Source organism: Engraulis encrasicolus, chromosome 5 (assembly GCF_034702125.1).
Source record: "Engraulis encrasicolus isolate BLACKSEA-1 chromosome 5, IST_EnEncr_1.0, whole genome shotgun sequence".
Taxonomy (NCBI): Eukaryota; Metazoa; Chordata; class Actinopteri; order Clupeiformes; family Engraulidae; genus Engraulis; species Engraulis encrasicolus.
The window spans coordinates 42,299,072-42,429,884 of record NC_085861.1 but is presented as its reverse complement, the minus strand read 5'-3'; the positions used below and the strand labels follow the sequence as shown (position 1 = coordinate 42,429,884).

Below are 130,813 nucleotides of genomic sequence, written 5' to 3'. Positions count from 1 at the left end.
TTACCTTTTTGTTATGCTTAATATGGGCATATCCTGACTGCAAGAAAACCATTTTGTGACCTGTTTACTCTTATGATGGAACCACACTGTTGGAACATACAGTGCCCTCCATAATTATTGGCACCCCTGGTTGAGATGTGTTAAAAGCCTTAAAATAAATTCAGTGTTTATTGCAGAAGAATACTGTCACACTGAAAATTTTTGGAAAATGTAGCCTTCAACTCAAATGAATTGTAGGAAAATAAAAAAAATCCCTGACTAAAAAATAATTATTTTTCATTAAATCACCTGTTCCACAATTATTGGCACCCTTAACAATTCCCAGGAAATAAATATAATTGAAGCATTTCTGTCATTTCTACAGTAGTTAACAAAGTTTACCAGAGTATGTAGGAACATTTAATTAGTAATTCATCACTTCCTGTTTCCCTGGGGTATAAATATGACGTGACACCGAGGCCATTTCTCTTATCCACTCTTAAACATGGGAAAGACAAAGGAACGCAGCATACAAGTGAGGCAGATGTGCGTCGACCTTCACAGGTCAGGCAGAGGCTACAAGAAGATTGCCACTCAACTGCAGCTGCCCATATCTACTGTGAGAGGAATAATTAAGAAGTTCAAAACAACTGGAACAGTGGTAAACAAGCCTGGACGAGGACCCAAGTTTATTTTGCCACCACGCACAGTGAGGAGGATGGTAAGAGAAATCAAAATATCTCCAAAGCTCACTGTTACAGAATTACAACAAATGGTAGCATCCTGGGGTCACAAAGTCTCCAAATCAACCATCAGGCGCTGTCTACACGCCAACAAGCTGTTTGGGAGGCATGCACGGAGAAAACCTTTCCTCACCCACAATCATAAACGTAAACGTCTGGAGTTCGCCCAGCGGTATTGGGGCTTCAACTGGGACCGTGTGCTTTGGTCAGATGAGACCAAGATTGAGCTTTTTGGCAACAACCACTCTAAGTGGGTCTGGCGTGCCACGAAAGATGCGCATGCTGAAAAGCACCTCATACCCACTGTGAAGTATGGGGGTGGGTCAGTGATGCTGTGGGGCTGTTTCGCTTCCAAAGGCCCTGGGAAGCTTGTTAGGGTGCATGGCATCATGAATGCTTTGAAATACCAGGACATTTTAAATCAAAATCTGTTGCCCTCTGCCAAAAAGCTGAAGATGGGTCGTCACTGGGTCTTTCAGCAAGACAATGACCCTAAACATACGGCCAAATCTACACAGAAATGGTTAACCAGACACAAAATCAAGCTCCTCCCATGGCCATCTCAGTCCCCAGACCTCAACCCCATTGAGAACCTGTGGGGTGAGCTGAAGAGGAGAGTACAGAGGAGAGGACCCAGGTCTCTGGATGATTTAGAGAGATTCTGCAAAGAGGAATGGCTGAAGATCCCTCTTTCTGTCTTTTCCCATCTTGTGAAACATTATAGGAGAAGATTAGGTGCTGTTTTGTTGGCAAAAGGGGGTCGTACAAAATATTAACAACAGGGGTGCTAATAATTGTGACACACATTATTTGATGTCAAATAATTATTTCTTTATGTGGGATTTTTTCCCCACTGAATAAATGCACTTGTATTGAAGGTTGGATTTTTCTCTTTTTTTCCATTAAGGTCCCATATTATTTAGAGAAAAATAATAATAATTGGAAGCTAAAAAACACATCTCAACCAGGGGTGCCAATAATAATGGAGGGCACTGTAGTAGAGATTTAAATTTGCCACCATTAGGGGACAATACCTAAAGGCGGTGCTCCAAAATATAATGCCTTGGTAGCTATGTTTGCTGTTTAAAGTCTGTATGCATCATTTAACATTCATTTTAATGCTCTACATGAGTAAGAAGACCCTAACCAAGTCACCTCTGCACCCCCTTACCATCGTATATGCTGTCTTTCAGACTGGCCACTAAATCAAGCTGAAGTATTCATTTTCTATATAACCTGGAGGGTGCATGACTCCATAATTTTCAAACAGGATTAACTATTTTCCATCCTGTAATCAGAGGGCAGTTTCACATGTCTCCTAGGTCCATAGAATGAGCTTTTCTGCATGTAACACTGTTTAATGTCTGCATCATGTGCATTAATCAAGTGTTGTGTTTATGGTCATTTTTTCGAGAGCTGTCATTGTTGGAGTGTCATAGTTTGCTTATTGACCACAAGTATGTCATGATCTCATAACTCATGCAATGATTACACAGAACTCTATATTACGGAAATAGGCCTTATATGCCTGCAATTTTGATAATTCAATCTTTCTGTGTAATAGATAAGTAATTAGTCCCTCAAAATCTTCAATGCTGAGTGCCACAGCCTTTCTGTGATGGTATTTTAGTTGTGCATTAATGTTGGCAGTCAATATAGTTCCTTTTAAAATATTCTTCCTTGTGTTATTTTTAGAATTATCCAACTATTACAACATGTTTTGGCCCTGTCCCAACTTTTTTGAGATTTGTTGCATGGGTCAAATTTTAAATGATCACATAATTACCTCAAAACAATAATTCTGCTCGACTTTAACAACTGATATGTTGTCTGTACATAATGCTCTACCTTATTAACATATTAGATGTTTTGAAAATGCCAGCATTTTGATTTTATTCACAAAATACAAAGTGTCCCAACTTTTTTGGAATCCGCTTTGTAAATGGATGTGTGAACTGCAAAGTGAATTGCTTACCACTGAGAGACTGATCAACATATCTTCCATTTGATTTGACCTATCTGATTGGTAATGTGGAATTGCTGTAGTGCAATGAGGAAGGTAAGGCATGCACAGGCCTGCTACCAAGACCAAGGTCTATTGACCACTTCACACAACTATCCCATCTCAATACCAATCAATTCCTCTCACATGTTCAATGAGGCCAGATAAAAGCAAACAACCAAAAAACCAAAAAAACGACAAACAAAAAACTAACTTCACAGTTATCTTATTCACCTCGAAGCTTCACTTTACTGGTGTGATTATGGGGATAACTTTCAACCAGTCTAATTATATGTCTTGGAGTCTAAATATGGGTTGGCAAACAGAGTAATCAGGGCGATCTGCATAAATAATCTTTTAGACAAGCTAAGGCAGGCTACAACTTTGCCTACCTCGGATCACCAGGGAATAACAACGAATATAAAACAAAACATCACAAACAAAACAAAACAGCATTAACAATGGAAGGAAGAGTCATGTTAATCAACCCATTTTGTTTGCATATTGAAAGACGAGTGCAGAGTGCAGATTTTTGGAAACAATGGAAGTTCATTAGCGAGGTTAAATTTAGGGATCTTGAACATGCATGAATGAAATGTCCATTTAATGTTACAACTAAAACAGGAGCCAACTCATCATGGCCCTGCCATGGCTCTAACGGTAGGGCACTGGTCTGCTGTGCAGGCGGCCCAGGTTCGATTCCGGCCCGGGTCATTTGCCAACCCCTCCCCATCTCTCTCCCCATTCGCTTCCTGTCCACCTCTACTGTCCTATCATCAATAAAGTCTAAAAAGACCAAAAAAAACTAAAAAACTAAAAAAAATCAATCAATCAATCAATCAATCAATCAATCAATCAATCAATCAATCAATCAAGACCCAAATCATGAACCGTCCTCCACAATTCCAAAATGAAGTATAACACTATTCATAAATCAGCCATGTAAAGTGGCATATTTAGGCCCAGCATAAACCTTACATTCATTGAAATGTGAAAATCACTTTTGTTTATTTTATTTTAGAACATTGTATTATGTGTATTATGTGTCACTATTGCGCAGTGGTTCGTCAAATTAGGGCATCGACAGAAAAAGAATGAGGGAATGCTAAAATGAGCATGACCGTCTTCTATCAACTGAGATGAACTGTGGTCACAGAGGTATTGCAAGGACAATAACTTCTTCCAAAGTCCTGAATTCCCCTGAATTTCCCCTGGTAACATCAACGTTCCTGCACTTCACTTCACATACACTACATGGCTGTAACCTTTGAATGAAAACATTTATTCAACAGCTCAGGTCAGGGATGGGGCAATGGCAGGGCAACAACATGTCATCAGTGATAAGGCCAACAGCCGGCCACGTTACATGCCTCTCCCCCTATTTCATTCAGTGTTTACGAGTTTTGTTTATAAGTGTTTATTTACGCCGTTTTGTATTTGCGCTAACATTGCTATTTGGCTCTGGCAAATGGCCGGGACCTCGTTTGGATTCTCCAAAGCCCCCGTTTGTTTAATTTGTATCCAATAGGCCAGGGGATCGGCTAACAATTCATGGATGTTCATGGAGTAAGGCATCCGGAGTGCAGAGATATTAATAGAATTGATTTGAATATCCCTGTCTATTACACCAAAACCCACGCTGTGTCAGTACCTTTTGTCAATTAACCCACTGGGCACTGGGTCACTATGCCGGCGACCTGGGTTCGATTCTGGCCCGGGTCATTTGTCGATCCTTCCCTGTCTCTCTCCCCACTAATTTCCTGTCTCTCCTCCACTGTCCTGTCAAAAAAATAAATATATTTAATATATATATATACATATATATAATCCTGTTATAATCTACTGTCTACTCCTTTCATGTCTGCACTGAAGTTAGCGCTTTCAATCTGATTGTGAAAGTGACAGTTTAAATTGTACATGTGAACAGCGACCATAAAATGCATTCTATTCTAATCTATTCTAAGTTTGTTACAGGCAAAATGGCAATGATATACGTGCGTTGTAATGCACTGTTAAAGAATGTCTGTAATATCGCAGTAATATCGCCCAGACTAAGCAGTGAAGTCTCGCACATGGCGGAACGGTATACAAGAGGCTACGGCTCTGTTGAAATCCAAACCATAAAAGAAACAAGTCTTTACATTCGGGCAGAATCGCTGATGGAAAGATACGGAAGTCATACCGCCTCGGCTACACGCTTTGTTTGACCGTAAATGAGTCATAATAACTTCTGAAGAAGTGAGATGAGCCCATCATGGCCATCATCTTCCGCTGCTATGGAGGCCATGATGAGACTGCCAGTCCCCTCAGTGGAGCTACGTATCTATTCCACATGGCCTGGAGGGCCCAAATGGAAGAACCACCACATGTCTTCTGAATGGCATGTTACTGAATATCCCTCTAGACCCCCCGACATCAATCAAAGGTTGCATTCTTCCCCCTGTGTCTCTCTCTCTCTTCCTTTCAATATCTATGTCCATCTCTCTCTCTCTCTCTCTCTCTCTCTCTCTCTCTCTCTCTCTCTCTCTCTCTCTCTCTATCTCTGACACACAGATAAAGTTTTTTCTTTCTGTCACAAACAAGGTCTCTCTCTCTCTCTCTCTCTCTCTCTCTCTCTCTCACACACACACACACACACACACACACACACACACACACACACACACACACACACACACACACACACACACACACACACACACACACACACACACACCCCAGCACCAGCACCAGCACCCGCAGCACCTCCCTGGCTTCTCCCTGGAGGACGGACATTGACACAATTAAAAGCTGACCCTTTGTACCAGCAGGGGACTGAGAAACAGGGCAGTCAGTCGCCCACACCCTGCCTGGAACACCCACCATGCCATGCCATGCCACACCACGCATGAGGCATAGCCACAGGGGTCTTTCTGGGACAGCTCAAAGGCAGGCACTGCTAGATACAGTAGATGTCTTTCCTCCAAAGCATATCCAATGAAACAACAACATGGACTCCGTCTGCCCCATGGACGACAAAGGGTCTGATCTTCCCTTGCTATCAGATTTTCTTTCTACACAGTATGCGCATAAGAAAGCTGAGGGGCCGAAATCAGATCAGCTGATTACACATTGAGGCAGATTACAATCGAAACTAAAGACTCACAGGACCAACTGCACTTTCGGAGGCGTAAAAAACACAAACGGCCTTGTGACTGTTCTGTGGCGTCATCTATGCCATTGGTATGTGAGAGACCTGCGTTATGCTCAGGCTCGGCACGTATAGCGCGTCACATGAAGCTGTGCTGCCGTTTGGCATCCGTTTGCCCACTTGCTCACTCCACCCCGAAAAGGAGTCTCGGTTTTTGGTCGTCAGCAATTACAGAGCAAATTGCAGGAAGTCAATTTGCGTTATCTGTGCGAGAGGAGGCCGCAGCTGGTAGATCAGAAACCCTAGCCTGGTCACGTAGGGCCAGAGAGCCTTGGGTGATATGCCCTCCGAGGAGAAGAACAATACACACGCACGCACACACACACACACATACGCACGCACACACACACACACATACGCACGCACACCAGCGCTCATGTTGATGCCCGTGTGCACTGCATTGCACCACACACACACACACACACACACACACACACACACACACACACACACACACACACACACACACACACACACACACACACGCACACATACACAAACACCCACCCACCCCCACACACACACAAAAGCGTGCAAACGCATACACACACACAAACGCACACACACACCCACACACACAAACACACAAGCGCACGCACATACATACACACACACACACACACACACACACACACACACACACCGGTGGAACAAATAATCAAAGCAATACACAAAACAAATAAACTGAGGTTCATATCGGACGAATTGAACAGACATGTTGATGATACACTGTGTGTAATTCGGTAACACTTTATAATAAGGTTCTTCTAATAAGCGTTTTTAGTCACTAGTAAGCAGGTAGTAATACCCTTACTTGCCTAATACCTCTTAAGTGCCTAATAACATGCTTATTAACTTTGTAAACATCTTATAAGCTGCTTATTATGTGTTTATAGTGGTTCATTTTTTAGTCTTATTATTTACATCGGTACACATATCCATCTTGATATGCTGACTAATACTAGCTATGGAGGCGTCACGAAAAAAACTACATTTTCAAGATCGCTGCCATGTGTACCAATTTTCATGCTTTTACTCAAATAAAGTTACTCATCAGATGTTAGCAACGTTAATAAGCATGTTAACAAAGTTAATAAGCATGTTATTGGGCACTTGTATTACTACCTGCTTACTAGTGACTATAAACGCTTATTAGAAGAACCTTATTATAAAGCGTTACCTGTAATTCCTACAATTCTCATTTCTAACCACCACATTCAGTTTCTATAAAGCATACTGTAGCACAGCCAGTGTTTTATCACATAAGCAGTTAACATCCAATATTAAAACTATCAATAATGTTTGTTACTGTTTGCCGAATATATTTAGGTCTTGGTTTTATATTTCTTGTTTACTGATATTTCTTCTTTGCAGTAGGCCGTGAAAGGGAAATTCTGGTCACTTTCAACATGCTGTGCTTAAGCTACCCATGACTTGTTAGTACCTAAAGACACAGCATTTGTTTTGTTCCCTCTCCGAGACCCTAGCCAGTTAACTGGGGGCATGGCTTGTTTACATATTGTTTGAAAGGTCTTAACCTTCTCCAAAGCAGTGTTAATTTCGTCAACCATGACTATGACTAAAATATTTCGTCAATGCCCTTTTTTGATTTTCGTCATTTAGACTAAGACTAAGACTAAATTGGGAAGGCAATGACTAAAATATGACTAAGACTAGAATTGATTTTCGTCATTGTGACTAAGACTAAGACTAAATTTTAAAAAGCTGACGAAATTAACACTGGTATTAAATAAAATAGAGAAAAAGAGAACCAGTGTGTGAAGAAGTTTTATTCTGTACAGTGTGATTATGTTAAAAAGAGAAGCAGTGTGCGGAGAAGGTTTATTCTCTACAGTCAATGATATATGTTAAAAGTGTGTGGAGAAGTTCTGTTATGTACAGTGTTGACTAAAATGACGAAAATGACTAAAAATTGACTAAGACTAAAATTGATTTTCGTCATTTAGACTATGACTAAGACTAAATTGGGAAGGCAATGACTAAAATAGGACTAAGACTAAAATTGATTTTCGTCATTGTGACTAAGACTACGACTAAATAAAAAAAAGCGGACAAAATTAACACTGCTCCAAAGACCACCTCAAAAAGTTAATCAAGGACATTTTAGTAGCAGCACAGGTAGTAGCAGGGAGGAGCAACCACAGCTAATGCCACTATTGTATGAATTAAATTACTTTTTTTATTTTTAGAGGATTATATATATATATTATATATTATTATATATATTATATAAGAAACATATTCATTGCAGTGTGCTAATTACCCATTACTAATTCATTTTTAGGCATTAGCTGTGGTTGTAATGTACAGTGTTATGCAAGTACCTTCTCCAATAGCAATGTATGCAATGCATGTCAAGCATCAGAAATTTAGAGGCTACGTTTTGCTATGCATCGACACATAACAGTGTATGAAGTCTAGTCATGTGTAGCCCTCAGTCGACTATGTAAGAGCCCTAGGATGCGTTGATTGTGTAAGACCCCTAAATTCAAAGAGTATGCTTACCTTTGATCACTCAGAGAATGCAGCATCTGAACACCCTGAAATGCTTTTTCCCAATCCGTGGTGGCCTTCTTTACCGACTTCTTCAATAGTTCATGAAATAGTGAAGATCACACCTGAAGTATTAAAAGAATAATTGCCATATCATCAATAAATCAAGTAAATCAAAGTATTCACACCTTATCATACTCAGTTGTCATGACAATCAATCAGTGTGCAATGAGCAATACTGAAAAACTAACAGAGACGAGACAGACCCATTCAACATGAGTCATCATATCAATCAAGGATTTTAATTGAAATAATAATTAAAAAAAGCCAATTCTATGATCATGTAGTATAATTCTCGGGACCATATATCACAAATATAAGTTCATTAGTTAATAAATATTCATGTAAATAATTTGGTAGTTGAGAGCACAGTTTCAATGAGCAGCATAATTGCAATACCTCTTCTGGCCACCATCCTACACAGTGTACCTGTAGCCCCGTAATGCACGCCGTACCTCCTGTGGCACGCTGTAATAGACATTGAAAGTTAACTACTATAGTACTACACTACAATGACAGTGCACAGGGCCTTTAGTAATACATTACAACTTGGTCATTGCCATTCTGGTAACAGCTCATTTATAATACCGCGTACATGAAAGTCCTTGAGCACAAGCCTTCAGTAATAAAGGTGCAGGTAATTCAGGAAATTTTGATCAACGACGAAAGTTCAGAAAACACAGCACTGAATACTGTTTGTTTTTATTTCTTAGAACACTCTTTACCAATGTCCATTACCCAGGTGTACAAATAAAGTACATGATCACATGATGTTGCTACCAATGACGCCTATTATGGTCGCTATCAGTCTGCATATAGCCTACCAACCTCCATTCCAACAGGAGCATAAAGTAGGTCCATCATGATCACAGACCTAAGGACAGTTCCATTGAAATGTATCAGACATCTGCAGGGGTCAGACAATGAAACTGAAACACCTGTCATTTTAGTGTGGGAGGTTTCATGGCTAAATTGGACCAGCCTGGTGGCCAAACCTCATTGCACATTGTACCAGTAAGAGCAGGGTGTCAAGGCAACACAGACAACGATATATGGGTGACATATCAGTTAAAAAAATGGTCCCCAACAGAGCTCAGGTGGTTCGGGGGATTACTTTTCCAAGAAAAGCTAGCAAAGCCACACATTTCTGAAGTCATATAAGTGAAAGCTGTGAAAGCCCATTGGGGAACTCCAACTCCCATTTGTCATTGTGACACAGCACTCCACAGCACACAATTGAACACTGCACACAACGAAATTGCATTCATGCCTCACCCGTGCAAGGGGGCAGCCCTCAGTGGCGCCCCATGGGGAGCAGTGCGGTGGGACGGTACCATGCTCAGGGTACCTTAGTCATGGAGGAGGATGGGGGAGAGCACTGGTTGATTACTCCCCCCACCAACCTGGCGGGTCGGGAGTCGAACCGGCAACCTCTGGGATGCAAGTCTGACGCCCTAACCGCTCACCAATGACTGCCCATATTTTCACCACAATAAGAAAAGAAGGCAAAATGTGCATGTGAATAAAAAGCAAGTGATCTGCATCAAAATGAACATGTCAAATTAGCACCAGTCAACTATCAATTCAGTTGACAGGTGGTCCCTGAATATTTTTGGGGGAGACAAAGTGGTCCTCAGTCTGAAAAAGTTTGAGAATCACTGATTTAGGCCAACAGAATCTCAACATGGCATGCAACAGGATGACAAAATTCAAATGTAGCCTATTTTTGGTCCCCATGTACACTGACGAAGGCAACAGTCGAATCTGAGTGCGATACATCTCTTCATTCTACGATTTATTCAACTGGAGACGCATCAACACGGGAGAGCGCGGTGTAGCAACTACTAACTTTATAAGCCTATTGGTCCCCATGTTCAGTCATGGACACAGGGACAAGGTGGTGCAAAGCAATGTAGGCTACTGAGGTCCATGTTGACACTGATCATCTACAGATGCTTGACGATCAAAAGCATGTTACAATATTGCCTCGATATAAGACACAGCCCCTTTAGTCGTAAGGCACAGTTCCCTCCATAGGCCCTACCACATGGGCCCTACCCTCTCGAGCACCTTCCCCCAAAAATGTCTGCCACTGGAGGCTTGATGTCTCCAGTAATGCAATGTAGCCTAATTTTAGTGATTATGGGTAGAATTTTGGATTGTGGTGGGCAGTTCATCATTGATATGGGGGTTAAGCCAAAAAAAATATCTCTGCTCACAGTCTCTTCCTTCCAAAGATAGGGCCTACCCTTTTTTCTGCAATTTTGCTAAATCCATTTCATCATTTTCTTTTATTATTTTTTATAATTATTTTTATTAATATTTTATTTGTATTTATTTTTTGTTTTACAGTGTTTTGAGACATGTTGTAGACTGGCTACTGCACTTTAAACAATAATAGCCATAGGCTACTGGGTAAGCTATTATTAGGCCTATTATTATTGTTGTTGTTATAATAGGCCTAATAACAATAACATCAACAACAACAATAATAATAATAATAGCCTAATAATAATAATCAAATTTGTCATGAAATATGTCTTGTAGGCCTATAAAATAGGTCTATGTATGAAAAGTTTGAATCATTGCAATGCTTACGAAAATGCTCCCTAGCAACCTTCTCTGAATGCGCTTAACCATTTGTTTTGGATCACATCCTAGAATGTTTTCTTTTGCCTTTGTTTGCTGTATTTGAGATTCTGAGGAACCGGCAGAAATCTTCTTGGGTGAAGCAACTGCGTTGACTCGTGTCGGCTGCAAACCCACCAAAGAAGATGGCCGGTGCCAAAAATCAAGGTAAGCTTTAATTCCCCACTTTGAATAACTGCCCTTATGTAACTTCCCAACCAGCACACAAAGCACTTATCTTGTATATCGAGAGACTCAACACAAACGGTAGCCCATACATCGCAGAAACGTTGCGCTATTTAAAACCTTTCAAATTTAATTAAAAAGTGTCGTCTCGAAAATATAAGCCTAAACCCTCTGATGGGGACGTGTCGGGGCACAGGCTAAGATACTTCGTTAATGTTGCATGTCGTTTTGTTCGATTTTGACGTCAGCTTACCTGTTCAAAGTTCGCTCTGCATCAATTGGTAGCCCTAGGCCAAGTTCTACCCCCGTACCGACTTGAATAATGGAGAGCTAATTAACATTAGGGCCGTTAGGGGGGATGTGAGACGGCCGGTCGGAGTTATTGGTTTGTGGTTTGGGCTATGTGACCTGCGTCCTACACTTGTTTTTGTGGCCTCGTACCACCAGGAAGTAACTTAACATCGTGATCACATCACTGACAACAGCATTATTTCGATGTCTTGCAAAAGCTCTGTTGTAAAGTAATTTTCTCATTTGCAAACTGATGGTGAATGAAGATTCTAGAATAGTCCCCCAGAAACTGTTGTGGCTAGGCCACAAGCACAAGTGGAGGACGTAAGGTTGCATATTGGAATGCTTAAATGGACTCTCTTCTTCTTCTTCTTCTTCTTCTTCTTCTTCTTCTTCTTCTTCAGTGAGTAAAACACATGGTCTTTAAATCTATCACCTGCTTTTACTTCACAGCTGTGTTGCCAGATATGTCTGACCATTTCCAACCCAAACGGTGCTCAAAAACCGCCTGGAGGATCTAAATTCTGCCTCTAAATTTCTAGATTGATTTCTATGGACATAAAATGCAGAAAACCCCACCCAATTACCGTTTTTGAACATTTTTCACCCCCAGTCGGCTGTCCCGATCAAGATAGACATGTGCACATTCAAGTTTTACGACCTCTGTCTCTTGCTTGGCACCATCCATCATCCAATACATTGATCTAAGATCAGATGGAAATGCTGTGCGCCATCCTGCATACTCTTTCATTTCTGGCAGATTGTGGCATAATTTTGCATAGAATTTTGTCTCTATGTCTATGTTTTTGTACTCAGTAAAGGCCAGGTTCGAGTGCAATTGAGTAAAGTAGGCCTACTTGGGTCAAAATATACTCAAGTAGGCCTACAAGTAAAAGTAGCCTATTTATTTTTAAAAACTACTTACATGAAAGATACGATTATATGAAAAATATGAAAGCCCATTGGGAAACTCCAACTCCCATTGTCATTGTGACACAGCACTCCACAGCACTCAAGTGAACACTGCACACTGCACACAACGAAATTGCATTTATGCCTCACCCGTGCAAGGGGGCAGCCCTCAGTGGCGCCCCATGGGGAGCAGTGCGGTGGGACGGTACCATGCTCAGGGTACCTCAGTCATGGAGGAGGATGGGGGAGAGCACTGGTTGATTACTCCCCCCACCAACCTGGCGGGTCGGGAGTCGAACCGGCAACCTCTGGGATGCAAGTTTGACGCCCTAACCGCTCACCCATGACTGCCCAAGATAGGCCTACATGGTTTTAATGTAGACTATGCTTATCCTGTGAATTACAAAGTAACATTTGTGTGCCGATATTTGGGGCCAATATGGTTAAAAAAATAAAATAAAATAAAAAACGTTTTAAAAGACAAATATCCCAGGTCTCAAGTTAAAAATAAACATTTATTTAACTGTAACTAATTTAAGTAGAAAAAAAATCCCATATCATCACCCTTACATCACATCATAACATGAATAACAGGAAAATAACTGTCATGCCCGAAGCACTTGACTAAGGGCCTCTGCACAACAGTTCCGCCAAAAATGTGGAATATCGGGACATCTGCACCACTGTGCGGGGTTCTATGGAAAACAGTGGGATCAATCATTGGCGGAGCAGTGCACTGCACTTTGAAGGACCCAGTGTGCAGAGGCCCTTAGTCTGTCTCTTACAAAAACATTGCGACCACTGTGAACATGGCCTTTATCAGCACGGAGGCATTCATGTTACAGGTTAGGCTTTAGCATCTTTACTTTGCTATGGTTGGCGGCGGTGAAAAAGGACGCCTATTTCCCCATGTCCAATTTCAATCTTCTATGAGTTGTACACTGTTCCAACATGATGACATGATGTCTTCCATTATTTTATTTTTTCTCACAGTAATTCCTGTAGTGTCGCAGCAACCAAGGCAAAACCAGCAGTCAAGAGCCTCTAAATCTGCTTCCCAGAAGACAAGATGGTCAACAAAGGTCCTTGATTGCACAGCTGATATGCCCGTCTGTAAGTATAACAAAAGTATAAATAAACAAAACTAGGCAAATCCCAATCAGAAACAAAAAACAGACATCAAAGGGTTAAGAAAAGTAGTTGGAACACTTAAGTCAACAATTAAGTTCCTAAATAAAAACAGCTGAAATCAGTCGTGGTCTAATGGTGGTCTTAAAATCAGAGTGTTGCAGGTTCTAATCCCACCCTTACCTCTCGCTACACCTACTTGCATGGCTGAAGTGCCCTTGAGCAAGGCACCCAACCCCACATGGCTCCAGGCACTGTAACATACCACATAATTGTAAGTCGCTTTGGACAAAAGCGTCAGCTACAGTAAGTGTAAAGTGATGGAATAGAATGTCATGAGGTATTACAAATGTTCTTTTGGCAGGCATCTGCGGATGGTGTTTTGGTCCATTATTGGCCTGCCAACTGGCTAAGAGATATGATGAGTCTTGCTGTCTTCCCTTTTTGCCGGGGGGTGTAGTGGCGCTGCGAACAAAGATGAGACAGAAATACAACATCGAGGTATGTACATACGCAAGGCTTAATTTTAAGAGCCTGTAGGGCACAAATTTCACACTTCCGCCATTACACAAATACATAAAAATTTGACCATTTCCATATTCTTTCTTTTGTTTTGTTTTTCTCCTCAGGGAAACATTTTGGATGATGCCATGGCATCGTTTTTCCCATGCACCCTCTGTCAGATGGCCCGCGAGTACAAAGCACGTCACACATAATGTGAAGAGCAGCTCTCAACCTGAAGCTTGTCTTTGACTGATTGAATAAAGACAAAGAGAGGCTTCAGTTCTGTTGTTTTTCTTGGGCTGTTGAAGCATTGAGTGGCATCTTGTAATATGACCTGTGCACAGTAGCTAAACTGTAAGATTGGCTACCACTTAGACTAGGTAGGCCTATAGGTGTTGCAGCCAAAGATGTCTGTGATGTCTATGACAGGTAGTTTATCCAGAATGGCGGATTTACATGAAATAAGGTCCAACTATCGTGCAGTAACAGTGTTATTAGGAATACTTAGTTGATGGTGGTAGTTTAACATTGAATGCGTTTATATGCAGTTCAGTAGGCCTATCCTGAATATGAGGCATATCCTGGTTATGATCATATTCTGGATATGAGCACAGAGTGTTATATCCCAGTCTACATTCTTGGCTGTTATGGAATTCTCTTCAAATGTGTCTAGCCTGGATACCAGCAACAGCGTTCTATGGGAAGCCCTGTATTCGGGATAAGGCGTTTGGGTAGATGACAGTTAGGCAGAAAAAAACGATTTTTTTTACAAAACATTGTTTATGAGGGAAAAAAGTATATGTCTACATAGTGCAGCAATTAATCTTTCAAAAAATCCAAGTGGTCACAATGTTGGTCTATTAATTGATTATTTATTTACGTTGATAAAGCAATTTGCTGAAAATATGTCCTTTGGTGTGGCATTAAGAAATGAAGAGTTCAGCCTTTTCAGAAAATAATTCATAATTCATAATAATTCATTTTTTCATCAATAATTCCATTCATTTTTATTTAATACAAAGCTATCAAAATTGCATATTTTTAATTTTATTTATGTAATATAACTATTTATATGTATTATCAAGTACATAAATGTAAACCAAATTAACAATGGGGTTCTCTAAAAATATAGAAGTGCAGGTCTTCAGAAATGGAGTTAGGGGGGTTTGCATCTGAACTCTTCAAATAAATATATTAAGTAATGTAGAAATGGCTTGATGGAGATTTATGAACATTGTTACACTCTTCATATTTATTGACATTTTTCAATGTCTTAATTTAATGAGAAATAATCATTTAAGGATTTTTTTCCCATTAGAGGTGAGCTTATTAGAAACCTTCGAGGAAATATAGGGATATCTTTCTTTTTAAATGTTCAAAATTGTCCGAATTTATACTAACATTTCAGAGATGATAATGTGTTCTTCCCTAATGCAATATTCAGTGTTTATCAAATTTATTGTTAAGCTCAAACAAATATTTGAGCGTTTTAAAAATGTCACACCGTAGGACATTCATGTCACACTAAAGGACAGAAATACAAAACTGAGGCAGAAACAAATGTATCAACATGATTATTTTGTCTTTTGATCATAATGTAATGTTGTAGTCAATATTGACCTACACTTTATGCTTATAAGTCTTTAAGTCATAGATTATCAGCCTATCGTAACACCGGCTGTGATACATGTACGTGAATTCCACCCGCTTTCAACCTGCTCGCTCGCCTCGCGTGGTGACGTAGCATCGTTTCCCGGTCAAATTAGCTTAGCTTAGCAAATGCTGTGGTCAAACAACCGTCTCTCTTCAATCAAACACTGTATGTACAAATAAAAATGATGAAACAGGAGCGAATATATTGGTCACCTTAACCCAAGTGTCATTTATTTTAAAACCATCTGTGAAAAACGATCGGCAGATTTGACACCACCGAAATCAAAACAACCTCCATTTTTAACATCCCAGTAGTGCTGGTGACGCACGTGACGTCATGGCATTGAAAGCTCTCCCATTGGTTAACGCTTTGCGGTGCCGCTACATTTTACAGCCAAGCTCAACTTTCTCGCCTCGCTCGCCCACCGCCCGCCACCCTCGCTTCCCTTCGTCACCACCTCTCGCCTCGCTGCCGCGTCCCAACGGAAAATAATGGAACGCCACGCTTCTACCGCTTTGGAAGCGCCCATGTAAATCAGGCGTTAATGACAGCCATGCGGCAATGACAGCCATTGCCCCCTTCCATGATGGTGACCTCCCCTGGTGCTCCCTCATACCAAACGTTTCTAGAAAGAGCCTCTTGTCTCTTCTTGTTACACCTATATATTTTTCTTACCATGGCGGGTACAAAGCAAAGTATACTGGGTGATCATTGGTGTTGCATGGATGTGTGTTGCTGCATTGGTGTTACGGCGATATTAGGTGTCAAGGGCGGGGGGTCTTCCTATCTCACCATGCGACTAGACATGGGAACACGTGAACGCCTGGCAAGAATGCTGATAACAATTATTGATAAGAGTGACAGAGGACATTTCAAAAGGGCAGAGGGGAAAAACAATAAAACAAACAAACAAACACACACGTCAGTCAGGGTGGCCGCGGGTCCTTAAAAAGTCTTAAAAAGTCTTACATTTCATTTTCGCCAAATAAGGCCTTGAAAAGTCTTATTTTGTCTTAAATTTTCAACCCAAATGTCTTAAATTTGTGGAGCTTAATTTAGGGAGGAATAATTGTCAGCCATGTGATGAACTTCGCGACGGAAATCGGGAGTTGTAGCCATGTAGTGTAATTTAGAACTCATTATTGAATTTTATTTAGTGTTTAAAGTTAAAGTTTAAAGTTTCATTGTGTATAGTTTTGTGTTTTCTACATTAATGTAAAAAAACAATTGGTTTTTGTGCTTCATTTGAACCTGTGTATGATCTTGCGAGTTGGTTCTAATTTCATTTGGAAAATGGTATTGAAAAGTCTTAAAATGTCTTAATTTTGACTTGCTAAAACCTGTAAACGTCGCGAATTGGTCTTAATTTTATTTGGAAAATGGTATTGAAAAGTCTTAAAATGTCTTAATTTTGACTTGGTCAAACCTGTAGACACCCTGACGTCAGTACATATGCTGCAGGAAAGGGAAAAAAAAGTCACATTCCTTATTCAAGCCTGGGAAAGAGGTTGCCTTCACCTAAGTTTACTAATGCACAAAGTTTCTCTCTGGAGGAGGGTCCTGAGTAACCTGATTTACATCATCTGGCTGCGTTCAGCAAGTACACGTGGGGCGTTCCCTTCCCTCTCGCACCCAGAGGACAAGGGTCAGGTATGGTCCTCAGATGGCTGGGGGGCAGACAGGGCACACTGCTTTCTTGGATGATTAAACTGAAGGCCACCTCTTTCTCGGGTTTGAATGAGGAATGTGGCTTTTCCCCTTTTATTTCCTGTGATAAACTGTATGTATTGACTTGACGTGTTGTTTTTTTCTACCATATTGGTGTTTTCCCCTCTGCCCTTTTGAAATGTATTATCTTCTCTGGCATCAGTAATTAATTCATCATAAATTCATCAGTAATTTGTATTACTCATTAGCCGTATTCGACTTTGTTGCCGTCAATCGACATTGACAAAGTACATTCTGAGGACATGTGCAAGCGCGATTTGCAGAGACCCGATGGCACGCACGCTACCGGCGCACACGGATTGGAGACACGCACCAAATCATGACCTGAAATTGGGGGGAAGTTTGAACTCTTTTAAAGCCCTGATAAAGGCCATTGCAGGCTGAAACATGTTGGCAATTTTTATTTTGTTCTATTATGAACTAGCTCCGTTAAATTAAAAGCTTTTTAATGACGATGAAAAGTGCCTTGGATTTCAAGACATCTCAAAGTTACCTACAACCAAAGAGCACCTTCGCGCTACTAAACAGAACGCTGAAGGCCTTTGACAGACATCTTCTTTGTTTATGTCAGCGAGAACTTGTCGTTACGATGTTGGTGGTACAGGTATTACGTATGGAATAACGGCCGACGAGGTGTCCCGATACCAAGGGAAATAATGGACGAGGGGCAGTTTTCTGTTCGCTTCGCCAAGTCCATTTTTTCCCTTGATATCGGGACACCTCGTAGGCCATTATTCCGCTTATCACCCTGTTACCAGCATTTAAGTATTAATTTATTAATATGTTGATCTAAGGCTTCGTGAGAAACCACTGCGCTTGGTATGTTGCTATGGGCACCACTTCCTAATCTGGTGAGACGCGTCTCTATCGGAGGCATGTAAGGACGCGCGCAGAACGTTGGGGTGACTTAAAACAACTAAATGCGATAGAATTGATGACTGGGTTTTTGACTTGACAACCAAATGCGATAGAATTAACGACGGGGTCTTGGCTTGACAACCAAATGTGATCGATGGGGTCTTGGCCATAGCAACTTGCAGTTTAGAATTAGTAACGGCACTTCGCCAGAAAGTTAGAAAAGAAGCGACTTAGATGCCCGCACGCCCGCATGACATCATAGGTGTCCTGCTCTCTGGGAATAAAGGACACCTGCTCAGCCAATCAGAAGACGTACTGTCTGCTCACTGGGTGATAAAAATGTGCACGAGACAAGCTCACATCAGTTTGATCTAGCATACCACGTTTGAGGTGTGGGGTTACAGGTGGGGAGGAGGAGCTGAAGTGGGGTGCAGTGTAAACTTGTGCAGTGCTGTGGGACATTGACTCTACACACGCCAACCAGTTCAGGGGTGCGTCCCCCCCAGAGCCGGTATGCAGACGAGCATCAACGGGGATAAGCAACTGCGGGAGTTGCAAGGTCTGTCTGCAGTCGCATTGATCCCGCGATAGTTTGTCACCATGTGCTCGCAACAGTCATTGCAACATGACTGAAAATTGCTAAGTTGGACAAGAAATCTAACCATCATGCAACATGTCCATCCAGAATGCATTGTTGTCTACATGTGCATGCAGACGTTGATGGTAAATCGATCGCATCTACTAGGACTATTCGACTGTTGCTAACGGTTGATGTTGACAAAACACATGGCGAGAAGTTGTTGTCACAATGTGGGTGGTATTAAACACAGCACATTTAAAGTCGGCCACAAATGTGCACGAGACGATGAGCTTGCACCAGTTTGATCTAACACACCACGTGTGAGGTGTGGGGGGCCAGGTGAGGAGGAGGAGCTAAAGTGGGGTGCAGTGCAAACTTGTGTTGGGGTGTGGGACAACTCGCTTACACACACGTGAGTGAACTGTTGACCAACCAGTTCATGGGCGCGTGACCTCGGAGGCGGGATGCAGATCCAATTGCAGACGAGCTTCAACGGGGATAAACAACTGCGGGAGTTGCAAGGTCCGACTGCAGTCGCATTGATCCCGCGATAGTTTGGCACCATGTGACATGCCACCTCGTCGGCGCATGACTGAAATTTGGTAAGGGCCTCAGCACATTGGCTCCGACAGCACTGCGGAGCATTTTCGCTTCCGACAGAAAACCAACCCCCAAACCCAATTTCACATGAACAGTCTCTTACAGCGGCTCTTACAGTACACTATATAACTTGTCTCTAATCGCTAGCCCAGTGTTTCCCAACCACTGTGCAGCGGCACACTAGTGTGCTGTGAGAGATCGTCAGGTGTGCCGTGGAAAATTCTTCTTTTCAAAAAAGAAAAAAAAAAAAGAATTCATTATTATCAGCAAATAATGCCTATGTCATTATGTAGTAGTGTCTGCTGTTGACTGGCGTCCTAATCATGTAATAATTCCTTATCACTAGCTGGCAGCAGGTAGTGAATTGCATCGTAGTATCTGTCAAAAAAAGGTAAATGCCGTGCCGTGAGCTCCATTTCTTTTTAGTGGGGACGTAGGCATGTGCATTTTTTCTCAGTCATTTCAAATTGGTGTTAAAGTTTGGTTTTCACTTCCAAGTTGAAGTTTAGGGTCAATAGAACAATTTGGGTTCGAGTGTCAAACACACAGATAACAATTTGGCCTGCGGGGGGCGCTCTAAAATATATAAACTGCTATAACATTTTATTAGTTTAACCAAATTTAACATATGAGGTATGCATGGATTCAACATTAAGAGTAGGAGCTGGTGAGCTAAGTATTGGGTATATTATAGGTAAGGGTGGGATTCGAACCCGCAACCCTCTGACAGACCAACACCCTACCCAGTAGGCCACTGCCACTTACTGTATCGGCCACAGTAGCATATTAGGCCACGGTTGCCCAGGTGACAGCAGAGGTCTTAAGTTCTACAAGGCTGCATGGGTGTGTGAACACTGACTTCTATAGCATAGTTATACTATAGAAGTCAGTGTGTGTGAATGAATGAAGATTATAAAGGTGACAGTTTGGCAGTCAATAGCTGAGTAATATGTGCAGCCTTATTTTTAAGCTGTCATATCTCCAAAAGTTTTGCAAGTTGTCAGATGATATTGAAACACAAATGACACAACCCTGCTCTTCATGTCAAAGCTGAGATCACTTTTCTAGGCCAAATGGTTCAGTCAAAAAATTGAAATATTCAGGCCTATGCCCTGAGCTGTTCACACATTTTTTTTTCTAAGTGAATGGGGTTACATCCTAGGGATTTTAAAACTGCTCTCTCTGAAATATTTTGAAGAGTTGGCTTATGGTCTTCACACAGTTTGTATTCAGAGCCAAGACCTCTCTGACAATGCCTTTACCTAGTTGATACCTAGTTTAAAAACCCCAGGACAGGTCACCTCTCACTCTAACTGACACAGTTTGTGACATCATCATCTTGACCATTCTACCATTCATTTCAATGAGGGGGAAAACAGAGAGAAAACTGAGGAAAAACAAGTCTGGTGAACGAATGAAAGGGGGTAGGCCAGCAAAAAATACACCACCTTGAGCCCTTTTCGAGCCGTTCGTTTTGCCACTCGAACCGTGTCTCTATCTCGAACGCTGCAAAGATACTAAAGAACTAAAGAATGGCGATTCCCATAGGCCGACGTGAATGGAAAAATGTAGAATAATAATAAACTGTTGATGAACAATTAGTATGCTTTCCCGCAAGCATACTAAATAAACTGTTGGAGAACAATTAGTATGCTTGCTGGGGGGCAAGCAGAGGCCTTTGGAAAGCATACTAAATAATACTATAGGACTATTTCATACATGGTAGACAAATCCGTGTATCATTCGTTCATTCGTTTTTTCGTTTTACAACAGAATTGAAAAAATGAAAACAGCATTTGATTTTTCGTTTTTCCCTTTTCAAAACCAAAACCAGAAATCGGATTACGGTTCGTTTTCTCGTTTTTTCCATTCTGCACCTCCAAACGGAAAATGGAAAATGAAACATTCGAAATTCCGATTAACAAAATCCTGGCGGCGTTGGTTGTCAGGGAAACCAATCGCGAGCCACATTAGTAACCATTTACCGCGTAGTAACAGTATATCACTTCATTCATTGAGCGTAAGGATACCTAGTAGCACTATAATAATGGCTGGTTTGGAAGAGCACCGTGAGCTCATAGAGCAAATGTTTCGGTCGGGAAAGACCCATTCAGAAATGTCTGAGACATTACGAAGTATGGGGGTTAAGGGCTCATCGGAAATGTCTGTGAGGAGGTTCTGTGGAGAAGTGGGGCTACGACGGAAGGGTCACGTTACAGACCAGGAGTTGGAAGAAGCAGTGATATCTTCCATTCAAAAGGTGAGTAGGCCTAGTCTAAGTCTAGTCATGTGTTTGAATATTATTGTCAGAGATGTATGAGTCTCGTAGTCGATTCAGGGCCAGACAAGCCCCAGATGAGTATCAAACAAATTGCCGTCTGGTTATGGGATACTCTTGTCAAATGTCCTATAGCCGACTAGCTGTAATAATTGTATGCTAATCCTGACGTAGGACATTTGTTTGAATTTTCATTTGTGTGCTTATTTACTGTTCATAGACCGGTCCAACGTACGGACGGAAATTTATGACGGGATACCTGTCATCTGTGGGGGTTAAAGTTGGTGAATCCCGAGTTGGAAGGATCCTCCGGTCCGTCCATCAACCTTACAACGAGCTGCGTCGTGAGGTAGGCCTGAAGCGTGCGCAAATATGAGTTCTGAAATCGCTGACATCATGAGTTGTAATGTCAGAGGTGGAAACCCATCCTACATTAATCCAAGATTGTAAAGTAGTAAATGTGCTTAATTGCCATCCTGCATGATCTGTCATGTTATTTTGCATCATGGCATTTTGTCTCTCTCTTTTTTTTTTTTAACTCAGTATACTCAGGGTAGGTCCCAGTGTAATTGACATAAAAACTACTCAAGTGCAATACTTCAGTGTATAGGGCTAATTAGTTATTTTCCACCACTGCTTAATGTTGTGTGTGTAGCAGAAGGTCTACATAGTAGCCTAATCATATTTGCAAATAACCTGAATGTTTGTGTTGATGTATGGGCCTATATTTCCATTGATTACATTGTACTTCTTTTAGGGAGCTAGAAACCTGAATCCAGTCCCTTATCATGCCGATTATACTGGCCATAAGCTGCATATGGACCAAAACGAGAAGTTAGGCATGTTTGGCGTTACCCATGTGTTGGCTGTGGACGGGTTCAGCAGCAAAATTGTTGCAACATCGACAATGCCTGTGAAGAACAATCTTGTCATCTATGAGAGGGTTTACAGGCAAGTGGGCAATCCTCTGTATCAATGTCACATGTCTGCTCAAACGCAAATGTGCTGTAGCCTACAAGTGATAGCCTACAATGATTAATCCATTAATGCATTAAGTAATCAATGTCAATTTACACTGACCTTTTTCGTTTCTTTCCTTTCTTTTTTTATACAGGGAAGCAGTTGTCAACTATGGGATGTGGGATCAGGTTAGAGTGGATCACGGAAAGGAGTTCTACTTAACACTGTATATGCAGGAGAAGTTGGCTGACCACCGACACAACACCAACAGACTCCCTTACCTTCAGACAACATCTTCAAAGGTATTTTTTTCTACTAGGTCTTCTATTTGGAGCATGCTTAAAACGATTTTAGCGGTCTTCAGTCTTTTATGACTTTTGGGTGGTTAAAAGGATGTCTGAAGTGTGTCATATACAAAACATTTTCTTTGTGTGTGTGTTTTAAACAGAACCTTCGTGTAGAGAGAATTTGGCCAGAGGTCAACAACAGGGTAAATTATCCGATCAAACAGGCCCTCATCCACCTACAGGACCAGGAACTGTTGGACATGCAGGACGACATGACCAAATTCTGCGTCTCTAATTTGGCTTGTCAAGTCAGTGCAATTGGACTTGCCCGAGTTGTGCAGTCCTGGAATGCACACAGAATACCAGGTAAAGTGTAATAGCTTACAAGTGTAATAGTTTGTATCTGACAAAAAAAGGTTGTACGAAACTTAAAACTTTATTTTTACCCATTTTAGGCAGAGGGATACCTAACAACCTGGCGGCTGCTGGGTGTCCAGCTCGCTGCCCTGCTGAGCTGCTACCCAATGCAACTGAGGCAGCACAAGGGTATGAGGAGGAGCTGGGGTCATCTCTGACGTGGGTGTCAGCCTTTGGCTCTGACCCGTTTCCCTCTGAGGACCAGCGAGGTGTTGCGGAGCAACTGTTTGGGGAGAGGTTCCCAGACCTATCCCAACTGTTTGACACAGTGGTCAACCAGGACTACACCATATTTCAAGAGGCAATGCTCCATCTCATTCATGTGTCCGACATGCATGCAGTGTAAATACATAAATAAATACTTGTGAATCGTGTTGAAATCAAAATTGTTGCAGACAGACACATCGACACCCACAGACAGCGGTAAGTTTTGCTGAGCACTTCCTAACTTCATAAAGAATTCCGCAAGAAAAACTTGCAACAACTTCAGTTTGTCGTTTAAACAAACGTCGCATCGACTCGATGCTTCTGCGCTACAGTAGGTTATGCTAGGCTATGCGATGCATCTGACACCGAGATCTGTCTTGTTTTAGCTCAACGACTATAGCTTGAAGGGAGAGTGGACAAGAACAATGCACGTTGCTCAAAAACGCTGTGGTAAGTGAGCTCTTATGTATGCACTTATTCCAATGTTATTGGTTTCTGATGTTTTGTAAGGATGCCACAGGACAAGTCATAAGTAGCGTGGAGCAAGTGGTGCTTGGAACCCGGTGACTCCCGCGGGAAGCTGGTTGAATATTCCAAGAATTTGACTTGACGTTAGCTAGTCACACAACCGCTAACTTCATACCCAGCTAACAGCAGGCGGTTTAACATACTCGGCATTTAAAAAAACAAAACTTAACAGACGGCCCATATCGCTGTCAAAACGTTAAGATATTTCGTCTCATCCCTGCAAATTGGCTTGTTATAAAGAGACAACGAGGAAAATTGGTCTATAGTCTGACTGAAGGGAGAATGGCAATGACTGAGGTCACCAAAGAAATGCCAACAATGTAGGCTACTAAACAATTGAATAATTTGTGTAATTATACATGACAAAATAAACCCTCGTAAATCTAATTTGTAGCCATGCTGCCCGTAAATCTCTATAATGACACACAATTACAAACTCCACACAAATATTTACACCACAGATGGTCGCTACTCTAAGATACCTGCTAAGTAATTACCGTTCTCAAAGTTTCGAAAAATAATTTAATTTCTTTGTTTGACGACACATCGGTAAATCACGACAAAGGGAATTATTAATAATTACAACAACAATAACTCAAAATATGACTCACCTTTGGAGCAGTCACCCTTCCCTGACTATACGACGTTATCTAGCTATCTAGATTATTTAAAAAACACTATAAAAATATATACTATACAAAATACGATCGCTATAAAAAATATATGAAAAATATTAAAAGTAGAAAAATATTAAAAATGGAAAAATATGCTTAAAATGCTCTGAAATGCTATATTTTGCGCGCTAACTATGTCTCTCTCCAACTGAAATCACCCTCAAAGTAAATTGACGCTAAATTTCGGCTTTTATACCCAGTATTGTGCACGAGCTGACATTCTGCGTTGACGTGATTGAACGTTCTCAGGGGCTGTGCTGCGTTGATGGTCTTTTTTCATTTAACACGAAGGGGCTCTAACAACTATTCAAAAAGGGTTGAGAATCCACACCGTTCCTCTAGCATAAATGTTAAAGGATAATAGTCACTTTCGTCTGTTAATTGCTGTATAAATGGCTGTGTCTAATGTTGTTGTGTTGTGTTTTGTTCTTTGTGTGTTAAACAGGAGACCCAAGCAACCAATGTGCATATGCAGAGGTGGCAGATGAGGTAATGCAAGTGTTGTAGTTATGGAGTATGCTTTCTACGTCTTTGAACTGACAGTGAAAGAAAAAATGTAATGTGTCTCACTCACCTTTTGTCTCTTAAAAGGCCCATTTTCTTGTCTGATATTGTTTCAGATTTCGGCATAGACAAAACGTATCGCTTCCGAGGTCGTTTGGCTTCCCTTGGGGTAGATAGTGCTGGTCGTGTCAACGTGACTGGCTGTGTCGTGGTGATTGGAGGTAGTGTTTGTCCATCATGAGAAACCTTCAAGCTGTGATGATCATTGAATGTAACAGGACAGCTTCAAGAACTTGCTAATTGTTGACTGATGTAGAACTCTTCACATGTATTTTCAACACGAGAGTGGGAAACCTTCAATCAATGACTTTTCTACTCTCTCTCCCTTTACATATATCTCAAATATCTGCAGGCTCATGATGTGTGGTAGCGGGGCGAGTTGCTGTCCTACAATGCCTTGGAGATGACCACAGAGAAGTTGGTTTAGTAAGTGTAAATGCATAATCTTAACTACATAAAAAGTTAACGCTGGTGAGATTTGAGTTTCATTGGTAGAAAAAGCCAATTTACTAGCCACTTTGATCCATTAGGGATTGTGTTTGGGTAGTAAGATTAACCTCTATTAGCCATTTTGGCTGGTGATAAAAAAAAGTTAATTTAGAGCCCTGGTCATAGCAATGTTGTTATGATGTTTAGTTGCGATTTTTTTCAGCGAATAGTTAATAGGCCTGTCGGCAATCCTGTAAGCACACCATTCGGAAGGTCTCAAAAAGTAAGTAGCCTTAGTGCAGATGGGGTGCGGCAGGCCTATTCACTATTTGCTGAAAATACTCAACTACATCATAACTATATTGCAACGTAATACATATGAAATGTGTATACTCATACCTGTTTTTCTGTCTCCTTCCTCAGCAATGTGAGGTTCCTGATTTGGAATCTGGTTCGGAAGACTCTTACTTTGTTCTCCGACCGGACAGTGTCCCTCAAGTTCGATTTGGATAGGCCACAGTTTCCCAAGACTTCATCTTTATACCTCAACATTATTGTCTGCTGTCTTTGACATCACTCGTACTTTAGATTCTCTACACTGACCACCACAAGAATTAAGATTTGATAAATTTAACACTGAAATGTAATCTTAACTTTAAGTTGAATGTTATGATGGCTGCCTGGCAGATGCCTCCTGTATGAACAATATTTGTTAAATTTGTGTCTTGTGGTGCCCCCAAACTGTCTGTAATTGTTTGGTGCCCATGGACACTGTGGCACTAGCCCTTATGCCACCTTATTAGGTGAGCCATCTTTATTATCACAGAGGACCCTCTCACCCCCTCCATCAACTCCCACCACACCACAGAAACAATCTTCTACCACCAACTACAAGAACTCCTCAGCAGAAAGAATCTCAACAGACAATAAAGTTTTAATGTTTAATCTGTTATTTTATCTTATTGCTTTATTTTGTTTATATTGCTCAAGTGATGAGTGGTGTTGGGAGTTATGCAGTGCATAAGTATTTAATAAGGTGGGTGTAAGCACTGTGTTTAGTTCTTGGGGGGTGTTGTAGGGCCAAGACATTGTTTGCCTGTCACCAGAGACAATATTAACCTTTCTGTCACCAACATTGTAATGGCTATGTCTTAATCTGTAACTAACGCTTTATGTGATGTCATAGCAGTGTAATGTAGCTGAGTAATTTCAGCAAATAGTGAATAGGCCCATATGTGACCATCATCTTTAATGTGCATAGGCTATAGAGTGTGCATGGCTTGTCTTGGGCACAGGTAAAGAAAGGGAATGTTGGGGGGGCGGGGGGGAGAATAACAGACTGATACAACATTAGGGGGGCTGTCATACAATTCTGGTAACTTTAAGGATGTTAATGGTGTTCAGTGTGGTGGGTCAGAAAGAAGCTATTCATGAGCCTGCTAATTTGTAACCATGCTGCTCCTGGGTGGGAGGTGAAAGAATCATGACTTATGAGCTTCAAGCCTAAATTGCCAGATCCATATTTCAGTGAGAGTAGGGCATACGAAATATGATTGTGTGAAGTGCAATGCCTGACATTTTTAAACATGGTAGCCTAATATTTTAGTGCATTAATATGCAGCATGGTGGCGCGCTGGTTCTCATGCAGACCCTTGTTTTTTCAGTTACTCGGCTACATTGAAACCGGTCACGTCCGAGTCATGTTGTTATTGTAATCATTTAATAAATTGTATCAGTTTGCACGCCAGTGTGCACATCCGCTTTCTTATAAGTAAGAAACATAACATGTCCATCTGCGCGAAAACCAGGTTACCATTAGAGTAACTTGCCCAACAGTGGTGATATCGCCAACAACTGACCATATTTTGAAATGGCACACATAGGCTACATTGGAGGTCGCTGATCGCTGATTTTTTAAAGATCATTAATATCAAATGCTCAGAAACACCAAGATGCCTCGTATGCAGTAGGCAGAGTGTGTCCTGTGCTGAGGTGGCTCGCGATTGGTTTCCCTGACAACCAACGCCGCCAGGATTTTGTTAATCGGAATTTCGAATGTTTCATTTTCCATTTTCCGTTTGGAGGTGCAGAATGGAAAAAACGAGAAAACGAACCGTAATCCGATTTCTGGTTTTGGTTTTGAAAAGGGAAAAACGAAAAATCAAATGCTGTTTTCATTTTTTCAATTCTGTTGTAAAACGAAAAAACGAATGAACGAATGATACACGGATTTAGACACAGTAATCTGTTGTTATGAAGACATCCCTGTCATCTGGGAACTGTCCATTTGTTACCAGCGCAGTTAACAAGAATGAAAACTGCCTTCTTATTATCTGCATTTGCCAGAAATGCCTGCCAATCTGGTAACAAATGAACAGTTCCCAGATTTGGACTACACTACCAAAGATGCCGTTGCCAAAGATGTATTTCAACTAGAGGTGAAGTCCAGCTGTACTAGTACTTGTGGGTCAAAGACTTGCAAAATGGCATTGTTATTCAGTGTAACATATGCCTTCTGCTGACTGTAACTGTAAAAAACATGACTCTTTTTATTTATTTATTGTTACAGGGAATTCATGAAAGCCTCGGCTGTCATCCATTCACTTGAAACCATTTAAAAATCATGTTTTTTTGCAGTTACAGTCGGCGGAAGGTGTCCGTAACACTGAATGACAAAGACGTCTTTGACCCTTGTACAAATAGACCTGCCAGATCTCGGTGCAAGTGCATGAAGGCAGAGTTAAAGTGCACACATCTGTGCAAGTGCACATGCAATTTCTAAGACTGACCACTGACTGTTTTTGTATCTGTTCTCTGTCATAGTTATTGTAGACTGGAGTATTGGAATAAATGTTAGCCCTATGGTCTTCTGTTTGTTTTTTGAATGCAGGTAAAAATGATGTTCCCCATGATATTTATCATTATTATTATTATTATTATTATTATTATTTTTACTTTCTTCCAGATATAAAGTTTTTAAAGTGTAACTTGCAGGTTAAACACCACTAAATCTCATTTTAAGAACCTCAATACATAAATTTAGATGTGATATATGTCAAAATACCGAATTATTGCATAAACAACATTTTCAGAAAACTTTGTCAAAAATAACGGCAGCTTCTTTTAAACAAACATTTAGAATCCGACGTAGATAGAGGGAGTCGCCGCGTTCTACAGACATACTAAGCACCGCAGATAATAGGCCAGATTATAATATTGTAACACCTTTCCAGACCTATAGGCTAAATTTCAATAAGTTAAATGGCCTTAAACAGTGGCAGTATCGACCAGATACCGTCTGAACCATTTTATTATTTAAAATAATAATCTTTTTTTGTAGGTTTCCTCCATGTCAATGCGCTGCAGCAGCGCCATGAGGGTGTGCCAGACCGTTATTAGGCTATGTGGCACTTCATTAGGTTTCAAAATAACATTGTTAACCTAATAGAATGTCTGACTGATATAAACTCTATTTGTGCATATAGCATATTTAATTTAATATTTTCAATGTGTTTCCCTCATTGTGGAGATTCTCGGTTGGATCCAGAGTCCTGAGTTGGGTAGGCTAGATGTAGCCAAAAGAATCCCCCTCCCCATCACAGAGCTATCGTGCACTACCACCACCACCGACTGTTTTTATTGCCCCAGTTGCACAGTAAGATTGTCATTATTAGGGTATGTCACATTACTGGAGTTTATTAACGCTGCTGTGCTGGCCTATAGCCTAGAAACTTGACTGTGACTTTATGGCGCTTTGTTTTCGTCGAAAAAAAAACAAAAAACGATATGCTTCCGAAGCATAACCTGACGGTGGTTTTGAACTGCTGGAGAGAGTGAACCTCTTTCTCCAGGCCTACATAGCATATCCACATTTCCATCTTTTTTTCTGAAGTTGAGGACTGCTTCGTACCTCTTGTCTGTCAGTAATCGAATCCCTTCCGACGTTGTGTCTTTTGCGCATGGAGTGGACAGTGTGCCAAATTGGGTCGTAGCAATGTTTTAACTAACCGATATGCAGTACCCTACACTCACGAGAGATGACCAGGATTTGAAACAGGTTTGATTCTTGCGGCGATTGCTGATAGCCAGCTGGTCCAGCGGTGGATTGCGTGTCGTAACCATACACAAAACCAGGCGAGACTCGCTCTTGCAGACAACATTGCTCTGCGAGAAAGATCATCCCTGTCTTCCTGGCGATTCATCCCCTTTGTCATCGTCCCTGTTTTCCTGTTAGTAATTTGGACCTGGCATGTTTATCCCTGTTACGGAGGGATATTGTAGTTGCATGTAGACTAGACAGCACACTACCACATCCACACCACATGGGGGCACCGGCTACCTTTTGAGGCTCTGTGCCTTTAAGAACAGTGGAAGCCATTTTGAAAGGAAAGTGGGAGAACACCTGAGAGTTTCGCTGGTGAACTGGTGAGCACCTGCTCGCATGCTGGAGCTGGTTTGGCCAGCATCGGAGCTAGAGTTCTCAACGGGCCTGAAAATGTCAACCCGACCCTACCGGGCCCGTGGCTTTTAAAGCCCGAGCCCGATGTTACCCGACACATCACTGGAATTATCTAACCGAACCCGGCCCGAAGCCCGAAGTCGGGGATCAGTTTCCCCACGTTATCCTATGGAGAATGACGGGTTGTGGTAGGTCTTTAAGGGCACTTATGTGCAGTAAATTGCATAATCCACTTAAAAACCTAGTGAAAAGATATTTTCCACAATAGAAACATAATATGAAATGGGGAAACTTACATTCTTGCTATTTAAGTAGAATCATCCACAGCGCGATTTCAATAACCGCCTCATGCTTCACCGCAACAACAATCTATCCACCTTTTTTTGACTTCTAAATGTAGGCTTACTACATTTCCATCCCGAGTAGGTTGACTTCTAAATGTAGGCTTACTACATTTCCATCCCGAGTAGGCCTATCTGATTAAATCTACCTGAAGTTGCCCCTCCCTCTGTTCATATATGCGCGGATGAGATGGAAACCTGGCTGTGCCAAACATTGTTTAAAAGTTTCATAAAATTTTGGTCGGCACACAAGGTTTTGGACATACTAATTTCTAGTGGCACCTGGGCTACGGTTGGTGCATTGATCAGCCATATAGCGAAAAAGACATAGCCTAGGTGAGAGGATGAGACCTTCCTCGGCTGGCGAGCGCTCCGCATGTGTGTGCGCGCGGTTCCTTCCCTCCCAAGAGCCGACAGTTGCTTACACGTCAATTTGAGCACGAAAACAGCAAAGACAAGGTGATATTTCATTCAAACGGGGCCTACACGCTCCAAATAAAACATTGGCTGGGGGGATTTTCAACCAGACCGCAGCGCGAGCAGACAGTCAGTGTGAAAAGCCAAGTCTACCGGGAAAATCGCCGTCTTTGCTGCCGCTCGCTTACCATAAGTGCATGAGCCATTGAAATAGTGAAGTGGCATATCGCAACAGCACATGCGGATTAGCCAAATTATATGCAACAAAGTCGCCAACAAAGCGTGGATTTATGTTTAATACGCATATGCCAACGTATACGGGGAAAGGATAGCCTAATTTGAAAGCCACTGTCCTTTCCATAGTAGAAGACCGCTTCAGTTTCGTTTCACCTCATGGGGAAAGCATCCATGCACTGCATTTGCTGAGACTACTAAACATAAAGTTAACGATCAAACTAAAAATATTGGTTGTTGTCATTACAGCATTTAACTATGGCTGTTGTTTAAAATAGCCATTGGATTGCCAACCGTCCCTTGTATTAAGAAACAAAAGTATGGTTCCATCATGAGCTGACATGGGACTCAATGTCGTTATAATTGCATCAAAGATTTTTTCCCCCCGTTTTTATTCGTTTGGTAATTGTAGCCAATGTAGTTTTTCTGTGCGTTAGGGACCTCTGTCCAACTCATCATCGCTGTGATGTCATGTTTGTTTTGCGTTCCGGTACCTTGTAATTTACAAATTAAGCACTGCGCAACGTTGCATGCAGCAGCCTGCCAGACCTGCCAGAGCCATATGCTTATATTTTCCTCCCGAACACGGCCCGAACCCACGGGGCCCGTCGGGTTTGTCGGGCTGACCCGACCCGTTGAGAACTCTGATCGGAGCTACCCTGCTCAGACTGGTGCACAAATGTATGGACAAGGAAGGTTCTTTGCCGATGTGGAGATATGGTGACACTGTGGAGTTTTATTTATCGTCGTGAGGTTTTCCTCGCAAACTGGGAATGCTGGAGGAGAGCTAGCTGGAGAAAGGCTCTGGAGACTGAGCTGTACGACGCAGACGTCCATGCTTGCGTTTGCCCTGGAGCTCAGGTATATTTGGTCACCCCTTTTCACCACATCCATGCACTAGTGCAGCGGCTTACCAAAACAATCGTTCAGTTTGTGATACAAGCATGAAAATTGATACACATGTAGCCAAAGGCATTCTAAAAAGAACTGGATATGGAGCCATCGTGAATTTTCAACATGGTGGCCATATCAGCCATTTCAAAATGGCCGCCAGCAACAACAGTTTTCTTGCGAGTGATGGATATAATATGACATTTTAGACATATTTACCATTCATACTACTTGGTAAATGTCTTATGGATAATTTAAATGAATATTCAAGATGGCCGTCATTTTCAAGAAAAGGCCATTACGGTTACGGAGCTGAAAACAGCATGAAATTTAGAACGCTGCTTCCTTACGACCCAGTACTGTACTGTACTATACTCTACTATACTGTACTGTAATGTGAAATACCGTACTGTACGCTACTGTACTGTACTGTACGCTACTGTACTGTACTACACTCTACTATACTGTACTGTAATGTGAAATACTGTACTGTACAGTACTGTACTATACTGTATGCTACTGTACTGTACTGTACTTTGCTATACTGCACCGTAGTGTATGCTACTGTACTATACTGTACTGCACCGTACTGTATGCTACTGTACTGTACTATACTCTACTGTACTTTTCTATAGTGCACCGTACTGTATGCTACTGTACTGTACTGTACTGCACCGTACTGTATGCTACGCTTCTGTACTGTACTATACTCTACTGCACTTTTCTATACTGCACCGTACTGTATACTACTGTACTATATTGTACTGCACCGTACTGTATGCTACTGTGCTGTACTGTACTACACTCTACTGCACTTTTCTATACTGCACCGTACTGAATGCTACTGTACTGCACTGTACTGTACTTTTCTATACCGCACCGTACTATGCTACTGTACTGTACTGTAGTGTACTGCACAGTACAATTATAGAACTGAAACATGTAGAGCATTCTGAGGTCATGTACAATAGAAAGCAAAAAAGTGTAGTGGGAATTACTTGTGTTACTGTTGCCTCTCAAACTCTTGAAGGTTATGTCATGTGGCATTCATGTCAAGTTCATGCTAAGTCATGTGGCATTTTGTTATTAGATGTTAGATATTTCTCTCTTCTGTGGGTAAGGGTGGCACATGTTGTCCATCAGCTGTCTGTTTTGAAGTAGCAATTGAAGTACTCACTGACTTACTGTAATGCAACGTGTGACACAATTACTAGGTGAGGACTTGTTTGCAAATTCAGGGGAAAAAAACAATTGACCTCTGCCTACTTACTCAACACGTATCAACAGTATCAAAAGTAATCTGTAATGCCATTCTAAAGATGGCTGAAATGCACTCAATATATGCACAATGCTACTTGTGAGAATGTAGAATTAGGTGATCTTGTGGGTTCTTCATACATATGGAGAGGTCCTGACTTTTACCCTCTCAAACAAATAAAAAATTATCTGTTGTGGAAAATAGAGGATGGAGAACCTGCTACCTTGGACATCATCTTGCACTGACACTTCCCCATTCAGATGCTGAGCAAGCATTAGCAGCAGTCGTCTATTCTCACCATAGTTTTAGTGTGGGGAATGTTCATTTGAATTCAGACCAAGAATCTTCTCAAATCATTCACAATGGTACATTTTCTGTCAAGCATGTAAGCACAGACTTATACTTTCACACTATGTACTACAATAATCGATTCGGTAATGCAATGCTATGCAGGGCATGGAAAATTCAATTCAATGCCAATGCAGTTCCATAATCGATGCGATCATTTTTTCAAGTTTCAATTAGGCCTACTTCCGTGGATATTTCAGGAGCAAATGAATGTTAAATTAAATAAAAGCACTTCAAAGCATTGAAAACTGCAAGACTGACAGAAAACAGCCAAAAAAATGTTGCTCAGTATCTGCCTACTTGTATTGCCTCATCATGACTGATGAAACATTTACTTTACTTTCAATAGAAATGTAATGCATTGCAATGCATTGTAGAATGGAATGGAATGGAATGGAATCGCTACCTCCCAAATCGTAATCAAATCGTGAGGGTAGTGCCAATGCACACCACTACTATGTACATTTTTGTACTTTTCATCAATCTGGTCAAGCAGACTACCATTGCCCTTTCATCTCTGCTGAGTTCGGGACTATTAACAGTGTCAGCTAAGTATAATGTCATGTAATAACAATGTAATGCATTACACAACATGACATATTGTATATGACATAGTAGAATTTTTTTCGGAGTCCTCCTAGGCTAGAATTACAGCATATACCATAAGGAAACACCATGCAAAGTGCTTTTGTCAGTTCCGTAATGGTTAAAACCCTTAACAGACTCCACTATTGTAAGACTATCTGACATGGGCTGCCATTTTGAAAGAAACAGTGATACTATACTGTATATCAAGTATAGAATGAGCTAAAAGGAAGCTTCTGGTTAATTCCAAAGTTCCAAATTAGAATTCTGCATCATGAAAAATGACTTTGAAAAAAGATGAAAAATGACTTTGAAAAAAGATGATTTGACACCGATATCACCTATATCAGATAAATCATACAAGTGACAGCGGCCATCTTGAAAATGGCAGCCATCTTGAATATTCATGACAACTTTTCAATTATCCATATTACATTTACCAAGTGGTATGAATGGTAAATATGTCTAAAATATATTATATCCAAGAAAACTATTGTTGCTGGCGGACATTTTGAAAAATGGCTGCCATGGCCACCATGTTGAAAATTCACGATGGCTCCATATCCATTTCTTTTTGGAATACCTTTGGCTATATGTGTACCAATTTTCATGCTTGTATCACAAACTGAACGATTCCTTTATATTTTGGAGCTAAGCTATTAGACTACACTTATTATCTTACATACTGACTTACACGTTTTAATGCACACATATTGTTAGGAGAGTTAACAGGGAGAGAGTTAACCTCGTAATAATCCCCGTAATTTGTAAAACCGGCAATCAAACGTGCGCGCAGCACTTTACAAAGACGCAGGTATCCTCTCTATCAAATGAACGCTTTCTCCGCGTGTGGTGTGCTAGATTTTCCGTATCCTCATGGATTGGCAAGACATGTTGGGAGACTTCAATTCAATTCAATTTACTCCCGATTTTGTAGAGATATTATGCTATTCATCAAAATGTCAGGACCACATCAACGTTAGTTTGGAAAATGTAGCCTAACGTTGGCATGCTGATGCAAGGTCGACGGTGAAATAATGACACATGCAAATAATAATCGATCTACTTCCCCAAGCATAGCCTACTGAAAATGCCCAGCATGTCCAACGTGTTTTACACATTCAAATAGGCCTACTCCCACTAAAGACATCTCCCAAACTCAACGACGAGTGCTGCCAGTGCACATTTCGCCCCTAGCACCACACACGTGGACAGCTCGCAATGCAAAAATAGGTAGGCTATATAGCCTAGGTAATGTTTATGCTGGCATTTTTGTTTCAGTTTTGTAACGAGGATTATAGCAGCTAAGGACTTGATTTCTTCTAGCCTACGGGAATACTTTTTTAGTTTAGTATAATTACGGACAATGCAAATAACTGTTTTTTGTGACATGCGGACATTTTTGGAGGGAATATAATCGAAAGTCCCGCCGCCTGGTTTATTGTTTTGTGACGTGCATTTGGATGAGCTTTATTGAAGTTTCATGTAATAGGCCTACTGAGCAGTGAACTGAAATTGAAAATAGGCTATATGCCATTTTTACAACATGGCATTTTTCTCGGGTGCTATGAGCTATTGTTTTGCACCGAGTAGGAAACGTTTGACGCCATGCCACTCACAGTGAGTGACCATATTATTTCTCATCATTGTCGGCAAAGGGTAGGGCCTTCAACCATAGCCTATTGTATAGTTTGGTCTTTTTGTAGCCTGTAAGCCAATCCCCTCGTGAAACTGTAACGCGCTTCACATAAGAGTAGTGCCGCGATTTCAGCACCATGGACAGAGGGCGCACGTCCATTTAGGCGGCAGGCATGTCGTTACTCCACGGTAAATGCCGTTTTTGGGAAAAGATTAAAGTAGTCGCTATTTCTAAGTAGCCTATGTAATGGTCTACTTTGAGACTGTTTTAGATTTGCCTATGTAATGCATCTCTCATGTGAAAGCAAAGGAGAGATAGGCCTAGATATCGCCCCCCTGTTTATAATCGCAAATTACGCATGGCCACAGACAGCGCGGAGACCCAGAACAGTTTCATATTCTAGATAAACCGATAGACACGCTGATCTGTCTTTTTTAATACACAATGCACAAACACAGTAATAGACCATTTTCAATAGCCCACATACAATATAACTGTCCACTACAACCAAAATGGTTGGTATGCCTACATCCACAAGCGAGAGCTGAGCCAGAACTTTAGTTGGACTCCCTCTATCTATGTCATAGAGGCTCTGCCAGCAAGGAGCCCAATACTTCAGAAGTAGCTGTAAAATGATACATTTTCATAAAAAATATTGCAGTTTGGCTTTGTTATATACTGTGAATTTCACATATATGTTTCAAAACACCTCTCCTGACAACATCCAGTATATATTTAGTTATAAATTTAACCTAAACGTTACCCTTTAAGTTGTGAATAAAATGATGGCTTGATTGAAAAAAGCTGGTACTCATGATCCTAAATTCATAAACTCAAAGTTGCAAGTTGGGTGCTAAATATTACATATGCTTTATGCAGCCATATTTGTGTATAGGTATCCTAAGTATCCGTGTGCTTCAGGGATATTCTGAACAAATCAAGTTAAGTGATAACCCATGCTTTATTTACAATAACTTTGTAACAATAAATTATGTTTCATTGCAACTTTGAGGGCATTTCCACCCTTTATCTTAAAAAAAGCCCGGATTTAGCTGTCCGTGGGCTAAAAGTGTGTTTATTACGTAGTGTGTCTTTAATCTGGCAACCAAATACTTATCCCACCAGTTTCTCCTCTTCATGCTGAATCCATACATACCTCATATGTTAAATTTGGTTTAACTAATCAAAAGTTATAGAAGTTTATATATTTTAGAGCGCCTCCCGCAGGCCATTTTGTTATCTGTGTGTTTGACACTCAAACTCAAATTGTTCTATAGACCCTACACTTTAACTTGGAAGTGAAAACCAAACTTTAATACCAATTTGAAATGACTGAGCCTAATACGACCCCACTATTTGGATTTAGGACTACCGGTACTTGTACGTGGAAAGCACCGATTCCATTGTGCTTGGTATGTAAACGAAACACCCTTCACAAAACAAGAGTGCAGACTATTTTGTTGGCCTGCGTAAGCAAACAGAGAACCAAGCAACAAGGTAAAAAGGTAAACGAGAGAACCTTAAAACTAGCTACCACGTAGCTGAACTTGTAGCTAAATTAAAAAAAGTCACAAAGTGGCAGAGACGCTAATATTACCTGCCTGCAAAGCCATTGTAAATGAGATGCTTGGACCTGAAGCGGTTAAAGAAATAGCCAAAGTCCCACTCTCAAATAACACAATTTCCAGACATTGATGACATGTCTGCTGACATCGAAAGATCTGTATCCGTGAGAAATTTGCGTTGCAACTTGACGAGGCTGATATTAGTGAACTCCTGGCCAATGTGCGTTTTGTGGATGGAGACGCAATCAGAGAAAGCGTTCTATTTTGCAAGGCATTGAACAGAGACTGATATTAAACATGCATATTCATATTGTAGCAGTGAAATCTTTCCTAAATATCATTGCTACTGTCAGAATAAGCATTATTTTCTGTATTCCTGCAAATAGAATGCTTTTGGACAGAATAACAATTTGTAAATAGTAGGCCTATAGGCCTGGGAAACACTGCGCTAGCCGACATCCACAAATGTCTGTGGACATCGGCGCTGGTGTGCGGGGTTGTATTGACAACAATGGAATCGAACTTTGGCAGAGCAGTGATCAGCACTTTGCCGGAGCCGATCTGCGGAGGCCCAAAGTTGGACAGGAAATCTAACCATCATGCAAAATTTTCTTCCAGAATTCATTGCTGGCTGCTGCATGCGGATACAGACATTGCACCTACTCTTGGGCACATGTTCATTAGTCACATGGCTTGATAAGATAAGAAGACTCCACCCCCTTGACACCTGTGGACCATTTGAACCTACTCTCTCAAATGTTCCATCAAACGGCTTCCTTGGCAGATGTCTGCACTCTCTGAGTGCATTTCTAGTTATTATTATTTATTACCATTTATTATTATTTATTATTAGGCTATTATATTTTTTGCACTTTTAGAGAGAGCTTATAAAGACAAATGCCTTTAAGTAGCCTATTGTGTAGGCCTATGAAACTTTCATAGGCCTACACAATAGGCTACTTGACCAATACATCTAATTTCACTTTTTTACTTCTATGCATGTTACAAGCAAAACGGTAGGCCCTACAAAAACTGTGAATGTAACAAAATAACCTTCAGCAGCATGGCAACCAGGGGATGCTGTAGAATGTTTTAGCTTGTGCATCTAGTCACCATGACTACATAATTTAAGAAACTAACGAATCGGTGAATCATCATTCAAAGCCAACCGTTTTCTCTGTTGGGTTGATTCCCATTTTGAGGTAAGCGATTATTACATTTTGAGATGTTATATTGCAAGGTAACGCTGAAGTCTAATGAATATAGTCCAGTGTATTTTTCTCGTTCTCACTCCATGCATCGATGTTGACCAGTTAGCACCTACAATTAGGTTGCCAATATAAAATTGCATTGCAACCAAGCAAGTCGCTCAATTAGCAACGACACTATCGAGAAAACGCACCAGATGTGTACATGTGCTTTGTGAATAAACAATGAGAATGAGAAAATTTGAGGGCAGATCCGTTGATACCGAATAGGCCGATCAGATAATGTCAGCTGTTTACAAAGGGCGGTTTAAAATAGTTCTCGCTGCCTGGAGTGGGTTACATACCGTTATCTTGTCCATACGCTGTTGCTGCTGCATGAACGTTTGTTACTAGACTATCGGTTTACCGATTTATGTTCTTCTTTTCTTCATTTCAACAACAGCCTCTGCCTGAACGTCATCATGGGCAACTTGGTACTTGGCAGCGGTTCAGTTCAGCCCCGGTCAGGCGAGAGCGAATGGGATTCATCGCTGACCGATTGCAGCACGGGCGTGCCGTGCCTTATGTGTGAGATATCTCCTCGTTGTCTATGCATAACTATGTTGTATAGTGGGAAGATTCAGGGCTTACGTGGGCCAGCCAATTGGCCAATCTTGACCTTAATGGTGCAATAAATGTAAATAAAATAAACAAGTGGGAAGGTTCGATTAGTAGGTAGGAGCAGTTTTGCTCAAAATTATGCAAGGCACACAACATTATGGTGACATATCAGAGTTAGAAAAGGAGAAAATCTTCGTGCTCATGCAAATAGTGCATCTGGAACCGAGACAAAAAGTCTTTGTGATGTATCTAAGCCAAGGTATCCAAGCTGTCTGCATGCCACCAAGTAGGATGAACCACATCCAGCAGGATTAACTGGGAGCATGTCTGTTCCCACAGCCCATTGGTCCCACTCCCATTGGTCCCACATCACTAAGATTTTATTTTTTAGTCCCATTGATCCTGTCGTGCCGAAAAGCGAGTGCCTGCCAGAATCTGAGTGCCCTCATTGAAACCAATGAAATTTTTTGAGAGACAATTATACACATTTTAGCAGAATGAATTACATAATTTATGAACTAAAAATATGCTTATGAAACATTACTCGTCCTACACTTAATATGACCTATTGAATGAAACTGTAACATTTGTTATGACAATTCTTCGATTCTTTTATGGAAATAATACAGAAATTGTAACCTGTTCTTTGTAATACTTCCAGAAGGAATGCAGATGCTTTATTGATAGGCTTTCCATCTTAAATTGTGTCAGATTTATCTGCAAAAATGGGTAAAAAATATCTGAAAAATTGGTCATTGGTTTCAATAAGGGCACTCAGATTCTGGCAGGCACTCGCTTTTCGGCACGACAGTCCCACAGCCCATTGGTCCCACAGATTATACCTGCTGGCCCATATCCCAAAATTTGTAATAATTTATTAAAATTTAGGACCTATGTCCTATAGCAGGGAGAAAGGCATGTTCGCTTTGTTTACACGGAAATGTGGGAACATGGAGTTGTGGAACATAGAGCCTTGAATTTCTTAAAAATGTGGGAACATGGAGCAGCAAGAATAAGCTGTGGGACCAACAGGCTGTGGGTACATAGATTTGACCCCGATTAACCATGGACGCAAGAGGAAGCTGTCTGAAAGGGATGTTTGGTGATGGGACCCACTAGTTTGACGCCTTCTCTGTACTTACGTGGTACGTCACATGGTAATCAAACATTTCAAACAAGCGATTTAAGTTTAGGGTTAGGTTTAGGGTTAGGGTTAAGGTTCGGCTTAGGGTTAAGGTTAGGGTTAGGTTTAGGGTTAGGGTCGTATGACGTAAGCGGTAAGTACCGAAAGGGCGTCGAATTAACTTAGTGAGTCCCGTTTGGTGATCGGCCGTGAATATTGACCCTGTTGAGCTCCAGATGGACCGTTCTGGTGGAAACAGGAGAGTTGAGGTGCACATTTAACTCTTCTACCTCGATGTGGACAGCTGTGGTTTTACAGGGTTTTTTTTTTTTTTAATTATACAGTCCGGCTTAACACCCACACACCCCTTTCAGAGAATTCAGACAGCTTCCTCTTGCATCCATCCTGTTGAATGGTTCGTCATTCTTGGTGGTGTGCTAATTAAGGCCGGCCGCACACTGGCTCCGACAGCACTGCGGCGCACTTTTGCTTCCGACAGAATTCGGACCCCCAAACCCAATTTCACACGAACATTGCATTGATTGTTAATGGGCGGCGCCGACTAGGGCTGCTCGATATTGGAAAAAATCAATATCACGATATTTTCTGCAAATATTGATATCACGATATTTTAAGCGATATATATGAAATTCCCAACCCCCGCCACTATTATCGTATTGGAGTAGCACGCATAATGGCTTTATAGTTTCTAGTGCTTTCTAGTAGCAATGTCTGGTAAGTCTTGGTGAATGTAGACTTGAGGAGAGCGCGAGACTCGAGAGGCGTCTATTTTCCTCGACATAGAGCTAGTTCTGATTTACCACCCCTGCGTTTTGCTTTATCCCTGGGCTGCCATACTGCACCGTAGCGTTGCAAATGACAAATGACAAAATATCACGATGTATATGAATTTTGATATTGATATCATGATATATGATGAATATTGATATCGCGATATAAATACGATATATTGCACAGCCCTAGCGCCGACAAAATAGAACTTGTCTCTAATTGCTATCCGACATCGGTGAATGTCCGCGGATATCGGCGCCAGTGTGCGTAGTTATATTGAAAACAATGGAATCGGATTTTAGCCGAGCAGTGCGCAGCACTTTATCAGAGCCGGTGTGCTGAAGCCCTAAACCTTCACACTTCATTCATTGCACATTGCACACACCATTAAGGTGAAGATTGGCCAACAGGCTGGTCCACGTAAGCCATGAAACTCCCCACACTAAAATGACAGGTTTTTTGTCCAACCCCTGTATATATATAAAATACTACACATAAATTACATAAACAGAAAATAAGTGATCATGGGTCGCATCAAAAGTGGTTAAAATTTCAGATTGAAAATAGAAATACAATGAAATGGTGAACAAGGCTACAATACAATCCAATCAAGCATACTACAATTGACTAACTAAAATATTTAGAGAACATAAATGTTTTCAGCCTGGCATTAAAAATGTCCACAGAGCCAGTATCTCTATGTATATCATGTGGGAGGCCATTCCACAATGTTGGGGCACGGAAAGCAAATGCCCTATGACCTGCTGATTTCTTTAATACTGATGGACTTAGGCCGGCCGCACACCGGCTCCGACAAAGTGCGGCGCACTTTTGCTTCCGACAAAATTCGGACCCCCAAACCCAATTTCACACGAACATTGCATTGATAGTCAATGTTTGGCGCCGACAAAATAGAACTTGTCTCTAATTGCTATTCGACATCGGCGAATGTCCGCCGACATCGGCGCCAGTGTGCGTGGTTCTATTGAAAACAATGGAATCGAATTTTAGCTCCACAGTGCTCAGAACTTTGTCGTAGCCGGTGTGCGGAAGCCCTTAGAAGACCAGCATTTGCAGAGCACAGTGGCCATGCTGGTGTATAGGGCATAAAGAGCTCTTTAATACTGATGGGATGCTTAGAAGACAAGCTTTTGAAGAGCGCAGTGGCGCGTGCTGGTATTTTTTCTCTCTCATCAATACACTAGCTGTAGCATTTTGGACAAGCCTTATATATGTGTGTGTGTGTGTGTGTGTGTGTGCATGTGTTTCAGGTGTCCAGACATTCCTTTGCACAGGTTTAACGGTCGGTCAGGTATCAGAGCAGTATGGTGAAGGCTTTGGCCTCGCATTCACACCTATGTCCCAGGTTATGCTTCGAACTGAGCTGCGGGAGAGATACAACATCAAGGTATGTGTTTGGATTTATTTTCCGCCAGTTTTTATTGTGTCCTACTATCTAGCCAAGCCATATACACGTTTCAATAACACTATGGCCAGAGATATTCTATAGAGATATGCCAACATAATAGGTTTCTATGGGCACCTAACGCGACCAGGTTCCGGTCTGCCTAAAGGGGCGTGTCATAATGCTCCTACAATGAATAGAACAGTCCTTAGGTCTGCCTAGGTCTGCCTAGGTCTGCCTAAGGGCCCCATAATAGAACCAGGAAACAATGGGCCAATGGAACCTCTCTCTCTCTACTCTCTCTGCTATGGCCTATCATTTCGCAGGGTAGCATATGCAAGGACGTTTGTGCCAGTATATGTTGTGGACCATGCACCGTTCTTCAGATGTACAAAGAAGTGGACAAGAGGCACCCGTATTGAGAGCCTTGGCCGTACAGCTAAACTGTGAGGAAAATAAAATGTACGCCCGAAAAGAGATTGATTTTTCCAGTTTGTTCGCCTCTGCTCTTAAGGCAATGACAGAAGTGTCTACTAACATCGTCTCCGCCCCTCTCTCACTTCCCATTCTACCTCCATTCTTGTACACAGTCTTGTCACCTCCCGCATTGATTACTGTAATTCTCTCCTCTTTGGTCTCCCTCAAAAATCTCTCCACAAGCTCCAACTGGTCCAGAACTCAGCTGCCCGCATCATTACAAAAACCCCTTCCTGTCACCATATTACCCCTGCACTGCAACATCTTCACTGGCTCCCTGTCAAATATAGAATTCATTTTAAAATACTTCTCCACACCTTCAAGGCTATCCACAATCTTGCCCCCCCTTATCTTTCTAATCTTATTCACATTGCTGTTCCCTCCCGCCCCCTCCGTTCCTCTTCCTCCATTCTCCTCTCTGTCCCCTCTGCCCGTCTTAATTCCATGGGGAATAGAGCTTTTAGCTGCTCTGCTCCTCAGCTGTGGAATGCCCTTCCCCCTGACATCCGCAATACTGACTCTCTCCCCCTTTTCAAATCCAGGCTAAAAACCTATCTTTTTCAAATAGCCTATTCTTTATGATTCTTAAATTCTGTTTTATTTTATTTTATTTTATTTTCATATTTAAAAAAAAAAAAAAAAAAAAAAAAAAAATTGTATTCATTTATTTATTTTTGTTTAAAATTCTGTTTATGTGTCTTGTTTTATTTTGTTTCTGTCTGTACAGTGTCCTTGAGAGTTTTGAAAGGCGCTTTCAAATAAAATTCATTATTATTATTATTAACCCTTACGAAAATGGACCATGGTTTATTATGGTATTACTATGATTATCATGGTTCTGCCATAGTATGTCTTGATTACTCTAAGTACTCTGAACCTACCATAATTGTACTATGGCTTACTATGGTATTACTGTGATTTTTATGTTGTAACATGGTTCTACCATGGTATGTCATGATTACTCTACCCTTATGGAAATCGACCATGGTTGCAATGCAGTAACCATGGTTTTACCACTACATTTCATGGTGATTCTAAGTACTATCAACCAACCATATTTGTAGTACAGTAGCTGTCCTAGTAGTAGCCCTTACAAAGATTAACCATGGTTCTACTATGAAAACTAATCATGGTTTACCATAGATTTAGCATGGATTATAGTTAATCGTGGTTTTTAGTGTAACCATGACAACCATGGTTTGTGACTATGATTTAACTTATGGGATAACCCTAGTATACTCTTTGCCATAAACCATGGTTGCCCCCAAACCATGTTTTTATTTTTAACCATGGTCGCCTGCCCCAAAAGCCCTTAAAAAAAAAAAAAAACATGGTTTTAAAAAACATGGTGGGGGGAAGGGGTGCATGGTTAAACCATAGTCATGAACCATGGTTTTCTTGGTTACCCAAGAAAACACGAAACTCCTGAATAACTACATGTGAGTAGTCGTGGTGTAATGGCTAGGGAGTTGGACTTTAGATCACAGGATTTCAGGTTCGAATCCTGCCCTCACCATTCCGTAGACTTCCATCCATGGCTTAAGTGCCCTTGAGCAAGGCACCTAAGATTGACTGTAACCAATAGCCTGTAAGTGGCTTTGGATAAAAAATGGAGGATCTACCGGTAGGCCTATATAGGGGCCTTGTCATGTTAAAACTTCGGAACCTCTGGCTTATACCGTTAAAAATGTATACTTATCTTGTAGGTGTATGAAAATGAATAGCTATACCATTTCTAAAAACTGTTACAGTTTTTCTCGATTGCTTATACACAATTTTCGGAATCAGTTCTCAAATTCTCAAAACTCTACACACAAATCTCCAAACCTCACACACAACGGGCAAAACTCTTCACTACCTCTGAAAAATGCACGTCTTGTCTCAAAATAATGTACTCTCTTCTAAAAAAAATTGTTCTCAAAATTTGTTCTTAATACACTCTTATGTGAACCATTGAACACTAATATGCACAAGGTAAAACTCTATACTCAATTTGACACACAGTAGAAGCTTATTTATTTTATTTTCATTTCGGTGCACCTCTAGTAACCACATGAAAGTGATCTCCTGTATAACATATTTTGGAGTTCAAAAACTAAACAAATGTATTTTCTCACTGCATCCACTCATGTTTTCATCAATATCACATGCAATGTGTGTCCTTATGGGGTGATGGTTTCAGATTGTAAACCGGTATGAAGAGAGTCTGCCCATGTGATGAGGAAGTAAATATAGTATGGCAGTTGAATTTAGTATTTTGAATGACAGTGTGTTCAATGCGACAACTTAAGCAGTTATAAAAAAAATAATTTACAGTTTTTCTCGATTGCTTACACACAATTTTCGGAATCAGTTCTCGAATTCTCAAAACTCTACACACAAATCTCCATACCTCAAACATAGTGGGCAAAAACTCCTCACTACCTCTGAAAAATGCACGTCTTGTCTCAAAACAATGTACTCTCTTCTAAAAAGGTCATTTTGTTCTCAAGTGACACACACAAGCAGTCATTTTAATACACTCTTGTATTTTTGCTCCAATCAGGCAACACTTACTCCAGCAGTACTGCATCTGGCAATGTGAGCTCTGCTTGGCAGACAGTCCCCTCTACAGTCTATTAGTGGTAATTTCTCAAAGCAGGTATAAGCACAAACTGGTCATCGACATCGTTCAATCCATTTTATTTATTTCGAGCAGATATTGCAGCCAATGGTAAGCAAACATTCAAAGAGTGAATCCAAACACAGAAACAAAGGCCATAATATGCGGCCAGCGTAGCATGGAAAGAAATTCAGAAACAGGATGGCTAATATGCATTATGCAGTTATGATTTGCATTTTTTTCCCCGTTCGTTCGTAGATTCCATCTGAGTGCTCGGAAAAGCAAATACTGTACTGTGGTTAAAAAAAGGAGCATTCCATTTTTGATTCCAAATGGATTCAAAGACAAGACTCTGACTGTTGCGTGCTCGGCGCACCACTCAGAGTGACAGCAGCCTATGTGAACATTTAGGTGCAAGACCTATGTTCATTCTTCATCCCAGGGAAATTGTGTATCGACGCCTGCCATCTCTTCTTTGATTACATCGTTGAATTTTTCCTCCTGGTCTGGGCTTAAATGATTTTTCCAATCGCCTGTGACCCCTTGATAAATCATAGAACCAAAGGACAAGTATGTATCAATAATGCACTGCAACAGAGTGAGAGGCACTCGTTAAAAACTAGGTTACATCATTACTGCACAGCCATTAGGTCAATATACTGTATGTACATAGGTCTACCTTTGCGGAGGAAAGGGGACCTCTGGTGGTCCATGATGTTGCGTGGGATCAGGGAGAAGTTGGACATGGTGTTGGTCTTCATCTGGTTGAAGGTGCAATGGCTGACCACCTGCTCCAGGCTCTCCTCGCTCATCTCCCGCCCCAGGAAACACAGCAAGCGTTTCAGGGCCCCTCTCAGGTCCTGCAGAGATGTGTGTGCGTGTGTGTTTGTGTTGTTGGGTGGTTAGTTTCATAATCTTGGGTACAGTATGTTAACTCAGTGCCATTGGTTAACCTACATACTAATACTGCAAGATGTATGTAAACGCTAAAATTATGTGAACATAAAAGAAAAAGACATGCAACTCGCCCCATCCAATTTACCCTGCCAAAAACATATTGTAGGTACACGAAAGAAGGATGCTTTCATACATAGTCAAGGCAAATTTGCATTGATTGACTCAACATGCAGTCTAAGCCTGCCAATTCGTATAACTCCCAAATAAGTTTAAAAAAAAAACAAAAAACAAATAAAGGCAAAATAAAATGTGGCTACTCAGACAAAACAGAACAGCATTCACACAGCATTGTCAAAGCAGTCAGTAGACTTGTGAAGTGTCTCACCTTGACCATCTCCTCGTAAGTGACAAATAGTATTCTGTCCCCAAGATTGTTTTGTCTCCAGCTTTTCACATGGTCTGTCCACTTTCCAAATAGCACTTAAGAGACAAATGGCACAGATGATATGATTAGGATATACTGTATTGTCAGCTAAGAAAGGACAGAAAATGGTTGTGGGAGAAAGTTGGGAAGGAAATGACCTCGGGCAAGAATCAAACCTGGGTCCCTAGTTTAACAGTACAGCGCCTTAGCCATTAGAGCCAGGGCCAAGGCCTAGGTTATATTACTTAGGCCTACTGCTAAATATACTGTACAGCACAATATTGCACAGTACCACAGTACTTTAGGTATTAGGGCAATTCTTTCTTTAGGGTTCACATGTTAGTGATACATACATACATGATCATAACAAGGACCTGATAAGACATGTTTTATAAGTCACATACGTATATACAGACAATAAGCAGACATGAATAAGTGGATAACGTGAACGTGAAGCCTAAAAAGAAGTGTTGCCTGTTTTGTAAATTATTTCACCCACCACAACATTTCACTTCAAAAAGAGAACAAAACGTAAACTTCTTGACCTTCTCCGGCTAGAAACTTGTCGAGAAACTGCTCAAATGTGCCGGGATCATCCAGGAAACTGGCCATCTGGTGGAAGTAGAAGGATGACACCAGGACATCTTTGGGATTGCGTGCTACGTATATGACCTATAATGATGACAAAACAAAACAACTTCTGTCATTCAAACAGTGAGTCGCGTATAGCCTCATGATGTGGACTGTTCCGCAGGGGGACACTGTTATAGTCCCTGAAGGCTTTACTACTGCAGTACTACACCATTACAACATTACACAGGGCATTTAGTTATACATCACGACTTGGTCATTGCCATCCTGGTAACAGAAAATGTGTTACAGGGGGCGTATACTATAAAGCTAGTTCAGGAGTAGACCTGGTTAAGTTAAGAAATAAATAATCTAATAGAAGAGCCTGGTGTCCTGTGTGTTCTTAAAGGTACACTGTGTGAGATTTTTAGTTGTTTATTTCCAGAATCCATGCTACCCATTCACGAATGTTACCTTTTTCATGAATACTTAGCACCACCAAATTCTAAGTATTCATTATGAATGGAAAAATTGCACTTTTCATATGTGAAAAGGGCGATCTTCTCCACTGGTCCGCCATTTTGAATTTCCAGAAATAGCCATTTTTAGCTGCAAAAATGACTGTACTTGGGCCATACTAGAAAATATTAGTTTATTACTCACTAAACTTTCATTTAAAGATCAAATTTGGCAATAAGCAACCCAGTTTCAATGAGCAGCATAGTTGCAGTACCTTTTTTTGACCATTTCCTGCACAGAGTACCTTTAAGAAAATGAGGACGCCAGGCTCTTCTATTAGGTGATTTACATCTTAACTTAACCTGGTTTACTCCTGAACCAACTTTGTAGTATAGGCCCAGGGAAAATTAACAGCACAGCTCAGAATGCCTATTCAGAGTAACCAGGGGCAGCGATTGGCATAGGCAGACAAGGTGGTCCATAGGGTGCCAAATGCCTTAGGGGTGCCATAACTCCTGAAAGTACCCCAGAATTAGAACATTAAGTGTATCATACATTAAACTCAATGATGTGAATGATGGCTGTATTCACGAGTGGTCAGTATACTGTAGGTTATGTTTGCAATCAGCTGTGCAACATTATGTTCAAAAATGTAAATTTCTAAATGCGCAAATAATAATAATAATAATAATAATAATAATAATGATAATAATACATTAGTTTTATATAGCCCTTTATAACCTAAAGCAAATAGGAAAAAGGGGTGCTCGCCCAGGGCACCAAGATGACAAGAATCAGCCCAGACCATAACAAAGCAATAACTCAACCTTTGCCTGAGAGGAGAAGAAAGACGCTGGCATAAGGTGATAGGGCATATGGGACACCATGGCTCGAGGTGAGGGCTTGCTGTCCAGAACTAATGGAGCACGCGTCTCCTCCATCCAAGGAACTCTGTCCCAGTTTGGGACGGTGTGGACAGCGGTCAAGTTCCCTCCTGATAGGATGAGCGGAAGTATTTCCTGCATCCAGATCGTACCTAAAAGCAAAATACATAACATGTACCCCCTTTTAATCCATGAAAATGTATTTGTCACAACAGTTCAGTGTGCCATCAGAGATAAGTAGTAGCCTAAATGAGCACATACATTTAAATTTAATTTCATAATCACAGTGAATAGGCCTACTTCGAAATTGAAGGTGCAGGTTAACACTCATGAGGCACATACTGTCTGTAAATGGGCATCAAAATTTCTGGAAATAAGCAAAAAGTTATACATAGACCTATTCTACCTATACAAATAAAAAATGTATTGGCTCAGGGATGCTTGATTCCCACTCATGAACCTCATGCAATGCAATTCCAAAGCAAACCTTTCCAAAATGTGATCCATTTTAAGTGCATTTTAAATTGTATAAATTGTGTGTGCACTGGGTGGGAGACAATATGCCCTTAGTTGGTTCTATTATAATAGCACTTAGTTTCACATATTCTCTCTCTTGTGCGAGTGGTCATGAGTTCAAACACAGCAGAGATAAGCGTGTGTGGGCAGGCCCAGCCTACATTCTTTTCCTGCTTAGCCAAAAAAGAATGGGGAAATGTAAGCTACTTGGACGGGAACTTCATTTGTTCAGCGTTATTACAAAAAAGCAGAACTTTTACTTTTACTTAAGTGGCGTGCCGTGTCCACGACATATCGATACGTAAATCTGTGCAATCTCAAACTTACTCTTACGCTCTCTCAGGTTTTGCGGACATAACCCGGCTGTCAAATCGCACCCTCACGGAAATAGCGCGAATGTCTTACCAGATTTGGGATACGTGATGGCAATGACATCGTCGTCCCTCGTGTTGAAATTCTCGAAATATTTTAAGCTATCTTCAGAATGTGTCTCCTTGGGACACAGAAGACCATGATACTTTAAATATTTCCCGTCTCTCTCCATAGACATACCGCTCACAAGGAAGAGTCCAGTGGAACTGTGAGCGAGGTCCTCCACAAACGCTTTTCAACAGTGGACCATTTGCATCACATACAGCCGCAATTTGTCGTTTTTTTTCCTGAAAGGGAAAACCACAGCAAAACGGACCTTGCTTTCAAACACAACCCGTTTGACGTATGCTCTGCCTTTGCCAACTTCTTAATAGGCAACTACCAATTGAGAAAATTTAGGTCTGGACCTTTGGCTGAAAAGATGCCAAGAAGTGCACTCGATTACGCACGACAAAACGAGTCCCTTGGTTTCCCTCTGCTTTAGGAAACGCTGCTTGAGGGAGTGGGTGCCACCAAGCGCTGTCTCTTGTTTCCAAAAGGATGCGTCCGAGGGCCGCTGACAGCTTTGGCAAGGCCTGGGACAAAGTAATCTGAAGGCCCGCCCCCACCAAAGTATAGGCCTAGAAGGTAATGGACAATTGACCCCTTTGCCCCCATAATCCTTTTAGTGAACCATTTTAGAATAGGAAATATGAAAGTATATGAGAAGTACGCAAACAGTTTAGAATAGTAACAAGTTTTATTTGTAATGCCATTAAGCAGCTATTAAAGTGGTTGGTATGAATTCACAAAATGAAAATTCTCATATGAATGAAATACAACATGCTCGCTTAATGTGGTGTAACCTTAAACCATGAACTGCCGGGTTACATTCAGTTCCATAGTTTCAACAGCCCATGTCATAATCTCAAGGAAGTGTTGAAATGGATGATTTGTAATAAGAGGAGCAAAGGCAATGTGTTTCAATTGTGGCTATTTCTACACCATCATGGCGCTCACTCACCAAGTGGCAAAAAAGCGTTGATTGTTAGAAAACTAAATGGTGATAAAATGGATTTCAGAGTACCCAGATAGGCCCTATCCTGGAGTAAGTGCTAGGTTAATTGCAATCAAGCAAAAATACAAAAGAGAAAGACAAATATGAATAAGTATAGTAGAAACTTGATACTTGAATCTTTATGGTAATCGAGGTACTGTGCATTGATGTATATTCTTCAAAGGTGAGAACAGGTTCGCACCGAGAGCACTGATGACGGCAGCACCCTGAAACGTCTGCTCTTCTCTGCTGCTCTCAGAAAAATAAAAGAACTCCTTGTACTTGACCTTAGTGTCTTTTGCAATGTGCAAACCTGCTCTCACCTTTTAACCGTTCTATTTAGGTCCACACACCTGCTTATTTCTCTACATATCTTGAGCGCAACAATATCATTGCTTCATATTCATTAAAAACTTCTACATATTCATATACCAGTACATCTTTAATGGTTAGTACGCACCACTCAGGTGTATCCTACAACAAGGTCTACATTGAGCACCTATCATCACATCCTCTCCTTTCCTAATGTCAAGGAAGTGTTTTGAAGGAGAGGACACAGGGTCTGGTTCAAACTAATGCCTCTCATCCTCCCCTTTTGTTTGTGGCCTCATGCTTCACTGCCTCTGTGAAGAAAACAATAATGATTCCCCCTGTCTGCCTAGGCAGGGCAACTTTTAGGGGGCTTTTCCTCATTAATCATCCTAACAAACAAGAGAATGACATTTGAATTGCGATATTGAATACGTATGCCAAGGACATACATACATACTGCCTTATAGCACAAGGTCACAAGCAAAAGGAGAGGATGGAAGGCACTATATTGAGTTGGACCCATAGTCTGATGTCTTGCCACTGAGCTACAGGGGTTCAGCATCCCAGGGAAACTTGATGTGACTTCCGCCAAGCTCCTTCATTATGGCAGTCGAGAATTTAGATTCCTGCTCAGGAGTAAAATGGTTCTTCCAGTCTCCTGAAATCCCTTTCAGAGAGAAAACACAGAGAGAGAGAGAGAGAGAGAGAGAGAGAGAGAGAGAGAGAGAGAGAGAGAGAGAGAGAGAGAGAGAGAAAGAGATTAATTACAGTTGAGAGGTTAACAAAATTGATATCAGGGTATTTTTTGCTTCTGCATATTTCAGTTCTGTCCGTCATAGGCCTCCTAGTACATCATTGTAGATTGTTAAACATTTGGTCTGTTTCAATCTCCACACTGCACTCTGTACTGAGATGCAGTGCACTTTCTGCCCTTATATGACGGCAAAATCTGAGTGTGAAGTGTTGGTCCAAATCACGTTCTGTCTGACACACATACACACACACACACACACACACACACACACACACACACACACACACACACACACACACACACACACACACACACACACACACACACACACACACACACACACACACACACACACACACACGGAAGCCACCTGAAACTACACATGGAAACACCTGAAACCACTCATCCAGGTAACACACACACACACAGTATATTGCCCACCACACACATGCTTTTCCTGCCAACCAGCCGCGGCCCTTCTTGCACCCGCTCGCCAGGGGTCTAACACCCCCCAGGGGTCCCCAGCCCTCACTTTGAAAACTACTGAAATATGATGCCGGTCCACCTTTTGCAGCCATGACAGTCACAACTGTTCTTGGAAGTCTGTCCACAAGATTGAGAAATGTGTTTATAGAATTTTTTGACCATTCTTCCAAGGGTGTATTGGTGAGGACACACACTGATGTTTGTTGAGAAGGTCTGGCTCTCAGTCTCTGCTCTAATTCATCCCAAAGGTGTTCTATCAAGTTCAGGTGAGGGCTCTGTGCAGGCCAGTCAAGTTCATCCACACCAGACTCTGTCATCCATGTCTTTATGGACATTGCTTTTTGCACTGGTTCACGGTCATTTTGGAAGAGGAAGGGCCATGTGATTAGGACACCCGATTCTGATCATTTGCATGGGTTACATAGTGCATAATCATATTGTGTGCATTTTGGTAACATAGTGCATATTGTGTCTTTACCTTTACGAAGGAAAGCTGATTTGTTGGTGTCCATAACCTCCTGTGGCACCATGGAGTAGTTAGACATGGAATTGGTTTTCATAGAGTTGAAAGAACAATGGCTGGCCACCTTTTGCAGTGTCTCCTCACTCATTTCGCAACCAAGGAAGTCAGAAAATCTCTTGACAGCCCCTTTAAGGTCCTGCAGAAGGGAATAGCCAAAAAGGTAGAATTAAGTCTTTACATCTAAATACAGATTAAGATAAACATGCAAACACATTTTAAATCAGGGTAAATTGGGCTACTTCTCAACGACTAGACCAGGAATGACCTGTGATACTGTCAAATGAAAAATGCAAGAGATACCTTTAGTCAAGTCAAGTGTACTTTATTGTCAAAAATCTATTATGTAACGATGTTAGCACAGAAGTTTGAAATTGCATTTGACCAGTCTCCAATGTGCAGTTACAGTAAATCAAACATATAATAAGACATTGATAACAACACACACACACACACACACACACACACACACACACACACACACACACACACACACACACACACACACACACACACAGTGGCGGAAGACTGTTCATCTCTCTCTCACACATCCGGCTCGCCCCTTCCCATTTGAACCTGCCCGTCTGAAGACCTGTGTCTGTTGTTGGCATTCTGCCCTCTTGTTTTTGATTCCGCCGTTTGGCTTGTACTTTGGTTTTGTCTTACGCGACCGGCATATTGCCTTTTTCTGTTTTTTATGCCTTAACGGGCTTGACTCAATTTGCGCTTGTATTTTGTACCCGTATTTTTTATCATGAAATATCAACAAGCACCTTTTTTTCCTGCGTTTTGCCCCTTTTATGTTACTGCTTGTAACAAGCCCTTAGTCAGCTTCTCTGACCATTACACCAACATTAGACCAACTTCCTACCCTTCTACAGATTTGGCTCACCTGGACCATTTCGTCATAGGTGATGTGCAGAATCCTATCCCCCAGATCAGCCTCTTTCCAGCTCTTCACATGCTCTGTCCACTTCCCAAACAGCACTTCAGCATACAGGTAACAGATATACATAGGAATTGTGAGTCACATTGGCTAGTATATGTTGATACACTGTGTGAAAGTGTATTTGTGTGCTGTTATCCCACCTTGTCCTGCCAAGAATTTGTCCATAAACTCGTCGAAAGTGCCAGGGTCATCAAGAAAAGAGGCCATTTGATGGAAAAAGTATGATGATACCATAACATCTTTGGGGTTACGTGCAACATATATGACCTGGAATGAAAAAAAGAAGCAAGTGTAGATGAAGTATAGAGTCATGTTATGATCATTCCAAGGTCACAGACATTGCAAATGTCTCCAAATAAGCATTTGGAGTGAAACTGATGAAGTATGTGCAGAACGCACTACCTCACTAAAATGAAACATTGAGCGAATTTAAGGGTATTTTCCATACACAGTCCCCTTTTTTATTTTGTATTAAAAAAATAAATAAATTTATCTTCATGTCATATGAGGGCAGTCAAAGGTAAGCGATTTGGGCGTCAGGCTTATAGCCCAAAGCTTGCTGGCTCCCGACCTGCCAGGTTGGTGGGGAAGTAATTACCCAGTGCTCCTTCTTCCTCCATGGCTGAAGTACCCTGATGTAGCCTGAGGTACCATCGTACCAACCCGCCGCACTGCTCCTTTGGGCCGCCATTGGGGGCTGCCCCCTTGCACGGATGTGGCATAAATGCAATGGCTTTGTGTACAGTGTGCACCTGTGTGCTGTGGAGTGCTGTGTGACAATTGGAATTGGAGTTTCTCAGATGGGTTTTCATGTTTACACGAAAACAGATTTAAAAAAAATCCACATTTACAAATATCTGCATGCTTGTAACCAGCACCTTAGTAAACCACACTCAGTCCTCTGTAAGTGGACCAAAAACGTGAACCAACAGGAAAAGAACTCGGTTCTGTTTTGCTTTACACTGTGTTCACACATGCATAGAAAATGCTGAGTCACTGGTCTGAGTTCACTTAAATGGCTAAAAGGGGCCAAGTGTGAAAACGTCTCAAGACTGCAAATCATTTCTCTCATCAACTCACATCCTTTCCTCTGTCCTCTCTCCTTGTTGCAAACTTTGGTTAAGACAGTTTTAAATTGGGCATTTATCTAAGATAAAAAAAAACCCACCTTTGAAACATAGGAAAATTTACTCATGTGCCAAAACGCTTAATTTCCTTCCCAGCTATGTCACGTTTGTAGTTTGAATGTTAAATTACATTCAGTATTTGAGAATCAAATATAGAACTGACTTAAATCACGTCGAGGACAGAATGCCCTCATTAAGAGAAATGATTTGCACCTTAAGAAGCAAATAAGCAGATGGACGACAGAATGTCTTTTAATCAATGTGCACAAAACAAATGTAAGAAGTTGCAACAGAGAATGTTCTTTCTTAGGAAGCTCAAAGATGTTAAACTAGAGTCCAGTATTCTTCAATTATTTTACCAATCACTTTTACAAAGTATTTTATCATTTGGACTTATCTGTGTCTATGGTAATATGTATGTGCAGGACCACAAAAAATTGCAGCGCATCATCAAATCGGCCAGCAGAGTGATTGGTGTTGATCAGACATCTGCAGTTGAGTTGTACAACGAGCTTATTTTAAGAAAGATGGACCAAATTTTAACTGACCCTACACATCCCCTCTACCCAAAGTTTTTAAAGAGCACTAGGTCAAATGACAGACTCCTGCAAAGAACAATCAGGACAGTAAGATACAAAGTCATTTGTACCCACAGCGATCAGGCTATATAACAGCAAGCCTAAAGCAACTTCAGCACTTTAGTTCTCTCACCTGCCCTAATTTATTTAATGCATTTTATCTCTTTTTACACTATTTAACTTCTGTTTTTATTTTTTGTTTTTATCTCCTATTGTTATTGTTATTTCATTTTACATCACATGTTCTTATCCCTTATTTATTTTAATGTGGTATGTCCAGCGTCTACTGTCTATGTGTTGTAGTATGTCTTGAGGAGATGTGAAATGTTGACCACTTGAGTTTCCCCCTGTGGGATAATAAAGTTGACCTTGACCTTGACCTTGACCTTAAGTCTACTAGTGTTCCTGCTTTACCTGTTTTTCTCCTCTTGCGTCATCTCCTCTTGCGTCACGTTACTGAATATGTGTTGCAGAAACACCTTGCATATCTAGGCCAGTGTTGGGTAAGTTACTTTTTTAAAGTAATTAGTTACTTTACTTTAGTTACTGCTTTCAATTGTAATTGAATTACTAAATTTAAAAAGTAACTCGTTACTTATTACTTTACTTTACTTTTCGCGGGGAAAAGGGATTTTAACCAGTGTAGTGGCACAACTCATAATACACCTGCTTCCCCAGGTTGTAGGCCGGCTGTGTAAATGGCCTAATATTTTAATATGGGCAAACTGTACCTCTATGGAATCCCTCATATAGGGCCTAGGCCAGGGGTGGGCAATTATTTCGGCCCAAGGGCCACATTGGGTTTAGAAAGTTGACCAAAGGGCCAGATGTCGTAGGCAACTTGCCCGTGCCAATAATAAGAAATGGTGTACGCCAACATAATTACACCATTGTCAGGTATGCCCTTCCTGCTAATTGTATCTAGTTGTAGACTTTAGTAATCTAATCTTCGGTTTCCAAGACCCTTGTTTTAGGTAGCCAATTTAAGAATGAGTGACCATATGAATCTGCATTTTTTTCTCGGAAAGGCTCTGAGGGCCGCATGAAATGGCTGAGCGGGCCGCATGTGGCCCCCGGGCCTGAGTTTGCCCACGTCTGGCCTAGGCCTATTGTCATTCTCACATCTAAAATGCATTTCATGATTGCCCTGTAGTCCTATTTATAACAGTGTCAATAAATTTGAATCTAGTCTAACATTACGCCATAGAATAGAATAGAATAGAATAAAATAGAATAGACTTTTATTGTCATTTCAGCATGAAAATTGCCTTTGGTCTCACTGAATAAACTGAGCCCTGAGGAAGGTCAGTAGACCGAAAGCTTGGCCTATTAAAAAGAACACAAAGGGGATTTAAGTGTGCAGACATTTTTCTTTCAATTTTACACAGTTTTTGTTTATGTTTGGCACCTTTTAATCGAGAGTGCGGTGTGATCCGGCTAAACACAGTCTCACTGAATAAAAACAGAATGAGTAGGGTGAGGTGGCCATACCAAACAGAAATGTTGTAGGTAAGGACACCCTAGGCTTACATATTTCCTCTCCTCGATTTTGCAACTTAGCTACTCCAAATCCTTTCAGTTTCCTGATTAAAAACGACCTTGGATTGCATGCATCAACATTATTATTAAGGATTCTACGGAATGCAGAATCCGTTCGTGCTGGAAGACGGTGTGATCAGGCACATTTGAATAGAACAATGTACATAAAGTTGAGTGTAATGTCATCTACACTGACAGCCATTTCCAAAGAGGTTAGGGAGGTGATCTTAAGGTCAGAGAGTTGTAAGTTGGAATCCCACCCTTATCTCTCCCTGCACCTCCATCCATGGCTGAAGAGCCCTAGAGCAAGGCACCTTACCCCACATTGCTCCAGGCACTGTAGCCAATACCCTGTAGTTAACTGTAAGCCGATTTGGATAGAAGTGTAATGTAATGAAATGTAGTCTACTCTTTGCTTTGAATTTGGCACAATTCATACCACCTGTCCTTCACTTAATTGATGTGACATGGATGGTAAAACCAAGTGTTATTAGCCATACTATACATGAGTTCTAATTTTTTGTTTTCTCCTGGCTGCGCAACACTAGCTGCGCACAACTCAACCTCTGATTGTTGGAAACTGCTGTCGGTCAAAAAATGTGCTCACGTGGTTGGCTGCTTGTGTCTTACCCCTCCTCACAACATTGTGTTTATAAACACGGCGAACCCATGTATTTATTTTGCCACATGGTTTCAGTTGACTTTGCTGCATCGTCATCATCACCTTGGCTTTGGAGGAGAAGAAGGAGGCTGGCATGAGGTTGTAAGGCATGTGTGACACCATGAGCCTGGGGGAGCTCAGGTTATCCATGACCTGGGCAGCCCGCGTCTCCTCCAGCCAAGGAACTCTGTCCCAGTTGGGGATGGTCTTCACCGGGGTCAGGTCCCCCCCATTGAGGATGAGAGGCAGGATCTCTTGCATCCATGTGGTGCCTGACCAATAAATAAACAAAAAATAGACAAAGTATAAAACACAAAAGAAAAGATCATTAGGTCAGTCGTGGTGCTGTGGCTCATTAAAGCTTAAATGTTTAGTGTGTGTGTGTATAGTGTTATGTTGTAACATAAATTGAAACGTTTTTTTTTTCTCAATACATTGTAAAATGTATGTCATATGGCTGATGCAACCATGAAGCTCACTCATGACTACTTGACCATGTCTCAATGGCAAAGCTTCTGCTTCCACAAGTTACTCTCCTCAGTGCAGGGGATACAGTACAAGGTACACTGTGAGAGATTTTTAGTTGTTTATTTCCAGAATCCATGCTACCCATTCACTAATGTTAACTTTTTCATGAATACTTACCACCACCATCAAATTCAAAGTATTCATTATGACTGGAAAAACAACACTTATGAAAAGGGGGATCTTCTCCATGGTCCGCCATTTTGAATTTCCAGAAATAGCCATTTTTAGCTGTAAAAATGACTTTTCTTGGGCCATACTAGGAAATATTGGTTTATTACTTAGTAAACTTTCACGAAAAGATCAAATTTGGCAATATGCAACCCAGTTTCAATGAGCAGCATAGTTGCAGTACCTTTTTGACCATTTCCTGCACAGTGTACCTTTAAGAAGCTGAATACAGTTGGAACATTGGCTTTTTAGCAGTAAAGATTATCAGTCAAGATAGTAGTGTCACTGTCAAGATAGGCACAGATGTTAGTAGTACAGGTTTTTTTTGCTTGAGATTGCTTTTGAAAAAGCTAATGAAAAGATTTAGCTCGAAGCCACAGGAGTCAGTAGATGGATAAATGGCAGGCTGACTGAATGTTCTTCTCTACTGCCTTAGTGATCAGCTGGGGACAACATGCTTAATAGATAGGCAGTCAAGCAGTGCATGTAGGCATGAGTGAGCAAACAACTGAAAGTAACATTTCAACCATTTCTCTCATTTTGCACATGTTTTGCCAAGTGGCAAGTGAACATTTCACAATAAACATTTAATTGGTGCCTGGATCCCAGGAATCCCCATGCTGCCTTGCAGGCTCGTTACGATCTCACTAGTGAATTCTTCTGGCAACAGGCTGCCTCTGAGGGCCTTGTCAAAAAGTTGCACATTATTGGCTTTAGTCCCGCTCAAAAGGGATATAGTACGTCCATAGTATGACTTTAAAGTTTCAAGAGAAATGACTCAAAAGCTCCAACATAACACTACTTTCTTTATGAACGAGGCCAGGAAAATCATACAATCCTCCCGAGAAAAGGAGAGTGGAGGCATACACGTATAACGCTTGTAAAATGCCCAGTGGTCTTTCCAAGCCTTAACAAGGAGCAGAGGACCTGGTATGCACACCATAGCTGCAAAGTGGGAGGTGGGGGCCTCAAATATTAGTTCTGCAAGGAAATGGTCATCAGACATACCAGGGCTTGACATTAATTTTTTTCTCACAGACCAAAGTTGGTAAGTGTTTTTTCCACCAGAAACACACTGATGACCTCCCTTTTAATCCCTTTTCATTTCAAAATGAAAAAAAATGAATGTAGTTGCTGCCATAGGTGGTTCTACAAAGTATTAAGCAAAGGCTGGGAATACTTTTGTAAATATGATTTCTTTGTTTTTTATTTTTTATAAATTTTCAAAACTGTCAAGACAACTTGTTTTTCACATGGTCATAATGGAATAATTTGTGTAGGATTTTGAGATTCATTTGAAGCATTTGGAATAAGGCTATAATAAAATGTGAAAAAATGAAACGCTGTGAATACTTTCCGGATTGACTGTATGCTACTTGATATGCTATCATATCAAAAAATAATCTGCCAAAGTGACCAGTGAGACTAAAATGACTAGCCACGGCCAAGTTTTACCCAATTTTTGGCCGGTTGGCAGAAGCCAATGTCAAGCCCTGACATGTACAGTAAGTATGCCTATGTGGTCCAGTCTGCATATGGCTTCCAGGACCCAATGCTTCATGTTCCACCTCTGACGGGCTGGAATAGCTCCAGCTGACTGATTAAACAAGGCTGCTGGCAGTGCCCCTTCATGGATAACATTGCTTTCCTTCAGAAATAGTAATGTGCATTGAATACTATATGTAGGCTATATGGGCTACTGTTCTTGATTTGTTTATGATGCGAGTCTGATGTAATTTAAGAATGGATACAATGGTAATATAAAACTGGCAATACTTAATTGTCAATTCACCACATCTACAGAGCTCTGAGGTTTTTTTTTACGGAAACTCTCTCTCTCTCTCACACACACACACACACACACACACACACACACACACACACACACACACACACACACACACACACACACACTTCTGACAGACCACTGGCATAACCGTTTTAGACCCCATATGTGCCCCCAACACACATTGCGAAGCACTAAAGTAAATTCCTTACTTTGACCACACAGAAGATAAGCCTATAGGATAAGTTACTTATGAAACTAAAAATAAAATAAAAACAAAACGGGTGATCTGTGGTGGGCTATAGACAGGCATTTAAGAATTCTTATTAAGTTTTGTCATAGGCTAAGCATGCGGCGAAAACAGAATTGACAGCAGTATAACATCAGCATGGATGCACGAATCCTACCGGATTTTGGATAAGTGATGGCGAATACATCATCATCCTTGACTTGAAAATTCTCGAAATATTTTAAACTGTCCTGTGAATGCGCAATACTTGGAAGTGGGAGTCCATGGTAGTCCATATAGGGCTCCATTGTGCACTGTAGCTTTGAAGAAGATTGAGTACTTCGTTTAGCAACAGTGTCTTTTAAGTCTCCGGTTGAGGCGTGTTGGAAGTTTACGCAACCCAAGCGATTTGACTTGGTGTGTCGCTGGATGAGATTCGTCTAGTTGTAAGCGTTGGCATCAGGTAATTTCGATATGCCACTGAAAAAAAGCGTTTTTTCTTAATCTTGGTTTTGTTAGGTAAATGCCGTCATCGTTCATTTAGTCAAAGAATATAATTGTCCTGAAAAGACCTTTGTTCCCAACTCAAGGGAACCTGGTCTGCATGGTAGGCCTACAAGTTGATTTCAGTAGGCATCTATATCGCCTAACAAAGCGCGTAATTCTGTATTCAGGGCGAAGTAGAACACTGCGTAAAGAAGGTGAAACCAGATAGGCTATTTTCTATTTGTCCAGGAGAACGCGGGAGGCCTGGTTGTATTCACTGCAGGAGTAAAACGATCCGTGTGGGAAAAATAACTTCGGTCAAAAAAACAAACCCACTGCCACGTCCCATTTCGTAACCTATGCCGACAAGGGAACAATACATCAGCACGGGGGAGAGGGATGTGGGGGGGTGGGTGGTTGGAAAGGTCAAGCGCAAATAGCCTATTAAGTCTGAAGACATTCCAACATTATCAGCATAATGAATTCAAATTCCAATATTCAGTTCTCTCGAAAAAGTTATTTTATTATTCAAATGTTAGTTGTGCGGCCACTTACAAATGAAACGAAACAAATAAAAAAAATCTTATACAATTCAAACACTTTTTCAGTTGACAAGGGCCCAACAGCATCTTGGATGGACAGATGTGTGGAGCAGCCTTCAAATCCCTGGAGACCGTGGAGAACAAGTTACATAAAAGCCCAGATGTGGCCAAACCAAATAGCCTACACATTTTTCACATCCCAGCAGCACCAGTGAGCTGATCTCACTGCTTCTGGAATGTGTTCTGGTGAAACACTCAACCAGAGCGCCTCTTGAGAAGACTGGGACTAGCTGGCCAAGTCATTTTATCACAGAGAATGTATGCATGATACAATGGTAAAAGTAACACACCTCTAAACAGTCCAATGTGGTGAGAGACCAAGGCCTTATGGGTCATTTTTTTCCCTCCTTTGCTCTCAAAATCTGTTGACTCCAGCACATCTGAATCACAACTATTATGCCACCTACTGTAAATGGCAACATCACATCACAGCTACTTTAGTTAAGTTACAAAATATTCACAGAGTCCCCCACACCAAGACCTCCAAAACCCGTAACAAAAACGCATCGCCATGACAACCTCCCAGGCCAGATAGAGCTCAATGCGGCAGCCGAGAAACATATGGGGCTTGTGAACGATGGACCGCCTCAGTTGCTGTGGACCAGCGTGACGAAGAGGAGGAGTGAGCAGAGGGAGATGGCACCGGTCAGCACCGCCTTCACCAGCAGAGCCGTCCAGCTGCCCAGCAGGAAGACGTGCACAAACAGCCTACAGACACCAGAGACAAAGAGATGGTTAATGAGATGGGCAAAGAGAGGAACTGCAATTTAGTGAGAGAGAGAGAGAGAGAGAGAGAGAGAGAGAGAGAGAGAGAGAGAGAGAGAGAGAGAGAGAGAGAGAGAGAGAGAGAGAGAGAGAGAGAGAGACGGAGACGCTTACTGAGCAGGGTGAAGAGGAGAGAGAGCGATATAGAGAGAGAAAGAGAGAGGTCATTCCATGAGTTACTGTACAGTACTATGAGAGAGTTTAGGCATCCTTTTGGAAAGTCATATTGGTTTATCGCTTAAGCAGCAACTTTAATTTCAAAATAATGCGGTGTCTTTCAAAAGGCAAGTAAACGTCAAAATTCTTCAAATAATTTCTGCTTTAATGACCACAAATGCATTGGGGACACGTACACTGCACCTTCTATTTCAAAGCAAATAAAACGTAAAAGTAAAAAGAAAAAGTATTTAAATTATATTTCACATTAAGTGAAGAATTGTTACGTTTCAAAAAATGCAGTGTTGACATCCATCTTAAGAAACTCAAAAATGTACCATACAAACTAAGAATGTTTGAAAAACGACTTTGCCGAGTTGGAAGAATGCTCCAGTTGCCTTTCCACTTCCCCAGAACATCAAGCACCCAAATAATGGCTAAAGGATGGATACATGGGTGTTCGAACACGGCTAAAAGGTTAGCGCATAGATAAAATCCTGATGAAGCATGGCTGCAAAAAAATATGCAAAAAAATATCACCTATTCATTGCTATTCAAAATTTCAAGACTATTGTGCCACTATTTAACATTGACCAAATTTTGACCGAAGATTTTACGAGGAGTTAAGTTAGTGCAAAGGAACAATACTGTAAAAGCAGAGCAGGATTTTCAAACATTGGGGCGTTTGATGCACCCAAATACATAGATGGGTGTAAATTTAGGTATGGACATGGAACATGCCCATACCACTTTTGAGATGAAGCTAGCGTGCATCCACACATTACAAATATAATGCAAAACTTTACTACAAATGTAATGCAAAAGGAGCACATCTGGAATATGGCTTCTAGTAATCAGCGTGTGTAGGCCTATACAAGAAGTGTAGGCTACACACATTTCCTATGAAACGCAGCCAAAACGTGTGCCTGTTTCTAAGTTTTTGACGGACGTAGCAACAATAACTAGGGGGCGTGGCTTTTGCGAAAGGTGAATTTGCCATTGTAATGTCCCCACCACTTTCCAAGTCAAACCTACACCTTTGCATACACAAGTACTGTATTAAATATAATAAATATCTACCATACATACAGTATTATATATACGTAAATATTATAATAATTATTACTATTATTTAGTATTGGCATTAACTGCTTTTAGTTACTATGGTTTCTCTTTTTGTTTTCAGTGTTGCTATGTTTTCTCTACATCAGTTTTCAGTGATACTATGTTTCATTTTAAACATTCCATGATTCCACAACTAAACCAATGCTAATTAACTGACCTGTAAGAGGCCACAAAGCCCTTATGGTGGCTAGTTATTGTATATAATGTGTAAACAGTGAATAAATGACATCAACTGAGGCAGCAGTTTGAGTTGAGGACCATTCAATCATTACAGGGGCCGGTTACGATAAGCATGCTCGGATGGTCAGAAACAGAGCCTTTGGTGAGAAACACATCAGGTCTCTCATTCCGCCACTCTATTCAAGTGCTGATACGCGCACGTCATTGGTGAGCTCACCATCTCTGTTGTGATTGGTCATGAAAGCAGAAGAATGTGTTAGTGTGCAAATACATCCGTTTGAAAGTAATTTCAGGGTGTTCAAACACTTTAAGTTGTAAGAGACTTAGTCATCACCATTTTGGTACGTTTTAACTACAAGCTTAGACTAGGGGCTCCACACAAAAGGTTGAAGAACAGGGGTATGAATTAATTTATAAAATTTGTTGTTCAGCATGACTTGACTCAGATACCAAATCACCTCGGGGATGAAGGAATTCTAAAAAAAATGCTACAAAATACATGTGTGTGTTCTCATAGTATTGCTAGTGTTTGTCTTATGCTCAAAGGTTTTATGAAAAGGGCTCCTGCTTTACTCACTCCATCAGAAAGGCCTTGTACACACAGAGTCCCAGCAGCACAGTCACGGGCAGGCGGAAGCTCTTTGGCAAATCATACCGCGTAAACATCCACACCACTGCTGCCATGGCAATGTAGTGTATCTGGACATTCAGAGAGGGACAGACACAGGGGCAGAGTTTTGAAGACAATGAGGAAAAGGACCTTACAATTTAAGTATGTATGAATGAATAAATAAATACGTCTTGTGCAAACACTTACAATTACAACATATTGTGAGAACACTTAAAATTACAACATAATTAGATAATGTCAAGAGCAATAGGAGAGCCCAGACCTCAACCAAGACGGCTCCATTCCACCCTCTAGTGTGCTTTCATTTTCAGTACAACTCATACGTCCTATCTGGCCTCGTCTTAACATACTCTTGTACCTATTCCATGCAGGGGTCCGGTCTGAGACTGCCAAACTGGACACCGAGTACAGGTGAAAGGGCTGAATTCTTTTGACAATTTAAAAATGTTTGGATCTGATTTTATTCCACTGCTGGCGTTTAGTTGTAACATATACAGTGTAAGTCTTACTGCACACTGTGTGCGTGTGCGTGTTAAAACCTCCTGAAACCAGGCACTCCTGTAAATGCCTAAGATCATTGCTGAAAAGTAGCCAGTTAACCAAATTCTCAACTGCAATCTGTGCAAAAACCTGGATGATGAATGGTCAGTAGTGTGCGTGCGTGCGTATGTGTGTGTACGCACACTTCTCTTTTGCACAAGTAGTTTTTTAATACCTGTAACTAGCACCTTGTGTTTTATAGTATCCCTATAATGTCTGTGCTATAGTGAGTGTTTTCAATCTCATTGTGAACAGGGCTTGACATTAACTTTTCCACCCACCGGCCACTGTGGCTGGTGGTTTTCCAGAGTCACTAGCCATTCAGGTATTCCACTAGCCACAGATTTTATATTTTTTCCCCCTTGTCATTATGGTGTGCGTCTAACCTCAGAAGAAAGCAAAATCAAAGCAAGATCAGTGTATAGCTTTCTACACATAATTCTATCAAGCAAATAGAAACTGAGTTGAGCTTTTTCTTGAACTTAATTACAAACAATTGATACACAAGGGGCAAACAACAAAATATACGTTACGATGATGCATATGTCATACCAAGGAATAAGCTGCCAGCCAAAGTGGCTAGTGACAGCGAAAGTATTACTAGTCACAGTCAAGTTTTACCAGCATTTGGCCAGTTCGCAGGTGCCAGTGCCAAGCCCTGGTTGTGAATGCATATAGTGTGACTAGTGACAAAACAGAAAGCCACTCTATTCCAACCCTTCTTGAGCATGTCTTTAAAATATGTTGGTTAACAAACCATCGGAGTAAAAGCATAACTTTGGAGATGGTAGTAACACTTCAACGGACAAGACTGAACTTACCAAACTAATGTTAGAGTCAAAGCTCATTTGGATGTATTTCCAGTCAAATTCAATTCCTCTTGCTCCCACCCATAATGGAATACACCTGTCATGAAAATGGAGAGAACGTAAGGCATGAAGTAATAACAATACTGTACGACTAAAAGTAATGAAACACATCATGTGTTTCTGTAAAATAGAATGAATTTGTAAACTTAAATAGATTAGAATATATTTCACAGCAAAAACATCTTGGTTCCACTTGACTGATATGACTGACTCTGCAGTGACAAAATGTAAGGAATATATAGGATAAAAAAAACAAGTTACACAGTATGTTATATGGACTGTACCAATATAAAGGAGAAAAAAACAAAGTATGTATAAAGGCAACAAAAGGAAGCTAAATGTTTCTGTACTGTCGACCGTAAGTTAAATATGTCTGCGTTCATCTTAATGGTTAGTGGTCATGGTTAGTTCTGCAGTTGCTTAAGGAAGAAGAAATCCGTACTCACAAACTGCGTCTCATTATTTATTTATATTACCACCATGTCCAAAAAGCAAACGCGTTTCGGCTAACAAGCCTTCATCAGTGCGTGGTACCACGCACCCGTACCACGCACTGATGAAGGCTTGTTAGCCGAAACGCGTTTGCTTTTTGGACATGGTGGTAATATAAATAAATAATGAGACGCAGTTTGTGAGTGCGGATTTCTTCTTCCTTAAGTTGACGCTTTTTATCTCGCACCCAAAAGCTTTTCGGTTTTCCAAGAAGTTGAGCGCGTCCTCTGCCAATACTTAGTTCTGCAGTTGCCAAGATGTAAGGGAAAACAGATTGTGGATTAAAAAAAAAAACTATGTAAAAAGAAGTAATTTGGTTTATTTGTAATGTTGACTGTAAATTGGACACATGTTTTCACCTTGACAATAACTGCTCTGTAGTGGCCCAAAAGTAAGGGGGGAAATGATTAAATAACTTTAGTCACCTCTAATCATGGGTACTGACTCGCACTACACTCAATAGGTCCTACACTATTTATCTGCTTTCTATCTGTTCTACATTACTTGTATACTGCTGTACATTGTACTGACCCCACACTCTGTACTTGCTGTACAATGATGGAAATGATACCCAAAAAAGGAAGCTAATTTCTGTAATGTTGAGTGTAAATTGGACAGGTGAACCCCGGACAATTGGCGCCGTGCGGCAGCCTCCAGAGCTGGTGTGTGAATGTAGGGAAGTGTATGTGTGTATGCGTATTTTGACAGCGCTTTGAGACAACTTTAGTTGTGATATTGCGTTATATAAATACAGGTTGCATTGTATTGTATTGTATTATATGTGTGCTGACCTGGACATGACGAGCTCTGCAGTGGCCCAGCCCATGGCGGCCACCATGATCTTGTACTCGCCCTTCCCTGCGTTCCTTGACATGACCAGGTGCAGTCCCAGCAGGTCCGCCAGATCAACAGTAGCCTTCATGAACTCCTGTTAACCATGGAGGAATTGAGTCAAGACCAGTCAAATAAATACAATACCATAATTGAAAATAATATCCTTACACTACTTATCTGACCAGAACGTCTGAAAGTCAGAGAGTCACAAACTAATACTAAAAGAAATCTGTTGAGGGCTCCTAAAGTTTAAATTTAAAACACCTGGAGGGTTTTGCAAAGCAGTACAAGGTTTTTGAATGAATGAATGAATGCATGAATGAATGAATGAATGAATGAATGAATGAATGAATGAATAATTAGTGAAACTCAACTGGCTTTCAAGTTTGCAGATCTCACACTTACCCCGACAAAGTCGTAAACCCCTGCCCCTCCTTCCCATGTAGGGAAAAATGTGGCAAGAAACAGCATCTAAGTAAGAGTGCGAAATGATTAACAGGGTGTCTTCAACATTTGTGAAATTTAACTTGGCCAAGAAACTGAATAAGGGGGTTAAAATTCCTTGCAGATGCCAGAAGGCAGAGAGAGAGAGAGAGAGAGAGAGAGAGAGAGAGAGAGAGAGAGAGAGAGAGAGAGAGAGAGAGAGAGAGAGAGAGAGAGAGAGAGAGACATTTGAAATGGAATGGTCAAGACACCAATATTCAAGTAATGACACAGAGACAGCAGTGAAATCAAAGGGTTAATCTCAAGATCCACATGTACCCATAATACTACTCTGATTGTAATGTAAATAAAAACTTACTTTGCAAAGCTGTACGAAAAGGTAAGTTGCACCTGCTTGGACACATCTCCAAAAAGCATTGTATTCAGACCTGTGAAAGCAAACAGCATTTGACTGAACGGATGATAAATTGAGAATATTATACATCAGATTCCTTATTAAGGTTTTTGATTATATTGCACTCAATGGAAATAACATTGATGACCATTTAAAGGACACAAGAATACAAGGAATTGTATTTGCCAGAGATGCATAATACGAAAAGTATAGCAGTGAAAATAGAGGATGGATTGCTGGCATGAAAAATATCCCTATACTACTTATGTGATCACAGGCAATGCTTGACTTTAAAATGTGTATGCTGTAGCATAAACTAGGGATTGGGGTTTACCCTTGCTCTACAAAGTGTGGGGGTATACGTGGAACATAAGGCATGCTGACCAGTGACCACATAAGAAGATTACCCACACAAAAGGCATACGTGCTTATATTGGCAACACGTATCATCAGCTTTGCATTCTGGAATAACACATGAGGATTGCTTGAGCATTTAAAACAGACTTTAGTTACAAGACTTGATCCTTCTTGTGTTTTTTCTCCCTTGTGTTTATTTGATGGGGGCCCAACGTGTCAATGTTTAGACTAGTCGTTCAGTTGATTGTCATGGTTTTCATTTTATTATTTACAAGTTTCAAACAGCATAACTGCATCGTTCCTGACTGGCACGGGGGTCGACTCAAGAGCTAACAGTACCAAATAGCTTACATATCCCATGGATTTGTCTTATCCACAGACCTAGTGTGCACCTAATTTTCAACCAATGTACTTATTGGGAATACTTACAACCCGCTACACTTGTAGGTAATGAAATATGGGAAATATGCCAAAGCAAAACAATTCCCAAAGTGAAACAGCGTCATGGTCCACGACCTGTCAAATAAACAGATTTTAGTTTTCATTGTCACACTGACAGACTGAACCAAGATCCCCTACTGTCGGGCTTGAGCTGTCATTCATTATGCTAATAGCTTTAGCCGACGTAGCTGTTCCCATAAACGAGCCCGACTAGATCGTTAACAAAGACACACATTTACCATCTTTGACTTTGCAATGGTCTAGAATGTAAATTAAGTATAACAATTAACTTTAATAAATACCGACAAGATAGCTCTGACATAATAACAACATAATCATGCCGACTAATACCTAGCACGGCATGCCTTGGTTCCACTGTTCCACCTCATTGATTTGACACAGATATCATTTCTTTCGTTTATTCGAGATGACAATCCCGTTTATCGTAAAGAATTATAGTGTTCAATCTTACCTATGACTCGATCCGACGAGGAACTAAAATCTTTCAAATCGTTCAAGTATGAATGGGCTGGGCTGGTGACCCACGGGTGTCGGAAGCTATACTAGCTAGTTGATTTTTTAAGGCGGAAGCGCTCGTGGCTCACATCGGTGCTACAACTTAAAAAGTACGGTGAAAACCAAGACAGGCACAACATCGTTCCGCAGACCCCAAAACGAGCTGCCTTTTTTTTGTATGATGATGATGATGATGATGATGATGATGATGATGATGATGAAGGCGGCTCTCAGATGATGTGACACCTGTCAGTAGCCCTGGTGATGTGCAGTTGAGGACACAATTTCTAGACCCCCCTTATTAAATTACATTAATTGGTTTCGGCATGAAAATTATATAGGCCTATCATTTGTTATTCTGGATACAAACACACAATGAAAGGAATGTACAATATGCTTCAAGATAATATTGCTGTAATGACTTTAAACAAACAAACAAACAAACAAACAAACAAACAAACAAACAAAACGAAAAATGGCATGGACAACATTATTAGCCCCCCATCACTAATTTATTAGGATAGTGTAGGCCCTACTCGTTCTAAACCGAAAGTGACAACAGCCTCTTTGATTGAAATATGCCTATTAATTAGGTTGGCTGTTGGCACAGGGCCCCAAAGGATTTTCAAGCAAAATTGTTCTGGCTGTTCCAAAATGCACGAATTTCGAGTATGGACATTCATGTTCCTCGCTCACCATATTCTCAATAGGAATGTGTTGCATTCTCAATAGGTCTGGCCACTACAGGATCATGGTTTTTAGAATTTTAGTAGGCCTATCCTTCGAGAGCTTCTTGCCCATGTCTAATGTCTGCCTTTGGTTATTATCATGCAAAACAGCCCACCAATTTGGTTCTCCCACCACCATGTTGCTCCCACCTGTGGGCAGGGGTGTCGTTCAGGGGGGTTAAGTGTGACAGTTACCAGGGCCCCATGTGTACAAGGAGCCCACACAGTGTCCGATTTATGAATATATATGGCTGGGGGGTCCATTGGAGGTGAGATTGTATATAGAGCCCAAAACACAATTGTGAATAGCTCACTATCATATTGGGCTCCGTGGCCCATCATCGTAGAAAAATCCCAAAAGAACAGTAGAGCCTGACTGAGGTTTGCCCGGGAACATTTGAACGTTAAAAATGAGCTTTGAGTCTGTGCTTTGTCTGATGAGCTGAAATTGGACCCGTTTGGGCATGTAGATGTTGTTTATGCTTGGTGAAGAAAGGGAGAGGCCTTAAACATCGGGGACACAGTTCCCACAGTTAAACGTGGTGGTGGTGGGAGCATATCACACCGTGGGGCTATTTCGCAGTTTCACAGGGAGGCTTTTTTAGGGATTAGACAATATTGTTAGACATTTTAAGCAGAACATGCTTGTAATTTAAGATGAGACCTTTGCTGAATCTTCCAACAAGATGATAACTATGATCATGGAATGGCCCACATAGAATCCAGACCTAAATCCAATAGGCCCTATTGAATAGGGAATATGTGGGAGGTGCTAAAACAGAATGCTTGCAATCCATGCCATTTGGACCAGTAGAACAAATAGAAATGGAGGAATGGAGCAAACCTCTAAAGGAAACTGTGCCAACCAACTAGTCAAGACAATTGGTGGTACATTATTGAATTATGATGGCCAGGGGGCTAATAATTTTGTCCATGCCATTTTTTTTTCAAACTCTGTGTAGCAATATTCTACTTAGATGAATTGGACATTATCCCCAGAGTGTATTTGTTTCCAGAATAACAAAAACTGGTTGATAATGGAAAATTTCATGACAGGCTTTTCGTGCCTTTATTTTATAGAGTGGCGAGTTGACAGAAAATGCTTTGGAGAGAGAGATCGGGAAGGACCGGGAATTGGGCCAGAATTAAACCTGTGACCTATCACCTGCTGTACCAGAACGGTGCCTTAGACATTTAGGCACAGCCAAGGTCAATTGAACATTTTAAACCATTTAGAAATATAAGTCAGGAAAGGACAACACACAGTTTAATGGGGTTTTAAAAACATTTATTTCAGACATTCATTTAATGTCCAGCTTTACCGCAATACTTTTTTTTCATAACTATTCATTATAAAGTACCACTAAAACATGGCAACATCTATTGCTCACAGGACACACACAAACGGTCATTCTACCCTCTAAACTTCATACCGAGGAGACGACTAAGGAGTCTGAAAAATGCCTTGAAGAGTGTCTTTGGAAGACAAAAACTACTGAGAAGTAGTCACTCACTACACATGGCTTGAAGGCTTACAATAGCCCTATTATATGAGGTAGGGTAGGAATGGTGGTCCCACTGTGACATCCTGTAACGGATAGAGGTGAGGGAGTCTGGCAGAAGCGTACCTCTTGAAGTGCATCAGTGCATTTACAACAGCAGGCCTGTTGCTGTAGCCGGCCCACCCATACCTGCAAATAGACAGATTTCCACAAGTATTATTACAATGTCATACTGTATAGGGAGGAGTCGCTTATTCCTCCCCTACTGTGCGCATACCTCTGTATGTGACTTTCATGATATTTCCAAGGTGTTAATAGCCTATGTGGTGGATTGAGAGAGATTTTCGGGGCCTTGTAAGGACCAGGGTGCAGTCCAGTAATGTGTGGGTCCAAAGCATTACAAAGCATAAAAAATACACACCATCCGGGCTCTAAATTAACACTAGCCAACCGGCCAAATACTGGTGAAATTTCAGTTGGGCTGGTGGAAAAGGCCAACTTACTAGTCAATTTGATCCATTAGTGAGTGTTTGGCTAGTACAATTAGGGTCTACAAAGCCGGGCTTTAGCCATTTTTACTGGTGGAAAAAAGTCAATTTAGAGCCTTGCACAACATACTAGATCATATAACAGCAACAGTAACGTGTGACGACAGAGTACCAATCTGAATAGAAGGATACTTACCAACAAATCAGTGTGACAAAGTTGGCACAAGGAGAAAGTGTAGCATCAGCACCAAGATGTAGGAGTGGGTGTCACCTGACGTGGTCAGAGGACACAACCTGCAAAACACAGACGTGTGTACACATCTTAAGTCATGAAAAGCACAAAAAAATGAAGCCTATCAATAATATATTTAATCAATAATATGTCTAAAACTTACAGACTCCACTGCTTTGAGTCCCAGCACTGCTTCGTTGAGTTCCTGCACTGCCACCTTGAGTCCCAGCACTGCCACCTTGTGTTCCAGCACTTGCACTTTGTGTTCCAGCACTGCCACTTTGTGGGGCAGGAGTGCTGCCACCTTCTCCGGGTCTTTGGTATAGGAAGAAATATGGCACAATCCACCAAATGCTGTACTCTTTCAATCATGCAAAGCACATGCCACATGCCAACATGCTTTAGTACTGGTTATTCATATTATCACACATTATGTTCATATTATCACACATTATCACATTCATTTCAACTGGCTAAACTTGAATTACTTGAATACCTGAAAACATGACTTAGCCAGTTAAAAAAAATCCAGTGGTAAGTGCAAAATAATTATAGGCCTATACAGTGACTGCAAATAGCAATATGGGGTCAAGCAGGGAAGTTGGGTTTGAGTTGATATGGCAACGGGTCAGAGATATAGCACCCTAACAAGTTTGAAGTCTATGAGGGTAAGTCAAAGTCACTCCTTCGGTCATTTCCTCTAGCCTTGTGACCTGGTGTCGCCCCTTCTCTTGTAGAGAATGTTTCTACTAAGTTTAGGTGGCTGTTACCCCCTTCAATATTCCGATTGCAAATGAGAGAAGAATTTCTGAATAAGGTTTCTGCAAGATATTCAATAAAAACAAATTGGGATGTCATCGATCATTGATTCACAAGGCCAGATGAAACGACCAGAGGAAGGGATTGATTGGTAAGCAAATATAGTTAAGCTTGACTGGGACATCTGACATTTGGCCAGTGTGCTAAACAAATTTGATTGGCTATGAAGTTTGGCACCAAATCTGATCTATGGTATCTGGATCTATGATATGTCTTCACATTTTCACAGACAGTAAAACTACATGATGTGTACAAGGAATGGACTGAAGATCATATAAAATCAAATTGCCTGCCAAGGATTTATGCAGACCATAATTTGAAAAGATTATCATGGCACAAAAAACAAAACCAAATGATCGGGATGGTCTGGCGATCATTTGTGGCAAATTTAGTGGCAAGCAGGCAAAATATGTGGCAAGTGGAAACTAATCTTGGTGGCTATTTAATCTAATCATAGGTGATTGATGCAATACCTCTGGCGATATCTACTGTATCACTAGTGCCTCTTTTCCACTCCAGTTTTCTGGTAGGCCTACAGCTCCACACTGCACAACTCGGCCACCACTTTTTGCTTTACAATTAAGCTGTCTCGTGCCTATTCGAAAAGCAAGAAGTGGTGGCCGAATCGCGCTGTGTTGAGCTGTAATGTAGGCCTTCCAGAAAATCGCCAGTGGAAGAGGCAAAATGCACCAAAAGTCTGCACTAGAGATTAGAAACCACTAGAGGGGGTCAGAAGACCACATTTAACAAGTTTCATGAAAATTGAGCACAGCCTGTGGCCAGTGCAAGTTTAGCTTCACTTTCCGGTTTTGAAAATGGTGAGGAAATGTTAACACCATAAATTCATGTTAATTGAATTAGTTTTTCACCATGAATTGTAGGATCAAAGTTTATGCACATGGACGCATTTCCATCTTGCATCTGTTGGTGGTGCTAGACTACAGTATTTGCCAGAGCCGTTAATCTTATATCTGCTCTGGTATTTGCTCCATTGACATGAAACTTGCTTTTGTTTCCTTTGAGCTGTCCTTAATCAGTGTGCCAAATTTAAAATAATTAACCAAATGGTTCATTGGACTGCCATAGACATCTGTGGCAGAGAAATAATAAAAATAGTTGAAAACTAATAAAATAATAATAATAAAAAATAAAAGTTAGAAACACAATGGCAACTTCACATATTTATGAATTATGTGAAGTGACTTTACATAATTATTGTTAATGTGAAGTCAGCATTTAATTAGCACAATACAGGACAACACAAAGTGTACTGGGTTTTTTGAAACATATTTATTATTTCAGATGTCCTCTTTAGTCACGGTACAGCTTTCACCATAATTGTTTCTTTTATAACCGTTAATTCTCAAACACCAATATAACATGGCAACACCCAGTATGGAAACACCTACAGCAATGCTCGTTTGAGGGGGTGACACAGACACAAATACTGTCAATTCAAAATGTCCGCCTCCAAGTGCGCCGACTTCTCTTTGTAAAAGGAAAACAAACTAATAATCACACACGAGAGACCGCTACAGAGCCTAAAAAAATGCCTTGTAGAGTGTTTTGGAGGAGACGAAAGCAGGTAGAGCTAGTGAGGGGAAGTCACTATGGCTTGAACTATGAGGTGAGTGCATGTAAAAGAAGGAACGGTGGTCCCACTGCGGCCTCTTCTTCTAAGGGCTAGAGGTGGGTGGGTGAGTTGGGGGGGGTCCGCTTACTCCTTGGAGTGCATGTACAGGAGCAGGTCAGCCACACGGTTGCTGTAGCCGTACTCGTTGTCATACCTGTAAAAACAGACACATTATTACCATAGTTACTATGCTATTTCAAAGAGGTAGGGCTGCGCACTGCCAATTGTGCAAGAACAAAATTCATTTTTAAATTAAAACATGCAATGTTTTGATCAGCCTGGATCTCTGTCAGACATACAGCTACCATGTTACACAATACAATGTGCAGCACACAATTGCAGTGCAGATACATCTTCATGAATTTGAATACCATTCGGAAGTCAATTCATTCCATTAGTTGAATTAGAAAACCATGCTATTTTGATTCACAATTTACGTAAAAGTGAAATATTTAGAGCCTTTGTGTCCGTTTTGTATATTAACAGTTTAAGTCATGTATTAAGAGAACTCACCAGGAAATCAGTTTAACAAAGTTGTCGTTAAGGGAGATTCCGGCACCGGCATCGAAGATGGAGGAGTGGGTGTCACCGACAAAGTCAGAGGAGACAACCTGTACACACACACACACACACACACACACACACACACACACACACACACACACACACAGAAATGCACAAGTGTTACATCAGGGGCCACCCAAGAGTCCAAACAAGTCCTTCTTAGATTTCTTCATCAATCACTTATTAGTGTTATAAATAATAAATAAAGCATAAGAGATAAAATATAATCTAGAAGAAGAAGAAGAAGAAGAAGAAGAAGAAGGAGAAGGAAAAGGAGAATAATAATAATAATAATAATAATAATAATAATAATAATAATAATAATAATAATAATAATAATAAGAAGAAGAAGAAGAAGAAGAAGAAGAAGAAGAAGAAGAAGAAGAAGAAGAAGAAGCGCAAACATACAGAGTCCTCTGTGTATCCCAGAATGCCTTTCATGGGTCCGTGTGCGGCCTTCTTGACGGACTCCTTGATGTCGGCGTAGCTGGCTGGCCGGGACAGGCGGCAGGTCAGGTCCACCACGGACACGTCGGCCACAGGCACGCGGAAGGCCATGCCGGTCAGTTTGCTGCAGCAGGTGAATTATTTAATTGAGTTGCATGCACAGTATTACATATCAAAATCTTAAGATAAGTTTAAGGATCAAACTTCAGTTGCTTTTACGGCCATCCAAGTGTCATATTAACAAAGTCGTAGTTATGAAAGAAAGAAAACGAATACATAATAGCTCCGGGAGCTACTTCAGATGTGGTATTTAAAATCGCCATGTGTCTTTCAAGTTTCTCTTCATTTATGTGACTATCATTGCCATTTTGAAAAAAAAAACTGTCAGGAGATGCTTAAAATGCTCTTCGATCTGATATATTTTTAGCTGAAGCCAAGCTTAGCATTCCTGCTGGATTCATTCTATCTACCTACAAAGTTGTTGATAATGCCAGCTCTATGGCAGTCAATACAATGTGATGGCAATAGATGCACTAGAGGTGTGTGGGTGCGTTGTGGTGCCAACTGACCCGTTGAGGTCGGGGATGACCTTGCCGACGGCCTTGGCGGCACCAGTGGAAGCAGGGATGATGTTCTGGTGGGCACCACGGCCATCGCGCCAGGCCTTGGCGGAGGGGCCGTCCACTGTCTTCTGGGTGGCGGTGTAGGCGTGGACTGTGGTCTGGCAAGGGGGAAAGAGAAATTATTAAATGATGATGAAAACTACTCTACATTATCATTATTACTTTTTATTACGTAATAGTGTTTTATATTGAAAATATGAAAACTTGACTCCACTAAATGGGGTGGTGTTATAGTGGATTGGCTAGAGCAGTGGTTCCCAACCTCTGGGTCGGGACCCACCTTATGGGTCGCCAAAGATCCACAGGGGGTCGCGGAGCCCTCTTGATTTTAAGGGGTTTCATTTTAAATATATATATAGCCCATGTTAAATAAAAGACAAAGCATTTAACTAATAAATGCATAGAAGCAACAAATTGTAAGTGCTACATTAAACATTTCTTCTATATTTGACCAAAGACGAATTGAGGAATAAAATAACTAAAATTAGTTTTCGCAGGAAACAGAGGGCATCTTGTGACTCCGTCTCATGCGGGTGCTCGCGTGGTTGGGTCACCAAAGCTTACAATAGTTAAAACATGGGTCCCTTAAGAAAAAGGTTGGGAATCACTGGGCTAGAGCATGTGTACTGTGAATGGGAAACCACTGACAGATGGCAATCCTGTCTATCTTCACCATCTTATAATACATTATGTAATATGTCATTGCAACTTCTGTCTGTTGATTAGTTACGGTTTTTATCGTTCTGTCTTTATTGGTTCAAATGTAGACAGATCAGTTTTCATGATGTGATATAACAGTCAAAGCAAAGGCATCACAGCAGTCTGGCTATAATGAAGGTACTAAATGAAGGTGCCCGGCCTATATGATCTTCTTACCATGAGAGCCTCCTCGATGCCGAAGTTGTCATGGATGACCTTGGCCAGAGGAGCTAGGCAGTTGGTGGTGCAGGATGCGTTGCTATGGGCGACACACAAGACTACCTGTTATTCATCTGAGCTTGTGAAGGCTCACTCAACGCTTGCGTATACTGAGCAAGGAATTCAGGACACACACTGGATTGCACTCAAAATACACAAATCAATCAATATATAGTTCGGGTATAATCAACAATGGATTCAAACTTATACCAAATTGCAACACCCACAATGTAGCATTAGACCTATTTAACAAAATGTATTTACGCATTCTTCATGCTTGTACTACTACTAACAATTTTTTTTCACAGAGAAATGTGCGTGGCGAGAGCCTCACCTGACAATGGTCATGCTGGATGGGTCGTATTTGTCCTCGTTGACTCCCATGACGAACATGGGTGCGTCAGGGGAGGGGGCAGACACCACAACACGCTTGGCACCTCCCTGGATGTGAGCCTGCAGGGGGAGGGGAAAATCATTACAGGATGCAACAACAGTAAATCTGAATAAAAATAAAACATTGCAAACACAACTCAAAATGCTAATGCAATATTTTATAATTTGGGGAAAAAAGCTGTAAAAATATGCATACAACTATATGTCGTACATCTTCTAGCACTATATAAAAAACATCCAGAAAAACACTGCAATAAAAGTTGTACTGCAATAAAACAGGTGAAAGTCCTTAAGGGGCTATTCCACCAAAAACACTAAAAATTGATGGTTCAGAGGACCCCATAACGGTCAGCATGGCATGGCAGGAGGTGGTCAGTTGAGGTGTGGGCTACTTACGGAAGCCTTCTCGATGCTGAGGAAGACTCCGGTGGACTCCACCACGTACTGGGCCCCAGCGCTGCCCCAGGGGATCTCAGCTGGCTTCATACTGCACACAGGGAAGAGGAAGAGGAGGAGGAGGAAGAGGAGGAGGAAGGAATGAGAACACATTGGGAGAAATAAAATTAGCAGGGTGTCTATAGATTTGATCTAAGTTCATTTTAAATTATTTATTTATTTATTTATTATAATTTTTAAGACGCTTGAATGTCATTTTCAGAAAAATTAAGGCCAACTCGTGAGCTCATATACGTGAAAATAAAGCAAAAAAAATGACGGTGCATGCGTGTCTAACTTCAATGAGCTGGTAGAGCCCAAAAGCCATGAAAGCAATACTGCACAGGTTCTGTAGACGTGGCTACTGAACCATTTTCAGCAACACATGGATGACTGAATGATTCTTCCCTAGACATCTGGATTGAAAATTTAAGAGGCCTTATTTGACAAAAAACGAAATTTAATACAATTTAAGACTTTTTAAAGACCCACACCCACCCTAATTAGGCTGCTCAGAGGGTGACTGACCGGGGCACCAGAACATTATAATTACAGTTAGCTGCACACATACTCAGCCTAGTGCCACTCATTCATAACCCCTTCATGGGCCTTTTTTCACGTCACATCAGACACCTTTGATTTGATGTATACAAAGAAGGTATAAGTTGCAACCTCTGGCATAGACCTAGTAAATATACATGGCAGTGCAGGCTAGGGCACTCACCACTGGAACACAGAGATGCTCTGTCCATCGACAAGCAGTTTGTTGCCATCGTGCTCCACCTCGCCCTTGTAACGTCCGTGGGTGGAGTCATACTTGAACATGTAGACCTTTGGGACAAAAACACAGTGAAATAAATAAATGTGTGGAACAAACAAACAAACAAAGAAACAAACAATAGTTGGCTGGAGCATTTTTGTTACACTTATATATTAATAAATTCATAAATCTTGCAAGTATGTTCTTTGATGTAAAACATATGTGTGTAACTGAATAATACACTTTAAGAGTCATCACCGTATTATAGAAAAGTGCCACAGTGGAAATGTCTCCACTGCTTCAAACTGGCAGTAAGCAAAATCTGCTAGTGCTGATAGTGTTAGTGTGCTGGTGCGTTGTCTCACCATGTACTGGAGGTCGATGAAGGGGTCGTTGATGGCTGCGACTTTGATGCCCTTATCCAGGCAGGCCCTCAGGACCAGGCGACCGATGCGGCCAAAGCTGTGATGTGGCACATCAAAGACAACATGGTCACATTGACAGCACGTTCACCCTCAACCATTAAGCTGCTACACATCGGCACTGGCAACTAAATGGCAGTGTAATGCAATACACTATGACTACAAAGGGTTTCCCACAACCAAAAATAGCTTATCCACTGCTGCATTTAAATGTGATGCCTGGTTTTATCTTTTATTTTGATATAATAAGATTATTTACATCTGTATCTAATCAGGCATCTGTACTGGCAGGTTTACTGCCTCATAACATGAGGCCCAAGGGTGGTAGGTACTGGTAGGATGTCAGCTATTGAATATAGATCCTAATATGCTATGCTTAGTCACTTTAAGTTGCATGTACAGCTCCACATATCAAACTGTTGTCGTTCACAGAATGGCTGTGGAGATTTCCAGGGGGTTCCCCAAGGTAATACAGACATGATGCATTAATTATATACTCCCATAACTCCCATAGGAATTCTGAAAAAATGTACTAGACTAACAACAATTCCTAATTAAAACCCTCAAGTACCATTAAGTGCCAGAAGAGAAGCAGTTCTCTTGGCTTGAAGGCTAAGATACAGTATTTTCAAAATTCTAAAAGTGTCCTAATCGGCATTATCAGCACTGGTGTTTATACTAGAAGAGGCAGCTTTGGCTAACTGCGAGACAGCGATATCAGCAAGGCTATGCACAAGATTAGTGATAGACTGGTAAAAAAGTTTTAGTTATAGCAGTATTATTGTGTCTTTGGAGAAACTAGTGAGAAGCCAGGAATGCAGATGTATGTGCACATGCTTAGCTATGTAGGGTGATACCTCAGCAGACTGACATCTATTACAGAAGTGATTCTATAGATTCTAGCAAGCTGTGTGGTTTCGGTCCACCGGACGCATGTGACTTGGTGCAACGGTGTACGTGCAGGCTGCCCCACACACGCACACAAGACACACACGCACACAGGACACACACGCACACCTCATGCAGCCCTGCTCTGCTCTGGTGGGCTTACTGCTCATCCCACTTGCTCTAATCCTGTTGTTATAATCGCTCACAACCCAATTGCTTCCTCACCCTTACAGTACCTCGCGCTGACACACCGCATGGGTGGATGCAGGTGCTGTGTGCGTGCGTGTGCGTGTGTGTGTGTGTGTGTGTGTGGAGGAGGTGATTTGTCCTCAACTGGTTTTTACTCTCTTCAACTAATGCTGTTCTGATTCTGCCTCTTTTTCTCCAATTCACCTATTAATACTCAGTGCTACACTCACGTTCCTTTTCAAACTTCAGTAACGTACACAGATGCTGTATTAATGTTCTCATTTCATTTTATCTACCTAAGAGACAGTTCAGTTTGTTTGGAAATGTACCACTGGTGTTTTACAAGTCCAGGTCAAGTGTCTCAACTGACGTGTTCAGTGTGAGTCTAGGTTTGGCTGTGAGTTTCCAGTTTTGCCAACACTGTAATATGTGGTATAGGTCTACTGTAATATGTGGTTTATGGATCCTGCCATTCCCTACCACGCAGGTGATGACTCAAAGTCTTTTTAATCTCCCATCAGAGAGTTTTTAGTCTCCCATCAGAGAGTGAGTATACAGGTAGAGAGGCAGCTTACCCGTTGATTCCAACGCAGAGTTCAGGCATTATTGCGACTTAGGGGGGATGTTGTGGTCTCTGTGGTCCTGTAAAAGAGAGAGAGAGAGAGAGGGAGAGAGAAGAGGGCAGAGTGGTGAGTTGGCATGTCAGCATGGTAACCAGGTTCTCACGGAGGTTCGGCTTACAAAACCAACCAACACCTGAAAGGGAGCTTGGTCAATTGGCTCCCACTGCTGCTGCACACATCATTGATGCAGACGTTTGTCCTTTGCTGCTGCTGAAAATAGCAACATTTATTTGTACAAGGAAGTGCCAAATATAGCAGCATCCGCGTTTTAACTCCACATAATGTGAGGAAAAAACACTTATCATTCAACAAACACTGCAAAGTTGAGAAATGCCCTCAGCAATCTTGAATGTTATAGAGCCGTCCGGGTACACTTTGTGCCTCTCTATTACATCACACAGTGAGTGCTGCAGTCTGCTCACTCTGCGGCGAAACCTTTTAGAAAAAATCCATAAGCAATTTATGAGGTCCTCCCGCTACGTACGGTGTAGTTTGTTTGCGGCCCCCTTCTCTGAGTGGAGGATCTGAGAGGCGTGCCTTGGGTACGGCCCTTTTGACTTGAGCAGTTTCGCATGTTCTTTAGGGGAGGGGTTCCCAAACTTAATGGCAAGGCCCCCCATATACCAGTAGATTACAGTCAAGGCCCCCCTTACATGGGTTGTGCCACACATTTTTTTTGTGCACCCCTACAACTACAGTCTAAGGTATGTGATTCAGTGCCCCACTGGGAAATACATAAAAAATAAGGATAGTAGTAGTAGTAATGTTCAGAGATGCAATAGATAATAACACAGTTCCTAATTAGTGGGAGTATCTTTCATCTTATTTTTTATTTTATTTTGGTGTAACTTTTTCAATTCAATTATTAATTGTGTTTTTCCTATACCTTTCCCGTCACGGCCTCCAAGGGGTCCCCGGCCCCACTTTGGAAACCACTACTTGGGAGTAGCGCGGTGGGGGGTGTCTGTTTAACATGCTGCGCAGCAGAGGGCCAAGTCTCCCGAGTGAAACCCATTGCCAAGCCCTTTCTGTTCAGCTGGACGGTGTCCAACAGCCCCATTGTGAGCTACGAAGAGGAACAGGCCGGCTAGCGAAAGGAACGGCACCAAAGCCTGTTGGAACCTGCATGGCTAAACAACACTCCCTCCTATCCTTCTCCCTCTCCTGCACAACGCCCCTTCTGAACTCCCCTATACACACACAGACAGATTCACCACCCAGCCACACACCCCCTGGCCTTTTTTTACATAAGCTCTCCAGCTCTGCCTGGGCTCTTGGTATTCCTGTCGTATTGTGTGAGTGGGGTTTTTTTTTGGTGGAGCCACAACGTGTCATATCATTCCCATTCCCCAATGCATACTGACTGAGGTCTCGAGCCTCTGGGGCTGTGGCAAGAGCACAAAGGACACTCTTTTAGTGCCATTGTTTTTGAGGTGGCATGTGTAGGCTGCGGAAGCCTTTTGCCAAGTATGCATTAGGCAAAAAAAAGGCCTTGCGAGCAAGACAGCGCAAGCACTTCCAGCCGGATGGCCCTGAGTGGAGAGGGTATGCGTCTCGTGTAAAAACTTGATTTTCGACAGTGGAATAGTATAGTTGTGCAATAGATTTGTAGCTAAGCGTTGTCGTTTTAACAGATAGGCAGACCTGGATAGGACCCAAATGTTTAACTTTATGAGTCCTTATAAGGAGATGTGAAGAGATAGAGGGGAGCAGAGGAAGGGGGAAGGAACCGTGGCAAGGACACAGGAAGCTAGGCGTGAGACATTTGCAGTAGTAAGATAGAAAAGGCTTCCGTTACGGGCCATATGTAGACTGGCACCAGGAGAATCTAATCTGGAAATGCTCACAGGTCAATTGAAACTTTTTTGTTTTGCTGCAGGTCTGTGCAATTGGTTTAGATCTCCTAAAAAAACAAGACATTTTAGTTAATAGGCTAAGAAGTGATGAGAAAAGTTGCTACTGGCAACTACAGGTAACCTGCAGTGGTGACTCAAATGTCTTACAAAAGGACATAAAGAAAAAAAAGAAAAAAAAAAGAAAAAAAAACAGGACAAAACGTTCTCAGATCCCAATTAGCTTTACGCAACACCTTTTCAATGCAACGCTGCTGACCGTACAGACAGCAGAGGTTGATATATGGGGGAAGGTGAGCATACTGCAAAAACCTTTGGCTGGCAGTGTGGAGAAGAAAAAATATGCAAGCCTCAGCTGCATGTATCTAATTTAAAAACATGGCTCCAATATTTGTGGTTGCATTTAATTAACCTGCTTGAGAGTTGAAAGTATTGGGATTTTATTTACTAGCCATTTGCTCAACAACATTTGTTACATAATATCACAATGCTATGCTATAGACCTATTACATAATGTCCTATATGCAATATATAGCCTATTACACTGACTGAACTACTGCAGCCTGTGCTAAATAGTACTTGAATTTATATGTAAAGCATGATATAATATCATGGTTTACACAACATTATAATAGAGAGCAAACCAATTGGTCATCTCTAAAAATGATGAAGACTAGTATGCAGTGACTTCACAGTCATGACCGGTTTAGTCTATGGGTTCATTGAATGAGTTCATTTATTGTGCACCAGTCCATTAGTCACTCAGGCAGGTGTAACTGTGGTCATAATTGATTTGTCCTGACTGTACTGGTGTGCTGTGGCCTGGTAATTGAGGTCATGTGTTGGGCAGACCTGAGTTCCAAGCGAAGTGTCAGAAAGGGACACCTTTTCAAAATCCATTCCAGTTTTCCAACTAACCCGACCAGCCAGACAAACCAAAAGCATTAACCATTAATAACACGATTACGTGCACTGAAATATTGTTGCTTTTTAATTTTTATTTTTAATTTTTTTTGGTCTTTTAGACTCCATAATGGACAGGACAATACGAGAGGTGGACAGGAAGCGAATGGGGAGAGAGACGGGGAGGGGTCAGCAAAGGACCCGGGGTCAACCGCATGGCAGGCAAGCGCCCCACCGGATGGCCATGGCAGGACCAATATTGTTGCTTTCTAATGTACCTTACATTGTTACATTATACTTAGCTGATTTTCTTTAACCAAAGCAAATGACAGTACAGTTCTTTAGGTACAGGGTATTGGTTAAGGTCCCTGGAGCAGTATGGGGTTAGATGCCTGGCTCAGGTGCACCTCAGCCACGGATGCAGGTGTAAGGGTGGTATTCGAGCCTGAAACCCTCTGACCCCAAGACCAACTCTCTAAACATCAGGCAACTGCTGTTCCAATTCTTACGACTCAAATTGCAGGCTGTTGGTTAAATTACCTACTACCACAACCTCAGTTCTTCACTCATCTTCACAGAGCTGCTCAACTCTCCATCTAACACACATTAGCCATGGAGCATGGCCTTCATGGTTGTTATTTTATCAAAGTGGCGCTTGTCACTATCTTATCGAACCACTGAGCAAAGCCCATTTCCACTTGTCTCCACTTGATGCGATGGCAGAGCTCAGAGCTGGCAATGGACTCGGACTGACAATGGAGGCCACCAGTCACTGCCACCCTACACCCTCCCGCAACACACACACACACACACACACACACACACACCAGAGGACAGAACTGTGTGGCAATGGAAAGAGCTCACCCAGGGTGAATGCCACCTTCAGGCTCTTTGTCCTCCCTCTACTGCGGAGTGCACCCATCCTTTCAGAGCAGCCCCCCTCCCTTGTCACCCCTCTGGTAATGGGTATGACACAATGCTATCAGACTGTCTGTCTGTCTGCCCTGTCTGGTACTCCGTTTTGGGGCCTACATTAGAAGCTGCACCCCCCTTAGATATTGTTCTGATAATGGGTGTAAAAAGGCTATCAAATTGTCTGTCTTTCTGCCCTAGCTGTTGCCTGGCATTGGGGCCTTGCAACTGCACCCTCCATCCATACACTGACCGCACTGAAGGTTAACCTGACATGACAGCCTCTGCAGCATGACACTGCAAATGCTCAGTACAGGACACATAGCAACCCACGGACCAATGCAGGCCCATGCTGTAGTCTTACGCTGTTATCTTTGGGGTGGAGTGGGGTGATGTGCCTTCAAGTAAGATTTGTGGTGTGTTGTTGTGCACGCTAATAAGCACTGATGATGACCCCATGATAACAGCCTCAAGACGGAACCTGTGGCAAGGACTGAAGTGTACTAGACGCCTTCGAAAGGACGCAAAGGTTTGCCCTTGCATCTGGCGAGGAGGGGGGAGGAGGAGATCCTTATAAGCTCCTAATCTGTGCTCTTGTGAGAGAGAGAGAGAGAGAGAGAGAGAGGGAGCGAGAGAGAGACTGACGATGCACTTGTGGGCCAACTCAACAGCGCTGCGTGAGCCAACTAGTCCATCTGCATACGGTAATCCTAATCTCCCTAGCCAGCGATTGGAAGGTCTTTTTAAAGAGCCCCAATATCCTGGCCATAGGGATTGACTAACTGCCCTACTATGAACCAGGCTCAACAAGACTCAACAAAGCTCAATGTCACAACTTGGCCGGACTCGGATATGTGACTCTTTTTACTTAGACCAGAGTGGAGTGTGGCAGTGGTGAAGTCAGACTCAGGGACAAGTTTAAAGGCTCTACTTGTAAATCCTAGAGTATGTCTAGTATCTGTTAGTAATGCCAGAAGTGTCTAATTAGTATTGTCTAAAGTATCAATCAGTGGTAGGTAGTACAGTAGTACTACACTACTAGTAGTAATGCCACAAGTGAGATAGTCTGAAGACTACCTATGTGATTACTCATAGGAGGTGTGGTTTACGATGGCCCACTGGCCATTATGAATGTAAGCTTATAATTATGTATACGTAACTCATAGCCAATCGTGTCAGTTGTATCTATTCAAACAAACTGCAAGCTTCCCTTTGTCAAGTAACATGTGTCAATGCCTTTCCTTTCCACCCCTTCCCACTCTCTGATTGGCTCTGTAGCTCAGGCCCCTGCTTTTCGTAGAGAGTCCATGCTGTCTCAGATCGGAACGTTACAGGCTATTACCAAATAGTAATAACTCTGTCATGGTTGTAATTACACCAAGGCTAAACTGTGTGGTGATAGATTACCAAACATAAATCATGAAGTGAATGATGAATGGTTTACGAGTTCATCATCATCCACACTTCACAAGTGTCGTTTACAGCCCCCAAGGTTTGCACTCTTGTCAGTGCTCCCCATTGTGTGCATGTAAGCAACACTGTTGAAACACAACACAGTCCTCTTGTTTCTCTCTCCAGATTACAACATGTGGGTTTGACCAGTGACATATTCTCTGTTGTGGGTAGTAGACTGATCAATTGGTGCTGCTGCACAGAAGTGCAAATCTGCACAACATTGGCAACATTGCCAAAGAAGATGAGAAAAAAAAGAACAAAAAGATGTCTGGAGAACAGAGTGACCACTTGCATTAGGAGGAGGGGTGACATGTGACGCCTGTGTGAGCACAGTGTCCCACCTCTGCGTCTCCCAAATTCAATGCGGACCATTCAGTCCCCCAACCCACTGCCTACAGACCTGCATCACATGCAAGACAAGTGCTCTGCTGCTACATGTCATAATTTTCTGCATACAGTGTTAAATTAACCACTAGGACTTTAAAGTTTTGTTCATCAACATTCTGCAAAATGGGGAAAAAACTGAAAAAATGCCTATTCTACTGCTTGCAAGCAATAACTCCGCCTCCTCCCCCCCTCCAGCAGAAAGAGAAACACCTGTCTTATCAGCATGGCCACTGTCTGCATTCTGCTGTGATATCGCGCCACGCCTAAATCCTTCCCCCCGTCTCCCTCTGCCTCCCACCCCTCCCTAACAGACTGCCAGACAAAAGCCCAGCTCAGTGCAGCCCCAACCCAGTTTCTACCCCTGCGTCCATCTTTGCCTCTGCAAAACTGGAGCTATGAAAAAAAAGCAAAAAAAGGGGAGCCCAGATTAACTGGGTCAGTCCCCCTGGGGGCTTCCTCGAATGCTTACTGGACTAGAAGCCAAACAAAAGGACAAAAATACAGGGAGCGTCGGGACTGCCAAATGCCCACTTGGGCTACCATTGTGGTATTAAAACATCATTAAAAGCTTTTTTTTTATATAACGCTGTGGTTTGCTGAAGGCAGTCTAACGGCCTGTTGGTGACCATGTAGTGGGCAGTTAGGATGATAAAGACCATTAAAAGCTTTTGAGGGGTCGAGTATGGCAGGTTGTAGCAGTTTACATTTGCAGTTTGGCCTCCTCGACCTTGTGGCCCTCCCAGTGTTATAGTACACGTGGTATATTCAGATAGCTACATTCATTGTGGGAGGAATGGAAGAGAGAGATGTGTAAGTGCTGCATGTGTGTGTGTGTGTGTGTGTGTGTGTGTGTGTGTGTGTGTGTGTGTGTGTGTGTGTGTGTGACCCTCTGAGTCACCGAGCTACAGGATACCACGCTTGTGCGCACACACACACAGGCACGACGCCATTTTGAGGAAGTGCTGTGTCACGCAGAGAGCCGTTCACAATGGAGAGCCATTCGACCAGGACAAACTCATAGAAACAAACTACTTAAATATTTTAATAGCAGGCAAACTGCCTATCTGGAGGAGCAGTCAGAGAGTACAACTGACAGAGAGAGAGAGAGAGAGAGAGAGGTTGGGCCGCCCGCCACCTACCACCCTGACTCACTGACACTTCCTACATTCCTCTGTGAGAGGACAAACCAGTACTTTTCCACATGTGCACCTCTAAGAGCAAGAGAGAAGTGAGTGGTAATCATGGCCTCATGCTCCCTCCATTCACCGTGTCAGATACACCTACAGGTGCTGCCAGAGCCACGCCCTTACTCTACAAGAAAAACATCTTCACGTTTAAGTTTGAAGGTGCTTACAGTACAGTAGGTGATCTGATTAGCGTAATGCTGTAATGTAAACTTAGGGCTGTGTTTATTTTGTGAGGTGCAGCAGCCCTGTAGAAGACTGAGCTTTGCTTTCCTGGGACAATGTGTGCATTACTGAAATAAGCTCAATATTCACAAAAGGTTATGACATGTATCTCCCCATTACGAGTCTTCCAAGTTGTAACATATTGACAGCATGGTAATTGCAGCACTATCATAAAATATGTGATGTGCATATTGGTTATGAAAAATTACATCAGCATGCATGTACTGCACCTAACCTCCAGTAACAGTTTCTACCAGTTTAAAAAATATGCAATTGCTAAAAGTACCTTCAGTCTACCAACGAGGTAGAAGCTCATATTTATTTAACGTTGAATCTACTGTAATCTTGCAAAAGAAAAAGCCTGTCTGTGGCTCATAGGCTATATCCAGAGCGCTGTAAGTGGCAGATAGAGAGAGAGAGAGAGAGAGTGTGTGTGCTAGGAATCTGAGCCAGAGAGGGAGGCGTGGCCTGTCTCTCCTGTATGGTCTTCCTGCATTGCACATTGCTGTGTCACACTGCAGGTAAGCTAGCCTGTTACCTTCAACGGGACAACGACCAAAATTCGGGATGAATTCACCAAGAATCCCATAAAAACACGTGTACTACAAAGCCAGGACAGGGGAAATAAATTAGGCTTTTGATGATAACTCGGCATCAATGTATATTATGTTCTAATATAGCTATGAAGAAAAATACATTATTCAATTTTATGTATGTATAAGGACGCTGAAATAGATATGCAGCCGCACTGTCTGCATCAATTATTTTCCGGCAGGAAGACTCCAGAGACCGAGGGGAGGAGGAAGCTGGCCGCGTGATGTAAGAAATGTGACAGCTCAGAAACTACAGGAAGAGGGCGGATCTCCCTGTCACGAAAAGGAATGAATGAGTAAAAATTGTACTTCCACTGAATGAACTAACGTTACGCATTATAATACCGAAAATAAGACAGATGGAACGGAACAGAACAGTATGTTAAACGGAAATACTCAAATGAGCAGTGGGGAGGGGACACTTCAAAGGCAAAGCACGCGCATCATCACATCCATTAGCTAACATGAAGCTGCATGATGCTGCGCACGTAGACAACCGTGCTATTTTTTAAGCTCGTGGGCTACTGGCTAATAGCTTCCCAAAGCTAAGCGGTTGCGGCCTAAACATATTGCGGCGAAATAAAAATAACTAAACCCATTTCAGAAAGGGGTCTTTAAACGCCTAACCACAGCACTGCGCCACACAGCATCTTTTATTGGCGTTGAAATACGACCTTGACCTTCACCAAAGACGAGATGCCACATGATGCGCGTTATTATCTTTATCATCCCCCAAAGCCTGGTCCTACTTGTTGCTCCAAGTCATGCAAACATTGAGAACAATTAACTTAGTTCTACAACATCATCAGCCACACGGCAACAACGAAAAAAAGCCCATCTATTTAACTCGTCTATTTTTCAGTAGGCCTAATTTACCATTTTGGCGATTTGGAGATTTCACACGCAGGAATTCTGATATTAACTTAATAATTATATGCTTCCGTCTTAACAACTTGGTTGAATGGTTGAACTGAGATATGTGTTATAGCAAACTGATAAATTCACATCTGATGTTGAATGTTACTCGGTGTTCTTGGCCGACCCAGACAGACGCCCGTTGATGTGACGCAATTTCAGAAATCGTGCAGCTAGTGTACACCATCTAGCACGTAGCAAATTTGCTAACTCGTAGGATAGCATTACTGATCAATGGAGTTCATTTGTTCAGTCAACTCCTTGTATTTCAAGCATGAGTATATGAATTGTTAACTAAAAATGTTACCGATGTCTACATTTTATTTCGTGATGCTTAGCATCACGAGATGCTGCCTACCTTCTTCCGCAAAATGAACCTACACCGGTAGCTATCCCAGCGCGCGCTATATCGAATTACAATGGTCCCGTGCCATTCATTGAATAAGTTATGTCTGCATATATCAGTGGTTCAGTGGTTTTGTTCCACAATTTCGAATGAACCATTTGCTTGCGATCGAATAGAATGACATCCTATTACATAACACATTTCATATGCGTCAAGGCCAAATGGGGGACATATCCCTTCCTATTCTATTTGCCCCCGTCCGACAAACTACAGAATAGCCTCACAAATGAATAGTATCCTATATTATTGAAGCAATTACATACCTGCCATAAATGCATGCCATTTCTAAAGGACTCATTTCACTCACCTCACGACAAGATGCTGCAGTGTCTGCTCAGCTTACAAGCAACGCCTCTCGCTTTTATACAGGACACGTGCACCCGCTCAGTCTCCCTGGAAACGTGACGTCACGCTCTCCGCCATGGAACGATTTTACAAGCGCAGACAGAGGTGATGAGACAAGATACGAGGCGATGGTCACGGCTGCCATAGGAACTGTGAAGCGAGTGGATGTTGGATTGGATGCTACAGGGACATAAGGCGAATCGTGATTCGTGCACTGGCGCCCAGTATAGAAGCACCCTGTAGCCGTACCTCCCCATTTTGTTCTGCAGTTGCCTGCATTGCTGAACATTGCTCTGAAATTGTGAGACTGTTGTTCATTTATTAGGCCTTCAATTACATTATCATGCGTCTGTGAATCTGACAATTGATGCTATTACATGAGTGTAACGCAATAATTAAAATAACACGTGTAAAAATGCTTCTTTTGCAATTCCTCACGTTGAAGCACGTGACCTCTGTTCACCAGCGCATTCAGAAGTGGACTACGTGAGGAGGCGCGCGTGCGATGAGCAGCTCAGAACTATCGGTAGGCGTATTTCCTTAGAATGAAATGTGTCGACACTGTACCAGATGCACATTGAGGTTACTGTACTTGTAGATTACAGGGCCCAAAACAAAGGCAGGTAAACCAATTGTCATGATGATTTCAATCAGTAATCATGATAGGCTATTTTAAAAGAAAATAAATGCAACCAGTCGAAAAAAATAATACAGACTTTCACATTGTATTAACACAATTTATTAAGAAAACCATTCTATATATGACAATACGACTGACATCTACCAGCGTAATGGTATAATAGTTGGAATCTATGCATCACTCGGGTAGACAGACTCTTTCTTCTTGACCAAATGCGATTTGCGCCCCCTGGCGGGCTTCCTGCTTTGAGCCCTACATCACATCCTACAGGCCCCTACATGTGAATGCAGCCACATTCCTTATCTTAACACAGAACTAATTTACTGTGGCCAGATTTCTTTTGGTAAAATGTAATTGCCGTTTAGGCCAGTCAGCTTGGCATGCAAAAGTTGACAAAACAGTTTGTTTCTCTCAAAACTCATGTTGAACATGAGAAATCATATATAGCCTAACACATAGCAACAAATATAGTAGGCCTACATAGGCCTATAGCATACATTAGCTATGACAAAGAAATAGTCTAAAGATTAAAGTATCCCTATGCACAATCTGTACCTTATAGCTTACAAAGCACACTTGATCTTCAGAGAAACAGCACAGAGTTCCCACACACAATGCTATCCCATGTTAAAATTCATGGACTCTATTACATAATATGAATTTGTAGGCATACATATTATAATTGATATTGACAGAGTGCAAGTTATTTTGGGACCAATGTTCAAATGATAATGTTCCATGAAAATCTTAGCATTTATAAGGTAAAAAAAATATTTAGTAATACAACTCCTGATCCCACCAGCCTGTGAAGAAAACAGAGAAAGACAGTTATGCATTCGCTTCTGTGGCCTTAAGACCTACTTAATATTTGGGCATCCATTTTTTATGCGTGTTGCTATGAGGAAAATAATGAATTCAACATACTTCCTGGATGTCTTCTGACCCCAAGTTTTCTGATCTCATCATAGACAAAGATAAGGATTCCGTAAGGCACCGGAACAAACCACCATTGCACCCTGTAATATGAGAGAGAGAGAGAGAGAGAGAGAGAGAGCTGTGGAGTCCTGCAATGCACTATACATTCTATAGCCCATCTCATACATTACAACTTGGTCAGTGCAATTGTAGGAACAGCAAAAATAGGGGCCATATATCTTACCTTTAGACTCACGTGAGTATCATGAGTCAAGGTTATGAAAACACATGAAAGGTTTAAAAAGGAAGAAAATGGGAGTACTGCGTTGGGTCCATTGTTTGATGAAAAAAGGGTGTGGAAAGAAAGGGTGTTTTACACTGATGGCTGACTCTTACCGAATGGGCATGAAGTTGAATATGTTGGGCATGCCAGGGCAGTAGCAGAGCAAGTTGCCAAGGCACAGCTGGAAAACAATGGCCGACACCAGGACTTTGTTTCTGCCGACAGAATAAAGGTATAAAGCCCATGAGGTATGTTAATGTACAGATACAACAAGACATGTTATACTTTAGAATAGAGATGCTTTATTTAACAAAGGAAACAAAGGTATGCCGACCTTATTCATTTACAGTTTTACACATATCAATCTCCCAGGAGCAAGTGGGCAGTACAAAGTAAGGGTAAGAAGCTTTTTTATTTTTAAAAAATTTTTTTTTCATTATGACAGGACAGCTGAAGACGTGGACAGGAAATGATTGGGAGAGAGATGGTGTTGAGAAATGGCCTCGGGTCGGAATGGAACCCGGGTCTGTGACATAACAGTATGGTGCCTTTACCGTTTGGGCCATGGCCAAGGCCGGGAAGAAGCTTGATGATAATAGTAAGGAGATAAGAAGCTGGCCCTACCTACCGGCATGGCCTAACGGTAGGGCACTGGGTTCCTACGCCGGCGACCCGGGTTTGATTCTGGCCCGGGTCATTTGCCAGTCCTTCCCCGTCTTTTCTCTCCCCACTCGTTTCCTGTTCCTCTCTCACTATCCTATCTCAAATAAAGGCATAAAAAGCCCTAAAAATATCATAGCCCCTTAATGCACGCCATACCATCTGAGGCATGCTGTAATAGACATTCAAAGGTTAATTACCATAGTACTACTCTACTATGACAGTGCACAGGGCCATTAGTAATGCACTACGTCTCGGTCATTGCCATTCTGGTCAAAACAAATGTATAATGCTGTGTTTTAACGGGTTAAGAAGGTCAGAAGCTTGATTATAATATAGCTCAGTGTAAAGATTCAGAACGTTCAAGGTGGTACCAGGTTAGGGGGTCGTAGTTGTGCGTACTGACCTAAAGAAACCTTGCTGGAAGACAGACAGACGTCGAGTTTTTCTGATCAGGACGTCGGAAATCTGACAAATCTCAATGCTGACAAAAAAGACGGTGTAGCAAGTATACTCCTGGTAGAGACGCTGACTGAAGGTCTATCAGAGAGAGAGAGAGAGAGACACACATTATTAATACAGACCTATGCATTGATATTTTAGGCATACTACCACTTGAGGTGATGAGATATGAGATGTTGAGTTGCCACAGTGCCTGCTCCTTTTGTGGGCTACTCTTTACACATTTTAAAAAACATAGTCACCATCTTTTGTCTCCCTGCGTATACATGTGTAATGTAAATAAAGTTGAAATAAATCTAATCGATCAATCAATTTATTTACATAGCACATTATTATACAACCGCCTTTCAATTTCCTAAAAAGAAATATTCATCCTTGAATACCGAACAAAATCCGTAAAGAAACACAATATTTAAATTCTCCAATCTTGAAATGAAAAATGAAATCCTCACCCATTCTTGTCCGTAGCTGTCCTGCAGGTCCTGCAGATGCACGTCTTCCCACTGGGACCTGAGTCCCACACACAGCAGAGGGTACCAGCCCTCCTGGGCCATGGCCGCAAAGTAGTCCGTGAAGCCTGCATACGACTGGATTGCACCTGTGAGGAGAGTTATAAGTTTGAGAACATGGGCGTCACTATAAATTAACTGTTGCTCCTTTCAGATAGCGTAGCCTCTTACTGCAGATGGGGTCGCCGGCGGGCCTACTCACTATTTGCTGAAAATACTCAACAACATCATAACAACATTGCTATGACAGTACCAAGAGCCTTCGATAACAGATTAAGACACAGCCATTACAATTTTGGTTGACCGTATGCTTAGGCTCTGCACTAAGGGTTAACAAAATGTGACTTAAACGGAAAATGTGACTTAAACGGAAAACGTAGGAGATAGCATAGACATGATTGAGTGATACATGGTGTTTATATGCTGATGTCACGAGTGGCCTTTTTCCTGGTTTAAAGCTGTACATGGAGATTTAAAGACAACAAAAGATGTGTTTTTTTGTAGTTATGAAAGTCTTTTGCACATCTGAAGACAGCTGCATTGCAATTGACTGCAGTCAAACATGGGAAAATAGGACCTCCTGCACACTGCATTATTCAATGAACATTTTTTCCCATTATAGTGGAGTTACAGAGCTACTATGGAGTCATGATGATGTCTCATGCCATCTTGGAACTGTGGGTGTTGTGTCGTAATACCCTATCAGAGGCATTCAGACATGAGTACCTACCAATCTGAAAGTAGGAGTAGACAGCCAAGGCCTCGTTCACCAGCCTATCCCTGCGTGGGTTTCTGGGTTTTAGATTCATGATGTCACTCTCGGCTTTCTCATAGGCCAGAGAGACAGAGGGGAACTAGCAGGACGAGAGACAGAGAGGTGTGTGTGTGTGTGTGTGTGTGTGTGTGTGTGTGTGTGTGTGTGTGTGTGTGTGTGTGTGTGTGTGTGTGCGTGTGCGTGTGCGTGGGTGTGTGTGTGTGTGTGTGTGTGTGTGCGTGTGTATGTATGTGTGTGGGTGTGTGTGTGGGTGGATGTGGGGGGAGTTGCAGAGTCAGAGAGATGACTGCACAGAAGTAAAATGTGCAGCAGAACACTATGTTCCTAGACAGCCATCGATTCATACAATCAGCACAACACAGAAAACAGTTGATGTAACAAAACAACCTGTGTGTGTGTAGCCCCTGTACTTGCATGGTGTGAAAGTCTATTACAGATTTCGCTGAACTAGCACTCTTGCTTTTTTAAATAAAAATTGAATATAGCCTAATTACAAGTGTACAAACCAGTGGAGAATGTGGTGTTTCATTATTAATGAGAGAAGACTATTCCTGCAAGTCAGGGTCTATAAATACACATGAGATGCTGAAGGTCATTTGGGCAACTCACAATGTCAGTGGCCAGCTCAATGAAGAGGATAGTGATGCAGCCTAGAGGAAGAGGAACACTGACAGTGATGTAGATCAGATAGGGCGTCAGCTCCGGAATGTTCTTGGTCAGCGTGTAGGCGATGGACTTCTTCAAGTTGTCAAAGATGAGACGACCTGTGGAGCAGAATATTGCCATAAGTGGAGATGAAGGAAAAGTAGAAAGTTAATTTTTATAACGCGTTAATTCGCGGTGTAATTAATTAATCTAATTAACATGCTAAAGTTGAAGCCCTAATAAAAACGCTTTTGCCGTATATATCTACCTCATTTTGTTACAGTGAAATAACTGTTGTATAAACAATTTAAGATCATGTACTAGTGTAGCTATTGCATCAGTAAGAGTACTTTTACTTTCACTTTACACATCTGTCCACTGCCATGGATGCATGCATGTTATATTTTCTGGCAGTGTTTGGTTGATAATTTTTCTTATTCCTATTATATAACATGTCATCAGTGACTTTTCAAAGTCAGATACTGAACACAGTGTCGAAAACATGCCAGCTGTCTGTGAAAAACGTGTGGTTGAATCGGGCTGATGCTGTGTAATACAACCAGGATCTTACACATAAAAAAGGCAGTCTTAAATCAGTCCTTAGAGAGTACTCTGGGACCGAATACACTCTGGAAGATGTTAAATTGACTCTGAAGTGTTAAAGGTTAATACAGGGTTTTTTTTTTTTACTGTAGCTGAGTAATGCCACTGCATTCTATACACATAGGTGTGTCCACTGCAGACTGTATACAGTACTGTACAGGCCCGGCTCAATCGATACCATGCTATGCTGCCTCTACAGTATATTTGAGCAGCTTTCCATGCGCCCACCACTCAAGGTCAGTTGTCCCGGGCCCAGGGAGAGGGGGATGGTTCAGAATTAGATTACATTGGATGTATTGAGAGAGACAGGGGGCTCTAAAATGCCTTTGTCCCAGGCCCGGCCAAAGTCCACTGCAGACTGTATACTGACTGCACTGTAGAGGGCCCACAGATCAGCTCGATAACGTGCTGCTGCCTCTACAGAATATCTGAACAGCTTGGCACGCGCCCCCCTGCCCGTGTGCCAGCCCTATACCACACACCCACCCTGCTCCACGCCTGTCACGATGGAGGCAAAGTTGTCGTCCAGCAAGATCATGTCGGCCGCATTCTTGGCAGCGTCTGAGCCCGCGATGCCCATGGCAACGCCGATGTCAGCCTTTTTCAGGGCGGGAGAGTCGTTCACACCGTCCCCTGTCACGGCTACGATGGAGCCCTGAAACCAAGAGCAGAGAGAGGACGCTCGCTTGTCACCACCACCGAGGGACATCATCATGCATATTCGAGTTCAAGCTAATTTATTTATATCAATGCAAACCCATTTATACTGCGCATCACTCCACCAGTGAGCAACCTGCAATGTGGGATCAGGATGAATGTGAGCAGTGTGAAACTTGTTATGCAGTTGTCTAATCTACCATACAATAATTCTATGTATTTCCATTGGTAATTATCACACGACTACAGTATTGTATAAACACACCTACTCATTTATTTTTTAAGCATTTGCAATTAGCATTTGAGGAGGAATAATTGGCCTTTACAATGTATATGTATGGTGCAATTACTTTTTATGAATCACATGTTTTATTAAAAATACAGTATGTGGTCAGACTGGACCACTTATTACTGTAGTCTACTCACAGTAACTGGGCCACAGGATAAGGAAGTGGCTGACTAAAATGTAATAACCCGCAAATTAGCCTTAGTGATTTTCTTTTGGATTTTTTGTGCTTTATTTGTTATAGGACAGTGACAGAGTGACAGGAAACGAGTGGGGAGAGAGAGACGGGGAAAGACAGGCAAATGAGCCGGGCCGGAATCGAACACAGGTTGCCGGCATCGTAAGCAAGTGCCCTACCGTTAGGCCACGGTAGGGCATATACTTTGGTTAGTTATTGTGTTCTTGAAACAAGGGAAATGGAAAAGAACTGCTATTGTAAGTAGTACTGTATTTCAACAGATAGTACACAGTTGACCTTTTTCCTGTTCCCCTGGCTGTGCCATTATCTCTGGTCGACCACGAGTAACCTCTCATGGTCAGTGGATCAATCAATGAGATTTGTTCCCGTCCATCGAACAGTCAAACTCTCCCTGTGCTGTACTGCGGTACCTATCCCCGTCAGTTACTATTGAAGAGGGATGTAAAATTACAGTAGAGTATATACGTGAAAGGGTATTTTCTTTGTAGCATTGTGTCTTTTATTGTCTTTTAGTTTTTAATTTTGCTGGTAGATAATAGGATCCAACGCACTCTTTAGAAGACTGCAACATCTGACTCAAATTTTACAGTCATTTAGCACCCGCAGAGTCAAATACTACCACTCTTATACAGTAGTCATAGAATGCTTTTTGGTGGTCCTACTCTCTTCATGTGGAATTAACACAAAAAAATGTCTGTGTTGTTGTGCATAATGAGTCGTCCACATAGGCCTATACATCCCTATGCATCCCTATTACTACGCTGGTAACCTGCCACTCTTACAGACCGGCCTTGGGTTTCCTATCTAAATGGATCCTTCACATTTGCAGGCCCTACAAGGAGCTGGCAATCTACCACTCGTACAGCAGGTGGGTGCTACCAATCTAACACTTGTACAGAAGGCGGGCGCTACCAATCTACCACTTGTACAGCAGGGTGCTACCAATCCACCACTCGTACAGAAGGCGCTACCAACCCACCACTCATACAGCGGGCGCTACCAATCTCTTACAGAGGTCGGGCGCTACCAATCCACCCCTCTTTTACACTGTGAAGGCAGGGCAGGCCTCACCAGGCGCTGGCAGCTCTCCACGATGATGAGCTTCTGCTGGGGGGAGGTGCGGGCGAACACCATCTCCGGATGGTTCCTCAGAGCCTCGTCCAGCTCGCCCTCCTCCATCTCCTTCAGCTGACCTCCGCTGATCACGCACGCACGCGCCTCCCTGTTGGAGAGAGTAAGCAGAGATTGTGCTGATTTTAAACTGAGGACATTTCCTTGTGTTTCCCCTTGGGGCCATTACTTGTTATGCAGCCAAGATAAATATGTAATGTGAACGTGACACATTGGAGACGGATAGGGCCTCGTCGAATGTTGATGATCTGTCTCCAGAGATGGGGGGAGAGCAGTTAAATACACTTGCGGGGGGAGCACCAGACCAGAAGCTTGAGCACAGCTTGAGCCGTACTCCGAAGAGGTTTATGTTTTCCCCAGGGCATTTGAACTGCTTTTGGAACCAAATGATTAATCATATTGAACTAGTTCACAACTAGTGACTACAATCATAAAAATGTACAACCCAGATCAGGACTGAACAATCAAAGCCATCTGTCACTCACAGTGCACTCTATTGACCAGCAGTGTCCACTGGATCCATAATGGATGTAAATTGGCTATCGGTGTCTGCTGTAATGGCTTGGGCAGACTCTGGCTGGAAGTGCTGAAGGCCCTCGCCTCTTATTGGCAAGCAAGTGGAAAAAGTCTGCTTTAAAGGTACACCGTGTAAGATTTTTAGTTGTTTATTTCCAGAATGCATGCTATCCATTCACTAATGTTACCTTTTTAATGAATACTTACCACCACCATCAAATTCTAAGTATTCATTATGACTGGAAAAAACTTGGGCCATACTAGAAAATATTAGTTTATTACTTAGTAAACTTTCATGAAAAGATTAAATTTGGCTATAGGCAACCCAGTTTCAATGAGCAGCATAGTTGCAGTACCTTTTTTGACCATTTCTTGCACAGTGTACCTTTAAGGATGACTTGCTCCCACTTTTGTGTGTGAGGTTTCAGGTCAATGAACAGTGTCAGAATGTCTGAGGAAGGGTCCATTGCTCTGAAACATCACACGGAAAAAATGGAAGCAAAAATCCTTTTTCACTTGACTTATTGGTGTTTCAGTCCTGCTACCAGTTCAGACACCTGAATCTCACGGTGCCAACTTTGGCCAGGCCCAGGACAAACTCTTCCTGGGGCTCAATTGACCCTTGCGTGTCGCCCCCTGTTGGCTTCCGTGACCTCACCTCTTATTGACCTGCTCCACAGGGATCCTCAGCCTCTCAGCAATGTCCTCCACGGTCTCACTTCCCTCCGATATGATGCCCACGTTGGCTGCAATGGCCTTGGCAGTGATTGGATGATCTCCTGTCACCATGACTACCTGCAGGTAGAAACAAGCAGGCATTGTGAGCAAGCAGTGGGCATTCCCATGAATTCAACCACCCACTCACACAAGCACATATGCCGTATAATTCCAACTCTTTTCTTGATACTGTGTCCATACCACAGTAACCGCGTTGCAAATAGAAGTAAATTAGGATTAGGGATGCTTATACTGTTTTTGTTTGATGATATAAATAAAGCAAAAATCAATGGTGACCAAACCAAAAACATTATTTAGCAATGCCCCTGCAGTGTACATTCGAAGGCACAAGACTTTGTCAGCAGTTTCACTATTAACCAATTCAAACCAAAAACATTATTTAGCAATGTCCCTGCAGTGTTCATTCGAAGACACAAGGCTTTGTCAGCAGTTTCACTATTTACCAATTCATTTAGGATTCCTGTGTCAGCCATGTTTGTCATTGCGTGCATACACTACGTACCCTAATACCAGCGGTACGGCACTTCTTGACGGCGTCGGGCACAGTGGCACGGGGCGGGTCGATCATGGAGATGAGGCCGGCGAAGCAGAGGCCAGAGGTGGTGAAGTTCATCTCATCCGCGTCGAAGTTGAAGCCGCGCTGGTACTCCTTCTCATTCAGGTACAGGTGACAGAAACCTGTTCAGGTGAATACAGATCATGGACATTTTTATTTATTTATTTATTATGTTTTGGGCGCTTTTTGGGCCTTTATTGTTATGACAGGATAGTGTGAGAGGAAACAGGAAATGAGCAGGAGAGAGATATGGGGTAGGGCTGGGAAATGACCCCGGCCGGACTCGAGCCGGGGTCCCCATGGGCATGCAAGCCCAAATGTGATCATGAACATTTGAAACTCTCTTTATGTTTTTCACCTGCCCAGGGACTGCAGATGAAAATAGCTTGTAATCTATAAGGTCATCCTTTTACTGTTGTAACTAATGTACTTTGCACGTGGTCCCTGTTGAAATAAACCAAATAAATTAAACTAAACTAAACTAAACTAAACTAAACTAAATTAAACTAAACTAAACTAAACTAAACTAAACTGTCAAAGGTTTTGTGTTGCTGTGGTGATGTAGTAAAGTAGCAATTACTGGCGTAACGGTGCACATTATGGGGTAACAAGTGTGTTATCTCAGAACCATCATGTGTAAACTTAACTAGGTTTCATACTAATGTTATCTTAAAAGTTGTGATTGTTATAATTTAAAACACTTTCAAAGTTAGTTTATTTATGAACCAGTCACATAGTCCTTTTTATCAATTATAACTGTGTAGTGCATGGCAAGAAAGTTTCATGTACAAGCCTTCCTCACTAACTAGAGTGCACATGATGCAACCAGAAATGACTCCTTCAGTCTCTGAAATGTATACATTCATACCGTATTTTTTCAACTGTCGAAAGTGAAAAATAAATTGTGCAAACCATGCAAACGTCTCCTCCACCAAGAACAAAATCTTTCGAAGAGAGCAGATCTTTTTTTGGATACGTTGGACACACTGCATAATCTCCAGCACTGACAGGGCCAGATTTAGATGGTACAGGGCAACTAGGCTACGGGTTGTTCTAGGCCCCTCCAGAATGCTTAGACAATGTCATAATTCTGAACAAAGACTGAAAAATCATCCTGTCATAATTCTGCAGTTATTGATTTTTCGCCCCACTTTGGCCAATCGGGGCCCTTGGCTGCAATCATATTTCACCGTAGCCTGTGCGCTAATCCAGCCCTGAGTACCGGTGAGGCCACTCTTGTTTAATCAGAATATGTTTTCGCACATTGCCTTTTTATTTTTTCTTTAATTTGTATTTTTCCCCTCCCTGACTTAACCTGTGTGTTATGTGTCTTAAATGTCCATGTGGGCATTATGTGCATTTATTTAAGCTACTTGACACCTGAATTTCCCCTCGGGGATCAATAAAGTTACTTTACTCTACTCTCTATTACTCTACTTACCCAGTACTCTCTCTCCCAGGCTCCCCAGGTCCATGTAGGCTGTCTGGAAGGCCTCTCTCCACTGCTCATCCAGGGGGAGCTCCTGGCCCTTGATCAGAATGGTGGAGCAGCGTTCCAGAATCCTCTCAGGAGCGCCTTTCATCACCAGCAGGTAGCGCAGGTCAAGCGGGTCATCCAGCTCATGCACTGACAGCTATTGGCCACCAGGGGAAGTGAGTGAGAGAAAGGAGGCCTTGGTGTATGAAACATCCACTGACAGATTTCCGCCACAAGGGGGCAGTAACAAAAGTCAGCAAAGACCCCTTGATGTGAGGATTTGGCATGTCCTGTTTACATTTTACTCTTGGTAAGTGTTTTCTATTCACAGAAACACCAGATGATTACTTAAACACGTTTGTTATTAGCAGCAGGGGCATGTTAGACGAACCCTACAGCTTTGGAGAGGAAAGCCATCCCAAATGACACAATGTTGTTTGATGATTTTAAAAAATGTGTAAAATAAATGTTGAGATTACCTGAAACTTGTTGGTGGAGTTGAAGGGCACTTCACAGACCTTCTTAAATCTGTTCCTGTAGTCTGTTATATTGCCTATGGTCAATTCTGTAAACTTCAGCAGAGCGGTCTCGGAGGCGTCACCCACAACGGTTCTCTAGGAGAGCAGAGAATGAGAGACGAAATGTCACCAAAACAATTGTAGGCCTAGGTCCCATCCATCAATCTCTTTTATCAGCAAGATTTGCTCTCTCTCTCTCTCTCTCTCTCTCTCTCTCTCTCTCTCTCTCTCTCTCTCTCTCTCTCTCTCTCTCTCTCTCTCTCTCTCTCTCTCCCGCTCACAGACACACACACACACACACACACACACACACACACACACACACACACACACACACACACACACACACACACACACACACACACACACACACACACACACACACACACAAACACACCCTGGGTATGGGCACAGTCTCTTGGTTGGGCCTGAAGGTGGCTCTGTTGCACAGGCCAGCTACTCTCGCCAGGGCTCGCCATGTTTCTGAAGACTGGTCAAAGCTTTGGCCTGAATAAAGGACAGAAAAAAGATTTGAATGACACACAAATAACAGTATTTGTGGAAAATGTAGGTCCCCGGCGTAATGGTACGATCCCACTAATAATGCCTGTTTTCCACTGCCGGTTTTCCAGTAGACCTACAGCTAGACACAGGCCGCCACTTTTTGCTTTGCGATTAATGTGTGTCGTGTCTATTCGAAAAGCAAAAAAGCGGCAGCCGAGTCTCATTTTGTCGAGCTGTAGGCCTATCAGAAAAACGGCAGTGGAAAAGAGGCATTAGACCACTGTTGGGCAGCCAAAGAACTCTGTTCGGAATTGTGTTACTGTAAATATTTGTGCCACATTGTTGTGTTGTGATGTGTTTGGCGTGGCCCACCTGACTGGTCCTCGGTGGTGTCGGCGGCGTGGATCATGTTGTCGAACCACAGGTGGGCCACGGTCATGCGGTTCTGGGTGAGCGTGCCCGTCTTGTCGGAGCAGATGACAGAGGTAGAGCCCAGCGTCTCCACGGCCTCCAGGTTCTTCACCACACAGTTCTTCCTGGCCAGACGCTTGGCCGTCAGGGACAGACACACCTGCACAATAGACACGTGCAGTGTTAGTTCAAGTGTAATTCAAAGTCCTTGTTAGTGTATATAATGTTAAGGGCAGTTCATTTCAGTTGTGAAATCATTATAAGATCTTTGTATAGTACATATAGTATATATAGTGAATCCAAAAGGGGGTCTAAACTTTCTGATAAAACTGTACTCCGTAGCGTTAAAAGTATACAACTCACACTTATGGTAACCAGGTGCTTTTCCCGTTAGTGTAAAGTTAGTACTACGAAGTGTTAGTGTGTACTATGCAGGGCCCTTTTTCATCACCAGCCAAACTGTCCTTCACAACTGAAATGTTCATTTGTACAGTGTATGTTCATGTCCATTCTATCATCAAGTCTGCATAGAACACCAGCCTACTGTTTTTTTCCTGGGACTTTTGCAGGGCGTCCTACGAAGTGTGCCCGCGCAATCTATTTGAAGTGGCCTACTCCACGCCTGCCGCCCGCACAAGTCATAATCTTTCTCCATTCCGCATTGTCAATTTTAAAAAAGATAATAATTTGCATAGTCTAAAATCAGGTATATTTTGTATGACTCGCGGGCATCGGGGAGCCACTATCAATATCAGGGACTGGAGACTCCCTGAACTTCAGGGCGACTTGGGATGTCTGTAGAGTACACTTTGCTAGTGTGTGTACTCACGGTGACAGTGGCCAGCAGCCCCTCGGGCACGTAGGCCACCACAATGGCCATGAAGAAGATCATGGCCTCCAGGAACTGGTAGCCGATGAACATGGCCACCACGAAGAAGGTGAAGCCGAAGAAGATGGCCAGGCCGGCGATGATGTCCACAAAGTGCTCGATCTCGATGGCGATGGGCGTCTTCTCGTTGCCCACGCCCGAGGCCAGGCTGGCGATGCGCCCGATGATCGTCCTGTCGCCCGTGTTGATGATGACGCCCGTGGCGACTCCTGCAAAAAGATTTGAGATTCAAGAGAATTATTGTCGTTGACAGACAAGGCAATCAAATTGTTTGTATATGGAAGTGGTGAAACCGTGAATAAGCAGAATGGTGACATGGTGAACTGGCAAGTAGGGCAGTCATGGGCTGAAGCTATCATTGGGGGCTGCCCCCTTGCACGGCACGGGTGAGGCATACATGCAATTCCGTTGTGTGCAGTGTGCAGTGTTCACTGTGTGCTGTGGAGTGCTGTGTCACAATGACAATGGGAGTTGGAGTTTCCCAGTTGGGCTTCCACTTCACTTCACGACTGTGCACTAAGCTCTATGGCAGTGTTTCCCAACCAGGGGTACATGTACCACTAGGGGTACGCGAGCATACCTCAGGGGGTACGCGGAAAAATGTGATAATGACAATTGAATAGAGTATAGTCACACTGGGATAAAGGAATATATAGAGAGCCTGGGATAGGGGGTACTCATGGTACAACAAAAAGGCTTAGGGGGTATACACGAGTCAAAAAAGGTTGGGAAACACTGCTCTATGAGTTCGACTTTGAAAAGGACACACTCAGACTCAGGTCGGCTCAGGTCGTGCAGAGTGGCTGGAGTAACGAACGTTCGCTGTAAAAGATGTGTAAACATGGTGCTTGTCATCCCCTTGTGCTTGACATTCAGTCAGCCATGAATGTCAAGTAGAGTTTACTTACAGTGGCCACTTGTACTGCACTGAGGTTTGTGTGTGTGTGTGTGTGTGTGTGTGTGTGTGTGTGTGTGTGTGTGTGTGTGTGTGTGTGTGTGTGTGTGTGTGTGTGTGTGTGTGTGTGTGTGTGTGTGTGTGTATGCAACACGCTACCTTACCAGGACCACGGGGTGGGGGGTGCAAGAGTGTGTGTGTGTGTGTGTGTGTGTGTGTGTGTGTGTGTGTGTGTGTGTGTGTGTGTGTGTGTGTGTGTGTGTGTGTGTGTGTGTGTGTGTGCATGCTCTCTCTCTCTCTCTCTCTCTCTCTCTCTCTCTCTCTCTCTCTCTCTCTCGCTCTCTCTCGCTCTCTCTTTATGCATGTGTGAGTGTGTGAATACTTCCCAAGTGTATGGAATGGATACTTGTGAATGTGTCAGTATGCACACATAAATAGTTATTTTTTTAAGTATGTACTGTATGTTGTGTTGGTTATGTATGCTAGTTTGTTGCGTTTGTCCTTGCAGTGTATACTATGTGTATGTCTCACCCTCCAGACAGGTGGTGGAGAAGAAGGCGATGTTTCGCGTCTCCAAGGGGCTCTCATGTGTGTACTCAGGACTCCTGGTCTGAGGCTCAGACTCCCCTGTTAACGACGAGTTGTCTACCTACACACAATACAGACAGACACTCAACAAAGGAGATGGAGAAAGAACGAAGGAGACAGAGAGGGAGGGACCGAGACAAGTTAACAGACCCTCGTTTCTCCAAAGTAACAAGAGTTACCGTATCCTAACATTGATGACAGAAGCCGTCTTTTGCAGCAGTTGTAAATTATCATCATGGTCTGTGGCCAAAACTGAAACAGCAATCATCTTCAGAGTAAATGTATGGTTGAATACAATACCTATGTTCCCCTTCTGCAAAGAAAATGCAGCAAAACTATGTGCACGGGACATTGCAACAGGAACAGGATAATTTTGTTTTACATGTTAATACTGACTGCACACTGAATATACTGTAGAAAAATAGTTGACATAGAACAAGGGGAAATTTTCCCACAAAATCATTAGCCATGACTTGCTGTAAAGTTCTTACATATTACCCTTATGATGAAGTAAATGCACAACTTGACAAAACTGCACATTGAGCTAGAGGAATTTTTCTATTATTGTCCCAATCCCTTCTGGATGGTGGCGATCAGAGTGGTTTGGAAGACAGAACTGCCCTACAATGGCAAAGAGCAGTAACTACGCAAACACTGAAACTGCGAAAAATGCCTTCAAAGCCTTGTTATTAGGTTGGATATCTGCACATTTCCACATTAAGTACTGCACATTTGACATTGCAATATCTCTAAAACGGGACACATTTGAACCGGGGACTCACCTTGCACCCGTGTGATGTGATGATGCGGATGTCGGCGGGTACTCGATCTCCACCTTTGATCTCAACCAGATCCCCCACCACCAGCATGTTCGCATTGATCTGATTCTTTTGACCATCTCGAATCACTACAGCTTGCTGTGGAGGAACATAAGAAGCTAGCATGAAACATTATTAAAACAACCTCTTTTGAAAAAAGTTATTCTGCTATAAGTCAACCCGAGTGATTTTTCCTCTTTTCCACTGCCGGCTTTCTGGTAGGCCTACAGCTCGACACAGCACGACACAGCACGACACAGCGGCATTTTTTGCTTCATGATTGAGCTGTGTCGCGCCTATTCGAAAAGCAACAAGTGGCGGCCATGATGTCCTGTGTCGAGCTGTAGGCCTACCAGAAAACTGGCAGTGGAAAAGAGCCTTTAGTTTACTCGATAACCCAATGTGTAAGAAACAGAAACGATAAACTATGGCACCTGTGGCACTAGGTTCTTGAAGCTGGCAATGATGTTGGTACTCTTGAACTCCTGGTAGTATCCAAAGCAGCCAGTCACCACCACCACAGCAATCAGTGTGATGGCCAAATACAACTGCACATGGAATGGAACAATAGAACAAAACACAACATTACTCTCCCATTTTATACACATTTTACACATACCGTGTAAGCAGCTATACCACTGCATTTGACTTTAGATGTGACCTTTCCTTTACTCTATGGATATTGCTTAGTGACATTCTGAAAGTTATGAGTGCCCCTACGTACATCGTCATAACAGGAGGCCTTTCCTTTACTCTATGGATATTGCTTAGTGACATTCTGAAAGTTACGAGTGCTCCTTACGTACATCGTCATAACAGGAGGGCTCTCCTTTGCCCAGCTCGATGCCAAAGGCGATGAAGCAGATGACGGCCGCCACCCACATCAGGCACTGTAGCCCGCCGGCCAGCTGCCGCGCAAACTTGACGTACTCCGGGGTGCCCTTGGGGGGCTTCAGCTCATTGGGGCCGTCTCGCTCCAGGACTTGCTCGGCAAAATTGGTGGTGAGCCCCTGAAAAAGGCCCACAAATCAGAAGAAGAAGAAGAAGAAGAAGAAGAAGAAGAAGAAGAAGAAGAAGAAGAAGAAGAAGAATGACAATACTATATAAACAATAATCACTGTACAGAATGAAGAAAAATACGGTACACCTAAATGAAGTCTCTTTTAAACCATGATGAACCATGGAATTTAATTTGAACATGCGAATACACATTTACCTTGGTTATGCTGGTGGTATACTTCATTTCTAGTTCCTCAAGCGTGATTTCATGGTCATCCTTTAAAAGATACACAGGCAGTCATTAAAAATCTGATCGACTTGTTACTTGTAACAAGATACAAAGTATTACTTCACTCTAACCGTGCTATTTAGCTTCATAATCATTCATAATAGTTTCATGTTGTAGATATGAATTAACTTGGAGGTGTTACATATTTCAATGTTCAAAAGGCCTTCAAAAGGCTTCTTCAGTAGACGGGGCACCTACAATGTCCATCTCCTTCTTCATGTTGGCCATTCTCTCCTTCTTCTTCTCCTTCTTCTTGATTTTGACGTCCATCTGGCCCCCCTTCTTGTCCATCTCTGCATACATGTCCTATGGACCGATGACAGGGACTCATTACTGTGCTAAATTGACTGTCGTGTGTGTGACAAGTTGCCGATGCAAACATTCAATAGATTTGAAGACAAATTCAATACAAATAGGCAATGCATGTTTGCGGTACTGCTTTCCATAGTTCCATACTTGGATTTATTAATTTGAATATAAATTTTATGTGTTGATAAAATTGCTGTAATTAACGAAGATGGGTCACCATTATGTTAATAACACAGTCTGTTAAAAATGTTATGAAACAGATTTTGTGAATATTACAAGTAGCCTAGGCTCAAACATTAAAATCAACTTCTGCAGTATTTCTTCATTCATTCATTCCTCATTTTGTACAGAATGCAATTACCTTTCAACTGCAAAAAAACCCCACATGTAGGCCTATTTATGAAAATGTAACTATAAGTGTATTTGAGAAGAAAACTCACATGTTTGCTCATTATGCCGGTCCGCGAGTCACCATCCAAGTCAATTGTTGTCCAAACCCCGCTATTCCTTCCCCCCGAAATCTTGACACCTTGGTGTATTTCCCCACAGTGTTCCCGATACGTCCCCAATGCCACAGAACAAGGCTTATCAGGCTTGGTAGCTTTATATACCAAGCTAAACTGCGTCACCTGCTATAGCTTGACAGCCCACAGTGCGGGCCTGCCTACTGTATGCCAATGTCAAGCACGCTAGTAAGGGCACGGAGTGATTCCTCATCTCGTGTGTCAACGTCTTTTTTGCTTTTTGTGCGTAACCACCCTATCAAAGTTATCGCTGTGAAAACGAAACAGTTGATTTTCTTGTTTGCACAGGCAACAGAACCTGGCACGTTTTTTTACACCTTCATGAGACCTCTGTGGTGTATGGCAATGACAAGGTCACGTTTGAAGAGATTGTCAAGTGAACACAGTCAAGGAGGTGGAAGTCAAGGGAAATGCACTGCACAGTGCTTTGCAATTTTTCAGTGCTCTACGTCTACACATTCAACAAAATGCATATACTGTCTGTATTCCATACCACGCTGATTGGGAAAATTGTTGGATTCAGATTCAGGCCCCTTCAAGGAGTCCTTGACCTGCTCTGATGGAGAGACCAATGATGACCCAGCATTGCTTGCTATTGCTAGATGAGTCCTTCAACTTCTGAGCCAATGCCACCAAGTCAACAGCTCAAAGTTCTCAAAAGTGGAAATGCTAACATTAAAGTAAAGAGGAACACTTGTTCATAGTCTGATGGAGAAAAATAAGTCTACTCTACAGTACTTACCCACACTGGTCTTTGCACCCTATCCGCTATGATGTTGTCTAAATTCTTCAGCTCTCACCCATGACCATCTTTTAAAACAAGGCCCTGGCCTGTCATTCATGCAGTATAGGACTACCTGGGACATGTAGAAGATTAAGGACTGCTCATGACTATAGCTCAATAAGCAAAAATCAAGATGGTTACTTTTTTTCTTGAGCACTTTTTCTCTGGATAAAATACCTGTATCGTATGACTTTGGGTATAACAGACCTGTAGAGAAGTCCAGAGATGAATCTGTGCCTGTGTTTATATTCTCCAGATCCCTTTATATCAGGGGTGGGGAACCTTTTTCATTCGAAGGGCCACTTCAAATTACTCTGAGGGCCGTAAAAGCCCTCTGAGGGTCGTACTATGAACACAAGCCAGGATTTCCCCTTGTACTTTAGGCCTGTATTGAAGGCTGCCACCTTTAAAACAGACCCCATCTTCTGTAGGTCCCCTGAATATAACTTAATTGTATTGCAAATGTAATTTCAAAGATTCCTTTACAAAATATGTCATTTCTCATGTGAAGCTGCATAACATTAAAATTGTCTCGGGGTCGGATAAAACGGCATCAAAGGCCACAAACGGCCCTCCAGACATAGGTTCCCCAACCCTGCTTTATATAATGGAGACGTCTTAATTCACATTCAGTATTCCCCTTCTCCATGTCATGCCTGTATATACAACATACCTTACAGTAGGCTTATGATTTTGTCTATTTTGTGGAACTATATCTGTAAACATAGTTCAAACATCTGGTTTACGTGCACTTCAACAAGTTTGTGTCAAATGTACTCTGCTGAAATACAGCAACCAACCCATGCAACGTAGGCCTATTCTTAGTCCCTATGCCAGTACTGTTTGCATACAGTAGCCAAGGCTAATAGAGTAGGGCAAACAAGAGGTAGGCCTAGTCACTGAATGAATCCTGTGAGAGTGATTTGAAGAGGACTTCTGGAGAGCATGTAGCTTTCAGGTACGGAGGTGAATGTGACCTCTGCGCACCGTCCTTCCGTGGCCTAGGCCCTAGAGCTTTGTGTAAACACCAGCCGGCCCACCGTGCCCTGCTCTGTTATCTTCAAATTATGTACGTGTAAGTCTTATCAGACAAGTTCAAGAAAGAGTGGCATTACAGGAACCGCAAAGAAAATGTGGATTTTTAAGCTCTGAAACGTCATTTTTCAATTGAATTTAACCATAGAAATATCTAAAATATTTGTTTTTAGGGGCCTTTTTTAGAATAGGGGAGGTGCTGACACATTCAAATGTAAACTACAAAACTTTGAATGCATATGGTGGCCCACCCCTGATACCTACTGTTGTCTTCAGGTCAGTTATGTGTATTCATCTGGAGAAAAAGAAACTTTCTCATAACATCCTGTAATAATGAGAGAGTGCCAATTACAAGATTTTTCTACTTACATGGTTGCCTTTGTCTTCATGTAATTTCACATACAACCAGCAGAGGGTGCAAATGATACAGAAAACATTTTGGACCCACAAATTAAAGAATGAACTTCCGTTTTAAACACTTTATATTAACCAGATGAGCACCTATGAAAAAACATTTTTTATTCCCATTTTTAAGCACAGTAGTGAAAATGTTTGATTGTGAACATCCTTTTTTCAGATTTTCCTTGAGATAGTAACGTGAAATGTAAGAATTTGTACTGTGGAGATGTGACGTGTTTGAACTCATTTAGGCTACTTTATCCAAGGTTTCATTTCTTGGAAATTGCGCCTTTAAGCTTTAAGCTTCGGTTTCATTTCTGGTATGAGTCGTTTCTCTCATTTGTCTCAGAGACAAATACTGGGACTGCTTTATTAGCCTACCCACTATTTGTCCATATGATGGATGTGTCCCAAACCGCACATATTTGAAGAGCTTCATGAGTAGTAGAGTAGTAGACCAACTATATTTATCTTAAAGGTACACTGTGCAGGAAATGGTCAAAAAAGTACTGCAACGATGCTGCTCATTGAAACTAGGTTGCCTATTGCCAAATTTGATCTTTTCAAGAAAGTTTACTAAGTAATAAACTAATATTTTCTAGTACAGTCCAAGTACAGTCATTTTTGCAGCTAAAAATGTCTATTTCTGGAAATTCAAAAAGGCGGACCATGGAGAAGATCCCCCTTTTAATGTATGAAAAGTGCCATTTTCCCAGTCATAATGAATACTTAGCAATACACAATAAAGTACACAATTTAACCAAAAAGGTTAAAAGTGTTCTGATGATGTGGATGATGACTTACAGTAAATTGCGTACTACCAAAACCAGCCTTGGAGCACTGGGAGGATAAAGCTTCAGAGAATGTCCACATAGGCCTATCGTATTGAAATTCAGTATTTGTGGGTTTTTTTCTTGTGCATTTCATTTCCTCTGTCGAGCCCTGTATAAACACATTCCTGTGTAAACATATTGCACATCAGTGCTCGATAGTCTCATATTGTAAATCTTTCTTCAGTTTGTCTGACGTTGTTAGAACTCCTGCTGTTACCAGCAATAGAATTAAGAGGGTTGGCCCATAAAAGCAAGCAGGATAAAAATCACACATCAAGCTGTGCATGAACTACTGTAGCCGGAGTCTAAAAATAGTCCGTGGCAGTGCACAACAGTGAGAGGCACTCTGGGTTTGGGGAGTTTTTACGAAGACAGGAAAGAATGAAACTGCCTAAATCAACAACCTGTCTCTAAAAATACTACAATCCGATTACATTTGTCCATCAGGCATTCTTTTCTGGGCACATATTGACAAAGTAGTCTACTTTAAGTAATCTAAGATTTGTTACAGAGCACGTAACATGGAAATATCAAGGGTTAAAATTGCTAAAAAAAAAAATCTATGTGATAGTTTTTTTCCATTCTAGTGGGTAGCACTTCTTCTGTGTAACCTTTGTGGTTTTGACAGTTCAGATGCACATACAAGCCTCCCCAACATATTCACCACAACTTTCGTTCCTTTTCATTTCCAGCTCAGAGCAAAAACAACTTTTTTTTGGTAGCAAGGGACTTGGTTGAAAGGAAGTAATTTTCTGTAAGTTCAGAGAGACAAGTAAATGCTCAAATTTAAACTATGACTCTTTGTCAATACTATACTGAAGACACATCTTTTTAGTTCATTCAGTTTAGTGAATTTAGTGATCTGAACAGTTTTTTTGTCGGTTTAGGTGACCAAATCATTTTTCTTATCTTGTCATTCTGTTTTGCTTTGGAGAAGAGAGTGTCAAATTGGCATCCAAGCCAATAAGATGAAGGTAAAGCTGGTGTCCGTCACCATGTCTCAGTCTTTCTTGGTGAGTTTCGCTGCGGGAGTAATTCCAAGCAAGTAATACATGAAGGAGAAAAGGAGTCACACACAAGAGCTGGATGCAATTCAGGAGAGAATGGTCACCGTTATTGAACACATTCCTTGGCCCAAAACAACATGCAATTTTGCCTTCAACTGGCCCCTTACACCTACAAGGTGCTTTCATACTGCTGTATATCCTGCATGGCTCAGTTCACAGAAGATTGAAGATGGACCAATAGGCCTCCCCCGCTAAAATGTAGGCCAATACCTAAGCAAAAACAAACAAAAAAAAACAGTAGTATCAGCCCCTGAGGACTGTCGGACCACTGGGAAAATGCCCTGTATGCCAGATTACCAGTCCAGCTGAACACATCACACAAATATGCAGAGGTGGTGAAACTGAAAAAAAAAAGACACTTTTACAAAGAGAGTGCATTTGGATCTGGACCTTGAAATCAGAGATGGGACCAAGTGACTAATTTGCAAGTCACAAATAAGTACAAATCCACATTGTACCCAAGACAAGTCAAGTCCCAGTCTCATTTTTCCAAAGCCCGTGAGACAATGAGACAAATTCCACTGAGACAAAAAAGGATGGTTCTGAGGGTTGGCACTGACAAGGGATAATTTAAAGATTGTTCATTCTCTATTTTAATAGTATTTGTTAACTTAGGGTGTGATAGGCCACCGCTCATCTGTTTAGAAGGTGCAGGATTCAGTAGAAATTTCTGTATAAAAAGAAGACAATCCGCACACTTCAGGTCTATTTTTGTGCAAAGAAGCTTTACTTGACTTGCAAGCTTTCGGTCCTTAGACCTTCATCAGGTAGAGTGCATACAAACATCAAGTGCATTCGAGTAGTCGTCAACGCATGCATGCGCATTTAGACAGCAAAGCACTCTGGATGAAAATGCTGCATGACGGTTAGATTTCCTGTCAAACTTCAAAATTTCGGTGATGTTGCGTCGACGAGGTGACATGTCACATGGTGTCAAACTATTGCGGGATGAATGCGACTGCAGTCAGATCTTGCAACCTCTGCAGTTGCTTATCCCCTTCAATGCTCGTCTCCAGACCACCTCCGAGGTCATGCGCCCATGAACTGGTTGGTCAAACAACTCACTCACGTGTGTATATGAGTCTTGTCTCACACCTCTACACAAGTTCGCGCAGGTCCCCACTTCAGCTCCTCCTTGCTGCCTGTCCCCCAACTCCTCACACGTGGTGTGTTAGTAGAGCAAACTGGTGCGAGCTCATCGTCTCGTTCATATTTGTGGCCGACTTTAAATGCGCTGTTTTAATAACACCCACATCGTGACAACAAGTTGCTTCTCGCTCACATGTTTTCTCTCCATCGATCGACAAAATTCTAAGTCGTATGAGCCTAGTGCTTGTGGTTAAAATACATCATTGGCACCTGTGGTGCAGCACTCTGAGTCAGTGAAGCATTCTGGAAAATGTAGTGAAAGACAAACATTAAACATAAACAGAGAAAACAAGAACAAGTCGACTTATACTATATTAACCACAAGCACTAGGCTCGTTCATGACGATGCAGAAAGATTTTTGCTAGGCAGTGGGCATGCGCACTTTGCCAGTTTGATGCATTGTGGTTAGAAAATGCATCAAACTGGCAAAGTGCGCATGCCCACTGCCTAGCAAAAATCTTACTGCTTCGTCACAAACGAGCCTACTGTTTGAATGCACTCTGCCTGATGAAGGTCTAAGGACCGAAAGCTTGCAAGTCAAGTAAAGCTTCTTTGCACAAAAATAGACCTGAAGTGTGCGAATAGTATTTATTAGCCTCTAAACTAGATGGACCTACCTAGCGTGCAAAATTATTGTCAAGTTGGTGTAGCCTTGGCGGAAGTGGACTTTCTATTAGGCAAACCTAGGCAATTGCCTATAGGGCCCTGACCAAATATGTCCTCCATAGGGGCCCCAACTGTCACACCAGTCGTGGTAAACACATACAAAAATAGGCTCGATTTGTCTCTCAGGTAAAGTAATTGAATAGGCTATATATATATGAGACAAAACACCACATTTTATGTCTATATAATGACTTTTGAGGGCCCCATGTCTATATTTCACCTAGGGCCCCAAAATGGCTACCTGCCCTTGAGCCCTGGTCATTGTAAGATCTCCACAGAAGGCACCAGCCTACAGTAGGCCCATCAATTACAACACAAGTTATTTCCCCTTCTGTTTGAGCCTTTGGGGTGGGCTTTGGCAAGACATCGGAGATAGCAGAGTGGCTATGACCGATGAAAGTGCAAGCATTGGTTAATGCAGGGCAAAGGTGAACCAAGGACAACGTTTTGGTCACAACCACAGCCCTCAGCTATCTGAAACATGCAGACCGACCAGTATTCAGGACTTCACAGTCAGTGACATCAAATACAGGAATTCCCCCATAACTGCTGAAAATGGTGGCAGATCTGGTAGGGAATTTTCCAAATGCCTGCTTGTACGTGTTGGTAGACTCAATTTGCAGCCTGGCACTTACAATGTTCAGTAATCCAGGTGTTAGTAGTACCTGCATGTATACAGTATGTGTCATCAGAGGAAGTGCATTGATTCTGCTGAAGAGAACCGTCATAATGTGGAGCCGTGGGAATGTTTGTTCTCCTCATCTTACCTGATGTGTACTGTACTGAGCTTGCGTTAATGTGGCAGCGCACATTGACGCAACGGCCCAGAGTACATGTACAGTGTATTCCAAACGCAATTTCATTGTCAAATGTATTTGTCATTGACAATAAAATGCTCTTAATCTTGAGAATCTCGAGAATTAAGCACTTTGGTTCAAAAAAGGGGTCTTCTGAGTGCAATGAAATGAAGAAATGAATCATTTTACAGAAAGAGGATGGAGGTGAGGGAGGGACAGGTTGTAGAGTGATGGGGAATAAGCTGTGAAGTCAAACTCTGTGCTGTTGTGACCTTAAAGATATGTTTAACAGGAAGGGGATGTTTTTGTTCCACAGCCTTTCCCCTTCCTGGGACTTAAGAAATTTGCATAACTTCCTTAAAACTGAGACAAACCTTTTAGAAAAAAACAGATACAAATGTCTATTAAATAGTCACAATAACAAACTAACAAATAGTCTATTTAACACCCTATTTGATTTTAAGTCTTCCTGCTTTCTTTTTGTGGAGTTAAAAACTGGAATGTCAAAATTCGCCCTGTCTGCAATTCAATTTGCTGTTACTAGGGGCGTTTAGATTTCTAGGCTAGCAATGTTGAGGAATCTTTTTTTAAAAAAAAGGTCTGCAATTCAATTTGCGGTCACTAGTGGTGTCTAGACCTCTATCTTCTTTAAAAAAAAAGGTCCTGGTTCCGGTTCGTGATTTGGATTACCACCAGAATTTAATCACTTGTTCTTTGGGTCAATTCCAACAACTCCACCGAGTTTCGTCCAAATCTGTTCATTCATTTTTTAGCTATCCTGCTGACAGACAAACAAACAACAAACAAACAAACAGACAAACAGACAAACCACATGACTGAAAACATTGCCTACCTGGCGGAAGTAAAAAATCTTTGTTCCCTGAAATAAACACTCAAGTAATGATTGTTATCGGTCTTTAAAGGGAAGTATGTAACATGGGAGTTATAGGAATAATGCAACACACTTCCTCAAAATGAAAGTAACACAACAATTTATGTTTTTGTTCTTCCTCAAAACATTCTTCTTTTATTTATTTTTTGGAAAGGATATTAAAAATTCACTCTTCACACTATCAGTGTATAGCCTAGCTGGATGTCATACAATGTCCATTGTCCAGATAATATTTGTTCTACTTCTATCATGATGAAATTTAAATGTATTTTAAATAGTGTAGAGTTGGTGTGATGTTTGGAAATGTAGCCCAAACAAACAGTCCCCTCCCCTGCAAAGGTCTCTACCTGATACTCATATGAAGCATAGGCTATCTGTCAACCATCCCTCATTTCCCGGGAAACTCCCTAATTTTGACTCATTTCCCGCTTTCTTCCCAACGGTTTCACTTGATATGGTGACAGAAATGATGAATCGCTTGTAAAGGGATAAAGCCCATAGTCCCTACTGTTTTCAGATACAGGATGCTGCTGTATGATACATGGATATGTTGCTGCATGATGGATTAGAAAGAAAAAACAATCTTGAGGTTACACTTTATTTTACTGTCCCGTGTATAATACCAATTATTGGTAGGCTAAATTTCAACAAAATTATATATTTTTTTAAGTAAAAAAATAATGATAACAGGGATTACTTGCACAGTTTGGGTCTTGGTTATGTAGACCTATGTACAGTGTAATTGTCCTATAACATGTTAATGTTGACACTGAAAAAGAAACTGTAAATAAAGCGATATTGGCAAAAGTACCAAAAGAGTGACACCTGTCAGATAAACAGGATGTCTGAAAAAACGTGTTGCAACCAAACATTTTCGGTTATTTGACATGTTGAACACATTTCATGTGGTACCTATGAATCAAAGGAGATATCAGACATCATGATGACTCCACAGAGTAGAGTGAAACTGCTCTGGAAACATGCCACTTAAAATCGTTATGTAGGTTTCACTGTCTGTTTCATCAGTTAGGTATAAAGCAGAGTAACAATATGTAACATGTACGTACAAAGATGAAATGTTTGGCTTATAGGGTTAGTGGTGCACATGTGTGTGCGAATAATATTATACTTCTCATTTAAAAGGTAGAAGTTTCAAGCAAAATTCAGCGTTCTTAAAGAAATATGACATTCAGTCTCAGCAAGGGGTAATTGCAAAAATGTATTTGTCTTACGCAAAAAAGAAACCCCACACAGGATGAAAATATAAAAAGGCATTATTTTATATGTGTAGAAGGGGCAAATATAGTCACAAAAATCACTGGCATAATGAATCTTTCAAAAGTGGCATTTGGTGATAAATCGTCTCCTGCATGTCAGTAACACTGATGTGTCCAAGCAAAGCTTTACTGTAGACATAGCATGATAAACATTATTAGCTGAATTTGGTCTGAATATCATTTGTCTGCATATCTTTCTAAATACCCTTGTGGTATAATTACAGAAAAAACACATATGTATTATATTAGTCATGATTACAACCTATACAATAAATGATAGAAGTATGAAAACATAGGGAGAAGAACAAATGGACTGAAGCTGGAAAGGAACATACATGTGATTTGTAATCAATCTTCAAAAAACAACAACAACAACAACAAACAAAAACAGGTAGCCTAACTGTCAAATAGAAGGCAGTATGTTTGTAAATGGTAAGGCATTTGTGGTAGTGAATGTTGTTAATGGGCAGGCTTTGAAGGGCATTTGCAAAATGCCAGTAATGGTATGATTATACTAATATACTCTGATCACGTTATGTCAGAGTTACACATGATCTCTACTAAGTCATCTAAAATAAAGACATTTTATGTTTTTGTATTCAACTTCATTTTGTTTTGCATTTTCATCTTCCAGATACAGCATACATCCCTTTGAAACTTTGCATGGAGGTGGGGTTAATGTCCGATGTCCAATTAACGTCCCAGTCCCAAGACGACGGATGCCACGATGTAGAGGGTCATGATGGTGAGACCGATTCCGAGGCCAGCGTGGTTCAGTTTCCGGGCAGTAGATGAGTTCTTCTCTGCCATTACTCGGTTGCCAGAACTGTTTGCATCACGGGTCTGCAAAATAAAAGAGAGAAAAAAAGACAAAAATTGAACTCACATGAATTTAACGACTGGTTAGGAAATGTATGGGATTGCAGTGTTAATCCCCAAAACACATAGGCCTATAAGTTGAAATTCACACTGAAATGGAATGGGACTAAATTTTCAGAAAAGTGTTGAATTAACACTAGTAAATTCTGCAGTGTTGATTTAACACACCAAGAGTCAATTTAAAACATCTTCTGTAGTGTGTTTGGTCCCACAGTACTCCTTAAGTGCTGAACTAACACAGAATGCAGAATTTACCATATACACAGCAATAAATAAATGCTGTGTTAAAAACGCTTACAGAGAACTCTGTGACCAAACTCGAAAAAAATGTTAAATCGTACTAGCTGGGCAAATCTGTGGCAGAACCAGCTGCCTGGCAGACCAGAACAGAGCAGGCCAGGTCTAAACTTCGGAGCTAAACCACACTAGCGTTGCTATTTTAAAACTTCTCCAGATAAGTCCTCTGGACCTAGGCTCTGAACAGAGCATGTAACCAGTCTCTCCGACGTAATTCTGAATTCCAAGCCCATAACATCTCCTAGCAGCTGCAGTATTTTCACCTTTACATTACATAACATTGCATTTGGCAGACGCTTTATAACCAAAACGACTTACAAACGAGGACATAATCATAGCCAACACTAGCAGATACAAAGTGCACAGGAAATATAGATAACAACAAGTGAAGACCTTTACCCCCTTTACCCTACACAAAGTTTTGAGGCTAAGAAGAACATGTGGGCCTGTGGGTGGGGAGTTTTAAAATTTGATTGAAAAAAAAAAGCACAAAAAGAACATGTTCATTTTATAATTTCCAGACATGGGCAAGATAAAAGTGACATTAGGTCTAGCACATTTTTAAAAAATGTAAGAGAAATGATGTATGACTTCAGCCTATTCTCGGTACAATGTGGCACTGACAAACATCTCTTTATTTTGGACATAGTTCCTAATTGTAGCCATCTGCAGGCTGCTTCAAGTTACAGGCCTCATAGTCCACTCACGCAATCACGCTGCCGGGAAATGAGGGAAGGACTTTGAATCCTCCCAGCCTGCTCTAACTTTCTCAAGAGTCTCAATTGTTTACAGTGACTCAGTCTCTCTCTCTGTGTGTGTGTGTGTGTGTGTGTGTGTGTGTGTGTGTGTGTGTGTGTGTGTGTGTGTGTGTGTGTGTGTGTGTGTGTGTGTGTGTGTGTGTGTGTGTGTGTGTGTCTGTGTGTGTGTCTGTGTGTGTGTGTGTCTGTGTCTGTGTCTGTGTGTGTGTCTGTGTCTGTGTGTGTGTCTGTGTGTGTGTGTGTGTCTGTGTGTGTGTCTGTGTGTGTGTGTCTGTGTGTGTGTGTGTCTGTGTGTGTGTGTCTGTGTGTGTGTGTCTGTGTGTGTGTGTGTCTGTGTGTGTGTGTCTGTGTGTGTGTGTCTGTGTCTGTGTCTGTGTCTGTGTGTGTGTGCCTGTGTGTCTCTCTCTCTCTCTCACACACTCACACTCTCACACACTCACACTCTCACACACTCTCACTCTCACACACTCTCTCTCTCTCACACACTCTCTCTCTCTCTCTCTCTCTGTCTCTCTCTCTCTCTCACTCACTCACTCTCTCTCTCTCTCTCTCTCTCTCTCTCTCTCTCTCTCTCTCTCTCTCTCTCTCTCTCTAGAAGAACAGCTTTAAAACAGTGAATACTGTATATTGAGGTTTACAGTAATATACAAGGCCACATTGAAATAATGCTCATTTAAATGACAAGTGCACTATTTTGGATATAAGACCCTTTCCTGAGTTGTCTGCAATGATTGTGAGTGTCCCCCTCACTGTTTATTTCATGATTGCTTTGGCTAATTTGGATTTAGTCTCAACCGGCTTTAGAATGGCTGTCTATGGGCATGTTAAATCTTAAAACCACCTCAAACATTTGTTTTCAGTAATGTGCAACTCACCAAGTGGTCAGGGGTATTCACTGATATTCCATAACAATTTGTGTAGCGAAGCGCGGCTTCTGTCATGCGTCATGCAGCATTTTGTAAATACACCTACTTTATTTTTTCTTTCATTCACAAAATGTCAACAAAAAAACCCAGACAGAAGCCATATTTTGCCTTGAAACGTGTTAGAGAACGTTAACACCCCTAACCACATAGTGATCTGCATACTTTTCATACTGTTGGTGGTTTTTAAGAACATATTTTGACATGCCCTTAGACAGCCATTGTAAAGCCAATTGAGACAAAATCCAAAATCAGCCAAATAACGGAGACCGCAGCAAAGATAAAAATAAATAAATAAAAAAACTCTAAAACATTGCAGACAACTCACAAAAGGGCCTTAATGTTCAAATTACTGCACTTGTCCTTTAACAGCAGAAAGGTATCATAGCAGTCCCACATCAATTAGTAAATAATTTTAATAACAATAATGAAAATGTCTAGGCAGTATAAGTATTAAGGTATTAAGGACAAGAAAAGCATGCAGAGAATAGGTCTCCACCAAGCAGCTCAACCCTCTCCTTTTCCTCAATGGGATTGCTATGTTAATATTTGGGTTCTTGACTTATTTAGTTATCTTGTCAGACAAACAACAGGCAGACAGACAGACATACAGACAGACAGATAGATAGATAGACAGAGCTGAGTTTCAGAATAGTAGCCGTTGTTATGTTTGTCGCAGGCAGCTGCGGTGTGGTATTCAAGAGCTTGATGTTTGTAACAGACATGTGAATTGAGAGGAATCAGAGTGTGCGTGGGTTTCATTGTAAATCAAGAATACTAAACAGGATGTCTGCAGATGTGACGCAAACATGGTTGACAGGGTAACCACTTTATGGTTAAAATAAAAAGAGCATGTGACAGTGTGAAGCCCCGCTGAGTACCACTACATGTTATACTAGTCTGGAAACATACAGACGCCATTAAATGGATGTCAAATGTGGGTTGCCGTTGCACATTATACTGTCTCTGTTACATCAGAAGAAAGTGCTGTACTCCGCAAAAAAAAATCGACTTAGTGCAAGGTATACAATCACTACATGTTGATACTCTACATAAAACATACTTTTGCTGATTAAGATTAAAAAGAATGGCTGATTAAGATGTTAAAAGAATGGAATAAGGCAGGATCGATTTATTTTCTTACTACGACTTTATCATTATAATAATGATAATTATTTTTTTTACCTATTTAGTTCATAAGGTTAGAGCAGGCTTCACCCAGACAGATTTGTCTTCTTTAAGGATTGTGACCAAAATTATGTAAACTGTAAAGTATAGAAAAGGTAACACCATGCATCAACTTTTTTTATTATTACCCAGACGTGCTTCGGCGATCTGCCTTCCTCAATATGTGTTGTTATGTGAGGAAGACCCACTGATAATAATAATTAAAAATGTTGATGCATGGTGCGACCCATTGCAATATCACAGACAAAGCCGCTTAATCTGGGAAACTTTTTTGTCAATGTTTGGGCAAGTGATTTCATCCAAATAAAATTATGTTTGATCTATTATAAACAGCTAAAAGAGGCACAAGGGTCTTAATTCAACATAGCCAAAAAAAAAGCTCAATTAAATTTCGTGAGTGCACAAAATGAGAATAAGGACATTAGCGGTTTCCCAATTTGGGAACCAGACAGCCATTTTGTGGTGACAAAGCTGCACTCTGTACTTCCCCTTTTGGAATGAGTCATCTGATAGCGTCTTGATTGCGACCTGAATGTGACAACGGAAAGACACGTGCCTTTTTATCGCCATCTATTTAAGTGTATATCACCTAATTAATTGCACATGATGGTCTCTTTTTATGAGTCAACTTGCAATTTTTCAGGCCCGATAAAAAGTGAATGAACTTAAAAAAAGGAAGCTACCCATATTGCTTGGATCTTTTGGCTTTCTGATTTAAAATGATTAAATAGACTTTTTACTCTGCAGTTTAAACAGATGTCAGCAACACAGCAAAAGTTCACAGAGACCATGTTGTATCGCATCAGCCCATGCGTTTAGCAAGAAGTGAGCTGCCCTGTCTTCTTATCAAACAGGAATCTCAAAAATAAATGAATAAAGAACCACTCATGAGCAGGGCTTTGAACCGGTTCAAGGAACGAAAACGAAAACCAGGAACTTTTTGTATTTTACAGGGAACAGAAACGAAACCGGAACCGTTATTATTTTTTATGTTCTGGAACGGAAACACTTATTTAAAAATAATGGTAACCGGTTAATACCGGTTAATACCGTTCCTCAAACTTAAAAAAAAGTAATTATTTTCCTGTGATATTCTCTGACTGAATGGAGAGAGAGCTGTGGATTACAAAGTCTCCACTCCACATCTTAAATAAGAGAAACCACTGTCATACAATGATGCAATGGAAACTCTTGTAAACTTTTGTAAGATGTTGCAGAGAAGCGTGTCTAAAGCGCACCGAGAATGTTCAAAATTATTGGGCATCCATGTCCGCTTCAAATATGCACAAACTCACAATGTCCATCATAGCACTCCCCGTGACCCAAGTCAGCGTCGAGCACGCATTTTCATCATTGAGGTTTATTCTCCGCTTAGGCCGTCCCTGAACGACAAAATTCTGGAGGATATTCTTTTCATCCGCTTGAATAAACAGGCTGGAAGTAGGCTGACTCATTTGCACTTCCGTCTTTCTTGGTTAATTATCGTCAGTTAGGCCTATGGGGAGTAATCAGCTGACAGGAACGAAATTAACCGTTCCGGGAACAATATTTTTTTGTTCTAACCGGTTCGGGAACGTCAATTTATTGGTGGAACTCATAACCGGAAACGTTATAATTCTGTTTCTGTTCGGAACGGAACGTTTGGAAAAAAATAACGGTTCAAAGCCCTGCTCATGACTGATTCTGTATTCATTTATTTTTGAGATTTGAGTTCATTCATTGACAAAGTCAAGCAAGAATTAGACTACAAGGTGTTGAGCGCACTTCATGGTCCTTCTTATCAAACAGGCCCATTCAGACTGGCTGGCTATACCCCAAGCACTCTCCAACCAGTGAGCACATGAGCACATTTTTTGAGTGACAACACTTGCCAAGCAATCAGAGGTTGCAAAGGGACCCCTAGCTGCGCACACAGACAGGAATTAATGTAAATGGGACAACTGTACGTATACATGTATATTTTTAGGCATTGGGACATAAAAGTCAGTGGAATAAGATTAGGATACAACCTCAGGCCAGAATCGAACCGGGGTCCCCGCCATAACAGCACAGTGCCTTAGCCTTCTGTCCATTACTTTAGAAAGTGCAGTTGAATGATTAGCTTGTGATTGACTTCAGCACTATCAACTTCTACTTAAATAGAAATGTAATGGCGCTGCACTTGTAACCGTGGATAAGGTGGATAAAAGACATAAAGGGACGACAGCATCACAGGAAGTATAGCCACTAGTAGACCTATTGTAAGTTTCCCTGTCCTCAGGGAGAAGGAAATTAACTCCTGTAGAGCCTACATCTGCCGTTTCTAGCAACTTCCATCTGTTTTGCTTTTCAGTGACACACTTCAGCATTTAGTGGACAGACTATTGGATTATAATGACACAACACTGCACAGTTTGATTAATGAGTGGCAATGTAGTTATGACTAATCACCAGTGCTCTGCCTTTCTACTATATGAATGAAGTGACCCTGACCAGGGGAAGCTGGAATGCACATCTATCTCCGGTTTTCTGGTAGGCCTAGACACAGCGCGACTCGGCCGCCACTTTTTGCTTTTCGAATTGGCATGACACAGCTAAATCGTAAAGCAAAAAGTGGTGGCTGAGTTGCACTGTGTCGAGCTGTTATAGGCCTACCAGAAAACCGGCAGTGGAGAAAAGGCATTAGATGGCAAGCTGTAGATGATAACCTTTGAATTTCGGCTACTAGATAAATAACCTACAATAACGGTATCATATTTTAAAGAACCTGTTTGCAATTTCATGACTGGTTGTTAAATCAAAAATATACGTACATGTTATGTGTACTACTAAATGTGTTGTGTAGGCCTACTACTAAATGTGTTGTGAAATGAATTCTCATAATCCAGGCAGTTCTCTGCTGCTGTAAAGTCAACTTTCACTTCACTATTTCACATCATAACCGTTATGGTTTGTCCTTCTCAGCAGTTCTTAACACACAGTAAAGCTCTCTGATTGTGTGTGAACCAATGATGACGCCAGCAATTTGTGTGACGCAACACAAGAAATCCCATGTGCGCGCACGCACACGCGCACGCACACACACAAACAAATGATAGGGTGCCTTCCCATTATGGCACATTCTAGCCTACGTGCTCTTCATTTTGACTTACAGCAGCCCCCAGTGCTCTCCACACAGATAGATCCACAGTGGTTGGCAGTGGCAATATGGTCAAAGACACAGGCCATAGTTTGTTAAAAGGTGCATATGTGTCCACATTGCTAATTGCAGGGAGACAATACCGTTTTCTGTAAAAACTTTGGATGTTACTTGCTAATGGCCCTCTCAAAACCCTTTGAAAAAATCAGTAATTGTCCTACCAAGCCTTTCGTCACCTTATGTTCATAACACAGGAAATTATTAGCTGGCTGACAAGTTAGTACATCAACTGGTTTAGTGAACTGAAACGTGGAGGGACGTTTTACTTCAACCCCAGATGTTTAACTCTTTGCGGATGCCTCTGCTCTGCTTATCAGTAGTGGTCTCCTCCAGAGACCTACCACAGTTGCTCTCTTTTACCGCAACTCCCCACAAAGATGTCAGCAATGCCTCAGAACCACGCTAATTGAGGTCATCTCCCAGTGTGCCCTGTCCTCTGCTCTCTATTCACCTAACTTGGCCAGTCAGCTAAACCTCAGAACCAAACTGCTAGCTCAGCCAAGCCTTAAGTCTGCAGTGCAGATCCTGGTGGGAAAGTTGCACAGTTGATGATTTGCCTCTGCCACTACGAGCCCGTGTCATGTCGACATGAGCTGCTAGCTAAGCCATTGCAACATACCCTGGGTTCTAAATGAACACCAGCCAACCAACCAATTGCTGGTGAAAAATCAGTTTGACTGATAGAGAAGACCAACGTTTGCCACTTTCACCCATTGGTGAGTGTGTGTTTGGCTAGTAAGATAAACATCTACCAGCCATTTTGGCTGGGAATGAATACAGTTTAAACGTAGAGCCCTGAAAACAACCACACGGGAGCGTATCTATGTTCCCCGGGTCCTATGTTCCCCAGACTCCTATGTTACCCCGTCTATGGAAACAGGGAAGGGTTCTATGTTCCCCGCATTGTATGTTTCCAAGTTTTCAAATTATGCCCTTCCCAAAACCATCCCCAAACCTAACCTGTAATGCAATGTTTCTGTATTGTAAATTTGTGCCCTGACCAAAACTATGCCTTAACCTAACAGTTGCAACAACAACCTGAGCTTTGCCATGCGGCAGCAGTCTACTTGGAAGCAGTGGGGAACATAGAACCCTTTTTTGAAAAAAGGGTCCTATGTTCCCTGGTAGAGTCCCCTTTAAGCAGTAATCATTGAGGGATGAGTTACACATCATAAGCTACATCAAGTTACAAATCATAGTTAAAGCCACCATGGGAAACATAGGCCTACAATATCCCAACCCCTCCCCCATCACTGAAGAGTACATTTTGCAATGTTAAGTGATTTAACATCTTAGATAGTGTTTGATCTAGTACTCCCAGTATCGAAATAACACTGCATTTGTTTAGTGTGCACCTTCCAGCTGGACAGTTTTCTCTTTTGAATGAGGATGTGCATTCCTTACTTGTGCCGGTTTATACCACTCCAACTTCTTAAAGGAATGTCAAAATATGTTTGATGTGATCCAATTCATTTTAATTCCTTAAGATGGGCAATAATTGCTGGTATAGTAAAAAAAAAACTGGCAAAGAAAGATCTAAACAGCCTGCTACATATGGCTCGTTCAAAATGTCGAGAATCCCCAGAAACTCGACCTAAAACTCGGGGAAAGTGGGCGTGAACATTTGGTGACGCAATGTCAGATCGATATTTCTCGAGGTTGATCTCAGACGGAAGTATATAACGAGTTCCCGAGCTAATGTTTTGTGTAACGACACACGCATCATCAACATGGCGCCCATGCATGCAACTGGCATGTAAACAGTATCACAAATGCTAAAATATCATCTTGTAATCACTATCAACAACACCAGTTATTAAAGGGACAGTTTGGTCAATTTCAACATGCATTTCAACCTTGACTTGTCAGTACCTGGTGATGCCACATTTTTTGGCTCAGCCCTTTCCGAGATATGAGCAATTCTAATGGGGGCAGCGTTTGTTTACATTTTAAAAAAATGAAACATAGGCCTACTCCAAATATTTTCCCAAAAGGTACCGCTGTTTGCTAGTTGTCTGCTGATGTTTTATAACCTTTTGGATGTTTTTGGGAATAAATAAAAATGTTTTTTTGAAATGTAAACAAAGAGCTGCCCCCATTACAATGACCAGGATCTCGGAAACGGCTGAAGAAGAAGAAAAAAAAAATCTCAGGCACTGACAAGTCCAGGGTAGTGTGAGCATTACAACTGCATGTTGAAATTGACCAAACTGTCCCTTTAATGTCATTCAATTGTAGATGCACATATGTCAGTAATGCTGGTCTCTGACTGTCTAATTTAGCCTACTTAAACTAAAATGATATGTCGTGGATGTGTAGGCTCAAGTGAAGGTGAAAAAAAAGAAAAGAGAACCAAAACAAAACACACATGATTTCCGATTGTTCCGGGATCTGTGCCGTTCATGCACCAAAGGCCAGAAATCGGTTGTTTCGTCAGCAGTGTTGTCAGCTGTCTGGAGAGCTCCCGAGACCGTGAAGGCGACAATACTGCACAATCTCCTAGCTTGGATGCTATAATTAGCCTCAATTTATAGGGTCATCTACACTGTAGTTGATGGTATCAGGGCTGTCTGGACTGGAGTGAAAGCAGTGCAAGAAAGGTCAGACCAAGGAAGGTCAGGCCAGCCTTGGTACATGTGGTGGTAATTAGTGGCTGATCTGTCACTGATCAGTGTGAGATGTGCAACCCGCTCCCCACTTCCCACTTCCTTTTCAGCTGGTGCCTTGCAGCCACAAGCATGTCAGTGTGGCAACTGGCAGTGACCAAAATTAGGCTAGCGGGGCTATTTTCTGATACGTCACTCACGACAACACAATCAAGAGCACAAGATTGGAAAGGCATTTGGGTGGCTCCGGTTGCTGTGTTGCTTTAGCTGCCTCCCAAAGGTAAACATGCAGTTAGCCAAGTTAGCATGTTCACTGTGGTTGCCCGTCATTCTAGTTCCTTCTGTCCTTTCCTGCATCCTCTGTCCTCTTGCCTCTGTGTTGCTTCTTATCCGTATAGGGAGTTGATTAGGGTTCTCCGCTATTGAATAGGGGGCTTCCCTTACTCAATACCCTGATCACAATAAATGTATGGTTTTGAAAGTATTGATCAATAAAAATGCCACTCGTTGATGACCTCGATCCCTGCGTCTTGAGGTCAGAGGACACAGGAGAGGAGGAGAGGAAATAGATTGGCTTGCAGAGAGTACCTCTGCTCCAGTAGTTCTTAACCTTTTTTGAACAAACGCCCCCTTGACCTCATCATAAGCCCCCAATGCCCTCTTGACCTTGTCATAAGCCTGCCACCCCCCCACCCCATAGTATTAAAAAAATGAAATAGACTAATGTCCCCCAATTGCAACTAAGCACCACTCCTTCTAAGCTGTGTCCTTCCTACCGCCCACCCTAGGGCTACCCAACCCCCCCTGGGGGCTGTAGCACCCCCGTTGAGAAACACTGCTTCACACCACAACCTCTCCTCAATATTGCACTCCAGTAGGCCTCCTCCATGGAAGACTGATAGGGCACATTGAAAAATATTACGTATATAAAGAGAGAGTGCTTCAACAGCTTCAACTGAGTGGCCAGGCTATCAACAAAATGTGTTTTCGGGAACTAAAACAAAGAAGCTCATGTTGGCTCGCACGTCTCCAAACAGGATGGACGACATACTGAGTCAACATGACTGAAACTGGCATCAGACAAACATGGACAGCTGCACTTTGCACCATTGTTTGTTTGATGATGGGTCGATGTGGCGATTTGGTTGCCGCACAATTATTATCATTTCCCATGAAGAGCAGGGACTGCCCTGAAATGAAAACATGCAAGTCAAAGTCATATCCTTGCATTAATATTGCTAAATATTCCGCAGTAATTGCTAAACATTATATAATGAATCCTTTGCATTCTTGATACACTGGCATTTTTTCTGTGGTTATTCCTTCCCCACTTCCTTATTCACAAATGGTTTGTCACATGATGCTGATTGCATTCTCCATGGCTGTCTAAGTTCCAGGAATGGGAGGGAGGTGAGGCAGAATTCAAGACTTTCTACTGCCAATTACGAAACACAGCCAGTGGAATACACTTGTGTGCGCCCACACACATGCACAAACACACACACACACACATACACAGAGGCGATTCTGGCTTCAGGGGGGGCCCCAAGCGAAATGTCAAAACGACTGAACATTTGAAAGAAATTTGCCACTACTGTAGTTAAGTGTGAGCTGTTATTCACCATAGGCTGGGGTTTGAGGGGCCCCAAGCGACTGCCTATCTAGCCTGGTGACAAGATGCGCCTCTGCACACACACACACACGCCCCCAATGTGGGCCTCTCACCCTTGACTCACCATTGAAAAGCCCCTCTGTGGGAGAGCGCTGAAAAATTCCAGAGAAAAACCCTGCCTCTTTTTAGCCCTGGCCTCTCTGCCCTTCGCACACGGGCATCCGCACACACACACACACACACACACACACACACACACACACACACACACACACACACACACACACACACACACACACACACACACACACACACACACACACACACACACACACATACACACACACAAGCTAGGAATCAAGCAGGGATACCCCGGCCACTACCCCCAAACCTGAAAATACTGCCCGCGTAGCCAGCCAGCAAGACTTACACTTGTTTGTCCAGTCGTACTGCGACCCGTGACATCTCCATCCACCACATGCATCATGGATTCCAGGCAATTTTTGGCAACTGACGGTATACATAAACTCTAAAACTAGAATGCATCGGCCCCATTTCTTATTCTTATAACTTGTAGGCTATCAATCCTATAAAAGATATTTCTGAAAGTGTAAGATTGTATGTTGTGTTTTGTTCAGAATATGTATTAGTTGTGATATATTACTTTGACATATTGATCAGTAGCCTGTTCTCTTTTACATCTAGATATTTCAGGCAACCTCATTTGAATTCCACGTGACCAGGGCTGGACTGGGGAACAAATACGGCCTGGGCACTTTTGCCATTAATGGGGCCCTTAGAATTAGCGGTGCACAACAGTCAACTGACACAACGGTGGGGCTTTACATTTCTAAAAATAGGGGCCCACAAGGGTGTGGGGCCCACCGGGAAATGCCAGCTACGCCAGATGGCCAGTCCAGCCCTGCACGTGACACCTTCCATGTGGAGGAGTGGCCGAGTACTGCAGTCATGCTGCAACTCTGGTAGAGTGAAATATCTATCCGCCTTGGTGTGTATCCGCTCGATACGACCAGGGAAGTCAGCAGGGGGACAAAGGGGTTAGTTGTCCCTGCCCCAGTGAAAGGATCTATAATTAGCTGACTGACCCCACATTCCTGACCCTTGATCCCGTGATCTCTTTCCATCCACCTGTTGTTGTGCAATATTTTCCAGTATCTACAGTGTCATGTGTTTTTATAGCAATTTTCGCTACAATGTAGATACTCTAAAGTGTTGTTGTACACTGTGCTTTTGTACCACACAAAATGTAGATACTCGAGTGTACATAGTAGATGCAGTAACATGGGTCCCCATGGGTACCAATATACACTGAACAAGACGATATGTGCAATAACTTTGGCTAGCTAATGTGCAATACCATTTTGTACTGGATGAAGGACCTCTGTGTATATGATCACACAAACTCACACCACCCCCTCTTCTATTTTTTCTCTTTTTTTACTTTATTTTTTATGAAATAGTAGTAGGTAATTGATTCTTCTAAAATGTGTGGTAAATATCCCACCTGAAGGCCTGTACTGAAGTGAGTTGCTTTCGGTCTTATCGTGCATATAGTGTCAATTGTGCATGTGTATAGTGGCAATACACAGCATTCCGTTCATTCTATTTTACTCAGTCACATTTTAGTGCTTTTATTTGCACAGCCCATTAAAAGTTACACAGATCGAAATACTGATGGAAATCACAGCAGAGTTGTAGGGGGATGATCATACAGTTAGTCAGTCCAATATTGTCTATGGGTAAATATGACATTTCCGTCTCCAGATGGACAAACTGCCTGGCAGAGCTGCAGTCTTGTTAGGACAAGTTTGTGTACATGCCCAAGGCACATGCACACACACACACACACACACCGTGCCAGTCATAGTCCTACTTTCCAAAGGGATGATAGCAAAAAAAAAACAGGATAGACGAGTGCTGTATTTACCATCCTATCTAATAAGGCCAAGGCTGGAGCTTCCCTCCCTCAAAAGGGACTAGCCTCGCATTGTCACTCACTAAGTTCAGCTGGCAAGGCAGCCTCAGCATCACAGATGAGGCTTTGTCTCGAAAACACACTGGCATGACTGGAAAAAAGGGGCGTGTGTGATATCACTCGGTCAATGCACAATGCATTCTTGGAAGCTTTTCTGGGAAGCCCAGACAGAACAAAGAGCATCGCCGTGCCTTTTTTTGAAATCGCTCCCTCCCTCCACTTTCTTTCTTTCTTTTTTAATAAATGAAAGAATGGAGAGCGGGGAGGGGATGGGTTAGGAAAGCCTTCCTTCCTGGCTGTGCGCAGTGCAAAGATTGTGTGGACAGACAGACAGAACATGTTTGCAAGTCCAGCTTGGGAACGTTT

General features: G+C 41.8%; 8 protein-coding genes and 2 long non-coding RNA genes across 11 annotated transcripts in view; 4 read left to right on the top strand and 6 right to left on the bottom strand.

Annotated features, from left to right (window-relative positions):
• The first annotated feature begins 11,131 nt into the window (after nt 1-11,131).
• Nucleotides 11,132-14,416, top strand: LOC134449492 (cornifelin homolog B-like). Its single transcript, XM_063199456.1, has 4 exons — nt 11,132-11,284; nt 13,499-13,618; nt 13,998-14,134; nt 14,263-14,416. The coding sequence occupies exons 1-4, from the start codon at nt 11,263-11,265 to the stop codon at nt 14,347-14,349; spliced, it is 366 nt and encodes a 121-aa protein (XP_063055526.1). The 5' UTR covers nt 11,132-11,262; the 3' UTR covers nt 14,350-14,416.
• A 6,895-nt stretch (nt 14,417-21,311) lies between these two features.
• LOC134448572 (uncharacterized) lies at nt 21,312-23,858 on the top strand. Its single transcript, XM_063198252.1, has 6 exons — nt 21,312-21,817; nt 22,056-22,184; nt 22,593-22,786; nt 22,950-23,097; nt 23,244-23,448; nt 23,538-23,858. The coding sequence occupies exons 1-6, from the start codon at nt 21,341-21,343 to the stop codon at nt 23,843-23,845; spliced, it is 1,461 nt and encodes a 486-aa protein (XP_063054322.1). The 5' UTR covers nt 21,312-21,340; the 3' UTR covers nt 23,846-23,858.
• Nucleotides 23,859-23,913: 55 nt separating this feature from the next.
• Nucleotides 23,914-26,753, top strand: LOC134448573 (uncharacterized). Of its 2 annotated transcripts, XR_010034789.1 has the most exons (4): nt 23,914-24,156; nt 25,354-25,397; nt 25,529-25,898; nt 26,325-26,753. It is a non-coding gene; the product is annotated as an uncharacterized LOC134448573 (long non-coding RNA). The 2 variants fall into 2 exon arrangements; XR_010034790.1 differs by lacking the exon at nt 23,914-24,156 and having other exon boundaries at nt 25,098-25,633; nt 25,825-25,898.
• Nucleotides 26,754-38,706: 11,953 nt separating this feature from the next.
• On the top strand, nt 38,707-43,245 carry LOC134449490 (uncharacterized). The gene is made up of 4 exons (XR_010034969.1): nt 38,707-38,840; nt 39,289-39,413; nt 42,633-42,769; nt 43,093-43,245. It is a non-coding gene; the product is annotated as an uncharacterized LOC134449490 (long non-coding RNA).
• A 2,664-nt stretch (nt 43,246-45,909) lies between these two features.
• LOC134448571 (sulfotransferase 2B1-like) lies at nt 45,910-50,550 on the bottom strand. Its single transcript, XM_063198251.1, has 6 exons — nt 50,001-50,550; nt 49,023-49,231; nt 47,712-47,838; nt 47,128-47,222; nt 46,525-46,705; nt 45,910-46,387 (listed from the first exon to the last, which is right to left on the bottom strand). Exons 1-6 carry the CDS (start codon nt 50,143-50,145, stop codon nt 46,272-46,274), a joined length of 873 nt encoding a protein of 290 aa, XP_063054321.1. The 5' UTR covers nt 50,146-50,550; the 3' UTR covers nt 45,910-46,271.
• Nucleotides 50,551-51,426: 876 nt separating this feature from the next.
• Nucleotides 51,427-61,465, bottom strand: LOC134448569 (sulfotransferase 2B1-like). The gene is made up of 6 exons (XM_063198250.1): nt 60,819-61,465; nt 57,993-58,201; nt 54,165-54,291; nt 53,968-54,062; nt 53,034-53,214; nt 51,427-51,982 (listed from the first exon to the last, which is right to left on the bottom strand). Exons 1-6 carry the CDS (start codon nt 60,946-60,948, stop codon nt 51,861-51,863), a joined length of 864 nt encoding a protein of 287 aa, XP_063054320.1. The 5' UTR covers nt 60,949-61,465; the 3' UTR covers nt 51,427-51,860.
• Nucleotides 61,466-61,623: 158 nt separating this feature from the next.
• On the bottom strand, nt 61,624-69,547 carry tmem147 (transmembrane protein 147). The gene is made up of 8 exons (XM_063198249.1): nt 69,429-69,547; nt 68,945-69,031; nt 68,123-68,192; nt 67,726-67,791; nt 67,278-67,414; nt 65,947-66,031; nt 64,532-64,653; nt 61,624-62,436 (listed from the first exon to the last, which is right to left on the bottom strand). The coding sequence occupies exons 2-8, from the start codon at nt 69,019-69,021 to the stop codon at nt 62,316-62,318; spliced, it is 678 nt and encodes a 225-aa protein (XP_063054319.1). The 5' UTR covers nt 69,022-69,031; nt 69,429-69,547; the 3' UTR covers nt 61,624-62,315.
• Nucleotides 69,548-74,512: 4,965 nt separating this feature from the next.
• gapdhs (glyceraldehyde-3-phosphate dehydrogenase, spermatogenic) lies at nt 74,513-90,372 on the bottom strand. Its single transcript, XM_063199451.1, has 11 exons — nt 90,277-90,372; nt 81,089-81,155; nt 79,380-79,476; nt 78,979-79,085; nt 78,216-78,306; nt 77,761-77,879; nt 77,385-77,466; nt 76,455-76,606; nt 75,847-76,009; nt 75,388-75,485; nt 74,513-75,028 (listed from the first exon to the last, which is right to left on the bottom strand). The coding sequence occupies exons 2-11, from the start codon at nt 81,115-81,117 to the stop codon at nt 74,959-74,961; spliced, it is 1,008 nt and encodes a 335-aa protein (XP_063055521.1). The 5' UTR covers nt 81,118-81,155; nt 90,277-90,372; the 3' UTR covers nt 74,513-74,958.
• Nucleotides 90,373-91,037: 665 nt separating this feature from the next.
• Nucleotides 91,038-108,155, bottom strand: LOC134449488 (potassium-transporting ATPase alpha chain 1). Its single transcript, XM_063199450.1, has 23 exons — nt 108,027-108,155; nt 107,476-107,583; nt 107,206-107,265; nt 106,796-106,999; nt 106,424-106,537; nt 105,954-106,088; nt 105,115-105,232; nt 103,629-103,897; nt 102,761-102,959; nt 102,282-102,391; nt 101,846-101,980; nt 101,331-101,523; nt 99,836-100,011; nt 99,254-99,390; nt 98,020-98,170; nt 96,293-96,461; nt 95,168-95,322; nt 94,514-94,637; nt 93,727-93,872; nt 93,219-93,352; nt 92,266-92,367; nt 91,879-91,970; nt 91,038-91,757 (listed from the first exon to the last, which is right to left on the bottom strand). The coding sequence occupies exons 1-23, from the start codon at nt 108,036-108,038 to the stop codon at nt 91,729-91,731; spliced, it is 3,072 nt and encodes a 1,023-aa protein (XP_063055520.1). The 5' UTR covers nt 108,039-108,155; the 3' UTR covers nt 91,038-91,728.
• An 8,834-nt stretch (nt 108,156-116,989) lies between these two features.
• The window catches only part of LOC134449487 (uncharacterized), a 17,692-nt gene continuing 3,868 nt past the window's right edge, over nt 116,990-130,813 (bottom strand). Inside the window, exon 2 of the mRNA XM_063199449.1 lies at nt 116,990-117,853. Coding sequence (XP_063055519.1) covers nt 117,704-117,853 — 150 coding nt within the window. The 3' untranslated portion in view covers nt 116,990-117,703. The remainder of the gene's footprint in view (nt 117,854-130,813) is intronic.

Bases quoted from the DNA above. Each gene is read 5' to 3' on its own strand.
- gapdhs (XM_063199451.1), bottom strand. From the start codon at position 81,117: ATGCCTGAACTCTGCGTTGGAATCAACGG. The intron at 78,307-78,978 runs GTGAGTGCCCTA...CCCTGTGTGCAG, and splicing joins AGCATCTCTGTGTTCCAGTG to TATGAAGCCAGCTGAGATCC. The intron at 76,607-77,384 runs GTAAGAAGATCA...CCCCCTTGCCAG, and splicing joins GCATCGAGGAGGCTCTCATG to ACCACAGTCCACGCCTACAC.
- LOC134448572 (XM_063198252.1), top strand. From the start codon at position 21,341: ATGAAAACAGCATTTGATTTTTCGTTTTTCCCTTTTCAAAACCAAAAC. The intron at 22,185-22,592 runs GTAGGCCTGAAG...TACTTCTTTTAG, and splicing joins ACAACGAGCTGCGTCGTGAG to GGAGCTAGAAACCTGAATCC. The intron at 22,787-22,949 runs GCAAGTGGGCAA...TTTTTTATACAG, and splicing joins ATCTATGAGAGGGTTTACAG to GGAAGCAGTTGTCAACTATG.
- tmem147 (XM_063198249.1), bottom strand. From the start codon at position 69,021: ATGACGCTGTTTCACTTTGGGAATTGTTTTGCTTTGGCATATTTCCCA. The intron at 67,792-68,122 runs GTAAGTTTTTAT...ACTCTTACTTAG, and splicing joins TTTTCGTACAGCTTTGCAAA to ATGCTGTTTCTTGCCACATT. The intron at 62,437-64,531 runs GTGAGTAAAGCA...TGGTGTCTGTAG, and splicing joins TACAAGGCCTTTCTGATGGA to GCTGTTTGTGCACGTCTTCC.
- LOC134449488 (XM_063199450.1), bottom strand. The intron at 103,898-105,114 runs GTGAGACATACA...ATCTTTTTGCAG, and splicing joins CTCCACCACCTGTCTGGAGG to GAGTCGCCACGGGCGTCATC. The intron at 98,171-99,253 runs GTGAGGTCACGG...TCTCTCCAACAG, and splicing joins GTGGAGCAGGTCAATAAGAG to GGAGGCGCGTGCGTGCGTGA.
- LOC134448571 (XM_063198251.1), bottom strand. From the start codon at position 50,145: ATGTCTATGGAGAGAGACGGGAAATATTTAAAGTATCATGGTCTTCTG. The intron at 47,839-49,022 runs GTTGAGTTATTG...TCATCATTATAG, and splicing joins TCTTCTCCTCTCAGGCAAAG to GTCATATACGTAGCACGCAA. The intron at 47,223-47,711 runs GTCAAGAAGTTT...TTGTCTCTTAAG, and splicing joins CAAGTTTCTAGCCGGAGAAG to TGCTATTTGGAAAGTGGACA.
- LOC134448569 (XM_063198250.1), bottom strand. From the start codon at position 60,948: ATGGAGCCCTATATGGACTACCATGGACTCCCACTTCCAAGTATTGCG. The intron at 58,202-60,818 runs GTAGGATTCGTG...TTTATTGGTCAG, and splicing joins CATCACTTATCCAAAATCCG to GCACCACATGGATGCAAGAG. The intron at 53,215-53,967 runs GTGAGCCAAATC...TCCCTTCTGCAG, and splicing joins CCTATGACGAAATGGTCCAG to GACCTTAAAGGGGCTGTCAA.
- LOC134449492 (XM_063199456.1), top strand. From the start codon at position 11,263: ATGGCCGGTGCCAAAAATCAAG. The intron at 13,619-13,997 runs GTAAGTATAACA...TTCTTTTGGCAG, and splicing joins CACAGCTGATATGCCCGTCT to GCATCTGCGGATGGTGTTTT. The intron at 14,135-14,262 runs GTATGTACATAC...TTTTCTCCTCAG, and splicing joins GACAGAAATACAACATCGAG to GGAAACATTTTGGATGATGC.